General features: G+C 45.4%; 3 protein-coding genes, 1 long non-coding RNA gene and 1 pseudogene across 19 annotated transcripts; 1 reads left to right on the top strand and 4 right to left on the bottom strand.

Annotated features, from left to right (window-relative positions):
• Positions 1 to 24,712: 24,712 nt before the first annotated feature.
• Positions 24,713 to 27,364, top strand: LOC120095116 (uncharacterized). 2 transcript variants are annotated; one of them, XR_005490270.2, is made up of 3 exons: positions 24,713 to 25,146; positions 25,702 to 25,828; positions 26,990 to 27,364. It is a non-coding gene; the product is annotated as an uncharacterized LOC120095116 (long non-coding RNA). The 2 variants fall into 2 exon arrangements; XR_005490271.2 differs by having other exon boundaries at positions 26,313 to 27,364.
• Positions 27,365 to 47,679: 20,315 nt separating this feature from the next.
• Tvp23b (trans-golgi network vesicle protein 23 homolog B) lies at positions 47,680 to 62,001 on the bottom strand. Of its 11 annotated transcripts, none has more exons than XR_010055250.1 (10): positions 61,834 to 61,988; positions 59,605 to 59,687; positions 58,364 to 58,508; positions 56,781 to 56,870; positions 55,622 to 55,753; positions 53,718 to 53,846; positions 51,498 to 51,601; positions 49,987 to 50,131; positions 49,659 to 49,734; positions 47,680 to 48,094 (listed from the first exon to the last, which is right to left on the bottom strand). XR_010055250.1 is itself a non-coding variant. In NM_001107568.3 (7 exons), exons 1-7 carry the CDS (start codon positions 61,843 to 61,845, stop codon positions 51,575 to 51,577), a joined length of 618 nt encoding a protein of 205 aa, NP_001101038.2. In that variant the 5' UTR covers positions 61,846 to 61,881; the 3' UTR covers positions 50,576 to 51,574. The 11 variants fall into 11 exon arrangements, 3 of the variants coding, with proteins under 3 accessions (NP_001101038.2, XP_017453018.1, XP_038942763.1); XR_010055252.1 differs by having other exon boundaries at positions 47,680 to 48,101; positions 50,072 to 50,131; XR_010055251.1 differs by having other exon boundaries at positions 50,072 to 50,131.
• A 1,868-nt stretch (positions 62,002 to 63,869) lies between these two features.
• On the bottom strand, positions 63,870 to 102,451 carry Fbxw10 (F-box and WD repeat domain containing 10). 4 transcript variants are annotated; one of them, NM_001416545.1, is made up of 13 exons: positions 101,735 to 102,429; positions 98,025 to 98,195; positions 96,908 to 97,108; positions 96,679 to 96,806; positions 94,597 to 94,719; positions 90,568 to 90,677; positions 88,485 to 88,685; positions 85,937 to 86,058; positions 81,099 to 81,247; positions 79,658 to 79,800; positions 73,452 to 73,610; positions 71,906 to 72,153; positions 63,870 to 64,703 (listed from the first exon to the last, which is right to left on the bottom strand). In NM_001416545.1, exons 1-13 carry the CDS (start codon positions 102,246 to 102,248, stop codon positions 63,922 to 63,924), a joined length of 3,051 nt encoding a protein of 1,016 aa, NP_001403474.1. In that variant the 5' UTR covers positions 102,249 to 102,429; the 3' UTR covers positions 63,870 to 63,921. The 4 variants fall into 4 exon arrangements, with proteins under 4 accessions (NP_001403474.1, XP_063125086.1, XP_038943208.1 ...); XM_063269016.1 differs by lacking the exon at positions 101,735 to 102,429 and having other exon boundaries at positions 96,908 to 97,106; positions 98,025 to 98,189; XM_039087280.2 differs by lacking the exon at positions 63,870 to 64,703 and having other exon boundaries at positions 72,075 to 72,153; positions 73,489 to 73,610; positions 101,735 to 102,451.
• Positions 82,513 to 82,574, bottom strand: LOC120095495 (U4 spliceosomal RNA; annotated as a pseudogene).
• A 4,312-nt stretch (positions 102,452 to 106,763) lies between the features above and the next one.
• Trim16 (tripartite motif-containing 16) lies at positions 106,764 to 129,771 on the bottom strand. Of its 2 annotated transcripts, none has more exon segments than NM_001135033.3 (6): positions 106,764 to 109,450; positions 112,490 to 112,585; positions 112,966 to 113,131; positions 115,595 to 115,828; positions 120,392 to 120,487; positions 128,921 to 129,456. In NM_001135033.3, coding segments are annotated over 6 exon segments (1,674 nt in total). In that variant the 5' UTR covers positions 129,419 to 129,456; the 3' UTR covers positions 106,764 to 108,866.
• Between the last annotated feature and the right edge of the window lie 12,603 nt (positions 129,772 to 142,374).

Raw genomic sequence — 142,374 nt, 5'->3', positions numbered from 1 at the left:
AATGATAAAGCTGGGAGTCCCAAACCCTCAGATCCCGGCCCGCAGCAGCTCTCTGCTCCCAAACACCGTGGAAGAGAGACCTCACCACCTGGTCAGGTGGGCACTCCTGAGGCTGCAGAGCGGAAGAGACCACCAACACTGCCCACCCCTGCCCACATCCCTGGCCCAAGAGGAAACTGTATACGGCCTCTGGGATCCCGTGGGGGAGGGCCCAGGAGCGGCAGGACCCCTGCGCCTGAGACACCGCCAGAACCTGAAGGGACAGACTGGATAAATAGTTCTCTGCACCCAAATCCTGTGGGAGAGAGACCTAAACCTACAGAGAGGCAGACACGCCTGGGAAACCAGAAGAGACTGCACTCTGCACACATCTCTGACGCCAGAGGAAAACACCAAACGCCATCTGGAACCCTGGTGCAATAAGGCTCCCGGAAACGGCAGCGCAGAGCTTCCTGGTTGCTGCCGCCACAGAGAGCTCGTAGGCAGCACCCCACGAGCAAACTTGAGCCTCGGAACCACAGGTAAGACCAACTTTTCTGCTGCAAGTGACCTGCCTGGTGAACACCAGACACAGGCCCACAGGAACAGCTGAAGGCCTGTAGATAGGAAAAACTACACGCCCGAAAGCAGAACACTCTGTCCCCATAACTGGCTGAAAGAAAACAGGAAAACAGGTCTACAGCACTCCTGACACACAGGCTTATAGGACAGTCTAGCCACTGTCAGAAATAGCAGAACAAAGTAACCCTAGAGATAATCTGATGGCGAGAGGCAAGCGCAGGAACCCAAGCAACAGAAACCAAGACTACATGGCATCATCGGAGCCCAATTCTCCCACCAAAGCAAACACGGAATATCCAAACACACCAGAAAACCAAGATCTAGTTTCAAAATCATATTTGATCATGATGATGGAGGACTTCAAGAAAGACGTGAAGAACTCCCTTAGAGAACAAGTAGAAGCCTACAGAGAGGAAGTGCAAAAATCCCTGAAAGAATTCCAGGAAATCATAAATAAACAAGTAGAAGCCCATAGAGAGGAGTCACAAAAATCCCTGAAAGAATTCCAGGAAAACACAATCAAACAGTTGAAGGAATTAAAAATGGAAATAGAAGCAATCAAGAAAGAACACATGGAAACAACCCTGGACATAGAAAACCAAAAGAAGAGACAAGGAGCTGTAGATACGAGCTTCACCAACAGAATACAAGAGATGAAAGAGAGGATCTCAGGAGCAGAAGATTCCATAGAAATCATTGACTCAACTGTCAAAGATAATGTAAATCGGAAAAAGCTACTGGTCCAAAACATACAGGAAATCCAGGACTCAATGAGAAGATCAAACCTAAGGATAATAGGTATAGAAGAGAGTGAAGACTCCCAGCTCAAAGGACCAGTAAATATCTTCAACAGAATGATAGAAGAAAACTTCCCTAACCTAAAAAAAGAGATACCCATAGGCATACAAGAAGCCTACAGAACTCCAAATAGATTGGACCAGAAGAGAAACACCTCCCGTCACATGATAGTCAAAACACCAAACGCACAAAATAAAGAAAGAATATTAAAAGCAGTAAGGGAAAAAGGTCAAGTAACATATAAAGGCAGACCTATCAGAATTACACCAGACTTTTTGCCAGAAACTATGAAAGCCAGAAGCCTGGACAGATGTCATACGGACCCTAAGAGAACACAAATGCCAGCCCAGGTTACTGTATCCTGCAAAACTCTCAACATAGATGGAGAAACCAAGATATTCCATGACAAAACCAAATTTACACAATATCTTTCTACAAATCCAGCACTACAAAGGATAATAAATGGCAAAGCCCAACATAAAGACGCAAGCTATACCCTAGAAGAAACAAGAACCTAATCGTCTTGGCAACAAAACAAAGAGAAGAAAAGCACACAAACATAACCTCACATCCAAATATGAATATAACAGGAAGCAATAATCACTATTCCTTAATATCTCTCATCATCAATGGCCTCAACTCCCCAATAAAAAGACATAGATTAACAAACTGGATACGCAACAAGGACCATGCATTCTGCTGCCTACAGGAAACACACCTCAGAGACAAAGACAGACACTACCTCAGAGTGAAAGGCTGGAAAACAACTTTCCAAGCAAATGGTCAGAAGAAGCAAGCTGGAGTAGCCATTCTAATATCAAATAAAATCAATTTTCAACTAAAATTCATCAAAAAAGATAAGGAAGGACACTTCATATTCATCAAAGGAAAAATCCACCAAGATGAACTCTCAATCCTAAATATCTATGCCCCAAATACAAGGGCACCTACATACGTAAAAGAAACCTTACTAAAGCTCAAAACACACATTGCACCTCACACAATAATAGGAGGAGACTTCAACACCCCACTCTCATCAATGGACAGATCATGGAAACAGAAATTAAACAAAGACGTAGACAGACTAAGAGAAGTCATGAGCCAAATGGACTTAACAGATATTTATAGAACATTCTATCCTAAAGCAAAAGGATATACCTTCTTCTCAGCTCCTCATGGTACTTTCTCCAAAATTGACCATATAATTGGTCAAAAAACAGGCCTCAACAGGTACAGAAAGATAGAAATAATCCCAGGCGTGCTATCAGACCACCACGGCCTAAAACTGGTCTTCAATAACAATAAGGGAAGAATGCCCACATATACGCGGAAATTGAACAATGCTCTACTCAATGATAACCTGGTCAAGGAAGAATTAAAGAAAGAAATTAAAGACTTTTTAGAATTTAATGAAAATGAAGGTACAACATACCCAAACTTATGGGACACAATGAAAGCTGTGCTAAGAGGAAAACTCATAGCGCTAGTGCCTGCAGAAAGAAACAGGAAAGAGCATATGTCAGCAGCTTGACAGCACACCTAAAAGCTCTAGAACAAAAAGAAGCAAATACACCCAGGAGGAGTAGAAGGCAGGAAATAATCAAACTCAGAGCTGAAATCAACCAAGTCGAAACAGAAGGGACCATAGAAAGAATCAACAGAACCAAAAGTTGGTTCTTTGAGAAAATCAACAAGATAGATAAACCCTTAGCCAGACTAACAAGAGGACATAGAGAGTGTTTCCAAATTAACAAAATCAGAAATGAAAAGGGAGACATAACTACAGATTCAGAGGAAATTCAAAAAATCATCAGATCTTACTATAAAAGCCTATATTCAACAAAACTTGAAAATCTGCAGGAAATGGACAATTTCCTAGACAGATACAAGGTACTGAAGTTAAATCAGGAACAGATAAACCAGTTAAACAACCCCATAACTCCTAAGGAAAGAGAAGCAGTCATTAAAGGTCTCCCAACCAAAAAGAACCCAGGTCCAGACGGGTTTAGTGCAGAATCCTATCAGACCTTCATAGAAGACCTCATACCAATATTATCCAAACTATTCCACAAAATTGAAACAGATGGAGCACTACTGAATTCCTTCTATGAAGCCACAATTACTCTTATACCTAAACCACACAAAGTCCCAACAAAGAAAGAGAACTTCAGACCAATTTCCCTTATGAATATCGACGCAAAAATATTCAATAAAATTCTAGCAAACCGAATCCAAGAGCACATCAAAACAATCATCCACCATGATCAAGTAGGCTTCATCCCAGGCATTCAGGGATGGTTTAATATACGGAAAACCATCAACGTGATCCATTATATAAACAAACTGAAAGAACAAAACCACATGATCATTTCATTAGATGCTGAGAAAGCATTTGACAAAATTCAACACCCCTTCATGATAAAAGTCCTGGAAAGAATAGGAATTCAAGGCCCATACCTAAACATAGTAAAAGCCATATACAGCAACCAGTTGCTAACATTAAACTAAATGGAGAGAAACTTGAAGCAATCCCACTAAAATCAGGGACTAGACAAGGCTGCCCACTCTCTCCCTACTTATTTAATATAGTTCTTGAAGTTCTAGCCAGAGCAATCAGACAACAAAAGGAGGTCAAGGGGATACAGATCGGAAAAGAAGAAGTCAAAATATCACTATTTGCAGATGATATGATAGTATATTTAAGTGATCCCAAAAGTTCCACCAGAGAACTACTAAAGCTGATAAACAACTTCAGCAAAGTGGCTGGGTATAAAATTAACTCAAATAAATCAGTAGCCTTCCTCTACACAAAAGAGAAACAAGCCGAGAAAGAAATTAGGGAAATGACACCCTTCATAATAGACCCAAATAATATAAAGTACCTCGGTGTGACTTTAACCAAGCAAGTAAAAGATTTGTACAATAAGAACTTCAAGACACTGAGGAAAGAAATTGAAGAAGACCTCAGAAGATGGAAAGATCTCCCATGCTCATGGATTGGCAGGATTAATATGGTAAAAATGGCCATTTTACCAAAAGCAATCTACAGATTCAATGCAATCCCCATCAAAATACCAATCCAATTCTTCAAAGAGTTAGACAGAACAATTTGCAAATTCATCTGGAATAACAAAAAACCCAGGATAGCTAAAGCTATCCTCAACAATAAAAGGACTTCAGGGGGAATCACTATCCCTGAACTCAAGCAGTATTACAGAGCAATAGTGATAAAAACTGCATGGTATTGGTACAGAGACAGACAGATAGACCAATGGAACAGAATTGAAGACCCAGAAATGAACCCACACACCTATGGGCACTTGATTTTTGACAAAGGAGCCAAAACCATCAAATGGAAAAAAGATAGCATTTTCAGCAAATGGTGCTGGTTCAACTGGAGGTCAACATGTAGAAGAATGCAGATTGATCCATGCTTATCACCCTGTACAAAGCTTAAGTCCAAGTGGATCAAGGACCTCCACATCAAACCTGATACACTCAAACTAATAGAAGAAAAACTAGGAAAGCATCTGGAACACACGGGCACTGGAAAAAATTTCCTGAACAAAACACCAATGGCTTATGCTCTAAGATCAAGAATCGACAAATGGGATCTCATAAGACTGCAAAGCTTCTGTAAGGCAAAGGACACTGTGGTTAGGACAAAACGGCAACCAACAGATTGGGAAAAGATCTTTACCAATCCTACAACAGATAGAGGCCTTATATCCAAAATATACAAAGAACTCAAGAAGTTAGACCGCAGGGAGACAAATAACCCTATTAAAAAATGGGGTTCAGAGCTAAACAAACAATTCACAGCTGAGGAATGCCGAATGGCTGAGAAACACCTAAAGAAATGTTCAACATCTTTAGTCATAAGGGAAATGCAAATCAAAACAACCCTGAGATTTCACCTTACACCAATGAGAATGGCTAAGATCAAAAACTCAGGTGACAGCAAATGCTGGCGAGGATGCAGAGAAAGAGGAACACTCCTCCATTGTTGGTGGGGTTGCAGACTGGTAAAACCATTCTGGAAATCAGTCTGGAGGTTCCTCAGAAAATTGGACATTGAACTGCCTGAGGATCCAGCTATACCTCTCTTGGGCATATACCCAAAAGATGCCCCAACATATAAAAAAGACACGTGCTCCACTATGTTCATCGCAGCTTTATTTATAATAGCCAGAAGCTGGAAAGAACCCAGATGCCCTTCAACAGAGGAATGGATACAGAAAATGTGGTACATCTACACAATGGAATATTACTCAGCTATCAAAAACAATGACCTTATGAAATTCGTAGGCAAATGGTCGGAACTGGAAAATATCATCCTGAGTGAGGTAACCCAATCACAGAAAAACACACATGGTATGCACTCATTGATAAGTGGCTATTAGCCCAAATGCTTGAATTACCCTAGATGCCTAGAACAAATGAAACTCAAGACGGATGATCAAAATGTGAATGCTTCACTCCTTCTTTAAAAGGGGAACAAGAATACCCTTGGCAGGGAATAGAGAGGCAAAGATTAAAACAGACACAGAAGGAACACCCATTCAGAGCCTGCCCCACATGTGGCCCATACATATACAGCCATCCAATTAGACAAGATGGATGAAGCAAAGAAGTGCAGGCCGACAGGAGCCGGATGTAGATCTCTCCTGAGAGACACAGCCAGAATACAGCAAACACAGAGGCGAATGCCAGCAGCAAACCACTGAATTGAGAATAGGACCCCCGTTGAAGGAATCAGAGAAAGAACTGGAAGAGCTTGAAGGGGCTCGAGACCCCATATGAACAATAATGCCAAGCAACCAGAGTTTCCAGGGACTAAGCCACTACCTAAGACTATACATGGACTGACCCTGGACTCTGACCTCATAGGTAGCAATGAATATCCTAGTAAGAGCACCAGTGGAAGGGGAAGCCCTGGGTCCTGCTAAGACTGAACCCCCAGTGAACTAGATTGTTGGGGGGGAGGATGGGGAGGGGAACACCCATAAAGAAGGGGAGGGGGGAGGGGGATGTTTGCCCGGAAACCGGGAAAGGGAATAACACTCGAAATGTATATAAGAAATACTCAAGTTAATAAAAAAAATACATTTAAAAAATGATAAAGCTGAAAGGCATTGTGTTGAGTAAATCGAGTACAGAATGACATATTCTGTATGATCTCACTTAAAATTAGATTGAAAAATAAATGTCAATTTTATAGGAACAGCAGAAAGGTGATTTAGCAGCGGCTGGGGCGGGGCCAGGGGGAGATCAAAGGGTACAAGATTTCAGTTAGATGGAGAGGCACAAGTTTTACTGACATTACATTGCAAGGTGGTCATCATAATGTATATAGCCATGATCTACCCGACATTTAATCAACAATAGCACACCGGGCATTGGTTCTATAGAATATCACCTAATTACAGCATAACTGGTCTTAGTTTTATTAAATACACTCTGTGATATTCATACAATGTCAAAATCACCTAGTGATTCATTTCTTGAAATATATCCCATAGTCAGGGGCACATGACTAACTGAAACTGCTTGAAAAATAACGTGTATTTTGGGTTGGTTGACTGGTTGGTTGGTTGGTTGGTTGGTTGGTTGGTTGGTTGGTTGGTTGGTTGGTTAGTTGGTTGGTTGGTTCATTGGCTGGCTGGTTTGTCAGTTGACTGATTGGTTGATCTATGAAACCAGACCTTGCTATGCACCCAAGGTTGTCTCCAGTTTACTATGTAGCTAGCCTTGAACTTCCCATCCTCCTGTCTCTGTGCATCAGAGCTATGAAAAGCCTAGATGCTCTTTCTCTTGGGCACTACAGAAGCCTCTACCCATAGCCATACCTTAGACTCAACAGTATTCTGTAACCACTATGAAAGACTCCAGCCTGTCTTCACTCTGTCTTCCAAGTCATTTTGAAGCAGCTCTCCAAGTCTGCACTCCTCTTCCCAGAAAAACCTCACATTCCCTTTGCATCCCTCTGGGCATGGGTGATGCCAGTGGCTGTGACACTGAAACCAAATCCAGGATGACCACAGCATCTGAGCTCTCAGCACTATGGGAGATTCCTCACAGGGCTGCTGGAATGCTTTCAAACCCACAGTTTTGCTCTGGGCCCAGCTTCACCTCATGAAGTTCTTCACCACCTACTCCCTCAAGAAGAGCACCCACGCGTCACCTCAAGGCAGACCCCCATCTCATCAGCTCCGCCTGCTACGCTCAACGCTACCCTCATAGGCTCCACACAACAACCCAGCCACAGGAGTGGTGTTGGATTTTAAAGTGGTAATTAGTTTATTTCCTACATATTCCCACAGGATGCTTTTCATGTAAAGTGGCTCAAAGGAAACCACAAAGAAACCAAATCACTTCCATAGTGTAAAGAGAAATCTGGAAGCAAGTCAACAAAGAACTTTTTTTTTTCTGTCCGCCAAGACTAGGAAGTAGAAAGAGCCCAATAGGATGAGCATAAGCAGAGACAGGAAGTAGGGAGAGAGCTAATTCTCAGAATTGAGAGTCTGGACCCTCCCAAGGCTCTGTGTAGCCTTCTGTGGTGGTCCTCTTCAGGGGCATCTCCCGAACACCCTTTTCTTCTTACCCCATAATCTCGAAGTGGGTCACATGCGTGTGCCAGTGGCTCACTGTCCTCTCAATTACTGCTTTATCTAAGGCTGGCGCTGTGCCTGGCCTCCCTCCTGCTGTGTGCAGGAAGATATCTTTTGATGTCCTGCAGTCCATGTAAAATAATGCCGTAATTTGGCAAAGCATTTTATATATCTTTGTAGGCATTACTTTTCTATCGAGCATCAAGAAAACCACAACAAATGCTGGGGAGAGCTCAGAAGTTAAGAGTTAAATCTCCCATGGGCACCCACGTTTGGTTTCCAGTATCCACATGGGCAGTTCACAACTTATAATCCCATCTCCAGGGGACCCACAATTCTCTTCTGGACTGTACAAGCGTTCACACACACACATGTATTCAACTCATACTTGCACACACACACACACACACACACACACACACACACATGCATACACACATGCACTGGCATACACTGCATACCTGTGCATTTTACACTCACTCGGACACCTACAAATAAAATTTAAAATACCTTTTTAAAAGAACACCACAACGTGTTTAGCATGCCCAAGTTTGTGTTTTCTGTAATTCCAGGAACCTGACGTCACCTGCTATTCTCCTGCCTCTGTGAACGTCAGAGTCCTACACAGAAGATACTTGAGAAGTAACCTCTAGCTCGTTGCATGAGCTCTTCAGGATGGCACATGGCAAAAGCTAGCAGGCTTCCTACAGGAGACAGACTTGGTGTTTTTCTCTGCTGGCTCCCTTGGTATATGAGGTGTCTATTCTTCCCTCATAGATCAAATCTCTTGACTGCTGACCCACCACACGGCAGTGATGTCATCTGGAATATTTCTCCCTGGACCTCCTGGGCACTCTATTCCCTTGTTCTACACACTTAGCAGTAGGCTATAAGGTTCTACTTCTACTCTCAAAACCTCTGTGCCTTTGGAAGAGCTCTCCTCTTGGGGTGTTTGACTTCTTCCTAAAGGGAGCAGTGATAACACCGGAACTATTCTCAAGCAAGGATGCTTCTGAGTCCTGACTGAAAGGATGGTTTGAGGGATGCCTATCAGGCCACACAGACGGACGAGTTCTGCTATTAGCTTCTACCATCTATGTCGAGCCTATCTTGGTGCATGGCTATTTATGCGCCAAAAAAGGGTCAACAGAGAACCAGGCCACTGCTATAGAAAGGAGTTGATGGGGCACAGAGCAATAGGCAAGTTGATTTTATTGTGTGATGGGCTGGGCCTCTGTGACCTTTTTTTTCTAAGTCTTTTCTTTTTATTGTAAATATAACTCATTCTATTTTGCAATTTCTAATTATTAAAATTATTAAATATCATGATTCTGATATGACTCTGTTTGCCCTCTTGGGTCTTAAGCTATTTTATTTCCGGATAAAATTACAATAAAAGCTAACGTTTATTTTAAGATTTGATGTGTGTGCCCTATTCTAAATGCCTTGCGGAGACTATCTTGATAGTTGGTGACTCCATAAGAGGTCTGCAGAACCGAGCTCCAAATCTCCGTCAGTGCTGAAGCCATCCTTCACCTTCCCACAGCCCAGACAGCTCTGCGAGCCCAGGAGCCTCCACTCCCCCCAGGATGACCTCGCTCCACCCTGGGTGGGAAGCAGCTGAAGGCCCTCATCTCTGGGACAGCACCGAGGTCATTTCTATTCTCTTGAAAGTCCAACTCCCTTCTGAGGAATCAGCCTCCACCCAGCCTGACGCCTAAAACACTTTCTAGAAAGCCTCGAAACTTCCCTAGATTAAAGCATGCATTACATTTCTATGTATGTTGTACATTTAATGAGGGAGGCCTGCTGCCCCTGAAGGATTTGGGGCCCTCTTGGTTCATACCAATTCAGGTACTGAAACACTGGAAATAATGGGAACTGTTGGGAGCATGGGGACCATGACAACCAAAGCCAAAAACTGAAACCAACAGTTTCTGGGGTTTGTGGCCTTTTGGAAAATCATCTGTTGAAATGAAATCCAGAGGTCTAGAGCACATGGGAGACAGGGACACCAGAGCAGTTATCGCCCTGCTCACAAGCTCTTGACTCTGACAAAACGCCTGAGAGGAGCTTCTTAGCAGAGGAGAAGGTGACCTTGGCTCACATTTCAGGGGAGTTTCAATCCGTGACGTCAGTAATGGGGCACCTCAGGCCAGGGTGGCAGGAATACTAAGTTGTACCAGCTTTGTTCCCATGGTAACAGACATGAACCCAGAGAAAGAAAACCAGAATGGAGAGCGAGTAAAATCTTCAAAGACCCAAACCATGTGAGCACCTTCCACTGTCCAGACCTCACCTGCTATAGCCTCCCCAACCGTAACTCTATATACAAGGAAGCAGCTATTCAAACCATGAACCCTCAGAGGATGTGGCAGGTTAAAATCATACGCACGACTGCAAATACTCACTCCTGCACACAGGCTCAGATGAAGCCTTAGTGTGGCAACAATGCCACTCATGCCCTCACCAGGTACAGAGTTGAGTCTGGAGTGTGTCTTAATGTGCACAAACTGTAGTTTTCTTGATGGAGAATTTTCTGAGGCCAGGCTGGGAGCCAGGACCTGGAACCTGCAGTTTGTCATTCAAGATGGGAAGACCCACCTTAAATCTGGGCTATACCTTCTGGAGGCAGCCCATGGAAAGGACATGGAAGGGAAAAGTTCTTGCTCTTTGTCTGCTTGCCTTATCTCTCACTGTCCAGTGCATCACTGACCTTAGAGCTTTGAGATTCTGACACGTAGTCAAGACTAGCGGAGACATCTAGCCTCATGGACCAAATGACTACTGGAGTCCTAGGCTTTCCATGGGTGGGCAGTCATTGTAAGAATAGTAGGACCACAGACTGTAAGCCAGTCTAGTAAATCCCATTCATATTAAATATATATGTATCCATTTATATATGAATTATATATATCCATTCTATCAGTTTTGTTTCTCTAGAAAAACAGGAGAATCCAGAGAAACCCTAGTATACATACATATGTAAATGCAGAGAGAGAGAAAATGTTTCCCCTCATAGAGAACCAGGGTTCCATCACCAAGCAGGGGAAAGTGGATGTTGAGTGTTAAGCGGGCAATCAGGGAGATACCCAAGCACACTCACCTAGGGCATCCATGAGGTCACTAAGTTGTTAAATGCAAATCACGGTTCTACATGCATCATCGAGGAAAATGCACAGACTACTGCATCCCTTGGACTTTCACTCTAGAGAAAGGAAAATAAGCCAGGAAGTCACAGTGGCCAGTTCAAGGCCCGCCATCTTTGGTGTGCTGGAGGTTTACGTGATAAATAAATAAACCAAAAAGAAAAGGTGCAGATGGGGGGGTGGATTATAGATCCCCAATACTCCTTGACTGGGACCTCAGTGAACAGGAAGCAGCTGGATTCTGCACCTCAGAAAGTTGACTGGGACTTCTCTCTCAGTGGAGAGCCTGCCACCCTCAAACATGCCATCACTCTTCCTTAACAAACCCATAGGAAACTGACTGTCCAAATGGATGTGTAAAAACCTTATGGCACTTATCCTTCTGTGGAGTTAAAACTGGATGTCTCTTCAATGCTATTTTTCCATTCCCCTAACGAGCTCCTTGCCTGGCTTCCTCAGCGTGATGAGAACTGTGTCCACTCTGAAGAGGAAAAAAAGGAGCATGAAGTCACCCGATTTTGCAATCTGGATTATGCAACAGCCAAATGTGTTCAGGTCCAAAGTGCTCCCTCCCTGGGTGAGATCACAGATGCAGTGAGTGCTTGCAGCTGAGCTGGTAAGCTCTGGAAGGGGGTGGTGTAATTCTGGAACATGAGATCCCTGTGAGGCCCTGAGCCACCAAGAAACAGTCCTATGCCAATGTGGGGCGAGGAACGCTGGCTTTAAGGCACATTCCCACCTTCAGAGTCCTCGGTGTAAATTGCTATCTTCACTACTCCACATATACCTTTTCCTGAGCTATATTTTCTAGCCAAGACCATGAGGCCAGGAGAGTACAGCCTGAACCCTCTGACACCGAACCCTCTGACACCGTGAGCCAAAATAAATATTTCCTAAAGTTGTTTCTGTCGGTATTCGGTCACCACTATGCAAAAGACACTAAACTACCCAGTTACTGTTTCTACAACCTGGAAACTGGCCTCAATCCACCTCCCACAGTTACAGATTTCAAGAAGCTCAAAGGTAGAGACTTGACCCCATTGGGAAAGTCCAAGAAGACTTCTCTGAAGAAATGATCACCCCTTCAGAATTTAAGGGGCTGAGTAGAAGATCAGTTCAAAAGAAAATGAGAGCCTTCCCAGGAGAAGGAATGGAGGGCATGGTGGTCAGTGGTAAAGACAGCAAGACCTCAACAGGCATGAGGCACACAGGATGGTGTGGTGGGAGTGAACCTGGAAAGGGCGGTGAGACAGATCATGAAGGAGAGCCACACAGATGATGCTGCCTTCATTCCAGGAGCAACGGGAAAGGTACTGGAGGTTTTAAGCAATGAGCGATCCACTGGTGTCTGTGTTTTTGGAGCCACAGTGGATAGAGGATGGAGGTTAAGCAAGAGGGGAGGAAGGTTGAAGAGGCCGTTCTAGTGGTCCAGGATGATGGACAACCACCTGGGTGGTGGAGGACATGGAGGTAGGAACAGATTAGTGCTGCTTAAGAGTAAAGCAACAGTTCTCGCAGGTTAATTAGATCCAGAGTTGAGCCTAAGAAGGCAACAAAATGTCTGGATTGCACTCGCAAAACTGGATACTTACTGGAGCCACTGACTGAGGAAGGGCACCCTAGAAGAAGTGCAGAAGTGGGCTGATGTGTTGGAGAAAACGTTCTACAGGAATAGGTTTTATTTTATGCAGTTTTAGTTTTACAGAAAAGTTGAGAGGTACAGAGCTCCTGCATACTCCATCCCCCGCTGGCTCTCAATAACATCTTCCACAAGTGGGATACGGTTGTTACAAATGGCTGATCAGTGTTGATGTATCACCGTCGCCTATGGAGGGTGATTCGCACTGGGGGTTGAGATGGCTAATCTTGGTTGACACCTTAACGGCATCTGGACCCCACTGAAAAGAATGCCGTTGGACACACCTGTGATGGATTTTCTGGATCAGATTGTTTGAAGCAGGAAGTGTTTGACACCTTGTGGCCAGACAAAAGGACTTGGAAGAAGGAAACCGAATTTTTGCCTGCCTTCCCTCACTCTCACTGGCAACTTCATCTGTCCTGTAGCTGCCGCCTTCCTTTGCTGATATTAGAAACGGCTTCCTCGGGATTCCAACGTAAACAGAAGAGCAACAGCTTGCCATGGATCCTCCAAGCAGCCTGTAAGCCACGCTAATAAATTATATATTAATAAATCATGTGTATCCATTCCATCGGTTCTGTCACTTTAGAGAACCTTTAGAGAACTCTAACTGAAATAGAGCACCTTCTGCGAAATCCCTAAGTACAATAAATACATCTTGACAAATCATGATGTCATGCACCTCCCATTACACCACCATACAAAATAATTTTATTACTCTTAAATGTCAGTGCTTTTCATCCATCCATTTCTCCTTTTCTTGCAAACCACTGTTAGTTCTTGAACCTACAGTTTTGTCTTTTCCACGATTGTATGAAAAAGCCTCTTCAAAATAGTGTCTTCTGCTTAACAACTGGATTTTAAGATTTTAGACTTTTTTTAATTGTTCTGCGGGTGACTGGTGTGTTCCTTTTCATCGTTGACTAATATATCATGTGGCTGAACCAATGCTAGCTCACCCTAGCAGCAGAGAAGGGAGCAGGGGGATGAAAATGAGCAAACTTGAAGAGTCAAGGACCCTGTGAGAGGAGGGATGTGCAAGGAAAATGAGCCGAGTCAAAGAGGGTCTGCTGTGGGGCTGTCCGACAAAGCGGCCTCCCTCTAGGAGTCAAGGGTCACGTTCACCTAGAGAGAAGATGCACAGAGGAGAAACGGCATCTCTGAGCCTGCGTCACTTTCTCCCACTTCGTAACAACCGCCACACCCATCCTTTGCCATCCTCTGGTGGCCAGAACTCTACTCCTGCAACCCATAGTACAGAATTCATAATTTTAGAATTTTGTGTATTTGCTTGACTCCCAATGAATTTGTTGCTTGTGAAAACAAAGGCTGACTGAGCTACTGCTGCCTTGAGTTGTATTTCTAAATTCTATAATTTTGAGTCATGCATTTCTGTTATTTGTAAAGCACCCAGTCCAGATTTTCACTCATCACAGACTAAGAAATTATCATGGGCCGCTGTACTGAAATTTTTCCCACTCATGACTTGTCTTGAGTTTCACCCAAAAAAAATCATTAAGTAGATTTTTATTTGGAATTAGGAGAGAATACCCAACAATTTCTGAAATGTCCCTAAACACGATTCTACCATTTTGTGCTATAGACTTACGTGAAGCTGGACTCTCAGCTTTGATAACTTTGAAATTAAAATATGGATAAGCTATGAAGAGTGTTGAAGATACTTTATGTCCTGCAGTATTATTCAGACAAGATCAAATACTCTGTGCAAAAATAAACAACTGTAATTCATGTCTTCAATCCTGGCACTTGGGAGGCAGAGGCAGGTGGATCTCTCGGTTTGAGACCAGCCTAGAGAAGCCCTGTAAAAAGAAAATGAAGCATCCATCTTATTAGTATGGAAATTTCTTTTCATCTTGAATAAACAGTAATATTATATTTATGGCAAACAATTGTATTCCAATAAATTTATTTATGATTTATTTTCAGTAAATGTTTGGCTTATATATCTATACATCCTAGGTAACAAAGTTTTCTCAGGTTGGAAGAGGTCATGAGTGGGAAGGGATTAAGTAGCATGGTTCACAGTGACGTCTTAGTCCAGGATAAAAGAAAAGCCAGACTGGGTGATTTCTAAATAACAGAAATTCAATTCTCAAGATTATAGAATTTGGAAATATGACATCAGGGTGACAGCATGATTCTCATGGAAACCCTCTCCTGGGTGACAAACCACTGGCTTCTCATGTACCTTCAGATGGCAAAACAATGGAGGTCCCTCACTTAATGATGCTAATTCCATTCTTGAAGGTCCACCCTCGAGACCTTTTTACTCCTCAAAAGTCTCATTCTCATCCTGCTGGGCATCAGGATGTCAACACGTGGATTCGGAGACGGCAAAGACAGTTATCCCTATTCAAACAGTATTCATAACAACTGAGGAGAGGGCTGAGGAGAGGGCTGAGGTGATAAAGTACTTGCTGGGCAGCATGAGGACCTGGTTTGTCTTCCCAGGAGCCCAGCAGAAAAGCAGATGAGGTGACACATAACCTACAGTCTTAGAACTGGAGAGGCAGAGACAGGAGGATAGCCAAGTCAGTGAGCTTCCGGTTCAGAGAGAGACCACAGTCTTAACAGAGCGAGTGATCAAATGAGAGAGGAGTCACAGAGGTGGCACAGCAGTTAAGAGCACCATCTGCTCTTCCAAAGGTCCTGGGTTTGATTCCCAGTTTATGAACTTCCTGAACTGCAATTCCTGAAGATTCCTGAAGAAGAGACACTGTAGATACTGCATGCATGTGGTGTTCAGACATATAGCAAACACTCAAACATAAAGTAAAAACAAACAAGTAAAAAGATAGAAGACACCCAACATCAACCTCTAGTCTGTACACACACATGCACCTGTGCATACATAAACACATATACAAGCATACATCTCTCTCTCTCTCTCTCTCTCTCTCTCTCTCTCTCTCTCTCTCTCTCTCACACACACACACACACACACACACACACACACACACACACACACACACCCTAGGAGACTATCATAACCTAAGAAGTAAGTGTAATAGAGGAAAATAACCCCAAGCTGAGCCCTGGGACAATGCCCCTCCTTGTCACTTCCATGTCACTTTGTCTAGCTCCAAGCTCATCACCCCCAACTACATTCCACCACTTCCCAATTGGCCTCTCTGGTTCCACACTTACTCCCCTTCAGTCGTCTCCACGAAGAAGCCACAGAGTTCCTATCAAATTCAGGTCCCATCCCTGCTCAGGGGGGTCCATGGGGGGTGGGGGAAGCCCTAGATATGATACATCAAACAGCGGAATTTTTTGAGCTCTAAAAATAAAGTGTGGATACGTGACAACATGCTTAAAACTTGAGCTTGTCAGCCTGCCATGAGTGAAAACGGTAACAGGAGAACCCCTACGGTATTATACAATGTTCATGTCATTTATGTGAAATGACTAGAACAGGTAAACCTGCAGGGACAGAAAGCAAATTGATGTTTGTCAAGGGCTGGGCAGGGCATAGAGGGAAGGACAATGACTGCTGATGGGGGTCAAGTTTTTCAAGTTACATCCCAGTGGTAATTGCTCAACTCTATGAATACTATACAAACCACTTAATGGTGCAAGGGGTGGCTTATGAACTATATCTCCATTTGGCCATTGATAAATGTCAACACAGCACCCTATTGTATAAACAAAAGCCTACTCCTGCAGGGCCCCATTTTTCTAGCCTTTCATCTCTACTCACCCAATCCTCCTCAGCTCTTCCAGCCACCATCATCTCCTTACTGTGACTCCTATAGGCATCATTCCCTTACTGTGACTCCCATAGGCATTGTCCCCTTACTGTGATTCCTATAGGCATCTCGTCCCCTTACTGTGACTCCTGTAGGCATCATCTCCTTACTGTGACTCCTATAGACACAATCCACATCTCCCCTTTGCTTGCCTCCAGTCTGCACAGTCTACAACTCTCCCTTGCTGTGCCTCTTGTGTGCACAGCCCACACTTGATCCTTTGAATGTGTGATTTCTCTTTTCTCTGTAGATTTCACTATGTTGCCTCCCCCAAGTCTTCATCTTGAATCCATCCAATCCATCCAGTCACCTAGTCCAGTCAGCTATACCTACAGTAAGGCACAGCCCCTCACTACTCTCTCTCTCTCTTTCTCTCTCTCTCTCTCTCTCTCTCTCTCTCTCTCTCTCTCTCTCTTTCTCTCTCTCTCTCTGTGTGTGTGTGTGTGTGTGTGTGTGTGTGACTCTGTGGCAGGCTTTTTCATTTTCCCCATAGTCTGTGCCCACAATTAGATGGTACCTTGAATGAGAGTGAGAGTTGTCTCGAGCAGAAGCAGCCCCCAGAACACATTGGAGATCCACATACACCGTAGTTAAAGAATATCTCTGTGTCCTGCTTTGTAGGGAAGCCCAGATTTCTTTTCTTAGATCCTTTATTTCTCCCTCCTTCATTTACATACTAGAAAACAAATGTTTTCTGAGGCAGAAAGGGCACCCACTACTGCTCCCATCAAGTCCGTGATGAGACTCTCGACTCCTGAGCAGACCTTTTCCAAATCATGCTCCCCTCCCTTCTCTGCACCCTGCCGTATGCTTAAAGGAATCCAACCAAGCTCTGGTTACAGGAGTTGGAAGATCTTTTCTGACAAAGGAAGGAGTACCTCGCTTTAAAATGGCTAAGTGGTTTTGTCTTGCTTCCTTTACTTCCCTACGGGCCTTCAACACTCTTCCACGAATCTCAGAACTCTAAGAGAATCACGAAGGAGGCGAACTCTAAAACAAACTGACCTAATATCCCTTTACAATGGCTCATCTCCAAGGACCAAGAGTTCCATGGAACACGTCGTAAGGACACTGCCCTCATCAAACAGGACTCCTGGCGGTTCAGAACACGCCTTGTGCTCCCTCATTCAAATTCCTAAAATTGTCTCCCTTCCCCTGCCTGCAGAATTGTACTCCCGCTTCAGAACCCAGTAAGTGACTCGGGACCTGTAAGTGAAGTCTCCCATGATCTAAGTCAGTGTCTCAAGTTTCAACAGAACTTCATTTACACCATTAGCATTCCTGTCACAATCTGCACTGCGGCAACCCTTGTTAAGATGCCTGCCTCCAACACCAGACGGTGAGCCCCTTCTCTGTATCAACAGTGTCTTTCTCTGTGTGGCGTTCCACACACTCACATATGCACTCTGATGACCATGCTGTCTCGGGCAAGAACGCCTCACGGTCCCCACCACCATCAAACAGCAAAGGCAGATGTGACTATCTCTTGTGACTTCCCACATGTTCTCATTAGAAACCTGTGTGGTAAGCCTCTGTCTGAGTAAAGTAGAAGCAACGCAGCCCAGGGACAACTTGCTTGTGACTTATACACACTCTACCCTGTCTTCCTGGGGCGGGGGGTGGGGGGGGCAAAGACTATCAATGAAACACATCCATAAAGCCAACCTAAGTAATCTCAAGCTACCGATGACCCCCTAACTAACCAGGAGGGTGCATCTTTATTAAAGCCCTTATACCCCTATGGTGGTTTGAATATGGTTGGCCCATACAGAGTGGCACTATTAGGAGATGTGGCCTTGCTGGAGGAAGTGTGTCACGGTGTGGGTGGGCTTTGAGGTCTCCTAGTTACCCAAGCTCTGCCCAGTGCAGAAGAGAGCCTCCTTCTGGTTGCCTTTGGATCAAGATGTAGAGCTCTCAGCTCCTCCAGCACCATGTCTGCCTAAACGCTGCCATGCTTCCTGCCATTATGATAATGGACTGAACCTTTGAAACTGTGAGCCAACCCCAATTAAATGTTTTCCTTTATAAGAGTGGTCTTGGTCATGTTGTCTGTTCACAGCAATGAAACCCTAAGTAAGATATCCCCCTTTAGCAAAATGTGGTTTGGTCTAGTGATGGCCTCATTCCTCCTGAAGGCAAGAAACTCGTTAATCCCTTCTGGTCTGTTGGCAGCTCCTGAGTATGGGGTTAGGGGGACCAAAAAATCAAAATTAGCAGAAATCTGAGAGACAGTCAACAAGCTCTCCTTCCTTCTTTGTCATTGGGGCTGTTTTTGGGACCAACCCAAGGGAACAATAAAGACTTGCTGATCTGCCTGAGAGGGAGTGGTCCTGCATGGGTGACTTCTTGGTCAAGGGAAGGCACAAATGTCTGTCTGGCAGAGATAACACACTTCTCAGGAAATGTGAGTCACCTTGGTCGATCTCTCAAAGCCTAGAGGCTTCGCAACAGCATAGCCTGTAGGCACAGGCATGCCTTCCTAACCCAGGGAACCTGTGTATTTCCTTTGGTGCCCTTTAACCTGGGTAGCCACCAGTCCTTGGAGAGCTTGCAGCCACCCTCATCCATTCAAGTTCAGTCTGACAGGCATAGCTCTTTGTTTCTTTGTTTGTCTTGCTTTTGCTTCCTCTGGAATGTTCCAGGCCCCTTGTATCACCTTGAGCCAAGAATCCGAGCACACTCAGTGTGAGCCAGCCTCAAGTTATTCCTCCCTGTGTGTGACTTCCAGACAGAAGAGACAAAACCAGAATATTGCTCCAGATTTCCAAAGAACTGACCATCATATTTAACAAGCCTCTCCATGTCTTAATTTCTCCACAAACCTAGCAGAGTGGGGCACTAGGAAAGGGATGACGGGAGCAGCTTTTGTGATTGGAATGATATTTGAACCTTCTTGGCACCCACACATTGCTTGCTCTTACCTGTTAGCTAGTGCTATTCCAGCATCACAGAGAACATGAATGCCATAGGCTGTTATCGTTCACTTTTACTCCAGGAGAATAAAGCATCCAAATAGATTTGTGTTAAATAATGATAAATTATGCAAAGCCACTGGTACCCTAGGAGGGCTGGAGTAAGCCTTAGAGAGGAGTAGGGGAGGGAAGAAACACAGAAGGTTCTACTTCACATATTTTAGGGTATGGCCAAGGGAAAGGACTTTCAGAGATTAGAAGGGAGTATTTATCAGAGCAGAAGTCAAGTCAGTAGAAGTCTATGCATCCTTGACTTTCCTGGGTGGACATGACCCTTAACTCATTAACACTGTTCCAGCAGCTGCAGTAGTGGATTTGTGGCATCTGGATGCCATTGCTCACACCTGGCAAACCTTTTAGGTCCTGTCTCCTCAACTGTCAGGTAGGGATGATAACATGATTGTGGGGGTTGGGGGGAGATGAAGGAAATACATACTATATGCAATAGTAACTGTACAATACATATTATCAGAACAATGTTAACAGTGTCATTGCTAACACTTCTGTCCTGTTACCCAGATCTCTCATCAAGGTCTTCTGTCCCAGGACTACACCAATACTCTATATCCTTCAAAGATATTTTTCAAAAATTGAATTAATATAGGATAATCTCAAGGAAGTCTAACTTCAATTCTTCACATCCACAATTTCCTCCTCCTGTGTGTGGTAAAGATGAAAAGCCACCAGCTCACTCCTGCCTGCAGGAGTCTTAAAGAGGGAGGTCATACAAAGGAACTGCTGTACTTGAAGGCCTCCCAAATGGACATTCCATCTCCAAGAGAAACGGATATGGATATGATTGGAGCCACAGACTGATTAGACAACAGGACAGAGCTGAGAGAAATGAAGAGAGAGAAATAAAGACTCTACATGTCCCTAAAACTTCTCATAGGAAGGAATAGACACAACCTTTCCCCTCTAACCACAGCCAGTCAGTTGGAAGAGAAACAGCTGCTGACTAGGGAGAACAGCCAAGTGTCTTCTGGACAGCAGCAACCCAGCCATGGTATGCAGAGCCAGCCCTCACTCCTGAGCTGTGCCATGCCTGGAGAGCTCTGGCTTTGTCAAGAGGACAGATTTACAGAGCTAAAGACCACAAGGCTCGGCCGTTGTGGACCTGTCTGTCTGCGTTTCAACTCTAGGCCTCACACGTTGGTGAAAGTGATTCTCCAGTTGTAAGGAGACCAGGGCAGAACCCACAGCAACTTCTATGGAAGTGTCTAGTCTGGTGTAGGCCAGAGCCACATGCTGAGGACAGTGGACAGATTCACAGCAACTACAAAAGCCTCTCCTTGTCCTCAAGGGTCGTGTCATCTATTCCTGAAAGGAACTATGCAGAATTTGAAGTACTGTCTTTCTTGAGATCTCTCCTTTTCATTAATAAAAAACAAGCGAAACTTCAAGAACAGTAACAATACCTTTTGGGTGGGCACAGAAAAGCACAAGTAATTCTAATATTCGGAGTGGGGCTTTGTAGGTGATTAAGCCATAAGAGTGAAGTCTTATGAATGGGTTTAGAGGCCAGAGTAAGTGTGCACATGCTTCATTTCTCTCTCTACCTCAGGAGAAAATAACTACCTACAAAGCCAGGAGAGACTGCTCACCAGACTATGCCTTTCTGGTTCACAGTTTCCAGACTGTAAGAAGTAAATGTTGGCTATTTAAGCTGCTTAGTCAGTGTATTCTGTTACACGAGCCCAAACGGATAGAGATGCTAGCCTAAGAATGTCATGGCATTAATTCTTTACTACATTTCCTATATCCTTTTTGTTAAAATTCGGTTTTATTTTATGTGCACAGGTGTTTTGTGTGCATGTATGCCTGTGCACCACAAATGTACCTGCTGCAGAAGGAGGCTATAAGGGGGCATCAGATCTCCTGGATCTGGAGCTGTGAGTCACAACAACATGGGTGAGGGATCAAATCCAGGTTCTCTGGAAAAGCACATAGTGTTCTTAACCACTGAACTCTCCCCAGCCCTCCATTCCACATATTTTAAAATAGAAGTACATTTTTTCTAGGAATTATTAAAACCTAGATTGTTAAACCTAAGTTTTAGGTACTAATGCTACTAATGTTACTAATGCTAACATGCATTGGGTAAAACATAGACTGATCTCAAGAGCCATTCCCTCATTTTCTTGTTACTACTTATACATACTCCTTACATTTTATTTTGCTGACACTTACTGCAGCCCCCATCATAAAAATAGACCAAAGGATCAGATATAATCCAATGTAGAATAAAAATTGTAAATGTAGCTTTTATTTCCCCAAAAACGAGATGAGAGCCATACCCATGCTGTATGAATACATGGCTTAGACTAAGCCCAGTGCATTTCTTTCTCTGTTCTATCTCTAGGGCTAGACCCAAGCTTCTACCCTCTGTACAATCTAATCTTCTGCAAACCTGAATCTTGAACGCCTCAGCTTCTAGCTGTTGTCTACTAACCTATGCCTAGAATTAGCCTCCAAGACTTATTGCTGAATAAGCTCACTGTCTTAGTCAGGGTTTTACTGCTGTGAACAGACACCATAAGGCATTTTATAAGGCAAGTCTTATAAAGGATGTCATTTAATTGGGGCCGGCCTACAGTTTCAGAGGTTCAGTCCATTATCATCAAGGTAGGAACACAGCAGCATCCAGGCAGGCATGGTACAGAAGGAGCTGAGAGTTCTACATCTTCATCTGAAGGCTGCTAGCAGAATATTCACTTCCAGGCAGCTAGGACTAGGGTATTAAAGCCCACACCCACAGTAACACACCTATTCCAATAAGGCTATACTTATTCTGACAGGGCCACACTTTCTAGTAGTGCCACTCCCTGAACCAAGAATATACAAACCATCAAACTCACCCTTTCTAGTTCTCACTGGCTGGTTCAACACAGCTGTTCTGGCTCAAACTCCTCTCCAAGCTGACTGATTCAACCTGGCTTCTCTCTGATTCTTACTGAATTGTTCTGCTTAACATATAACTAACTCTAGCAATCTGTTCTAATCTTCTGGCTTCTCATTCACTGGTTTGTTCTGTCTTCACCTACAACCTGTCTCTGTAAAACTGTCCTGGTAAAACTGCCTCTCTCTCTCTCTCTCTCTCTCTCTCTCTCTCTCTCTCTCTCTCCCCTCCTCCCTTCCCCCCTCCCCCCTCTGTCTCTGTCTCTGTCTCTCTCTCTATCTCCATTCCCACCCCCCCTCTCTGCACTGCTCTCTTAAGCCACCTCTCTTTCCTGTCTTCTTGTGAGAGTTGGGGTATCCTATCTCTGACTCATTCTGTAAAATCTTTCTCTGATTCATCACTATGTCTGCTCCTCAATTAGACATCACTTTCAAACATGGCTGTTTCCTTCTACAAATTAACCTTACCTACACTGCTTGGGATTAAAGATGTGTACTAAGTGTGTCTCTGTATTCCAGCCAAAGGGATTAAAGATATTTACTAAGGGTGTGTATATGTGTTCCAGTCCAAGGGATTAAAGGACTAAGGGTGTGTCTGCATTCCAACCAGATCACATAAGACCTAGAAGATCTTTGGATGTGATTCCTTGCCAGAGCAGCCATGTTAGTGGATTAAAATTCCTCTACAAAAACAGCTATAAAAATGGTGATATCAAATACATCTAGAATAATGTAATAAATGTAACAAAATCTGAAATACATACTAATTGACCCTGTAAGCATGGTCTCAATGAGAATCTATATGTCTGTGACTACCAAGTATGCAAATTACTTTTCTATGCACTGCCAAAAGAAAGAAATGTGTGGTTGGAATTTACAATGTATGCCTTAGAATCTAATTTCTTTAGAATTCTAATCCATGTCAGACTCCAGAGGGTTATAAGGTTTAAAATAAAATGTTAAATCACTTATGGAAATCAGTTAATTTTTTTTATACTTTCCAAAAACACACAAACAAAAACACTCCATCTTTTTCACTAAAGGTAAGGTAGAGACCAAAACATAAAGGCATTAATCTAAGCGATACTTGAATAGCAAAACAGGCCACACACACGGTTTCTTTTGTTTTTAAATTATTCGTATGAATGTTTTGCCTGCGTGTGTGTGTGTACCGTGTGCATGTATGGTGTTGGAGAAGGTCAGAAGAGGGTGTTGGACCCCCCAGAACTGGATTACAGATGGTGGTGAGCTGCCAGGTGGGTGCTGGGAATTGAACCTGAGTCCTCTGGAAGAGCAGCAGTGCTCTGAGCTGCTGAGGCCTCTCCCTAGCCTTCACCGTTTCCACGATGCTCAGGTGGAGGGTAAGCATTAGGCTTAGAATAAAACCTGGCAGTTAGTTTTTACCAGTAATTTCTAATCTTCTCCTATTGTCAGACACCATAAAACACAGCATGTAAAAGCTGTTACTGATGAGACTTTTTTTTTTTTTTTACATTGTAATTTGTCTAAACCACTGTGGTTCTCAGCCGGGGACAGTTCTACCCAACAGGGATGTCTGCCAATGTGTGGCATTGTTTTGGGTTGTTGCTTGGGGGTTGTGGGGTAGGACAGAGCTACTGGTACTGGGGAAGTCAAGGAAGCGGCTGAAATCAAGGACACCCACCCCCACTGTCCGGAGTCAACTGTGCTAGCTTAGAAACGGTGATGTAAACCACTGCTGTGCAAATGAGAATCAGTACAGGAGAGGGCTAAAGGAAGATCAGGGAAGGACAGCCAAGGGGGCAGGAAAGAGGAGGGGGAGGAGGAAGGATAAAGGCCTGAGAGCTTTTTACTGCTGTCTATGCTGTAGATGACACCCTGATGCTGGGTCAGCGATTGTCATCTGACCTACGATGCTGTCGGGCATCTCCATCTGTGGTGAAGATGTGTCCTACACCCCTCCTATTGGTGAAGAACAGGCCAAAGTGCATCCTTGCTAAAGTGAATCAGGAAGACTGAATCCAGTCATCTTACAGCCAATGAAAAGTGGTCCTTCAGCTTCTCTCATAGATAAAAGCTCCAGAGCAAGATTCTCGCAGCCACCCTCAAATCTACTTAAGACAGGGACTTGAAAGGAATGTTAAAGACCACTTCATCTGAATGTATTCTGATCCGTTGATTCATTCTCTTTCCCTCCTCTCCACCGCCTAACCCCTATCCCTGCCAAACAGAATGTCTGCCTCTTTTTAAGTGAGATTTCCACACCCCACAGACAAATGACCAGCAAGACAGTGGAAAGATTCTGGAATGTGGTGTCCAGGTAACTGAGCCTCAAGTGACCTCATGGAGTCCTGCACATCTCCCCGGGGTTGGTGAGCTGCTATGTGCCTATTCTCCAATGATGCATAGAGAGGAGGGAAACAATGGGCAGGCATCGGACATGAGGTCTGACTGCCAGGAAACACAAAGCAGACAGGACAAAAGACACAGCAGTGACAGCACCCACCCACAGCATCCTAAAACTGATGCCTCTTACTCCTGCTCACCCCACCTACTGTGTTTTGAATCCAAAATGTCCCCAAGTCCATGATCTCAATGTTTGACCTCAGTGGGTGACACTATTTTGAACCCTTAGGAAATGAGGCCTAGCTGGCTGAGGTAGAGCAATAGGGTAGGCCTTTGATGGTTCTAGCTCAGCCTCTGAGGCCAGCATTCTCTGCTTCAAACTACTGCCACCACAAATGGAGTCTTGCCACCATGCCTTCACAGGTAAGATAGACCAAACTCTCTGAAATCATGAGCCCAGATGTGATGATTTGTATATGCTTGGACCAAGGAGTGACACTATTAGTAGGAGGTGTGGCCCTGCTGGAGTAGGCATATCACACTGCCTGGAAGTCAGTCTTCCAGTAGCAGCCTTCTGATGAAGATGTAGAACTCTCAGCTCCTTCTGTACCATGCCTGCCTGGATGCTGCCTGGATGTTCCCGCCTTTATGATACTGGATTGAACCTCTGAACCAGTAATCCAGTCCCAATTAAATATCTGCCTTTATAAGAGTTGCCTGGGTCGTGGTGTCTGTTCACAGCAGTAAAACCCTAACTAAGAACCAGATGAATTCCTTTTCCCCCTTAAATTGTCTTTGCTGAGTAATTTGTCACAGTAACATAACTACTCCAACCACTCTTGTCTCAGTGTTTCTGCAAGAGATGGACAGTAGATGTTGAAGGATGCTAGACCTGAATTTAAGGGGAAAAAAGTTAGAAAATGGTTGAAATGACTAAGTGAACTCACTTGGCAAGGTTATATGTTCTATCATCATCAGGTGAGACTGAAACCGGAGTGAACCGGAATTAACTGGAATGAACCAGAATGAACTGGAATGAACCGGAATGAACAGGAACGAAGACGCTAACAGTGACATAATTATGATGAGCACACCTCTTTTTGTGGTAAGCCAAACACAAGCTTTGAAAATGGAACTCCCATCACACACATTGATCTACATAGAACTCTTGAGTTTCGTGGAAAGATGGGCTTTTTATCTGTGGATTGGTCAAAACTCAGAAAAGGAAATGCTCACCCTGGAGGCTCTATCATATTAAAATCCCAGCCCTGAGGACAGCCACTCCTGCTTTGGCTTCGGTCCTAACTAGAGTATGAACACATGTTCCAGGGCTGTGCCAGGAGCACGCTGGCCTCCGAGATCTTTGGAGGCCATTGAGAACAAACATCTGTAATTCAGAACGTTGCCTTGGAACAGACAGCTTGGGCGTTGGGGTCTTTAGAAACACAAGAATTTTCTTCACAGGAAGCAGTGTGGGAGCAGGGGCTGAGAAGGGGAGATAGCTACGAGAAGTTGGAGTTCTGAGGGCCCATGGATTCCTCTCAACAGAAGGAAACAGGCCACCTCAGATCCAGTCTTGAATTTTCCAGGCAGATGCAAGTTCCCAGAGAGCAGCTACGAATGCCTCCAAGAGAGCAGCTACAGCCAGAGGTGGGGCGAACACGGAGTTGACTGTGGATGCTTTAAAGCAATTCTTCAATTTTTAGTCCAGAAGACTACAGAGTCCTTCAAACATTAGAGATAAAAGGCCCTTCTAGAACCATCCAGCAGAGCAACCACATTCTGAAGACAAGGATTTGGACTCCCAGGAAAAAACATCTACTGCCCATAGTTACCAAGTTAGGATTAGAGATGAAACTCCTTGGTGTTCTAATCCCCAGTCTGCTTTCCTCCATCGCTAAGTGTCTTTTTTTTTTTTTTTTTTTGGTTCTTTTTTTCGGAGCTGGGGACCGAACCCAGGGCCTTGCGCTTCCTAGGTAAGCGCTCTACCACTGAGCTAAATCCCCAGCCCCGCTAAGTGTCTTTTATATACTGGTATGTAATGGTTAGTGGGGGCAGTTGGCACAAGTCACCACCCTAAAGAGCTATCATTTCTTTGCATCGGGTACATTAAAAATCCCCTCTATTATTTTGAAATTAACTGCTGTCAACCATGGTTAATCTACTGTTCTATAGAACATTGTAAGTTATTCCTCCCACCCTGTTAAGACCCTTGGCAAAATGTTTTACTTTGCCTTCTTGTTCATTTTCCCTGTGCTTTCTCCAGGTGACATCAGGTCACAAAGAAAAATGAAAAGATGCCAAGGTGTTTGTGGAGGTGAGATGTGGCAAAGGGCCACCAATTGTGTGTGCACCCTCCTGCGTGAGGATTAAAGTCACCCAAATGCCATGGAGAGGAGATCCCAAATATTCATGTGTTATTAAAATGTTGAGCATTAACTTGTAAGTGCGAACTTCTGCATCTTTCTATATATACTAAAACATATACATTTTAAAACATATACATATACATATATGTATACCCTAAGACAGAGAAATTAACAGATAACATCCCAAAGCTAACTTTAGCATGTTGATTTGGTATAAAATGACCCAAAGAGACATTTTATGGGCTTAACAGAATAAAGTTTGTCTTCCTTGGCCTGGAGCTGCTTCTCTCATTCATTCGAAGATAGAGGATCCTTCGGTCTTATCTCTCTCCCAGAACTTTGGGGTCCTCCTCAACCAAATCAAAGGTGGAGCCAGCCTTGAGAACTGGACAGGGGGTGGCACTCTGGTATCCCCGAGGCTCTGATTACATCTCACAGAATGAAGTCCCACAAGAGAGGCTGGGAAATGTAGTTTAGCCTGTGTCCAAGAGGAAATGGTCATGGGGCTTTGGAAATATATGGTTAACCCTGCCTCAGAATATTAAAGTCTCCTGCTCCCTCATATATTCTAAGAGAGTAGTTGTATGTTTCCAACCCTACTTTGCTGTTTGGAAACTATTAGTCTAGAGGACCAGGAGCAGACTAACACAGCCACCCACATTCTCTTTCCCATAAAGGAGAACTCCCTGAAGACAACCAGATTTGAGAGAAGAGAAGCTATTAACAGCAGTGGCCATTAACAAGTGCTTGCCCTGAGTAGGCAACTTAAATGTGTCAACTCAGCCTTCAACCCAATGGCATAGTTGCTAAAGTTATCCCATTTTTCCCTCTGAGGAAACTGAGGCCATGGTAGCTTGTACAACAGGCTCAAATTACCCAGTAGAGGACAAGATCTGACCTCCCACACTGGCTCCAGCCTGTGGTGCCAACCACTACTTTGAGTTGACCCCAGAATGAACATGAAAAGAAGCAAGGCCAGCTCTTTGCCAGCTTCTACAGGGGTAGAGCAGAAGGAGGGGAGAGGTGGGACTGAGGTGGCATGGCCTGAGGGGCTGACAGACCAGGAAGGTAGCTGGCAGGATAGAGCGGCAAGAAAATGGCAGTGGTCTGCAAGGTCAGACTGGGGCCTCAGCTGTGGGGAGGGTTCTAAGGCCCTGCTGGTAGCTGCTGTATGTGAAAGCACCATTCGTGGAGGCCCATGTCCTTGATTAAGATCAGCATAACCATGGATATTAGACAGTCTGACAGGGAAGATGCACTAGTTAACTGTCAGTGGCTGAAACGAAATACCTATGACTGCACACCTTATTAAGGAGAAAGGTTTCTTTAGTTCAAAATTTCACAAGTGCAAGGACAAGACCCCAGCCTCTAGTATAACCTTCCTGGTGGATGCCATTGTACTGGTGGATAACCGTGGTGGCCCTCTCGCTAGGCAGCACCTAAAGTTTCCACATCACCTCCCAATACTGCATACCAAGGATCAGACTCCCAACACCTGCACCTGTGAAGGACAAAGGACGGCCACAGGCAGCCTAGCCTAGCCTGGTAGTTCTGTCTGTGGCTCTGTAGAGCTCTTCAAGTACCTTCACATGGCCTCTCAGTGGACAGACACAAACCAGCCCAGCTCTCTCCCAGCTTAGCCGAATGGGTGTCCTGGTATCAAGAGTAGAAAGAAGAACCGGCCTCCAAATCTGAGATTGGTCCCCACTGACATCCAGCTGCCTCCTTTCCAGAGGACTTCCCTCCGCTGTCTTTTACCTGCCGTTCACACCACACCTGCTAAGCACTAGGTGGCGGCATTGAGCAACCATTAAACACTTTCTATCAAGGCCCAGGAAGAAATGAAATTGAATTGGAAGTTGGAGGAGTGAGGGTTAGTGACAGAGAAGGCCAATCGGTCCCTGGACTTCAACCTGCTCACAACCTCCATAAGCAGGTGTATGACATGACGTAAGCTGATAGGGCTGCGTGCTGAGGAGGTGCCCCCCAATAGCAGATACCTCCATCCCAGCTGAGGAGGAGCGGACCGGAGAACGCTGGGAATCCCTTCCCACCACCCTGTGTTAGAACCGTCTGGTTTTTACTTGCTTCCTTCTCTCAACCAGGTCGCCCTGTTCACCCAGAACAGAAATGTTGGGAGCTGACATGGACACATGAGATGAGGCACACTTCTCCAGGATGACCCATGGGCTCCTCTGCCCTCCGCTGCCATTTTCAACCCTGCTGCCTCTTCCCTCCCCGCTGTTTTCCTCTCTCTTCCTCCCTCCTCCTTCCTCTCTCCCCACCCCGCTCTCTTCGAAGGAGAATTATATTCAGCTCTGTGGGTTGTTTTTAATGCATTCCAGATGCCAGAAGAAATCTTGGCCTGGGCTCAGCGTTCTTCTGACTTCGGGCCTCTCCCCCACCTACCTCCCAGTCTGACTCCCAAGGCCACAAGGAAAAAAAATCAGCCTAGCGCCATCTGCTGGCAGTTTCCAGAAGCTTAACGGGGGGCGGTTGGGGGTGGGGGTGGGGGACAGGAATAGTAAGTAAGGAGGATAACATGCTAACATGCTCCGTTGAAAGAATTCAGGTTATCTGGGAGAAAATGGTGTGCAAATCAGAACGCTTCAACCCTTGGACAGAAAGGGACTGAAGATTCACAGAGCATCTTGGATTCATTAACAACCTCACAGTGGTGGTGGGGGGGGGGGAGGTGATAGTGGTGGTGATCGTGATGGTGCTTCTTCTTCTTCTTCTTCTTCTTCTTCTTCTTCTTCTTCTTCTTCTTCTTCTTCTTCTTCTTCTTCTTCTTCTTCTTCTTCTTCTTCTTCTTCTTCCTCTTCTTCTTCTTCTTCTTCTTCTTCTTCTTCTTCTCCTTTTCTCCTCCTCCTCCTCTTCTCTTCTTTGTCATCTTCCTCTCCTCCTTTCTTCTCTTTCCTCTCTTCATTCTCCTTTTTCTTCTTCTTTGTCCCCCTCCTCCTTTCTTCTCCTTTTCCTTTTTTCTTTTTAATTACAGTCTGGGACCCAGCTGGGTGGTTTTTAACATCACATTCTTTGAAAAGCAAAGATTTTGGCATCTCAGTTTGTGTTTCCTGAAGGAAACTCAGAACCCTGTAAATTAACTTTTAAGTGTCCGGTCTGCTGACACCCAGTCAGTAGAAGAATTTAAATGAAAAACTCAGGAGACGAAAGCACCCACTGTAGTTAGGGAGATGTTATTGGAAGGGCTTTCAGGGTGGTATGGAAGCTGTGAATATAGTAGATTATGCCAGGTCTTAGAAATGGAGTCAAATCTCTTGGCAGTGGGGAAGTAAAAGGGCTGGGGAGGTCATGAGACAGCCAGGAATGAAGTCCCAATGCCAAGGAAGGAGGCCCAACCTGGGGCCGCATGAGTAGCATGAAAACCAGATCTGCCAGCTGTATGCAGCCCAAGCACAGTCCAAGCGCCACCAAGGCAGCCTGGCTGAGCATTCACTCAGCCTGGGCTGAGTATGCCAGTCAGCCCAGGACCAGGGACTGAGGGGCCTTGTGGCATGTGACTCTACCAGCCCACGGATTCTTATACAGGCGGAAAGGAAGGTCTTAACACGTAAAACGCTATGCCCTCTCTTCTGGCTAAAGACATCTTTGTCTTTGTCAGCTCCTGGGGTTTGGTGACACAGACAGAGCAGGCAGGAAGGAATGATTGGAGGCATAAGTAGAGTCCTGTGGCAAAGCCCTGAGACTTTGGTTTCTGAACAGGCTAAGATTCACTTGAGTAAGAAATGGAAAACCAAGGAGACTGTTGAAGGGCACAGGGGGAGCTTTCAGCTGAGATTTATGTTGAAGAGTTGAGGGGGAGAGAGTTAGATAGTTCTGGAAAGCAGTACCAATAACTAGGAGGAGGAAAATGCACTCCTTCTTGACAGGATGGATGCTGGAGATGAAACCCAGGGCCTTGCAATACTGAACAAGAAATCCACCACTAAGAGAGACCCAGTCCCAGAAAGTACACTTCTTTTATTTTTTTAAATATGTGTGTACACTTGTCTGTGCGAGCGCCACATACATGCACTACCCACAGAGACCAGGAGAGGGCGTCAGATCCCCAGAACTGGCATTTTAGTTGGTTGTGAGCTGCCACAGCAGGCACTGGGTACTGAGCCTGGGTCCTCTGCAAGAACAGCAAGTGCTCATAACCACAGAGCCTTCACTCTGACCCCCAGAAAATGTATTTAGTGCATATCAAATCACCTTTAAAATGGAGGGCAGTGATTCATGTCAGTGAGCTACAGTGGTTTGTTGTGCTTTGTAAAGGGTTTTGCTGCTCTCCCTTCACCTTCAGTGGCCTCTAGTAGGACTAAAACTGAGGAATTAATTCAATTGGCCATTTTTGAGGGGAGAAGAAGAGAAGAACTGCTACTCCTTTGAATCAACATCACGCATAGACTAGGCCACTGTTGTTACTTTAACAAAATGACTGAGACTGGGTACTTAAAAGAAAAAGGTTTATTTATCTCAAAGTTTTGGAGACTGGAAATCCAAACAGCATAGCATCTGCTCAGATGAGAGAATCTCTTGACCTCATCACTTCATGGAGACCTACATGCAAAAGGAAGAGAATGGCCACACAGGAAGCCAGAGCAAAGGAGAGGCCAGTTTGAGGACTGCCTAAGTATCACTGTCTAAAAACCCCACCATGTACTCATCACCACACCAAGAACCCAGATTCTAGCACATGGACCTTTGGGCAAGCCACACCCAACACCATACTGACATTCAATGCAAGTTAGTTCTCAGCATGGACTAGGGAATGGTAAGACATACTAGGAGCTGTAGCCTCGCACCTCTTGTTAGAATAAATGTGTCCCATCAAGCAGGAAAAACAGTCCCATGTCAGTTCCTTTATCAGGACACATCTGAGAATACTGGCCTGAGAGGTGTGGCTACTAGTGAGCCTCTGGGTGGAGTGGAAGCTTGGGTGGGGGACCAATTGGGGTAGTGTCTTACTTAGGGTCACTATTGCTGTGATGAAACACTATTACCAAAAGCAAGTTGTGAAAAGTTTATTTGGTTTACACTTCCCTGCCACTGTTCATCACCCCAAGTCAGAACAGGACCTCAAACAGGGCAGGAACGTAGGGGCAGGACCTGATGCAGAAACCATGGAAGAGTGCTGCTTACTGGCTTGCTCCTTATGGCTTGCTCAGCCTGCTTTCTTATAGCACCCGGGACCCATCAGCCTAAGAACAGTATCACCCATAATGGGCCCTTCCCCATCAACTGCTAATTAAGAAAATACCTCACAGGCTTGCCTACAGCCTGATGTCATGGAGGCATTTTCTCAGTTAAGGCTCTCTTCTCCAGTGGCTCTAGCTTATGTCAGGTTGACATAAAACTATATGGCACACTGCCAATCTTGGACAGTGATCCCCAGTGGTTAGATCATTTTGACCTGAGTCCCAGCACTGCTACTCCCACCCCGTGTGCATTTTATCTCTATGAGTGGACTCTATCTGTAGAAGGTCCTGAGACGTCAATCTGTGCTGGTGGAGACCAACCTGGGCTCCGCCAGCTGGTCCTGCTACACTTGGATTCCTTTGTCTGTGTTCCTGGATTAGCTCTGGAGACAGGAAACTAAGAATGTGGACAGCTGTGACTTTTGTCTGACTCCCACAGCCTTAATCAGCTCAGACCTATGTCCCTATCCCAGGTGTCCCAGGCCAAGATTGCAGCATCCTCCTCCAGTCCTGAGACACCCATGCCTTGTTCCAACCTGGTCAGGAGCTGTACCCTTGCCCCTTATGGAGCTAGGGATGCCACCCTGACTGTTCTGTTCCTTGTCTGGCCCCATGCCACTTCCCCAGCACTTCCTGTGGTACCCAAACCACTGCTGTGTCATTTAAACCACTCTATTACATTAAGTAGCATAGCTTTGGGACCAGGAAAATGACCTCAAAATAACCTAAATGAACAGGACAAGGTGTGGTTGCAGTGTTTGAAAATATTTCTGGACCTCTTTCTTAGCCGGGTCTTTGATGGCCATTCTCTCTCTCCCCTGTGTTCCTCTGACTCATTTCTAATGCAAAGCAACTATGCACCTCCATCAGGCTCTACATACATCACACACACACACACACACACACACACACACACACACGTGTACACACACACACACTTGAACAAGAGAACATGTTTCTCCTTCCTTAATGACTCTCAAACTTAGTTTCTATTCAAACACACTCTCAGGCTGAAGGGTTAAGACAGCCTGAACTGATTCGAGATACATACACAGTAAGGTAAAAGTGTCCTCAAGTAACCTTTTAGAAGGAGCCCCCTATTTACCATCTTATGCATATGCATGAGTGGGTGGGTTATGATTAAAATCAGATGCATGTGAGAGGGCCATGCTCAGTGACCAAGGGTTTATGTAATCCGAGTCTGTCAGTCAAACCAGAGAACCACCCTCACTGTACCCCTTAGGAACTAAGCTCTTCCTCTTGAACCCCATAAAAGGAAGACAGCAATGGGGCCCTCAAGTGCTCCATCTTCAGAGGTGCCCCCTCTGGTCTGCACTACTGCTTCACTCTGAGGTCTTGCTACTTTTCCAAAGCGAGGCCCCTGCTGACCAGTATTAGCCCCAGCGTCTGTCCGTACAGTCACACAGTGTCCTAGCAACTGAGGAATGCTTGCCTTTTCCCCTCAGCTCGCTTCCTTGTGGACCAAAGCTGCTCTAACCTAGATTTCCCCTTGTGGAATCTCACTTATTAAATTTCTGTTTGGGCACAGCATGGTAAAACGCTGTTGCCCTCTGTAAATAAACACATAGCTACTGGGGATGTGTAACTGGGGTGAGCAAACATGGAAGGGCACAACTTTAAAAGCTGGTGGCCAGGATTCTGTCTGCCACTCTCTAGACCTGGCTTCAGAGTGGTTTTCATCAGTGGCTCTCCTCCCACTCTTGTGAGAATCACTCGCTAAACTGAGTGGAAAGAGTCTGGCACTAGCAGGTCAGGAGGCCCTGAAGGCTCCGGGTTGAGGCAGCATCAAGGTTTTATTGCTTGATTGTGGGTAGATTTGGGGAAGGGACAGCGAGAAGATGGTGATACACACATGGGAAGGCTTGAGACAGCCACTGCCTGCAGTGACCGATGCTCCTCAATTTAAGATGGGTATGAGATGAAAACATCAGGTCCAAATGGAATTCGATCCACCCAACTGGCCCATCACTGTAGCTTGGAAACACAGGGCGCTTGAGTGTCAGCGCTTCCCCCTCAGGATCGTGGGCTGGGTGGGGGCTTTAGCTAAGCCCCACTGCCCATCATGAGAGGGGCTCTTAACTGAAAGTATGGTTTGTACTGAATGCATATCAGTTCCACACCACGATTCAGACTACGCCCATCTGCAGTGAAGAACTATTTCAGAAAGCTGACAGATTCCAGCCACATTGAGCATCAACTCTGACTGCATCCACAGCCTTTCACTGGTGGTTTCTGTTGGGCCACACCTTTGCGGGTTTCCAGAGGGTGTTCTACCTCCCCACAACCCCCACCCCTGCCTATCAATATACCACTCACCTTTCATGTCTAATTCAGATTATCCAGTCCCCACCAAGAACCCTCTGGTTCTCTGGGGCTGAAGGAAGTACTCATTTCCTCATCCCACCCATCCTTGGTACTCTCCAGTGTCAGGTCATCTTATGTAGCTATGCCAAGGTCCCTGAGAGAACAGCCGAAGGGAAGAAGTATTTAATTTATCTGGGCTCACAGTCTCTAAGGGGAAAGGCCATAGGGCTCAGGTCCACTGATTCTGGTCTGTGGGAAGGCAAAAGGTCGTGGTGTTGGGAGCATAGGACTGAGGCTACTTACACAATGTCAAACAAGAAGCAAAGAGAACCCGGTGGGGATTGGGAAAATATATGACCCCCAGTGACCTTACCCAGTGACCTACTTTTTCCAGCTGGTCCTCTCCTCTCAAAGTCTCCATAACTTCCCTAAACAGCACCACTAGATGGACTGCAACAACAGGTGAGCCTGTTGTTGGACATTTCCTATCCAAACCCAAACCGTAATACTGTCAGCTCTGTGCAGCTCTGTGTAGGCTGGCTCATAGATTCTCTCCAAGCCTCACCATGAAGACTGAGGCTCCCTGGGAGGAAAGAAAGCAGTGTTTCAAACAAACAGCATTGTTGGAGTTAAAAATGTGCCCCCACCCCAGACTCAGGTGTTTAAACACTTGGCCTCCAGTTGGCGGTACAATTTGAAAAAGTCACAGAACCTTCCAGAGGTGCAGCTTTCCTGGAGGGAGTAAACTGCTGGAGGTGGCTTGGAGGGCTCACAGTCCCACTGTACTTCCAGTTCACCTTCTCTGTTCACTGTGCAGATGAGAAGCCAGCTCTTAGGCTCCTGCTCTGGCCACCTGTGTCACGCTCCCCCCACCCCGTCTGTCACCAAAAGCCAAAATAAACTCTTCCATAAGTCACTTTTGATCACGCTGTTTTTCCACAGCGATATAATAACTAGTACACATGTCCATATATAACACAGCACGACATTCCTCAAGTTTGAGACTGTGACGTTATTTTATTACATTATTTTTGTTCTACGTCACTTATTCTGAGACAAGGTCTCACTATGTACCTAGTTCAGTGTCTTTTAAGCTCTTAATCCTACTGTCTCAGCTTCCTGAGAGCTGAGAGTACAGGCATGTGCTACCACAGCCAGCTTAAAAGGGACAAATGCTTGTCAGAACGAGGGACATGGGGCACTCTCAGCATGTATACGTTCTGGGCTTTAGGAAAGTGCCTAGTGTAGCCTCCCAGGGAAGCAGACAGGTAGAAAAAGATTAAGATGAGGGACCAAAGACCAGGGCAGGAGATTAAGATGAGGTCACCTATGCTGCCGTCTACTGGCTTCGGGAAAAGAAGTCTGAAGCTACTCCAGTCTTTGAGTTACCATTCTGACTCCAAATGGTCATGTGCCACCAAAAGCTGAGTCCCTCCCTTGAGTCCCCAGATTAAAAGATGAGATAATGCTTGCTTCCACTCACCAACTTCTAGAAACGTTTGATTTTTTTTTTTTTACAGATATATTTATCTTCCGTAAAAATGAAACTGCAGAATCTCTGGGTGTTTTTTATTTTCAAAAGGTGGAAGAGGCAACACGTGAGACCTTAACTCAGCAGCTTCCTGCAACTTATAACCAAAGAAACGGGGTCACAGACACTAATCAAAGGTTCCTGGTCCACACTGGAGACCTCCTGGCAAAACAGAAGAACAAACGTCCAAGAGCTCAGAAAACCACTGAGGCAGAGAGCTGTGGGCAACAGCAGCACAGACCCGCCAGTGCCTGTTATCCTGTTTCAGGGTGTGGTCTTGGAAGAGCATCCCTGATCTAAAGACAGGAGCTTTGCCCTGCTATTCTAGCTTTTGGAAATGTTGAGAATCTAACTCATTAAGTTTCTAGTTTCCAGGAACCCAAACAAACTCATTTAAGGAGCACATGAATGACGCAAAGTAGCCAGATACGCTCCTGTAGTTCAGCAGTATACGTGCCAGCACGTGAATGAACATGAACCAGATTGTAGAGAGCTTTAAAAACAGTGGTTTGTTTCTCCATCTCTTTGCTATAAACAGAAAGTTGTTTCTATCTTTTTCCAAATCAGAATGGCCTTGTTTATATTAATGCACTCACTCTAATGGCAAATTCACTGTTACACTCTTTACTTCCCCCTTTAAATTGCATATTGAAACTCTCTGGAAAATGCTAGATACTTGAAGGGTCTAATATGGTATTATTAAGTATTAGTATATTAGACTCTTTAGTCTCTCATTTGTAAAAGTTGACCTGATATCTTTAATATGCAATATCAGAATTATAGAAAAGCCAAGAAGATTCACGGTGGTAAATTGTGGCTTAATCTGTGGTTATTTAGACCGGTGGTTCTCCAGAGCTCACCTGGATTTCAAGTTCAAACACAGCCCACTGAGCCTTCTTCCTCCCCAGAGTTGCTGACCTCAGGAGGTGGGTGAGACACTGTCATTGGCCTCTCTAGGAACTTCCCCAGATGGTACTACAACCACTGGTCCTGAGAACCTGCTCTGAGACTCACTCATTAAGATGGCTACTGAAAGAGTCAGTGGGGACAGACCCAGAAGCTTCCTCATCCTTTTTTCTTGAGGCATAGGTTGTTGGCATACTGAAGGGAGGGTGTAGAGGAGACTGTACCTGGGCAATGTGCCATGGAGCATGTTGACTGGGTGCATCTGTAAAGCTTTTCTCAACATCCTTCCTGTAACAGTTACATTATATTGCTGTGATTAAAAGCACCATGGCAGAAGCAGCCATGGGAAGAGTTTATTTTGTCTTATAGCTCCAGAGGGAGAGTCCATAATGCCAAAGAAGGTATAGCATCAGGAATCCAGAGAAGGAGGCTGAGATCACATCTTCAACCATAGCAAAGAGAAGGGGTCAGGGCTATAAACCTTCCCAGCCCATCCCAGTAACTTCCTCTAGCAAGGCTTCACCCCACAACTTCTCCAAATAGCAAAACTAACTGTAAACCACGTGTAAACCTGAGCTTCTGGGGATCACTTCTCAAATCATGGTACATCCTTAACGTCAGGCCTCAGACATATCCTGGCATGCTCTGTTGCTAATCCAGGAGCTATGAGACCTAGGTCCTTTGTTCTCCCTCCATCTGACCCTGGGCTTATATAGGGCCTCCCCTGAGAGAACTCAGTGGGACCAAGGCTACTGAGAGCATACAACAGTACCCATTCCCTCCAAAACCCTGCAATGTTTAGGAGTTCACAGGAAGGATTTTGTTGTCCTGCCAGGCTATCTGTTTCTTAATCCTCAAACTGTGAAGGGTCTTCCTCTCTGCTTGGATAAACTTTGTAGCTAGGTGTCCTCAGTTTGTGTCCTGATAGACCCAAAGTAAGTTTAAAATATCCTAAATCAGAACTGCATTTAATATGCCCAGCCTCCGAAATACTACAGCTGAGCCTTGCCTGCCTTCAACACGCCAGGGTGCTGCTATAGAGTGCCTACAGCTGGGCAAAACCCAGTTATCGTTGAAGTCTCTGAACACAGGCAGCAGGACAGTAATGTGAGTTGGCTTTTGCACCATCACGAAGCAAAGCAATAGAAAATCAAACCATTTGTACTTCTGTGTCTACAGAGTCATGTGCATTCTAAAGTCTGGAGAAGACAAAAGATACATTTTTATTAATGTGGTATATCTCAAACCAGGGGACAGTGACTCATACCTCCTGCTTCTGGCTCCTGAAGCAGCCATTATGCTTCAGGCTTACTGCTTGGGTCCAAATCTAACCAAACCTAACCAAACCATGGAACGATACCCAAGTAGGGGCTGCACCAAACCAAAAGGGAGATGGTCCACACATCCCATGGCACTCTCCCTCCCAGAAGGCTAATGGAGTGCGAGCAGTGGGCTCAGTGGGACCTCATGGAGATGCACTGCTCCCCCTGGGCCTTCGTTTCTTTCTCTCCAAAGCTAGGGTGCTAAATTCCATTAGATGAGAAGCCCCTTCGGCCCTGAGCCAGAAGCACAGTAACTTTCTGTTCTTTCACACGCCACGCCTGGGGCCCCTCTTCTCTGCACTATGCTGGGAACGTGCCCTCTCATCACATTCGGGAAGGAGGGGAGTGTCTAGGGCCCAGAAATGCTGTGAACAGTCTCTAGGCAACCAAGGCGGACTTCAGAATATACAGTCAGTCTCAAATGGCAAGGCGCTTAGACAATGTTGCATTGTGGTGTTTAAAAACATGCATTTTTAAGAGCCCGGGCTTACTGATTCAGCAATCTGGGACATTCTCAAGATGCTAAAAATACCCCCCAAAAGTGAACTGAATTTTAAACTGTGCTTTAAAAATGTTCTTTGTGGAAACAATTGAGTGTTTCTTCTTTGAGAGTTATCTGTTTCCTGCATTTAGATGGTCACTGGAATTGCACAAGCCTCAGACGGGGGTCAGGTGAACATCATGACGGGAAAGGCTTTTTTTTTTCAATCCTTGTTTCCATAGCAGGGGACAGAAACTTTTTAAGTTTAAATCTCTTAAATGATTTGCATTTTCGAGCACTGAAGCACGGTGTTCTTTTCCATCTGAAGGTTCTCTATGGCTGTCAAACAACAAGACAAAGGGCATCCGCGTTGTCAACCAGGAACCAAATTCGTGTCAGCCAAGTACTTAGTTTCTGATATTGCTTGGCTTCCCATAGCAAGACCGGAACTGCGGGCTCATCAACGATCAGAATCACTCCCATCAAAAGGAAAGCTCAGGGTTACCTCTGGGATCTTAACTCTCTGTAACAGTGATGGCTGCTTTCCTTGTTAACACAGTCTAGAATGACTCTGGGAGACAGTCTTGATGAGGGAGGGACGGTCTATGTCAAGGTGACCAGGGGGCATGGCTGGGTGGGGGGTTGACTATCTTAGCTGTCCTGAGAAGATGCCATTGCCTGGGTTTAAGAGTAGAGAGAGCGGGGCTGGGGATTTAGCTCAGTGGTAGAGCGCTTACCTAGGAAGCGCAAGGCCCTGGGTTCGGTCCCCAGCTCCGAAAAAAAGAACCAAAAAAAAAAAAAAAAAAAAAAAAAAGAGTAGAGAGAGAGAGAGTTGAGAGTATGAATGTGTCCATTCCTTCCCCTCTCTGCTCTGACTAAGTGTGTGACTAGCTGTTTCAAAGTCCTGCTGCCTTGATTTCCCCCACAATGATGGGCTATACCCCAGAACTGTGAGCTGAAATTAACCCTTCCTTCTGAGTTGCCTTTCTCAAGTCACTGTGTCACAGCTACTGGAAGAAACCAGAAGGTAACTTCTCCCTAGTCCCCACTAATGTACACTTGCAGATATAAGGAAGGCAAATTTCCACTATAGCAAAGTAAGACTGAGTCGGGTAAGAGAGAAGCTAGATGCACAAAGTTTCTAAGATGGTTTTTTCAATGAGCCCTGAATCCAAGACCCAATAGTAAAGGAGGCAAACAGACCTTGTAGCAACCATGACCAAAACCCTGCATAGTTGGTAGCTTTTATACTGGAAGTGGTGGTTTGGTTTGGCTTAGATTGATTGACATAGAATGTTGATATATAGCCCAGGCTGGCCTCAAATTTGCTATCCTCTTGCCTCAGCCTTCCGAGTATTAGAATTACAGACATGTATCAGTTAACTCTTCTTGTAACCACGACAAAATTCCTGGTACAAACAAGTTAAAGAGAAGAAGGCTTTATTTTGGCTTATGGTTTCTATCCATAGAGCTTATCCCACAGATTCTGGGCCCACGGTGTAACAGAACATCCCAAAGGACACATTTGAAAACATTAAGAAAATGTGGCTATAGTTGGGTGTGGCAGCAGGCACCCATAACACCAGCACTGTGGCACCCAAAGTGGAGGAACCCAAGCCTGAAGCTATTTCAGAAAGGAAAAAGAAAGAAAATAGAAAATAAAAGATACTATTGATCCTAACAACAAAAAAAATAAAAAGCTAGCAATAAGACCTAACAAAGAGATGAAAGGTCTTTGTGGGAAAACTTCCATTATTGATAGAAATCAAGGAACGGAGAGTCACAGTTGTTATGGATCAGAGGGTTCGATACTGCAAACATGGGACCTTCCATCAACTCACGGTTTCAACTGAGTTGTGAGAGAAGCCAACAGGGTTCTTCAGTCTTTAACAAAGTTGATTATAAAATGTATATAGAAGAATGAAAAATGATAATGATTCTAAAGTCTACATTCTAATGCCAGGCTTGAGAGATGTTTCTTACAGAGTATTTTACCCCTCCTCCAGAGGCTGGAGAAATGGCTCAGAGGCTAAGAGCACTGGCTGTTCCTGCAGAGGACCTGGGTTCAGTTCCCAGCAGCCACAGAGCAGCTCACAGTCATCAGTAACTCCAGTTCCAGGGGCTCCAATGTCCCTTTCTGTCCTCCACAGGCACCTGACACACGCACTCTACACATAGATAATTTAAACAATGTACTCATACACATACAATTTTTAAATCTGAAAAAAAATTAATTAAAAGAGATCTCTGTTGATTTAGTCTGCTGTTGGATGTTCAAACAGGGGAACAGAACGAAAACGTGAGCCCAGACACAGACGCTGTTGTGTTTTCCAAGAAGAAAAAGAAGTCAGAAATATGTTTGGTGGAGGTACGGTATGGTGTGGGAAAGGGGGTGCCTCTGCAGGCCATGCTAAGGCATCCCTTCCCCCTGAGGTACCAGGCACATGATGGTATAGTATAGAATAGAGTTTATTCAGGGCATGGGAAGGAGAGTTGAGGGAGAAGAGACAGAGAAAGGCAGAGGAGGTGGGTAGAGGAGTAGAGGAATAGAGGCCAGCCATGAGCACTTAGAGATGGGTGGTGGGGGATTAGGAGAGAAGGGTCAGTGAGGAAAGAGGAGGGTAAGGTAGCAAGAGGAGAAGGAGAGTGAGGAGGGGGCAAGCAGCCCCTTTATAGTGAGTCAGGCAAACCTGGCTGTTGCCGGGTCAGCCTAGACGAAATGCCAACAGACACCCATGCAGCATGTGTATGACAGAGCCAATGTAGGTGATCGATGTGGGAAGAACAGATGCTTCAGCAATGGACTATTCTTATGAAAAATGACAGGAAACTAGACGTTGTGCCAGCCAGCCATGTTACTGCCATGATGCTATGTTACAAATCTTAACAAAGTCAACTGACATATTTCAAGACAGATACAGCCCACACTATATGTCTCTTATATTAATTTATTTGAGATAAAATAGGGTCTCTCTAGGTAGCCCTGACTGTCCTGGAACCCACGCTATAGAACAGGCCAGCCTCAAACTCACAAAGGTTCTTCCTGCTTTGCCCCTGGCGTGTGGGAGATAAAGATGTGCAGCACAGAGCCAACGCCAAGCATCTCTCATATTCTGAGCTAACCTGTACGGAGCACTGGCCGCCTGGGGCGAGCACCTCCATGTCGCAGGTGAAGAACCCAAGAGGATAAACCATACATTCACTGTATGTGTGCCGTACGTTATCCTGCCATCCAAAGCAAGTCAGTTCAGGTAAGTTTGCAGGCCGAAGTTTGAAGCTCTCAGGCATGATGTAGAGAATACAGTCTTAGAGCAAGAGATTCCCAGATATGACAGATAAAAAACAAACCATATGAGACTGATAGCCTCAATGTTCATCAGAGTGTCAAGATACTCTGCAACTGGTATCGACAGCAAAGAATTAATATTTAGAATACATAAAATGTCCCTCTAAATGTATAAGAAAAAATGGCCCTGTGCACACTGGGAATTTACCAGAATGACTCTGGATATTAGCAATATCCACTATTCATTTAAGGTGCTAAGCAAACTGTACCTGGGGAAAGGTAAAATGTAACTCTAGCTTCGTACTGTGTGTAAATACATTCTAGATTATTTTCAAAGCAGAATAAGAAAAGCAACATTTTGTAACTTGGAAGAAAATGTATCATAATCATCTAGGAAAGTGTTTTAAATTAATACTGAAAAATCAAGTGAAAAGGAAAAGTCTACAAACTTGGCTACATTTTAAAAAAATTTACTTAAGACACCCAGTGAATAAAGTTCAAGTCCTGGAGCCCACAGGTGGAAGGAGAGAACTGGACTCCTGGCAACTGTCCTCTGACCTCCACAAGCTAGTTAGTGCGCTCGCGCTCTCTCTCTCTCTCTCTCTCTCTCTCTCTCTCTCTCTCTGTCCCTCTCTGTTTCTCTCTGTCTGTCTCTCTCTGTTTCTCTCTCTGTCTCTCTCTCTGTCTGTCTCTCTCTGTCTCTCTCTGTCTCTCTCTCTGTCTCTCTCTCTGTCTGTCTCTCTCTGTCTCTCACTATCTCTCTCTGTCTCTGTCTCTCTCTCTCTCTCACACACACACACACACACACACACACACAAAAGAGCGCATGCACAGTTAATTAACTAAAATATAATAAAAAAAAATTTTAAGGACACTCTGAACAAAGTTAAAAGTAAATTTACAGACTAGAAAAACGTATTTTTAACTCTTGTGACATGTCCTGTACACACAGGAAAGCACTGTGCCGAGTGAACCTGACACTCTCTGAGAACATGTAGTTGTTTCCTACAGTTGCAGCAGAGAAGAGTGGGGACGTGTACATCTGTGCACACATGAACATGGTCTTGTGAACCCCACACTTTGCAGCTGCAGCTCCTGTGACTTAGTATGTCCTTCTTTACTCCAAGAGTCTGTGAAAAAATGTCCTAAAATTTTGCATTCCCCTCCTTGACACTTCTCTGACTCTTTCTCCCTTTCTTTCTTTCTCCCTTTCTTTCTCTTTTTTTCTTTCTTTCTCTTTCCTTTTGTTTATTTGATTTATTTGCTTGTTTATCTAGGTTTTTGAGATAGGAACTCTCTGTGTAGCCCCTGACTGGCACTCACTCTGTAAACCAGGCTGGCTTTGAGATCTGCCTGTCTTTGCCTCCCAAATTCTGGGGTTAAAGGTGTGTGCCACCTCTGCATGGCTTTCTGATTTGTTTCACACCACCTATTGGACACCAAGGACCCCCAGAAATGCTTTACTCTCAGTCTGAGCTCTCCTTGCTTTTTTAGACAATCTGCAACAGCCACAGGCCAACTCTGTCCTGGGTTTTCCTTCTGGACACGGGTGACTGACTGCCAAACAATCTCACTGCAGTCTCAAGTAACGAGTGAGAAACGTGGGTTCTAGGAGGCTATGGTATGACGCGATCCCAGGGAGATCCCAAGATGTGTTTCCACTCATCTTAACTGCAAAGGGATGTCTTTCTCTTTGATGCAGAGGGACAAGGTATGTAATTAAGTGCTTAAGATGTGTTGGTTTAAACAAGAATGGCTCCCAGAGGCTCTTATGATTGAATGCTTGGTCTCCAGTCGATGGAAGGATTATGAGGTGTGGCCTTGTTGGGGGAGGTGTGTCCACTGGTAATGGGGTTTGAGGTTTCAGAAGCCCACAAGCCCAGCATGTCTCCTCCTCCTCCTCCTCTTTCTCCTCCTCCTCCTTCTCCTCCTCTTCCTCCTCCTCCTCCTCTTCCTCCTCCTCTTCCTCCTCCTCTTCCTCCTCCTCTTCCTCCTCCTCTTCCTCCTCCTCTTCCTCCTCCTCCTCCTCTTCCTCCTCCTCCTCTTCCTCCTCCTCCTCTTCCTTTTCTTCTTCTTCTCCTCCTCTTTCTCCTCCTCCTCCTTCTCCTCCTCTTTCTCCTCCTCCTCCCCCTCCTCCTCCTCTTCTCCCTCCCTCCCTCCATCCCTCCCTCCCTCTCTCTCTCTCTGCCTGTGGATCAGGATATAAAGGTCTCAGCTACTGCTCCTGCAGCATGCCTGTCTGCTTCCTTCAATGATAATCATGAACCCTGTGAAATTGTAAGCAAGCCCCTAATTAAATGCTTTCTAAGAATTGCCTTGGCCATAGTGTCTCTTCATAGCAATAGAACACTGAACACTAATATCCCTCGGTTGTCTGAGGGATATTTCCACCCCAAATGGGTAATGTCCACAACCCCATCTGCTGTCTCAGAAAGGGCAGCCTGACCTCAAAAGAGTTAACACTGTGGCTACAGACACTCTCAGATCCACAATTACACGCTGATCTAGCCTAGGGTTAGTTCTGATGTAGATGACAAGGGAGACCCCTGCTGCCAGTGTCTAGACACCTGTGTCAATGTTGCAATCATTGGCTGTTGGATGGCTAATCAAACAATAGTGGGGTAGATTATGTTAACATCATCAAAGAGATTATATACCCCGGTTGGTATAGTACTTCAAACCTATAATCCTAAAAAACTTGAGTGATAAGGCAGGGTTGCCACAAATTCAAGGCTAGCCTGGACTACAGAATCAAAGTCTGTCTTAAAAGGAAGTTAGCCCAGTTGTACGGGTAGATCTGGCCAGCTGAAGGCTTGAAAAACAAGAGACTCCTTTTCCTGAGGAAGAGTTGTCCCTGAGGCTGTAACAGGCAGTTCCCAAGGCTGGCCTACCACTTGGAATTTGCCAACTTCCATTATCACTAAAGTCAAACCCTTGATCTAAACCTATGTTCGAATATCTCCCTGGGGAACTCTAATGTGAGGAGACAGGCAGTTCCTAGGTGCTATAGGTTAAGGAGACCTTGTATGCAGTGCTTAATGGTATTGACCTAGGGCAGATTGTAAAGATAGGAATCTTAGCTCCATCTAGTCTGGCTGTCCCATGACCTTGGATCAATGCCTCTAAACCTGTGACTCCTCCTGGAGTCACTGTGAGAGGAGTCAGAGAGGTGTTTTGCTCATGAACACACAGCTGGTAGATAGGAAGCCCGCATTTAACCTCAGCTCTGTCTGCTCATGCTCTTGTCCCTTGAGGTCTTTCTCAACACTTGCTACAGACACCGTACGGTGTTACTGCTTGGATAACCGAGACGTCCTGAACTCTGCAGCCTCGGCTCTGTCAGTCCCAAGGTGACATTCTGCTTCGTGGCAACCCACTGGCCTCCATGCCGACTCTTCCTAAACTTCCCATGCTGCTTACCTTCCCTTTCCCTGTGGGAGCCCCAGCTTCACCTGTCTCTACTTACATAACCCTGGAAAAAATGCGGACCCTCCAGCCACAGTCTTCTCACTTTCCAACGGAGACCTTGGCAATATCAGAGAAGAAGCCATACAGCTCCTCGCGCCTCTGTCTGAAGTGCCTCAAGGGACAGGTGCTTTGCTATACGTTCCCAAGTGGGGTACTTTGTCGCTGTGACACTAGTCACTCAGCATCTATCCATCAGTTAACACCGATTTCAACTGACTGAACAACAGGAGGAATGGATTTAGCACTGCATCATTTGAAGGCAAACTAGGAAACTCCACCGTTGCCAGTGTAGACCTAGCAACTGGCTGCTGAAGTAATTAGCAGGTCCATGTACAGCATACGTTGGTATACTGCCATCTAGTGGACCAAATGCGAGTTACACAAAGAGAAACCAGCCTGCCGTGACAGAAATCATCCCAGAGCTGTTTAAAACTGCAAAGATCGGGCACATTCAGGGTGGAATGGCCTTAGACGGAGTGTAAATTAAAAAATATAATAATAATAACAATAATTATTATTATAATTATAAGTATAAGTATAAGTATAATGATAAACTCGAAGACGTTACCAAGTTTCAACTGCTGTCAGAGAACAACTGCTGCCAGAAAGCAGGATATGTTTCCACTATAAAAATAATTAAGAACAAACAGCTATAGTAAACTCCCAGCTCATATCCTAGGATCTCACAAAATCCTTACAGGGACCATTGATTTGGACTGAGCCCTCCTCTACTCACACTCTTAAATGGGAAAAAAAAAAAAAATCAAGTCGGAGTGCCTCCTGCCAGCAATCCGGACCAAGCTATACTTACCTCTGACCCTCTGTGAAATCAGGGAAGTTAGGCGATGCCTCTGGTCACCAGGCATAAGCTTCACAATCAATCTTTCTTCCCGTTTTCTTCAGCATTTTAATTCTACCAAGTGCTTGTGTTAAGAGCAGAGCATGCCAGACCTCTTCTCATCCTGAAGGCTGCCCACCTCATAACTTACATGTGTGTTTTGTGCACTTTTTTTTCTTTTTTCTTTTTTTCAGAGCTGGGGACCGAACCCAGGGACTTGCGCTTGCTAGGCAAGCGCTCTACCACTGAGCTAAATCCCCAACCCCGTTTTGTGCACTTTTTACCATCCCTAACTTGTGTTAAGCAAACTAAGAACTAAGGTCCCCATCCTTTCCCATAACTGACTGTTTTGCTCCACGTGGAGCCTCTGTGCTTTGTCCTGGGTCAGAATTAGAACCCAAGGTGAGCGACTCACCTAGGGGTTGGATTTTCTGAGCTCTGGCACCTAAGGAACAGTTTCCCGTTCTACTTATACGACCAACAGTGACTGATCATTGTGGGCTTGGAATTGCACTGACCGTCTTACAAAGATCCTGTTCAATCCTCAGGAACTATTCCTCTGTAAACACGAAGGACTCAGCCTCCTGCCTCACCGGAAGCACTCTGCTGATTTGCAGAGTCTCAATCAAGTGGAAATGTGGATCCAGTCTTCATGATTACATTTTGCTTAATTCAACACCCTCTGCTCACTAGTGATGCTGAGTGGAGGGAATGATTCGCAGATGTGGGCTGAGGAAAGCACTATGTTAGGCATGGGCCAGGGCACACTCTATCCAGATGTACAGTGATTGCCGCAGCTTAGGACTGTCAGCAGGGACATCCCCCTTTAGTTTCTAACTTTAATTGTAGTCTTCCCTCTTGCCCTTACCAGACTAGCTAAAGGCTAGCAACTCTAGTGATCCATTCAGCTGGGATTGATGGTTTTGACTGTTTCTTCGTCCTTCACTCACCCACATTAGCTATGAATGACTTCCATAAGTCTTGGTGTTCTACGGTGACCATCAGTGATTTCTCTCCCCTTCCAGGAAGCTGCAGAACTGGTGGCGAGGGCTGCTTTCACAGGTGGTGAAAGCCAGCTTTCACAGGAGCTAGTCTGCTCTATCAGTGCTGCCAGGATTTGACACAGGGGGAGTCCCACTAGTCCCACAGGGGTCTGGAGATCATTACACTATCCCAAAGTTAGCTCAGCTGGATATGACCTGCAAGTATATTTAATTTGGCTTCATATGTTTTTCTCCCTTTTAAATTGAATCTATATTTATTTAAAGGTCAGATTTCATATTAATTCTCCATTCCTCTTGAGAACCTGAAAGTCCTAGTGCCGTGGTCCCACAACTGTGACAACAAAAGGCTGGAGGTGCAAAGCTTCTTATCAACCTAGATGGGACTTGGGCTTAGCAGCTCTCCACAATCAAAGTCTTTATGGCCCCACAGTGTGACCTTGCAGGAAGGGACAAGGAATCCAGCTTCTTTCTTTGGAATAGGGCACGGCATCAAACAATGAAAAGTTGCTGAACCGAGACTTTTTAGAAAATGTCTTCTAGGGCCAGTGAGTCAGCTCAGTGGACGAAGGTGCGAAGTCCAGTGGTGTGAGTTCGATCCACGGTACACACGGGATGGAAGGAGTGAACCTTCCAAGTTGTCCTGCGACCTCCACAGGGGCACATGCAAGCACCAAGTAAATACAATAATTAGTATTTTTATTTTATTATTATTTTATTTAGTATTTTTTAGAGTTTTCTGACTATTCTATTGGTTATGCAACTGTGCTGGCCAAGCAGGCTGTTCTGCTATGCAGTGTTTGCCGGGCTACAGTAACCATTAACCAGGAAGCCAACAGGTTCATTCTACACAGGTTTGGGGGTGGGGGGGGTGTTTGTTTGTTTTTCTTGCTAGCACTCTGGCCCCACTGAACCAGGAAGGGGGACTCTGTTGTCCAGTCTCCACAGCTGCCTGAGGCCCCACCACCTTGCTACCATAAGGAACAAAAGACTGGAGAATCAGTGACATAGCCAGCCATTTCACTCCAATCTCATTAGCCACAAAGACACAACCCCAACTAACCAAGGGGCCTGAGAAATGACAAATGGGGTCCCTGGTAAGCAGACTGTCTCTTGGTGATTATTTTGCTTTGCTTAGCCTTGGCTATAAATCTTAACAGGGAGTTACATGGTACACAGCGGTCCTTTCTTTCCTCCCGCTTGAGGTTATAGGGAAATATCACTAAACACTAGGAGGACCCAAGGTTACAATGCAGGCACACACTGTGATGGAGTCTGTGTGCCTTCACTGCTATGCACACCTCTATTCACATGTGAGTCAAGGAGCTGACACCAGGGTCTGAGGACACAGCCATGCTCTCAGTCCTGCGGTGGCGCCCACTCCAGCCATCGCATCCTGGCTGATGGGGACGGTACAAAGAAGCCACCACTTACGGCAACCTCTCTTGGACCCTTTCTCAACTGTGATGCAGTGGCTAAGCACGGCAGCTTGTTTAGCATGCGGTGTAGGGAAGCCAAGAAACCCACCTGTTCACCACACTGAACTCAGGGGGAATCACCCTTTGGTTTGCCACTGGGGCCTTCTAAGGAGTGGGTGGACACCTGCTTCCTTCTCCCCAGGGAAGGAATTCTCAAAACATCAGACAGAAGGATGAACATGAGAAGGGGATGAGGATGTCTTAGCCCTGGTTCCTAGAAGTGTTTCCACTGGCCAGAACCAGGTCACGTGGCCACACCAAGTCTCACTGAGGAAACGTAGGAATCCGTTGCCATGTTCTAGCTGGGAAGGAAAAAACTCAGAGGGGAAAACTAAATAGTGTGTGGGGGTGGGGGGCAGGGTACACCTCTGGTGACTGGGGTGGGGGGTGGGGTGCATCTCTGGTGACTAGCTGGAGGCCTGGGACTGGAGAGGATATGGGCAGTCTGTGGGGTGACTCTAGCTGAGATTCCTACCAGAGGGGGATATGGAGAATAAAAGTGGCCACCTCCTGTGGCCAGGCAGGGAGGGGGTCATCAATCCACCCACAAACCCTTTAACCCGAAGTTTGTCTTGATTACAAGATGTGCAAGGATAAAGATGGGGCAGAGACTGAGGGAAGAGCCATCCAATGACTGCCCCAACGGGAGACCATCCCATGTGAGAGTCACCCAACACTATTAATGATGCTCTGCTAAGCCTGCAGACAGGAGCCTAGCATAACTGTCACCTGAGGGGCTTCATCCGGCAGCAGATGGAGATAGATGCAGAGACCACAGTCAAACATCAGTCAGAGTCCAGGGAGACTTGTGAAAGTGTGGTGCATAGAAGTAAACAAGAAGGAGAGGTCAAGGACACCATAAGAAGACCCACAGAGTCAACTAACCTGGGACCACAGGGGCTCAGAGAGCCCGGGGCACCAACCAGGGAGCATGCAGGAGCTGGACCTAGACCCCTACACATTTGTGGCAAATGTACAACCTTTCTTCATGTGGGTCCCCTAACAAGTTGAGTGGGGACTATCTCGGTTCCTTCCCATTAGATCCCCTTCCCCCTACCTGGACTGCTGGGTTGGGCCTCAGTGGGAGAGGATGTGTCCTGCTGGGACTAGATGTCCCATGGTAGTATCCAAGAGGGGCTCACCTTCTGACAGCGGGAAGAAGGATTTGTAAAGATGGGACTAGAGGATTGGAGAAAGGAGGGCTGTGATAGGGATATAAAGTAAAAAAATAAAAAATAAATAAGCGAGGCAAGTGCTGGATCCTGCATAGTCCAAAAGGTAAATCTACGCCAGTTTAGAATTTCAGACTCAAAAACAATATGGTTACCCCAACAGATGCTAATGAGCTTCCCAATCCTCAAGATTCAGATCTTTCTGATCAAATAAAACCTATCTTTAGTAAGGACAGCTCTCCTCATCAGGTGCAGAGACAGATGAGGTAAGGCTGAGAGCAAGCAACCACTTAGTAAACTCCTCCACAGGAAGAAGAGGTCTTTGGAGTTCGCCTTTCTTCCCTAGCTTCACCCTGCTTTAAGATTCTACAGGTGCTCCTGGGGCTGTGTCCCCTTGAGTAACTCAACTGCCACAGGTCAGTCTCCTCAAAGGTGTCGTCACAGCGCCATGACCAAATGGGACCACACATCTAATGCTTTGTAAATGGCAGTTTTATATAAATATAAAGTTATACACCTGACAAGCTACACTCTAATAAAGACCCTGATTTAATAAAGAAGACATTTAAAATGTGCCAACAATAGACAAATGTATTTACAACATAATCTAAAGATTCCAACAAAATTTTCAGTAGCTACAAAAGAATTCAGCTGCCTATAATAGTTCACATTTGGTTTAGTCTATAGTATACCACTGTCTTAGGAAATAACCTTAATACAAATGTAATTTATAATATCCCCTTTATAACAAGAAAAAAATAAATTCATACAGTATTTTATAGGCATTTATTATGCCAAGTACTTAAGCAATTACTCTCATTATTACATAAGAATAATATTCTTATTAAAAGGTAATCTTTCCAGAGTGATCTATGGCCACAAAAGACACAGCAACAGCGGCCTGTCCATCCACCACAGCTACAAAGATCCATTTATATCAAACAGCTCGAGTGAATGACTTACTACTAAAAAAAAACAAAATTTTAGAAATCAGTTAACACTAGTACCCAAATTTAGCTTTTACTTGCTTATACAAGTCTAAGATAAGGAATTTTACCATAAAGAACACATTGAAATTAATAACTGTTTCTAATTCATACATGAACCAACATGTTGACCCTTATCACCGAATCAAAACTTACCTCGAAAAACAACACACAGGAATACTATGCAAACACAGATATCTGAGACGGACTGAACGCCCTTCCTACGGTCTATGGATCAAATATAATGCTCCATTCATGTGTGCAAAGAGCACACAGATTTGGGACACGTTGCTGTCACAGGACTGTCTATACAGACATACACCAAGCACACTCTGACACTGTTTCCAGCCCCGTGTGGTTTCCTTCTTTTAAATAAGCTTCTAAGTAACAAAATAAACACAACATCCCACCCTGCAACAGACTGAGCTCTAAACACCAAGATCTTCTCCATCGCTCCCAGAGTCCATGGCCCAGTCTTTGTCTTTACTCATGAAGTCTGACCATCTCCAGCGTTCTGCAACAGAGAAGAAACGACTTCTTAACCTCGACATTATTTCACTTCGAGTACCATGGGGCTCACAGCTCCAGACCAAGGGAAACTGCATCATCACTGGGCCAGCTCTTTTATTACATTATTTCAACACCTTATTATTATAATTGTCATGCTTAAGAAGTAGACACAATGTAGAAGAAAACCTGTGGATTCCATCGTCCACTCAGATGTCCAGCTTGTCATATTAAGTAAAGTGTTGCCAGATTTCATGAGATAAAAGATTAGTAATATAGCAGCCCCAAGGTTCAATAGCCAAGTCCCACCCAACTAAAATCCACCACAGCCGTATGTGCTGACACACACCTCTAATCCCAGCACTCGGGAAGCAGAAGCAGGTGGATCTCTGTGAGGTTCAAGGCCAGCCTGGTCTACATAGCAAGGCCTAGACCATCCAAGCATACATAGTGTAACAACGTCTCAAAAAAACAAACAAACAAAAAGAAAATCGCACAATACTAAAGCACACACAACAAATGGACCGTTAGCCAGGTAGAAACCCCACAGTGAAAATCACGCCGTGTCCCTCTAAGATGGCTCAGCATGTAAAGGGGCCTTGTACCACCCCAAACTGGACGATCCAAGCTTGACCTCCATGACCCACATGGGAGAAAGCGAGAACTGAAGTTGTCCTCTGACCTTCACACGCATGCTCTTACACACACATGACCACACACATACCCCCTATATGTGTATATATGTATATGTATAGACACTTATATTTCCATATGTGTGTCTATACATACATACACACATATACATCAATAAACAAGTGTAATTTTAAAAGACTATTTCTTCTCCCTACTTCTTATCATCTATAACAAGAAACTGGGCAGTGAAATGAAGAAAAGAATAACTCAGAGCACAGATGGTCATCAGGCTCTGCACTCCTGAGCAAGGCCCTTCACCTCTCAAGAATTTTGTTACTCAGTGTAATGTTCGGACATCAATTTATTAGAAATGCTAACCATGACACCATGCCCACATCAGCTGAATAAGAAGCCTCAGCGGTGGAATCTGAGATTCACTGTCCTTCCTGACACTACACTACACTAAACCTCACTGAGGGTATTCACATAAAGCCCTAGTAGATTTCCCTAAGACATTTAACCAAACTTGTGACCATAACTACTTCATTATTCTACGGAAAGCCTTAATTTCAACTATCATATAGAAGAAATAAACTTTGTGGGGGCTAGAAAGATGACTTAATGGTTTAAAACACTGGCTGCTCTTACAGAGGACCAGGGTTCAATTCCTAGCACTCACATGGTCGTTCACAACCATCTATAGCTCTAGTCTCAGAGGATTCTTCTGGATGCCCCCACCTAGCTTCTGTGGACACCAGGCATGAATGTAGTATACAGACATGCCAGGTAGAACACTCATACACACCCAAAATAAGAAATAAATAAATAAATAAATAAATAAATAAATAAATAAATAAACAAACAAACAAACCTTGTATTCTGAGTAAGGGGAAAAATTACTTTAAAGCAACACTAATGATAAGGTCTTTTTAATTTATTTGTGCTTATAAACCCTGAAACCATGCAATACACATTCTTCAAGACCTTTCATTTAAAACAACCATCATTAATGAAAAGCAGCTGACCTTGTGATAATCTATGAAAATGATTAATTTCAATGATAGTTTATTTCTCTTGGCTTCAAAATAATTTTAAGAACTAATGATACATTTCTGGACTGTCCTAAAAGCCTCCAAAGAGCAAGCAAAATATCTCTGCCGTTAACTCACGCTGAAACAATTATGAAACTTAAAGAGCTACAAAGCATTTGGTGGCTGGAGGGATAGCTCAGCAGTTAAGAGTACGAGTCACTCTTCTAGAGGACACAGTGTTTGATTCCCAGCTCACAGCTGTCTGCAATGCCAGTCCCGGGGCATCCAATCAGTGCTGTCTTCTAGCGCATGGGTACTGAGCACATGTGGTTTACAGACATACAGGCAAAACACCCATACGTTAAAAATGATTTAAAGCAACCATTTGAGAAAAAGTAAAACTCTACAAGAGTCAGACATTATTCTATCAGTCATAGAGGGCATCTAGAGAACACCTACTTGTCTTAGAAACTGCTTTCCAAGATAGGACGTAGCCATGCTGGTTAAGTTCTTCTTGCTGCCCACTTTACACCGGACATAACCATATAGGTTGGCACCTTGCAGCACCACACCCATGATCACCACAGCCTAGGAGAGGGGAAACAGGCAATGGTTACTAGCCCAAACCGAGTTTTCTCTACACTGTTCAATGAGGCCAGGTGGACTGTGGTGATAAAAGGAAATGCTGCAGGTCAGAGGTTGAACCCATGAGACTCCTCAGCCTGCAGAAGACACCTCACTGATGCTACTCTGTGGAGGCACCAACCCTTCAGCAGGAGTCATCATTCTCACTCATACTTGTAGCTACATTTCTGTTGCTGTGATAAAACACAATAGCCAAGACAACAGACAGAAGCAAGCATTTATTCTGGCTTATGGTTTCAGAGGGTTGGAGCTGGCAATGGCGAGGCGGGAGCTCAGGCAGGCATGGCCACTGTAGCACATGCTGAGGGCTCACATCCCAAAACACAAGCTTAAAGCCTCACCCTACTCCCAGTTTGCTCTCCAAGCCTGTACCCAGTGACACACTTGTTCCAGAAAGGCCACACACAACTCTGAAGCCTTGACAAACAGTGCCACCAACTGGAGACCATGTGTTCTAAATGCCTGAACTATAGGGAACACCTCACTCCTGTGATCCGTGCTTCGAGGCAGAGCCTGGGGCTCACTGGAGAAAGAACAAAGCAGCCATCTGAGGTTGTGCTCTGTCCTCCACAAGGCACATATGCACACACACCTGCGCTCGCTGCCTTCACACAAACATAGGAACACATGCACACCATGAACAGATGAAGATCAGACTCAGAAAGTACTTTAGAGGGTGCCTGTTCTCAGTCATAACAACATAACACAGATGGAAGAAAGACGGGGACAGAGGAGTGAGTCTTCTCATCCACATAGTCTTTAAGTGATCTCAACCTGTGGGTTTCAACCCTTTTATGGGCTGCATATCAGATATTTACTTTATGATTCATAACAGCAGCAAAATTCTGGTTATGAAGTAGCAATGGAAATAATTTTAAAGTTGGCACTGGGGAGGTTGAGAACCACTGCTCTAAGTCAGTAAAAACAACCAAGTTTAGTACTCGGAAGGATAAAGAAAAGTACTATTCCTAACTTAAAACCACTACAACTCACAACCCACAAGTGAGCAACCATTAATGCTGTCTCCACTACACTGCAGAAAATCCACAAACACTGAAGACACGGCCTAACTGTGAAGGATCAGAGGCAAACACATAGAGATGATTACAGCGTAAAAATGAACAAAACCCCCACGGCGTAAGAGGAAAATAGGAATGTACACACACAACACCAAGTTTCCCAGCACAACAGGGACAGGAGATACTAACGCCTGGGGAGCAGGAATCTAGTCAGGGCCACAATGCATGAAACCTGTGCATGTCAAATGCAGCAAACTCAACTATTACAGAGACGAGACTCAGTCTGTCTCAGGTGACAGACTGCGAGGTTCAAACACAGCAGATAGTGTTTCTGTCTCATATGCTCTTCACATCCTCCTACGTCCAGAAGAGAAGAACCCAGTGTCCACTCCCTTGACCACAGTGAGTGGCAGCAACAGTGAACTCAGCCAGTGAGCTGGATACCCCAGGGGTTGCCCTGACCCAATCGCTGTGAGGCCAGCACAGAACTGACAGTTGTTCTAAGCTCCTGAGGTCTGGAGTGATCTAGTAACCAAAATAAGTAAGCAGAAGAGGTTAGCAACCAGCTTCCTTAAAAGACCACAACAACCACTGATACCTGGGAAGCTGGCGTGTGGCTGTGCCCCATACTCAGGGGAAAGCAGGTGAGGCCTGGAATTCAGATAGGAGACACAGCTGTCCAATCAGGCTGATACTCACCAGCCACTTCACTCTGAAGGAAAAGAGGGCACTAAAGGCAAAGATCACCCACAGGACTGGGCAGGCGATGAGTCCTAACCAAAAGATTCTCGACTCGGCCTCGGAAATGGTTTTGCTGTCTTGAGGAGTTGACTAGAAAAGCAAACAATAAGGCATCATTTCAACCACTGATGTCAGATTTATCAGTACAAGTCACTTTAAACAGAAAACACATTGCACTTAAATTCAAAGTTTAATAGAGGTGATCTAAGTCCCAAGTTAGAACTAAATGCACAGATTAGTGGCTCTGCCACCAAACCACCCTAATAAATGAATTATTACACTTTGCTTTGGCTCAATAACTTTGCATGTTTAGGACAGAATAGGAAGCCATGGCCTTTCACAGCATGAACTCAATTCTTCTTGCATTAGTGCTGTTCATTCATGAGAAAGGTCAGAGCTAAGGAAATCCTTTCTAGGTGAGAGTTACGGAAATCAAAGAGTCATCTCGGAGACTCCATGTTCCAGCAAAACCCAGGAATTGATGAGGGAAATGAGTTATTTCCTAGGCAGATTTGATGTCAGGAATATAAGCTCACTGAGTACAACGTTGCTCTCTGAGAAGTATTACTTGGACAGGTTCTTCCAAGCAGAGGGCAAACAATTTAACTGGTAGTATTGCCAAGATTCTTATCCTCTTATCTCCAAAAAAAATATTCCACAAAAAGGGAATGTTCACTATTAGGAAGCAGGGTGATCCAAAGCAAACAGGTTCCCCACAGTTACGAGGGCACCGGCTTACAGAATAGACCAACCACTCTGACCCTGTACCCAGCTGCAATCTTCTCCCTGACAAATAGGAAATGGCCATGGGGACAAAGACAGAAAAAGATGATGGAGGAAGTGTCTGCTGAACACAAAAAGATCCAAGGTGATGCCCAGCAAGACGACAAAGCTGGGGACACCAGGAAGACTCATGTACAGGCCAGCGGGCAGTTTGCCCTGCTCTCAGGAGCCTGGCCTGTGTCTGACTTGTTTCCAGACAGAAGCAGCAAAAGCACTGGGCTTTGGTAGCTCCCTGACTTCGTACTAACAGGGTAAGTGATATGCACAGTGCCTCAGCCTTGACTCCTCCACCCTGCGGTGCCCAGAAGGAACCTGCACACACTTTATTAATTACCTTTCTGGACTCAAACACCCAGTGGCTCTTTCCATCCTCGTCGATATGATTCCACCAACGTAGGCCGACCATTAGTCTACCGGTGACATTCTGGGAAAGATTAATATGAACACACATTTTTTAAATGATTATTTAAAGCAATATAAATCCCATCTTAGTGTACTATTTCACAAAATTCTCCAGTTCTCCCCAGAATAACCAGTTAACCCCTACATTCCAGGCCTGACAAAAGACTAATCAAAAATGGCCATGTCAAGATCAGGGTGCATGCTGCTTCTAGGATAAGCAACGAGCATACCCAGAGCAGCACCCTTTCTTTACCCTAAGAGGAAATGCCTGTCCTTCCTCCACACCCTAATTCCTTCCTAGGTCTTCCCTTCCTTCTTTCTAGTTTTAATTTTAAGATGGATTCTCTCTTAGTTAGGAATCACCATCCTGTGATGAAACACCATGATTTAAGCAGCTTGGAGAAGAAAGGGTTTATTCTGCTTACACTTCCAGGTCATAGTTCATTATCGCAGGTAGTCAGGGCAGGAACTCAGCAGGGCAGGAACCTGGCAGCAGGAACTGATGCAGAGGCCATAAAGGGATGCTATCTACTGCCTTGCTCCTCATGGCTTGTTCAGCCTGCTTTCTTAGAGAGCCCTGAACTATCTGCCCAGGGAAGGCAACATCTATAATGGGTTGGATCCTCACTAATAAATTACTAATTACGAAAATGCCCTACAGGCTTGCCAACAGCCCAACATTTTAGAGGCATGTTCTCAACTGAGGTTCCCTTCCCTCTGATAACTCCAGCTTGTATCACATTGACATAAAATTAGCCAGTACAGGGTCTCATATCATAGCCATAGCTGACCTAGAACTCACTATGTAGACCATGCTAGCCTTGAGTTTGTGGTCCTGCTCCTGCCTCCCAAGTGCTAAGATTACATACAGCACATGCCCATCCTAGGCCCTCACTCTTCTCATCTTAAAGTGCCAAGTTTCTTTAGGTTTGAATTGGTCTGATGTTATCTAATGTCCCTGTTTCAGTTGAATCTTTTCAGTCAGAGTTTGATTTTGACTCAATCTCAGAATTCTTATCTTCAGAATGGGATTTTAACCAATATTTATTTCCTTAAGAGAATAGTTTTTACTACTGAAACAAATGTGGCCTTACTTCCAACCCCATTTGTAAGCATCAAAAATACTTCAGACACTGAAAAATATCCTATGGAGGCAAACTTGACCCTGGCTGTGATGACTGTGCCCAAGTCCCAAGTACCCGAGCTTTTAAAAGACAAAAAAGGACACGTCTTAAACATCTGCAAACTAGACTGGAATTTTACATAGAAGCTATACCCAGAACATTCATAAATAGCATCGGAATAAAATACGTAGATGCTGCAGCTGCTAGTGATGTTCTGAGCACCACGACCCAGCGGTGACCAGGTGATCAGGGGCACCTGGCAGTTTGACACATGTAAGGTCTAAAGTAATAGACGTCTTAACGTCAATTCACAACGCTGTCCTGTTCCTTTCGATTTATTCGTTATTTCAATTTATATTAAATACAATTTTAAAATAAAAACACAACCTACCTTCACTGCCCAAAAGTCACATGACAGCAGCAGGATGATTGTCACCATGCAGGCAATAAAGCTGCTGCTGAGCAGCTCGCAGAGGAGATAGACCACCACCGCGCTGACTCGGAAGAACAGGTGGAAGAAGGACGCCACCGGGTGTCTAAAGGCCAAGGCACAGTAGCGCGGTTACATTTCACTGCAAGGGCTAGCAGGCCCACGACCGTGAGATGAGGGGAGGAGAAAGCAAATAGCTTACCCTCTCCTAAGTCCCCACCACTAATAGGTTCTACTGTCACGAGAAAATACATTACACGAGCTGACTCTGACACCCTGTTGAGTATAAACTATCAAAGCACCTAACCGGACCCTACCAGCTTAGATTATCCAATCACATCACAAGAGCCCCCGAGTGATAACTGCTTCAAGCATTAAGACAAAGTCACCATACAGTTTTTCCTTTTCCTCCTTTGTGACAAATAAAGTCTCCCTAGGTAGCTCAGGCTGCCCCCGTTTTCATACTCTTCCTGTCCCGCACCTCCAGGAGTTCATGCATGCATTTTTTTTTGTAAATTAAATGTATTTAATATATCCATCTGTATGACCATCGGCCACAATCAATTTAACAATATTATATTACTCCTAAAAGCAAATCTATCCCCACTGGCAATCATTCCTCCTTTCTTCCCAACCACCTCAGCCCTAAACAACCAATCATCTTCTGTCTCTACAGATTCATCCATTACGGCCACTCCGTGTAAGTAAAATCATGCAATATTTTGTCTCCTGTGACCACCACCTTCACTTAGCAGTGTTTTCAAGATTCAAGTAGAATGTTTACTTAAGTTAATTTCTTTACAGGAAATACATTTAGATGTACATGTAATCTTGTGCTACTTATACAAGACATAATTCTGAAATTTATAAAAAAAATCAAAATGTATTTACAAAAATTATAGCCTCCTTATTTTTGTGATTTTTGTCTTTTTTTTTTTTAAGCTGAGAATTGAACACAGACCTTGAGATCTACCACTGAGCTAAACCCCATCCCCTGTAGAAATCACATAAAGAAATGGCGCACTCTCAGAAAACAGCAGCCAGCCAGCCTAGCCAAGGCTACATAGTGGGGCTGTGTCAAAACAAAACAAAACAAAACAAAAATAAAAAATACAAAAAAAAAAAAGTCAACACAAATCCCATCTGCAAGCACCAGTATTTGGCAGAATAGACGATAACATAACTCCAACTCAACCTTGTACCTGATTCTGGATTTTCTTGGTCTACTGGTTGTCTCCTCTTCTGCATCAAACAGTGAGACATCTTCAGTGTCGTCATTACTGTCCTGTTTGGAAATTAAATATCTATGATAAAAATGAAATTCGGTGCTTGGATGCCTACTACATACAAGCCTACACGATCCTCAAAATGGAAGGTGAAACCATGAGTTACAAGTACCAGGAATTCACAGCATAAGAAAAAAGGCACCTACAGATCTTCTACCCCAACTCCAGTCATCTGAAGAAAACCCCATGAGAATCTAAAAATCCATTAACCCCAGCCTGAGCCCTGAAAGAACAAAGGGGAGCAAATGGTGCTCCCCAATACCGACGTCTATTGTGGGCTACTCTCTCCCAAGTCAGAGAAAAACTGAAGCTATTGAGGACACACTTAAAGGGCTTTGGGCTCCTTCACAAAACCATGTGACTGCATCCTGTTTCCAAGACTCCTCGAAAGGCTTTCTCTTATCATCTGAGGCTAAATAGCCACCACCATGCCTCTAGGACTTATGCCATCATTTTCTTCCTATTATTTCAAGTAGCTTTCTAATACATAAAACCTCTCACACCAGAGCGATGATCCTGGAAGAGGGATAAAGTGCTCCCAGGAGGATCCCAGCACCTCAAGAATGACTCCTAAAAGACTGCTGGGTAACATCCTTCTGCGAACTCCTAAGAACAGATCGGGAAGTAGAGTGAATAAATAAAGTAGAGGGGGAAAAAACATGAAAGGTACAGAACAGCAGGGAACGGAGAAGAACTTCCAACTAGAACTGAGGAGACAGAATTCCACAAATGCACACGGGTTTCAAGAACAATGAACAGGGTGACACCCGAGATGTCATGTGGGGAGTTCTTATTTTTTTAAGGTAATAGAAAGTACAAGTGTGTGGTCCCTTGTGCCTGTAATCCCAGCACTTGAAAGGCTGAGTCAAAACGGTTATAATCAGTTGGATACAGGCGGGGGTAAAAAAATAGAAGAAATTAAAGCCCGTCTTTGAGCCGAAACCAACAAGCATTTCCAAAGCGGGGAAATGGAAGGCGACCAACAGCACAACTCGCGAACGTTTCCCAGTGAGCAACCGGAAGTGAGGAATGGTAAAACTAAAATCAGCTGCGACCCAACAATGGAACTCCTGGGTGATTAGGAGCCTTAGATGCAGGGAGGGGCTGCTTCTTGGTAATAGGAAAGAAAATTATCAGACCGAAAAAAAAAAAAAAAAGAGGAATAGATGGTTAAGCCAGCACAGAAGTTTTAACCCACAGGTTGCCTGGGGGAAGGAAGGTAAAGACTACAAAAATGTCAAATGCCCAGCAGGTGGAAGGGTTTAACTCATGGTCACAGACTTAAGTGTAGAACAGGTGGCCTCTGGTTGTCTTTCCCCAGCCTCCTTCGATCTAAGTGCACCTTCGGAGAGCTGAGTTGAAACCACCAATGGATTTTCTCCACATTTCCACAAAGTAGACTTTTTTTTAATCACAAATTCTGGTTGGCCCATCCTCAGACACTTGATATATCACCATGTCTTTGTTCTTATGATCTGAAAATATGTTGTTACCCAACTTAACTTCTTTCTCCCCACCAATCCTGCTCTTTGCAGATTCCTTCTCCTCGAACACCCCAACCTAACAATGCAGGACAAGAAACCTGTTCACAGTAAAGTTTTAAAGATAAGAAAATATATTACGTGTACTAATCTCTAGCCGAAAGCCAGTTGGCTACACCGATCCCTACAGATGGAAACGTGATAACCATCGTGATTCTCTGGGTACAGCATGGTAACAGCTACTATTCAGAACCCAAGGCTCTAGCAATCTCTCCCTACAGGACCGCCCTGCCCTTTAATGTCAGGGTCCATTCCCCTCATCAGGGTCCATTCCCCTCATCCGGGTAGGCGTGAGGAGACCGGTTACTCCGACTTCACACCCTGAGATCCCTGCAGTCTGTGTGCTCCACTACCGCTGACGACCCGCCTCCATAGAGCAAAAGTCCCCTGTGCCTCCTGGGTCACCGGTGCACCCTATCCCTCAGAGCCCACAAACCCTCTAGGTACAACTTGCCCGGGCCAGCCCCGTTCTCAGCCATCTGACCTTCTACAGCTCAGTAGTGGGCGGGCACACGGACCCAAAAGCCTCGAGGGGCTGAGCAAGACCCCCGATCCCAACTCAAGCACCAGCACCGGCTCCCGGCGCCCGGACGTCAACCCTCACCTGCGACAACATGACGGACCAGGTGCCAACCCGCCCCCCACTTCCGGGAGCCACGACAGCGCAGCTGCAACGCGTTCCGGTTCTACTATCAACGTCACGAACACACCAGGAAGCCACTTCGTGGGAGGGAGCAACTCCCAGGACCAGCAGGCGATAGGCGGATCTATACCGTGAGGGCGGGGCTCCATAGTAGGCGGGGCAGGAAGAGCGGGTCCACGCGCAATAGGAGGCGGGGTATGTGGGCGGGGCCAAGCCACAGAGTCTCTGAGGCGGAGGTGGGCGGAGCAAGCGTGAGCTAGGGGTAGGGGCTGCACCTCCAGACTGAAGCAAAATGCTTGGGAATGAGTTGTCTAACTTAGTGGTTTCTAAAGGGAAGTTTCTTAGGTTATGAATGGAAAATGGTTTTTGCTACCGGTGAAGTACAAACTGTGAGTCACTGCCACCAGCGGAGATGTCCTGAGAGAGGCGGGGCTTTATTCTGTAATTTAACCTTGTATTGTATTTGAGTATAGTCTTACTTTTGCGATTTAAAATTTAAAGATACTTGAGAAATAAATATGTCCTTGGGAAGGAATTAAAGAAAAACGAGTAAGAAAAAGACAAGAGGACTAGCGTAAGCAGTGGGGTTACTGCTGTAAAGGACATAACCTCAGGTTAAAAACAGAGGCCAGTACTGTGCATCTGCCCTATGTACCAATTATATCGCCTTCCTCAGCTGTAAAGTGGGAAGGACCGCGATGGCTTTATGGAGCATTTAGTAAAGCGGTATGCATTGGTTTTATTACTGTTTTAAGTTACCTGCTGATGGTGTGATCTTGCCTGGACCTAAAATTTGAAGAATTTAAAGCCATCTTTATAACTGTAATGAAAGTAATATTCTGTTTGCCCAACTATGTCAGACCATTGGAAGACACATGTAGTGTCTCTCCCACCTTTTCTTAACTGAAGGGACTCTATTCAAGGAACCCCGGGTTTTATCTGGTTCTTTGCCAGCACTATGTCAAACCCAGTGTCACAATAATGAGGAAATGTCAACCTAATCCCCAAGAAGGAGAAAACTGGCAAGGTAATTGTGCATCTTCATGTGAAGGTGGACAGATGACCTATGTCCTAACCTGCTTGGATGTTTTTGGTGACATGCCCTGTATTGTGGGGTTGTGTGGATTTTTTTTTTTTTTGGTTGTTCTCACTTTTTATCTGAATGCAATTTGAATTCATTGCCATATTTTAGAATTTAGAGCATCTGTCAAGAAAGTAAACTTCCCACTTGTTAGGGGGATTTTTGTCTTCCTTTTTGGAGGGTTGGTGGAGGTGTTTCTTTGCTTGCTTTTGAAATACGGTAGTGCCTCCTAGTACCAACTGACTAGATGCTTAGCCTTCCTGCCTTACCCTCCCAAGGGCTGATGGAAAAGTCTGCCTGGTGTAGCCTCTATGTAGAGACTATACTGTTTGTTCAGGTCCTAAGTCCTTCAGTGACTCATATTCACCAGTGAGCGGGTGAGCTACTCTTTTCAAAGTTACCTACCGTGCCCCTGACACCACCCCCTGAATATTTGAATTGGAGCTTCAATAATTATTAGTGGCCCTTTTTGCAGAAAATGCACCTCGTTTTCTTCTGATGGATGGAGCATGTTCTGACCAATAAAATTGCATACAGTGTTCTAAATACGAGTCTGCCTATTGAACTCCCCACATTCTTTACCAAAGTGAGGGTTTTTTTGGAGGGAGTGGGGAGGGGTCTCTGCACAAATACCTGGACACTTTTATGTATTACCCTGATAGCCACCATTAAAAATTTTCTGGAAGCAACCCTAACCCTAAATTGGTAATGATGAGTGGCATCTAACTGCCAATGGCCACCTCTTCGGGTGTCAGTGACCTCGCCTACACCTCACTAAGTGGAATGCAGGCAGGTGGCACTCTCTCGAGGTCTCCCGCTGTCTTTGTGTAATCCTACCCACTCTTTGATCCATAGAAAGGATCCTATAAATTGCCAATGGAATGTCAGAAAGAAAAGAAAGGTCTAGACACCCACGCTCACTTGGTTTTCTCTTTGTTGTAATGCTGCTGTACATTCCCAAGCCTGGTTTAGATAAACACATTTTGTCCAAGTTCAGGGGCCGCTGTTTTCCCTTCCTTCAGGAAATGATCTATGGGCAGACCTTTGATCTTACGGATCCACGCAGCTTTGCTGGCTTTTCCTGGGTCGACCTCTTTAGTGGATACACTGGCTTCATATTCTTTTATCTTGGCCTCTGCAAATTCTTTCTCCTCCTTCACCGTCAACAGCATGAACCCGGTGTTCATTCTAAGAGGGTTAAGGGTTGTGTAGAAACGAGGCCGTTCTTTCTTGAGAGACAGGGTAGTTGTGCCTCCTCGAGGAGCGAGCATTCGATTTGGTTTAATGACCTGCAAGCTGGTCAGGGGGCCTGCACGGCCATCGATTGAACTGGTCAAGTGCTCATCGCCCCTTAAGCTGTCGGAGACTTTGGGACGGATAAGACTGGGCTGGGGGATACTGGCCTGGACCCTGGGACTGTGCAAGGACTTTTTCAAGTCGGGCTGAAGTTTCCGGATTTCAAGGGGAATGTTGGTTTGTTTCACATCTGTAAGAAGATTGCTGGATCGAAGCTGATCGACTGCATGTTGAACTGATTTTCCTTTGAAAGTTAGGACTTTCCTCTGATAGGGGATTGAAAGTCCCCAGGCATCAATGACTTGAATTCTGGGCCTATGGGGATAGGCAAACTCTTCAGAGTTATGGGCCTGTAAGGCGTTGAGAGTCAGAAGGAATCTGTCAGGTGTTATAGGGACCTTCCCGGACTTTTGCAGTGGATAACTGGCTTCGCTTCCAGGATTTTCCACATCATCTGCTCATTCAAAGACAAAATTCAAAAAGCATGTCAGCATTCTGTGGAGAGGAGGGACCATCTGTACATAAAACCTTAAGCCATTCTAACTGCGAGGCACACTGAGGTCTTGTTGCCCAAAAGGCATGCCGTCAGACATCCTGGCTGAAAGCAGAAAAGGTGACTGCAGAGAGGGCTTGTTCTCAACAACTATACTCGTTGTTGAGAGTGTCATAGTTGAAGGAAGCCTATGTGATTCCAGTGTCCCATGCACGTTCAGATTTCCCTGTGAGGATGACTCTCACGCCTCATTCATAACTTGCATGAAACATGTCTTGCAGATTTATAGCCTACCTAAATTGTCAACATAATCGTACCACGATAGTCAATTCTCATTTGATTAGCCAGCTTTGATTATGTTTCTCAGAACTGGCCTCCGTTCTCAGAATGTCACTCCTGCCTAATGCAAACTATCCAAGCGTGGCTAATACTAGACTCCTAAAGAAGAGTCCCCACAACATTTTAAACAATGGTGATGAACCTGAACTATTCTCCAGAACAACAGCATCCTTTCTACCTACCACTTCAAGTCAGGGTACCTGAGACCATTAACAAAGGCGTCTTCTTGGGTAAACTGATTTCTTACGTCACTCACCTTTTGCCCGGGGGGGGGGGGTGTTTTTTGTTTTTTGTGTTTTTTGTTTTTTGTTTTTTTGTTTTTTTTGTTTTTTGTTTTTTTTGTTTTTTGTGTTTTGTGTTTTGTGTTTTTTGTTTTTGTTTTTTGTTTTGTTTTTGTTTTTCTGCAGTCCCTCCAGTACCTCACAGAAATGCCAAACAAGGCTCTTGTTTTTGAAAAGTAACTCAGTGAAGACAGAGAAACCAGTTGCCTGGTCTGGAACGTAACAACAATGTTAACCCACAGCACAGTTACCCTCGGCCACTGGGTAGTGTCATGAAAGGGACAACATAGGGAGGGATGACGCTCCAAATGTCCTCCGACCTTTACTTTGCTAATTAAACTGTGTTTTAGAAAAACACGTGAAACAGGGGTTCTTAGGTTGTCAGAATCCTCCCCTCCACCCGCGGCTTTCCAAACTCAAAAAAAAAAAAAAAAAACACAACAACAACAACAAAAAACAACAACAAAACAACAACAACAACAACAAAACAACATGGGATTCATTCTTCCTTTACATTGTTCTAGGGATTTTTGTTGTCATTTGGTGTTTCTGGGAGTTTCTGCCTGGGAATCTAGATCTGTAAGTGAATACTCATATGGATCCTCATGGTGCAAATCTTGGTTGTTGTGTAATATCGGTAGTGGTGGGTTGGTTTTAACTGTTTCCCATGGTCCTCTCTGATGGACATTTTACTTGTTAATGATCAACCTGAAGGAAATGCAGACACCGTCTTTATCATCGTGTGAGCAACAGGAGGAACTGGGCCGGCCCCAGGGCTGTTGTGTCTAGCGAGGACACTCATATCACTGGGAGTATAAGGTGAGTCTGTGGTGTTTTTTTAAAGTTCAACCAGGACAATAAACTCTGTAGTTCTTAAATGTACTTTTCCTCTGGCTCGGCAGTTTTATTCCTGGAACCTCACTCTACAGGGACAGCTGTGTGTGCACAAATGTAGGAGGCCCCTGATTGAGGCAGACCACCAACACGTAATTGTTTGACTCATTTAGAAACAAGTCTGTGCAGGGAGTTTGTTTCAAGGGAACATTAATATTAGTCAAAACATATTTTAAAAACATTAGAAATGTTTACCAATAGCTTCCAAAAAAAAAAATCAGAAGGCATCCTAGCTATAGTGTCTTAACAGCATTTCTTAAAATCCCACCCTTGATACTCTTCCCCATCATCTCTTTACCTCACATACACACATGTACCACACACCACACATATAGAACACACACTCACATCACACACACATACACACACACCATACACATACACACACTTTTCTCTCATCCCTTCCAACCAGCCTGACCTCTCCCTCCTTCAGCTGAGCCCATTAATCCGATAGATGCAGAACAAGAGGGAACAAACAGGTTGGGAGCTGAAGACCAGAAATAGGTGAGAGCCTTAGAAAGGCTTTCACTCCATGGCCGTGAGTTAGTAATGAAACTGATTCCTCTAATGACAGGCCAGTGGGAAACAAGTCTCTGAAGAAAGCATAACCTTACCATGCCCAAAGAAGCAGCAGTTTGGGCTGAAAAACAAAACTGAGAAAGACTGGAAGGGAGGTGAGATCGTAGCTCTTGTTCAAAAGTAAAGCATCACCATTGATCTCTTCAGCTTCTAATTTTGCTTCCAGATTTTCTACGCCATCATCTACACTACTAACATCTCTTCCTGCCATCCCTCTGTGGAGCGTTTGCTTTTCCTTCTTCAAATATGTCTATGAAGGTGATTAGACTAAGATTGAAGAAGAGATCACAGTCATTACATAATGTGATTAGACCTGAGTAGTGGGGATACAGCAATGATTCATCTGGTTTTCACTCAGGATACCGCTGTATGATTCTCGCTGCTGACACTAGTAGTAGCTTGGCTCTAAGGTCTGGATACCATCATAGCTCTGCTTCCACAGACCTTTCTCACAGAATATCAAACTTTGATCATTTTCCAAAACTCTCAGTTTCTCCAGAACTAGCTGGTTACTTGCAGTTTAATAAGCTTAAAGGCCACCTGTTTGGTATTCTCTGTAGATCCTGGATCCAACTTTATGCCACAGAGATAGGTAAAAGGAAGGAGTCTGTCAGCCTTCCTTCTAGGCTTCATCCAACAGGTACCTAGCAACAACCAGCTAGGCCTATCTTGCTCTAAAAATGGCTTGTTTGGCCTCTCTTCACTTCACTCTTCACTCTTCACTCTTCACTCTTTGTTCTCTGATCTCTCTCTCTCTCTCTCTCTCTCTCTCTCTCTCTCTCTCTCCTTCCCCTCTCTTTCTCTGTTTCTACTCCCTTCTCAACCCGCCCTTCCTATAGCCCCACATAAACTCTATACTAGACTCGTCTTATGGCTGATACCTCAGTGTGGGGAGGGATGCCTCAGCATGGGCCCACCGAGACACCCCTTCCCACTGCACCATACTGCGCTCTACAAAACCTATCATTGCCTTTCCAAAACATATCACTTGGTGCTGTGACTTGGATGTACAAACTCACAGGTTCACATTTCCCACCACTACATGGACTTGCCAGCCATCAGATCACTAGACCTCTCCATCCAAATGCCCATGAATTGGTAAGCTATCTGACTGGTCAGTGCGAATGGCCACTGGTCCCAAGGAAGGGCTGTTGAGTTGGTAGCCACCCTCTGGCATCCCTGGGGACAGAGGTATCCACAGTCTTCATGACGGGCCCTTCTCACTGACTGTCTTAGGTCCTCTTCCTTGGGTGAGATCTCTCTCCCCTAAAGACAGTTTCTTTCTCTCACAGCTTGAAAATCCTAGGCCTAGGTAAACCATTCTCCCACAGCTCAGCCCCTAGTTTGCGAGTGATGACCTGGTAATCTAGCCTGGCCACTTGCTCACTTGCTCGCCTAGTTATTGTAGTTATGCTCGGACGTTGTAGTAAAATAATAACTTCTACTCTCACTCAATGGGTACGTCTTCGCCACTACTTCCAGACTCCCTACTGAGACACCTCCTGGTCTTAAAGGCTCCCAAAAAACATCACACACTAAATTTGGCCCCAATACCCACCACTTACTTAACGAAGCTTTTGAAAAAAGTTCTTGCCAGCAATCTGGACTATAGAAGGTTTCCTATGCACAGGCTTTTTCCTATCTTTGCTCTAAACCACTTTATTCCTTGATCCAGTTAGCTCCTTTGACTCTGACAGCACTCTCCATATTTTGTTTCAGACCCACCTAACTCACTCTCTCTTTCTCACTCCCTGTCTAGTACCCTACTCTGCCAAACCACAGCTGCCAGTGGGCGGTCTTAAACTTCTATTTCCTGGGAAATTTTTATCTCTGATTTCTTTCCATTCTGGCCCTCGCCAGCTCTCAGCTGTGGCAGGAGAAGGGATCCCACAAGCAGCCAAGCCAAGCACTGCACCAACCTCAGGCCTGCTGCTTGCCGCTCTGACCACGCTGCCTGTACTTTCGCGGCGGCAGAGGTTGCCTATGGTAATGAGGAGAGATCTCCTCACATGCACATAATGTCCTGCTCGCCAGGCAAAACATGTCTGCTTGTCTCTTTGTATGTTCATCTCTCTGATGATATATAGCCATGCTTCTATAGATAAATGCTGTTCCATTCTAAGGTATAACAAACACATGTCTTTACTCCACAGGCGGAACTATAGCTTCAGTGCCATCTTGGATGAAGGCAGTCGCATGACTACCCGCCATCTTTGTTATGGGCAGATTAGGTTTCCTATGGCTTATAATCATTTAGATTAATACTACTTTAAAAATTTACCACAAGGAAAAGGTGAAAAAAACACTGCCTTAAACATATGTTTAGCCTTATTTTTGCTACTGTCATTAAGTTACAAGGTAACTTCTTTGTTTGCTAAATGCAATCTAGAGCAAATAATTAAAAACGGATTGTCTAACTCAGATATGCTTAATAGATACTAGCTCTCAATCTTGTCAGAAATCTGCTAGATATAACATTAAATGTTTAAGCTTACTATAACAGACAGAGACTCCCAAATCCTAATAGTGACACCCCAACCCCCACCCAAGGTCTCCTAGAAGATATGGGCACAGCAACATTGAACTCTTCCTGGTATGATAACCACTGAGAAACACTGCTCCATTGCTATGCCCACTGCCAGGGCATATTGGCTAAGACAAGGTGAGTCATTTCTCCCATATTCCTCTTCCACAGGAGAAAGCCTCTCATCTTCTGGGCCTGACGGCCACGCTGACTCTGCCTGAGATGCGATGGAGACCACAGGGACGTGGGAGAACTATTTAGGTAGTAGATTCTAGACTAACCTCTGTCATTCTAATTAATATATGACATCTAGATCATAATTTATTATTCCAAGATTTCTGGTTACATTGACAGCTAAACTAACTGCAGCTTGACAGCTAGAAAACAGACAACTAGCTTCTTACCCCAAGGTAATCATCCGCCACCACATTAGCTCATTAGCCAATCCGTTAACTAATTAAGACTACCAGATCCCTTACCAGAGACAGGCAGGGTTGCCTTGCTCACAGGCTTCATGATAAACGTACACAAGCTCGATGTAGCCTTTCTCAGATGTGACCTTCTGCTACTTTCTTCTAAACTCAGTTTCCAGTCACTAAATGCTTCATACTTCCTCCCCTTGCTACGCCACTGTTCTCAAGAGTTTAAAACCTTAACATTAACCAATAGAGTTCTTATAAATTAGCCTAATAAAGCATTCCACTATACAATCCAACTTTCGTAATCAGAAGTTCAAATTTTAAGTTTCCTTTGATGGTCTCTAACTATAAGCGTTTCTCGTGCTAAAGCTGCAGCATCAGCTATCATAGTTACAAATGCAAGTTGCCTTGGCTGTTTCTTAGCTATGGACTTAAGGTGTTTCTCATGCTAAATCTGTATGATCAACTATCCCATTCAAAAGGTCGTCAAATTTTCGAGTTTCCTTTGTCTTTTAAATGTAAACTTAAAATGTTTCTCATTGTGCTAAATTAATATACATTCAGTCTTCTATACAGAGGTGGAAAAGCCCCTCTTGCCCCTTCTGCTCCACAAATGGTTTTTGTCTTCCCTAAGCTCAACTCAAAGACCATTCTTGCTGTTAACAAATGTATCGCTTTTGTAAACATATAGGCTCCAGATGGACCAAATAGACTCTATCTAATCTATGTGGCAGCCCATCAATAGCCTAAGCTCCCACCTGTTGCCTATTCCAGAGGGTGGGATTCCTCCCATATTCCCTGGTTTGGGGACTCCCCTAACCCCAACCACCAAGGCCTAAGGCTTTCAAATGTATGACTAAGAAAAAGTTTTTTCCCAAACCTACTTAACTTTATTTTCTGCCTCTATTTTAGTATATGTGCTGCCGAAGCGAGCACTTCTGCCTCTAATATGTATATATCTTGCCAAGTCCAGGCGTTTACTCAAAATCTACATCCAGAACAGCTCCAGAGAAGCAACCCACAGATGCTCCAGTCTACTCTACAGACGCTTCTGTTGGGCCTGCACCTTCTAATTGCAGATGGTCCCACCCTGGGCAGCAAGGAAACAGCCAAACTCTCCTAGGACTGGACCAACATCCCCATTTTCTTAGGTTTCCCAGAGACATATCACCCCAAAGTCAGCAGGAAGTAGCTAAAGAACCTGCTTCTCCACCTCATTTTTCTTTAGTTTCTCGTTTTTTTTTTTTAATTAAACCAAAATGAAGGAATGTTAGCATGTCAGCATTCCTTCTAGGTTTCACCCAGCAGTTACCTAGCAACAACCATCTAGGCCTTGCTTGCTATAAAAAGGAGTTTGGTCTCTCTTCACTCTCTCTGACTCTCTTTGCTCTTTGACCTCTCTCTCTCTCTCTCTCTCTCTCTCTCTCTCTCTCTCTCTCTCTCTCTCTCTCTCTCCTTTCTCTCTTTCCCTTCCCCCCCCGCCCCCATTTTCACATGTTTCCTGCTGGCCTCTTCTCTCTGTGTCTCTCTCTGTCTCTCTCTCCCCTTTTCCCTTCTTTCTCTGCCTCTACTCCCTTCTCAACACCCCCTTCCTATGCCCCCAAAATAAACTCTGTTCTTACTAGACCCATCTTATGGCTGTACCCTCAGGGGAGGGAGGGATATCTCAACATGGACCTGCTGAGGCAGCCCCTCCCACGGCACCATACCTACTGCACTCTACAACACATATCATTGGCTTTACAAAACATCATAACCCACATGATTTGCTCTTTAGATGTCATAAATAGCATAAACAGTATATGTACCCCCACCTACATAGCTACATACACATGTTATAACTATTATTTTCAGGTACACATCTTCTCTCTCAGAAGTGTAAGGACAACACATTCTGTGTATATATTTTTTCTGTGTATAGTAACTTTGGGTTTGTCTCTTGGATATATAATAAATAATAACTTAATTAAATGTCCATAATAATCCTTCCCATCTCTCCCCTTCAACATAACACAACACACACACACACACACACACACACACACGTGTGTGCACACACATGTGCATGCATGCACCCTGTCCATCCCCCTGGGGATCCCCAAAATCAGACTGATTTAGCTGCTTTACCTGACGATAGGTTCCTGGTTTGCTTCAGGAGAACCCGGGACTTTGAGAACTCTTGTTTAATAGACCCAGAGTCTCTCAGGCTGTGCACCTGAAGGCTAGACTTGGAATGCGTGTCCCCAAGGCTGGTCTCTTCCCTTTCCTCCTCTTTGTCCTTATTCTTCTTTGTCTTGTTTTTGTCTGAGCTGTACTGCCACTTCACATTTTCAAACTGGAACACGAGAATACTGCTGTCCGTGTGGACCACCATCCTGGAAACAAAATGAGAGAGTGCCCACAGAAGGAGCATGGAGGCCACCAGAGCATACATGGCCGTTGGGTCTTATCTGATTCCTAGGCTGAGGGAGCTGTGGCCAGGCAGTGACCACAGGAATGGGCTGGTTCAAGGTGTTGCCAGGAGAAAGTGGAGCATCAAGCAGGGGTGGGTAGTTTTGTAACTGTTTTCTTTATGAATTAATCATGAAAGGGACATGTGTGTTCTGATTGCTCCACTGCTCAGATTGGAATACCTCTTCGGTGGATTTCCAGTTCTGGAGTACCTAATCCAAGTACCTAGGATGCCCAAGACAAGTGCTTAGGCACTCTACACACAGATGTCAGGAAATTCACTCTTTTCTGCTTTGGGGCCTCAGTACCTAGACTCAATGTTTCTATTTTTATCCTTGAAATAAAAAGAAAAACTCTCAATGGGGAAGACTCCTCTCCTCTGCTGAGCTTCCACACAAAGCTCTCCACAACTTCCCAGCATCCTCCAGGGTCTCTGAATGTAGTGGAGACCGTTTATAAAGCGTGGTGTGACTTCTACAGCTCTAAGTCTTTGCTCTCATATCACGGGTTTGGAACTCAGGTTCCCACCCCCAGGGCGCCTTCCTTCCCCCACTCATTTCTTTCAATCGGATTTTTTTTTTTTTTTTGGTTCTTTTTTTCGGAGCTGGGGATCGAACCCAGGGCCTTGCGCTTCCTAGGCAAGCGCTCTACCACTGAGCTAAATCCCCAACCCCTGATTTTTTTTTCATTTGTACAAAACTGCTTTCCTCTCTGTCTAGATTCCTAGAACTATAAGAAACTGAAATTCTCTCTCTCTCTCTCTCTCTCTCTCTCTCTCTCTCTCTCTTTGTGTGTGTGTGTGTGTGTGTGTGTGTGTGTGTTTCCTTCTTAAATGCTGTAATTTTAAGACTTTAACTTATAATGTAAACTCTGGAAAAGTGACTTGTTTGGGCTGGAAATGCTGAAATGGAGTTTGAGGGATCAGGTACCATTAAAGTATAGTCTCTGTCAGGTTTCTTTTCACTCATACTTAAAGGAAATCATTCAAGCTGGGCATTGTGACACACTTAAGAGGAGGGAACACAGCTCTGACTGGGCCCTGATCACTAAGTCTGGGGCAAAGGTCAGTTAGTCCCACAGGAGACTACTTCCCTCTGCCAGGCTGGAAGGAAGCACAGCCTGCTGTGCTCACTGCCAGTAAATCAGAGTCCCCAGAGGAGAAAGGAAAAGGATCACATAGAATTACTCATGCCTCTGCCCTCCACACCTACCTACCACCCACCTGTTGCCCTGATAAAAGAAGGATAGCACAGGGTCACCTCTGGCATCAACTTTTATCACCTTCAGACAGTTCCCATTGAGGAAATTGTAAATTCGGATCTTGCCGTCACCGCAGGCACTGATGACCCGGAGGTAGAGGAGAGACACCTGCAGCACCTCCCTGGAAGGGAAGAGAACAGCAAACAACACCTGCCCTGTGGAAACAGGTTGGGGCACTCGGGTGGTGGGCTTGGGAGGTAGGAGCCAAACCTGACCTTGAGGTAGCGTTTCCCCGTTTTAGAATTCTAGATTTAAATCATGTACCATCAGATGCAATCCCCATTCACGGTTTAATCACAGGTCATTAAGGACTTTGGTTTTTAAGGGGCAGTTGAGGAGAGATGCCTAATACCTCAGATGGCCATTTATTTATTTGTGCAATTTGATTCTTAGCTACTTATTTATTCTGAGAATTAGTTGTTTTTTTTTTTAATTCCTTTTAGAACCATTTCTTGTATAACCGTCTTATTACGGAAGAAAGACCAGTGTAAGGCTAAGGATGACCATCAGCAGTAGGAGAAGCAGCAGCAGCAACAGCGTTGTTTTGGTTTTTCAAGACAGGGTTTCTCTGTGTAGTACGGCTGTCCTGGAACTCGCTCTGTAGACCAGGCTGGCCTCAAACTCACAAAGATCTACCTGCCTTCTGCCTCCTGAGCGCTGGGATTAAAGGCATAGCACCTCCACTGCCTGGCTCAAGGATTACTTTTATATGAACAGACATCTTAAATGTATATATTCTCTCTTTGTTCTTTAATGAATGACTTTCTGTAGGTTGATGTCATTATGCAGGTGAAGGCAGGTACAGGATAGAACGAGGTCTGTCATTGGACAAGGAGGAAGGATGGGCGGGAGAAAAGGTTTTAGAGAGGGAAGAGACCGGAGTGAGAGGAGAGGGGAGCAGCCAAAAGAACATGGAGGCAGATGTTAAGATTTCTCTCTGCACATTTACAGGTTGTTATAAATATTCTTAAGGGATGGATGTGTACAGGACTTTGTGGGTCTAGATGAGCAAACTATATCTTATCTAGGTGGGTAATTATGTCTTATCAATTGGATCAGAGATTATTGTGTTGTGTGTTCTTTCATGTGGCGATTTAATTGAGTTCAAGAGAGTGTGTGGTGGGGGACACAATGGGCTGCCACAGAATTGGGATGTGTATGTCTGGCATGGTGGCAGTCTGCCTTGGGAGCTAGATAGGTAGAGAGATTGTTGCTGGGCCCAGAGAGTAGCCATCAGCAGTGTGATATTGGATGGAGCTTAGCAGGCGAGACACTTTGTTGACTGAGAGGAAAATATCCCATAGATGCCATGTGGCCCTACAGTGCCAGCACTAGTGTGGGATAAGAGAAACTGGCTTTTTTTTTAAATATACAGCAACAACTTTCATTCCTTCTGACAGTGAACATCCTTAAAGAAAAGTATACCTTAACATGAGACTTGTGTCTTTTTGTGATGGCCAGTAGGGAAAGGAGGAAGCCAGGGAAAACCTCAGACAGATGCCTCCAAAGCAGTCCTTCTCAAATTACAGGGTTTATTCAGTTCTGATCACTACAATGCCTTTTTAATTGATGGCCTTGAAAAGTCGGATTTAATCCCATCAATTTGTTAAATGGCACATGAGAAACAAGCTACCTAGATCTACTCACCTAGATCTGCTATGGTTTGTATATGGGTTGAGTGTGTCCCCAGATGGTTCACATGCTAGAATCTTGGTCTCCAGGGTACCAATGTTGAGAGAAACTTTAAAGAGATGGGGCCTACTAGAAGCTGACTAGAGCATTGGAGGCCCCAGCCCTCACACACGTCTCTGGTTAGTAGTTGAGGAAGACATTGTAAGAAAGCAAGGCCACTTTGTACAATCAGTCCTTTCTGGGTCTCCACTATGTTGAGATGCTACCAGTGGTGCTCTCACCATAGGTGGGACAGACCTCGTCTTCAGCATCCAAAATTGTTAGCTAAAAAAGACTCTTTTCTTTACAACTCACCCAGTTTTGGGTAACTCATTAAAGTAACCAAAAATCACCACATTGTCCAACAAGAAGGAGGAGGAGGAGGAGGAGGAGGAGGAGGAGGAAGAGGAGGAAGAAGAGGAGGAGGAGGAAGAAGAGGAAGAGGAGGAGGAGGAGGAGGAGGAGGAGGAGGAGGAGGAGGAGGAGAAAATAAAACAGATTTCTCTCCATTTCCTCCCCACTACATGCACATACAAACTTCACCTACACAGTCAGATCCTCTTGGGATCAGCTCATGCTCCACTGAATGTTCAACACATAGCATGGTTCCCTAGCCTGAAGCAGGTCTTAAACTTATTCATTTAAAGATGTTTTCAGAGTATGGCCATTGCTGCAGAAATGTTAAAAGAATGACGTCTACCCTATTTGGCCTTTGGTTGGTCTCAGGCCAGATGAAGACTGTTCAATGCCCTAACATCTATCAAAAAAGAAACACAAAGACCACAGAGAGCAGGTGCAGGCTCAGCATATCTGAAAGGAGCGGAGCCAGTGTGCCTTGGATCCCTCCTTACATGGTAGGGGAAGATATCGAGCTGAGCTTTTATTCAAATGTTTAAACATTCAACCAAGTTTTAGCATTTTGATACCTTAAGCAACCTTAGTCTGCCCGTGCAGTAATCCAACACTGAGAAAATAGAAATTCCCTGTGCAGAAGGGTCTCCCTTACTGTGTCTTTCTTGACTTTGCCTACACTTCCCCCAGGTTCTTGTGACATTTTGGTAATTCAAGCCATACCAGTGTAGCCTATAGTTAGTTACAATATAGGCTTCAGAGTCAGAAACCTATGATACCTGACAGCACCACAAACTTGCTCCATCCACCACTGAGGAAGCACGTTAACCTCCCAGTCTTTCCTCAGGTCCCCCCCATACACACCCCACAAAAAGAAGTATTAATTTCCATCTCATGTAATATCTGTTACAATTAAGTTAACAGATTTTTTTTAATTTTTCCAGTTCCTGACAAGTGGTGGTCGTAAACTATCTCAGACCCCTTTGGGGCTTTATCTGGCCTGTAGATGTCTCCTGCTTTGCTCTTGCTTTCTGAAATTTACTTGGAGAAATTACATCAATGGCGATGATGGAGACAGGAGCTACAGAATTCCAACCTTCTGTAACAGCAACAAAACTGTCAGAACCTTTTTTTTAAGTTATTTTCAGAATCCTGAGAAACTACAGAAGGCTTATGGTATCCCAAGAAGCATTTAGACAGGAAAAAAGTAGCCTTAGAGTCGATAAGAGTGCCATGTTTTGTGCAGTGTTAACTGACCCTATACTACAGAGGTAGCCATGAGAAGAGTAGCCTCAGTCTTGGTGTGAGAAGGAACTAAACAGGCTGTGACCATGATGAGTTAAGTGTGCTGTCTAGTGGCTTCTTGGAAGACTGTCTTAAAGGCTTATCTTTGTTACCTGAGAACTCTTTCAATGCGGGATCTGCTACCCGAGGGGGCGTTTGCTGGAAATGCTCACAGGTAGATAATTGGGGTCTTGCTACCTGAGGTCCTAGAAATGCACTCAGGCAAACGATATACTAACTAAAAAGCCAGGAAAATGCTGGGGAGTGAGAGGTCCAGGACCAAAATCCCAGAAATCTGGTATCCAAACGTGTCCAGAGCTCAAGCTTAGGAAAGGTCTGAGATAAAAATGAAAATACATCACTCAGAAGGGTGAGGCAGGAGACCACCCGTTATAACAAGACCCTACCATAAACACAAACCAGCTAAAGCGATGCTCAGGGGGAACGTGATAGCACTGATGCGCACATTTCTCTGATCGGTAACCAACCGTTTTTAACTTACAACCAAGAAGAAGGAAAACAAAAGAACAAAATCGAGCAGAAGGAGAGAAATAATAAAAACTATAGCATAAATTAACTGTGTTGTGAATTAAAAAAAAAATCCAGCAAATCAATGGAACAAAAAGTTGATCCTTTGAAAAGATCAAGAAAGCTTGATAGACACTCAACAAATCTTTACTGAAACTGGCCAAGAAAATACACGAGGAATTGCTCTGGGCATAGCTCGGGCTGTTTGCCTAGGCTGGGAGGCCCTGGGTTCAGTTCTGAGCACTGCAAAAAGAAGTAGAACAAGAGAGAAGGTCCAAGGAAGAAGGAAGGAACTAGGGACCATTTCTGCTGATGGATAGAAGGTTCTATAGGTAGGTAATGTATAACACTGTGAATATACTACAAACTGCTACAGACTAATGGAGTGAACTTTGTGTCATGGAAGCTATGTCCCAATTATAAAAAAGTTAATTATGCTGTGCATTGTGGAAAAGACGTTGAAGTTTTGTTTTTTAAATCCAGAGTATAAGATCGCCATCTGTCAAACCAACTTTTCATGCTCAGATTTCTTCTCTCATAACTTTCTTCCTCACTATAATCAAAAATCACAATTTTAGTTGAAAACATTGAATTAAAGGAGGTGCCTTTCTCTGGTTCCTCTTCCAGATGCCAACTGTCTACCATATTCAACCCAATCACTAGAATCCGTCAAAAGCAATCTATAAAGCAATGCTTGCTGCCAATCAAAAATTTTAAGCAACTTTTTGAGCAGCTTATGTCTAGCTAACACCATTACAGAAGGGTGAAGAGGCCTGCAAACAAGGCCTTAGCCACACCCTCCAGGGAGTTATGGTCTTTCTGTGTCCTTGCTAGGTATCAAGAACCAATGAGGCTGGAGAGATGGTTCCATGATTAAGAGCGTGCATTGCTCCTTCAGAGGACTAGGCCTGGTTCCCAGCACAGACATCATGGTTTGCAAACACCTGTAACTCCAGTTCCAGGAGATCCGACACCCTCTTCTGACCCCCACAAGAACCAAGCAGTCACATGATGCACATGTTTATTACGCAGGCAAAACACTCACACATAAAATAAAGCGAGTGAATCTAATTTAAAGTTTGTAAATTAACAAATATGAATCATATGTCGGTGGTGACATCCATGGAGGGTGGTAGTATCTGAAGTTGTCTGCTAGCAGACAGAAGGCCCATGGATTAATGAGTCGACAAACTGTGAGACTGGCTGAAAACATGACTCCGGTAGCTAAGTCTTACTGGGTGCTATTTAGAAGGTTTTAAAAACATATAGTTAATACTTTCCAGGGGACAGCATAGAGTTGACTCCCTTGTTGAGGTCATAGCTTGACTGTCCAGGTGGTGCCCTGAAAGGTTTCCCCACAGTTCCCTGAGGGTTAGGTAAATCCACCGAGCACAGGCTTTTCCTAGTACCCACTTGGTAACAATGTCGTTATCATGTACCACAAAGAGCATAGAGATGTGCACACACATACCACATGCCCCTCACAAGGCTGGTGTATACAGAGTGTAGAGAAATCTAGAGCTTGACGTATTAAATGACTATCCTCAGATTCCCCTAGGGAATCCACTGACTCTTTTAATCAAGTAATATAGCATTTTGTTTCTTGGCACTCTAATGCACTGAGGGTAAGAAGCATTATCCGTGTAGTCTAAAACACCACAGGCATAGCAAAATCATTAGTTGGCCACCGTAGCCCTTCCAGCTGAGCCCAGCTATGACCTCAGAATACTTTTTAATAGGCACCAAACAGCCATCAGCACTAAATCTGAACTGGAATTGGAAAATGGAGCCCGTTGCAGGCCTGGAACAGAACCTAGTCGGTAAACTTTGAAGTATAAACTTTTTAAGTATCTTTTGTTATTTTTAAGCCTTGGCGCGTGGGTCTCTTTAAGGTTTGGCGAGCACATTTCCTGGCATAGAGGCCAAGGTTAAGAGTACTAAGTTTAGAGATGGCATTATTTGGGACAGTCTGCCGGTGCACCAAATAGCTAACAGATGTGAGTTTACGGTGTGTCACGTGTTTTCTTTAATCTTAGCACTCAGTAGGCTGAAGCAACGTCACAAGTTCCGAGCCAGACTGGGCTACACAGAGAGACCTGCTCTCACTCCGCCCCACTTCTCCCAACAACTTCTCAAATTTTGTATCTAATGTTGTTATTTCTCAAGAGAAGCAAGTGGGGGGCAGGGAGGGGGGTAGGAAAGAATGTCCAGGTGGGAGGATGGTCGTAGAGATGAGAAGAAAGCAAAAAAGGGCAGGGCCGGAAGAGCAGCAGCGCACAGAGGGACCGATCCACCGAAGACTGCACGTTTACCGCCCCACTCCCCAGCACCTACTTAGGATGCTTGAAGGCCATCAGGCACCGTTCGTACTTTCCCACCATGCTCCAGGCCATGACCAGCCCATCCGCACCTCCAGAGACGAGATGCCATTGGTTAAAGAACAGGCATTTCACGGCTCCCTCGTGCCCAGTGAGAGTCTGCAAGAAAAGAAGCCAGTACCTCAGACCCTCTCGAGTTAGAGCGTGACTCCTCCACTGGTCAGAGTTGGAGGCTTCTTTAGCGGAACCCCAAAGCTGTAGCCCACTTCTCCCGTGACAGCCCCTCAGGTAGCACGTCCCTCAGCTGAGTTCTCGTCTAAGAAGGCCGGAGAAGCCCGTGCCTCCCTCTTGGCAGATGGCTCTTCCGCACTTAGGAGGAATGTGACTTGTTCTGGTGGGTCAGTGGCTGGGGCCGCCCCATCTCCCTGGAGTACAGAGAGGCCTAAAGTCCCTCTTGTTAACTGTCACCCTCAGCTCTTTGCCACGACTCAGAGAGTACATATGGGGCATTCTAATGCTTGCAGCTGAGGCTCAATCACAAACAAGACCCACCGTGGTCATGTGCCCTACCTCAAGCAAGATTTTACTGGTACCTACTAAAGCCAAGAGTCCAAGTCCAGCCAGAACATGTTTGTGGACACATGCCGTGGTTTGGATGCACCACACAGAATCCATGTGTTGGATATTGAATCCTCAAACCCTCAAACGAGTGATTGCTCAAACTTCATAAGCCTCTGAGAGCTGACAGCACTGTGATGCTGTGCTCTCAGTAATGTACTGATCTGGCCAAGGGCTTGCGTCTTGTCCTGGGAGAGACTTTGTTATAAGAGCACTGGTCTCTGGTGTGCTTTCTCTGTCTGGTCATCTGATGCTCTCCACCGTGGCCCATCCCAAAGGCCTTTACAGATGCCAGCGCTGTGCTCTCGGAGTATGTGCCAAGGAAATTTCCATTCTTCATGAACTGTAGTCTTGGGCATTTTGTTAAAAACAACAAAATACTGAATAGACTAAGACAATTTCTAATGCCTTTCCAGCACTTTTTGTTCTTTTGCTTTACTAAAATAATGGGGGGGGGGAGGCTTCCTTAGAAAAAGAACAAATAATTTATTGAAAATAATGTGTTATTTTCCAGACCAGCAGGCAGGCTATGCAGGATACTCTAGGAGAGTACTCTGCCAGTACTAGGAGGATACTCTACCTCTGCCTGTCTTAGAAGGCTCACATGCTGTGACCGTGCAGTCAGAATGCAGCCTTTATCCACCCACTGTTTCATCGTGTGAGCATGATGGGGGCGGGGGATCCTATGACCCTGACTGACACGACTGTCTTTGGAGACTCTTCCTTGGGTGATTCTGGGTTTCCCTGGTGGCTGGCTATGTAACTCAACTGAGGATGGTCTAGGGAGCTACAGGAGGGACAGACCTTCATGCCCCGGCACCAGCTCTCCGACTACTCACCTTTTGCAGCTGAGCTGTGACCACATGCCACACCTTGACTATGCCTCGCTCACAGCTGCTCACAATGTAGGTCTCACTGATCCTGGCAGCCAAGATGGGATCTTTGTGTTTAAAGGTCTTCAGGCACTTCCCTGTCTCTATGTCCCATTCTGACAAGGAGAGGTGACAGGAGAGACAGAGGGGGAGGGGAGAAGGTTACAGTGAAGTTCTGCTTCTTGTCATAAAACAGCGCTTACTGACTCTTCCCCAGAAACCTTCGCCTGGCTGGTACCCCTCCAGGCTCCCCAGCAGTGGCCCAGAGCCCCCTGACAGCTGACCCTTGAGAAAACCAGCACTGCAGAGGACCTTTGCTCTGACCCTGGAACTCTGACCTTGGAATCGCAGGGCTAGGCAGCACGTGTTCAGTAAGCCTGGATCGTCTTTGCCGTTGAGCAGACTTCATGAGACTCAAAGCAAAGCTAGTGTCATGAGCTTTCCCTCGTGCCCTCTTCCTGACCCACACCTCTGATCCACAAGCGGCGAGCTGTCATCCTTTCCAGGCATTTCTGATTCTGACAGACATTGGGATTTCGTGGCATTGTTTTCACAGACAAGGGTGGGATTGATGCCGCCCCTCTGCAGACTGGTTTAGAGCAACTGAACTGCATTTCACCAGGGCTAGGTGGGCATGGAAGGCGATGGATATGTGAGCAAATAGAGCTACAAGCTGCTTCAAGCGGGGGCCACAAGTTCCAGGGATGGATGGCAAAAGTCCTCCTTCAGCAGCCCCTAAAAGTACCTTTGTCCTGAGGTGACAGAACAAGTAACCAGTAACCTAAGAGAAAAATGTCCAGAGCTGAGGCTTGCAAAGCAATAACGCTGAGCAAGGAACTATGGTGTCTGCCACAGGCTGCTCTCATCGTCTCGGGGCAAGCACTGTTTCTGCTCTCCTCTGCACAGATGAGGAAACTGAGGCCTGGAATTCAGAAACTTCCTCAAGTCAGGAAAGGATTGAGCAGGAGAGCTGGGAACCGAAACCAAGGTGTCTGGGGCCTCTGATCCATTGGGATTTGTGTGAGCTGAGCTCTTACTCTTTCCTTCCTATTTTTTCCTACATGTACATCTTATCCCATTTATAGCCTCATCACCAGGGATAAAAAAAAATGAAAAGTTAGCCAAGCAGTGGTGGTTCATGCCTTTAACCCCAGCACCCAGGAGACAGAGGAGGCAAGCAGATCACTGTGAGTTCGAGGCCAGTCTGGTCTACAGAGTAATTTCTCTAGGACAACCAGGGCTACAGAGAGAAACCCTGTCTCAGAGAGAGGGAGGGAGGAGAGAAAGGGGAAAGAGAGAGAGGGAGAGGGAGGAGGAGAGGGAGAGAAGTAGATGGAGAGAGGTTAAAGATTTGTTGGTAAAGTGCTTTGCTTCAAAGATCTTTAGCAATAATCGCGCCTCGGATAAACCTCATTGGCTACGATACTGCCACTGCGCAAAGCTCAAAGATCTTTAAAACCACGAAATTACTTTACTTTTTGTTACTTCTTCAAAGGTGTCCTAGTCCGTTCTATTTTGGTACCCAGGTAGGTGGCAGAGCTCTTGAAAGACCAGGCAGGCTAGGGGCCACAGCACAGAGTGATGGAAATGGTATTTTGCTAATTGTGGATTTAGAGCCTTAGTTTGGCCTTTTAAAATGCTGGGCTCAAATGTGTATCTTGATCACTCAGTTACTTTGGTGCCATTCAAATTTTATATGTGAGATAAGGTCTAAGTCCCAACCCAACTGTGAGGTTCTGAGGAAGCACGCAGCCTTCCTTGCCGGCCCCATGATACCATAGGTCATAGTGTGTCACTTGAGCTCCTACCCTGTACTTAGTCAGAATCCTCCAACTGGGAACCTTGGAGACCAAGACTCTCGATGGCTTCCAGGCTGTGGCTGCTCTCTTGTCTCAAACCCTCATCTAGACAGTTTTCCTCGTGACTTTTGCAAAAACCAATGGCTGCAAAGATGTTCCTTTGGATGGCTAAGGATATATGTGGAGGTTAGGAGCGTGACTCCTTCCTTCCCTGAGTCTGAGCACCTCTGTGTCCCTTTCCTATGTTCTTTCTCTCTGCCTCTTCCTGACAGGCAGTGACTCCCTAAACCTCTGCTTTCTCTTCTCCTTCTCCTGCTTTCCTGAAGAAATTTCATCCACACTTTGGTCTAGCATCATTCGTTATGAGTTCACCCCACCATATTCATACATTCCACATCCTCGGGTTTAACCAACCACAGATCAAAATATTTGGTGACCAAAATGGCATCTGTACTAGAGACTATATACATGAATAGACTTTTTGTCACTGGTACTAAACGGTGTTGAACCACAACTATTTACATGACATTTGCATTGGACTATGCAATATATATCAACAGAGGTGGTTTAAAGCACACAGGGGGATGTATAGACTTTCAGTACAAGTACTGTGCTACTTCACATAAGAGTGTGTGCATCCTCAGATGTGGTTGGCATCCACAGGAGGAGCTCCTGGCATCAGTCTCCTGTGGACACAGGGGAAGAACTGAAATTGGTAACTATCTAATCTACCTATCTAGAGCCCTCAGCCAGGGCATCCATTTCTAGGAAATTCTCACTTGAAAGTCCTCAGAATTCTTTCCTTCATTGTATTTGCTCTCAAAGGCTGTTAGAGTATATTGCCACAAAATCTCCAGCTGAAATACAAATGCATTGCCCTTTATAAATGTGAGATATGATACCATGTGGCTGAGGTCAAGGCGTCAGCATAAATATGCTCTCCTACAGGGGGAAATCCATTTCTTTGTCCTTCCCTATGGCCTTCTGAAGCCACCCTGTCCCTTGGTTCATGAACTGTTCTTCCACCTTCCACGTCAGCAACATTCCACCTCTCCAACCCTCTTCAACAGTCATCTCCATTGGATTACAGCCAAGAACGCTTCTCTGTTTTTTTCTGCAGCCACAGGAATACATTGGCCCGCCATCAATAATCCAGAATAATCTCCACATTCTAAGGTCATTAACTTAATCATATCTGAAAACAATCTTCTTTTGCTTCCCAAGATGTCCATATGCCGTTGCTTTAACAAAACACCTACTGTGTCTATATTGCCACTGCTTCAACAAAGCACCTATCATGTGTATTTATGATGAGATTTTATTCAGCTCAAAGGCTTGAGGGTCCCAGCACATGGTGTTAGCATCAGTTCTCGCTTGTTGAGGGCCTGCATAGCTATATCACCTCACAGTGGAAACGTGTGTGTGTGTGTGTGTGTGTGTGTGTGTGTGTGTGTATGCGTGTGTGTATGCGTGTGTGTATGTGTGTGTATGTGTGTGTGTGTGTGCGTACACGCATGCTTGAGACATGTGCATTTGCCAAATTGAATGCTAGGAGTCCCACAATCCTTTCTGTGGACAGTGCCCCTGGTTGGCCCAAAGACTTCCCAACCAGGCCCCATGTCACTTCCATTGGACACAGTGGTGACAAGGCTTCTAACACATGAATCTTTAGGGGAACACGTCCAAGCACAAGATAATAAGATATCTGGTCACCAGTTCCAAGAATTAGGGTGTAAACACTTTCACTTGATCTTTGCTCTGCCTGCCACACTCAGCATGTCTAAAACTGAACCTACAATCTCCCCTCCAGTTTTTCCCTACTTTGTTCTCTCTTTATAGTCTTTATTGTTCCCCTTAAATTGTGTTTTTATATGGCTGGAAGCTTGGGGTTTTTTAAATGGCATTACTAGTTGCTTTTATAGCCTTCTTTTTATATCCAGTAGGTGAGGAAGTCCTAGCAATTCCCCTCTGGAACTCTCTCTTTGGCCTGGGACGTTGAATATGAAGCCACATCTGTCTGAGTTTCCTCATGCTTCTTATTCTCAAGAATTCTGAAGATAATGCAGCAGTTTTCTAGAGTGCAAGGTGTCCTTATTTTTCCTCTATCTTCCCGTAGTCATCTCTTCCATGTTTCTCCAAACTCTCACCTGACTTACTGTCTCAAGTACACATTAGACCATGTCAGGTCCAAACTGACAATGCACCTATGACTCTAAGATTCAGTGTTGCGTCATGATGCAGGAAGTGCCCTAGAACCAGTGCCCAAAACAAGCTTAGAAGACCGACATTCAACACCACACACAGCAGTCCAGTCATACCAAATAACTGGAAGTACTCAGTACAGTCTTTCCCATCCTCCTGTCCGTCCATGTGCAACTGTCTAACCTTGTTCATCCTGCTTGGAATATCTTCTGCTACCTGCTTTAAGATCACACTCAAGTGGTGTCCTGCTGATGGAGCTTTTCCTCATTTACTCTTATTTCTATGTTCCCTTTGAGTGCTGTCTGTGGTTTGGAGTACATGACTGAGAGCCCTGCAGTCCAGTTCAAATCCTGCTTCTTCTCTTTGTGGCTACTTTTCTGTCCCAGTGATTGTGATGGTAGTGCTAATTATTAACTTGACAGAATCAAGAATCACCTGGGTGATGAGCCTCAGAACATGTCTGCTTGGAATTATCCTAATTCCATCAGTTAAGGTGGAATGGCCCACTGTGGGTGGTAGCATTCCCTAGGCAAGTGACTCTCGGGTGTTGTTGAATGGACAGATTGACAGGTACATGAATAGATGCATACATAACAGAATAATGACTAGTCATAGAAATGAGTGAGTGAGGTGGAATGAGCTTGAAATTCCAGAACCCAGGAGGCCGAGACAGGAGGGTCATGAGTTCAAACCGGCCCAGGCTAGATCAAGAAACCCGGCCTAAGGTGGAGGAGGAGGAAGGAAGGGGGAGAGAAGGAGAGGAAGAGGGAAGGAAGGGAAAGGAAGGGAAGGCAAATTTCTCACCTTTCACCTGTCCATCTTTTGCTCCAGATACAAGTCTGTTCTTATATAGATCCAGGCAAGTGATTGTCCCCTGGTGGCCGTAAAAGATTCGTATGCAAGCCCCAGTTTTTATATCCCAGTATCTGCAGAAATGAAGGAAGGCATGTTTTAAGGATTTTTCTGAAGGTCCAGAGGACCCTACTGTATAGGGTTCCTTTAGATAGCTAGGCAATTAAATGGGCAACAGAGTCCTGTCACTGTTGGCATTGGTAAGGTCATCTTCATAGGAAAAGTGAATCAGCACTGTGTGTACTCTAGAACTAGTAACAGGCAAGCAAGTCTGTTGGCCATATATCAACCTACAAAACTCAAAACAGTTCCCCTATCTACAACCAACTGGAACGCATATGGATATGATGCTGTTCTGAATGGAATAGAGTTGTGAGGTTTAATAAGAGTGCACTAGACTGTTATAACCAGAGTTTTAAACAGGAAAAAAAAAAAAAAAGAAGGGAGCTTGGGAGATAACTGAGTAAGGAAGAAAGATGAAGGCCTGAGTCTGACCCCTAGAACCTGTATAATAAAGAGCTGGCATGGAGACCTGTGCTTATAGTGTGAGTAGTGGGTGGGTGGCAGACCCATGGGGTTTACTAACCAATCAGCCTAGCCTGCTAGGTGAATTCTAGGCAGCAACACTCCATCTCAAAAAAGAAAAGGTGGAATACACATTGAGAAGGATTAGGTTGGGGCTGTAGCCAGAGCTCAGTACCTTGCGTTTGTGAAGTCCCAGGTTCGATGCCCCGCACTGGGGCAGAGGTTAGGTAGTACTCCGAGGAGTGGGAGGGAAGGCAGAGAGTAAGCTGATGGATGAATAAACAGATAGGAAGCCTCATGCAGGCTGATAATAATGGTGTGGTGTGAACTGTCCTGTACAGGCAGCTCAGTTCCCTTTCCCTAGTGTTTGAAACCGAAAATAAGCCAAAACAAACAAAAGTCAGGGAATAGCCACAGACGAATGAGATAAAGGGCCATCCTACCACATATGCAGATTTAAAAACCAAAGTAATTGAAACACTGTTGAGCAAGGGCAGCCGCACAGAAAAGTGAAACACAGCAGAGAGCCTAGGAAAGGTGCGAGTCCTAGGGCATAGCTAGCCCTGCAGACCAGCAGGAGACTTTATTTTCATGAGTCGTGCTGGGACTGTTGGGGACACAAATGAAGAGCCTCTTAAAACAAGAGGCTGTTGTAACAAAAATGAATTGTCTGTAGACTGAATACCTGAACGTGAAAGGCGGAAATAAAATAAAACGGGGCTCTTACAAAGACACTGCAAAGCCAGACATCATGCTGCACGCCTATACTCCCAGCATTCGGGGGCTACAGCAGGAAGGTTGCTGTGAGCCTGGGCTACATAGCTAGACAGTTACAACCACAACCCAAAGCTCGTGCACTCGGGCTCCGGGTGACGTAGCCCAGGCCGTCTGTGGCAGCACTCCAGACCTGAACGCTAGAGATTACACACATTCATCTTCACAAATATCCACCCAGTAAGAGCCTGTGGCTCCGCCCAGCTCCATGACTGCTGACACACCCCATGGTGAGTCTTAAACCAAGTCCAGGTCGAGACCAAGCGCTTTCAAAGCACAGCTCCATCTATTTGGACTCGAAGCAGAGGTTTAAACAGACAGTTGATATTTTCGAAAATATATAAGCAAGAGGCAAAAATCTATAAAGAAACTCAAGATGGTGATCGGTATGAAGCTTTGGGCAATATTACCTGTCTGAAACAAAGAAACAAGGAGGAGATCACTCAGAGGCCAGGGAAGGCTCTTTCCCAGTCTGAGCAATGGGCACAGGAATGTTTATTACTTTCTTTAATATAAGGAATGGCTCAGCCATTAACGCAAGTTTGGTTCCCTGCACCCATACCAGACATCTCACAGTGGTCTAACTCCAGGATATCCAACACCCTCTGCTATCCCCCAAGGGTAACTGCACTCAGCCATATACCCAGTCACAGGCGTGTACACATACACATATTCTTTTAATTTTTAAATAAATCTCTAAAACTAAAATATATGAATATACCCAGTTTAAACATGGTTTTGTTGGGGTTGGGGGTTTAGCTCAGTGGTAGAGCACTTGCCTAGCAAGCACAAGGCCCTGGGTTCAGTCCCCAGCTCCGAAAAAAAGAAAAAAAAAGAAAAAAGAAAAAAAACATGGTTTTGTTTCCATATTATATTTCCCACCCCATAAAAAATTAATTTCTCTTGAGATAATTTATTTAAATATATATATATTATGTTTATCTAAGAATATTTTTTAGAAACAGAAAAAAATCTGATTTTCAACGCCAACATCTGATAACTTACCGATCTATTTTAAACAGTAAATAAAATCCTGGCTTGTATCTTGCAAAAAGAACCCTGCTTTTACAGACAGTCTAGAAGTAATATAATTCAGGATAACCTATAAATAAATATAAAACGGACAAAGCATCCCATGCTTGCTTCTCCCAAAAGCTACCTAGTTTTGGCTGGACAAGGACCATGATCTTATACCTCTCACCTGATGCTCAGATCGTAACTCCCACTCAGAAGAATGTTGTCCTCCTCCGACAGGAAGAGAGCCCTGATACTGCCAGCGTGGCCTCGGAACTCGATGGGCAGCTCCCTGACCTGCATGATGTCCAGGAGGTGGATCTTCCGATTGGAGGACACAGCCATTAGATCGCCCCCGCTATAGTGGATGATTCTGTTTTGGTCAAACCTGGGTTTCAGGAGGTGGTGGGGATGGATTACAGGAGAGAGTTAGTGTCCTCCCTGGGCCCATACAGCACCTGACTTTTGCCTACAGCGGTGGAGTCATAAGGAATCCAGAGCCTTTCAGAAGGCAAGGCTGAGTGAAAATAGGACCTGATGATCCCTACCTCACTCTACAGAAGTCTGTGTCAAGGAGGATTAAACCCTGACCACATTCGTAAATTTATATTTTAAAAACATTGCTCATGTATGCTAAATCCCTCAATGTCAGATTAGTCTGAGTGAAAGTTCCCAAACTCAATTGACTGTGGAAGTCTGTTTCCCATAGAAAACTTCAGAGGAATATGATTGGGAAGTCCGTGTGTGCCACATTTTTCTCTTCCTGTGTTTACCCCTTAGCCAACATCCAAGGAGCAGTTCTTAGGTCTGGGGTTCTGTGCTAATAAGTACCCCTGGCAATAAAGAAGACTGAATCACCCTTTGTTCATAACAAGCTTTATAGTCAATCCACCACTGCCCAGGGAAAACTACTATAGAACTGGGTATGATATGAACAGGCTGACCAAATAATTTGTCTGAAAAGAGCCATCTTTAATTGTGAAAGAGAACACTGTCATTGCTGACACCACAGCCGCAGAGTAAGGAGGCCATGTTCCAGCAAACAGTGAAGGCAAAATCACTTTGAACAGGAGGAAATCTTGGTGTTTACCTCCTGATCCCTTGTGTCACATCTAAAGTGTGACATCTAAAGTGTGACACCCCCCTGCACACATGTAAGGAGCAGCTGTCCCCACACAACTTGTCAAGCTATCCCCATGCTGACCAGAAATAAGATACAGCCAAGTCAATGAAACGTTGTGAATAAAGAGAAAGGAACTAGGCCAAAAAATATGGGGGAGGAGGGAACTATTAAAATACTTTCTTAAGGCTGGGGTTACAACTCGGTGGCAGGTACATACAGACTTAGCAGGTGTGAGGCCCCGTGTTCTATCGAAGCCTTAAATACGTACATACATACATACATACATACATACATACATACATACATATATACATACACAAAAAATAAATAAAGCCTTTTATGGCATATCTTGATGATGTCATGTGGTTCGATTATTATAAACACATTTTTATATTTAAAATAGTTACCGAGTATTTTACTGTATTGTGTTACAGAAATGTATTATATATTCCCATGTCCTTCAAGTATGTAGGGCATTTTCTTAATTAGCGATTGATATGAAAAGGCCCAGTCCATTGTGGGTGGGGATACCTCTGGGCTGGTGGTCCTAACAGAACAGAACAGTAACAGAACAGGCTGAGGAAGCCATGAGGAGCAAACCAGGAAGAAGAATTCCTCCATGGCCTCTGCATCAGTTCCTGCCTCCAGGTTCCTGCCCAGTTTGAGTCCCTGCTTTGGCTTCCCTCAATGGATGCTCATTCTACATATGTAGGCTAAATAAACCTTTTCCTTCCCTTTTTGTCGTGGTGTTTCGTCACAGCAATAGTAACGCTAACTAAGGCAAATATTGGTGGTGGTCTCCCAGTGACACATCACAGGAGACTTGTATTTCTCTGTACGCTGGCTGGGATTATGGGACTTTCCTCCCAACCAGCACAGATTAGTTCTCAAGTTGGAACCAGACGATAATAAAATTGTAAAGAACCAAAGATTTCATGTGTGTAACCTGTCAAACGTTTGTTGATCAGAACATCCAAAACTAAGGGCGTCGTGACTTGCCACAGAGAGTGGTGCAGATTAAACATTTGTGGTTCAAACAGGTTCTTATGCCAGTTCAGACCTGGAGCCTAGCAGGAGGAGCTCTGCCTCTCAAGCCTAAGAGGCCTTCGAAGGTCCCCAGAGAGCTAACTTCTCACACCATACTTACGTGTCAGAGAGAATGCGGATGTTGTAGGTGCCACAGAAAACATTCCTTTCCTCCATCTGGATCAGCTGAGTTTCCTGGTTCTGGTAAGCAGTCCACAAGTTGTAATCATTCTGATGAAGAGAAAGTGGAGTCAGCATCGCCATGGACTTTACCCGGAGTCTAGATGCACCGCCCCCATTCCCGATCTCTTCCGTTCAAGGATGTAGCTGCTGTTTGGGGTTGCTGGGGAGAGGCCCATAAGCAGACCCTTAGGGTACCTGTGCACTGGAAAACACTAAGATGAAGGTACTAACTCAGGTTTGAACTCAGAATTTCCACAGTTTGGTTCTACCCACTTCCACAGCTGAATTCCAAGTGCTGCTTAGAGCACAACTTTCTTGAAAAGGAGTTCACACGGGCAAGCTCACAAGGGCATGCTCACACAGGCAAGCTCACAAGGGCATGTTCACACAGGCAAGCTCACATGAACATGCTCACACAAGCAAACTCTCATGGACATGCTCACACGGGCAAACTCACAAGGGCATGTTCACACAGGCAAGCTCACAAGGGCATGTTCACACAAGCAAACTCACAAGGGCATGTTCACACAGGCAAACTCACAAGGGCATGCTCACACAGGCAAACTCACATGGCATGTTCACACAAGCAAACTCACATGGACATGCTCACACAGGCAAACTCACATGGGCATGTTCACACAGGCAAGCTCACAAGGGCATGCTCACACAAGCAAACTCACAAGGGCATGCTCACACAAGCAAACTCACAAGGGCATGTTCACACAAGCAAACTCACAAGGGCATGTTCACACAAGCAAACTCACAAGGGCATGTTCACACAGGCAAGCTCACAAGGGCATGTTCACACAGGCAAGCTCACATGAACATGCTCACACAAGCAAACTCTCATGGACATGCTCACACGGGCAAACTCACAAGGGCATGTTCACACAGGCAAGCTCACAAGGGCATGTTCACACAGGCAAGCTCACAAGGGCATGTTCACACAAGCAAACTCACAAGGGCATGTTCACACAGGCAAACTCACAAGGGCATGCTCACACAGGCAAACTCACATGGCATGTTCACACAAGCAAACTCACATGGACATGCTCACACAGGCAAACTCACATGGGCATGTTCACACAGGCAAGCTCACAAGGGCATGTTCACATGGGCAAACTCACATGGACATGCTCACACAGGCAAGCTCACAAGGGCATGTTCACACAAGCAAACTCACATGAACATGCTCACACGGGCAAACTCACAAGGGCATGTTCACATGGGCAAACTCACATGGACATGCTCACACAGGCAAGCTCACAAGGGCATGTTCACACAAGCAAACTCACATGAACATGCTCACACAGGCAAACTCACAAGGGCATGTTCACACAGGCAAACTCACAAGGGCATGTTCACACAGGCAAACTCACAAGGGCATGTTCACACAGGCAAACTCGCATGGACATGCTCACACAGGCAAACTCACATGGGCATGTTCACACAGGTAAGCTCACAAGGGCATGTTCACACAAGCAAACTTACATGGGCAAGCTCACATAGGCATGTTCACACAGGCAAGCTCACATGAACATGTAATCATGGATAAGCACACACAGACAAGCTCACACAGACATGTTCACACGGACATGCGCACATGGGCAAGCTCACATGAGCATGCTGTCATGGACAAGTTCACACAGGCAAGCTCACAGGCAAGCTCACATGGACATGCTCACTCAGACAAGCTCACACAGGCAAGCTCACATGGGCATCCTCTCATGGACATGTTCCCATAGACAAACTCACATGGGCAAGCTCACATGGGCATGGTAATACACCAAATCAAAGCTACCTTCGACCAAGCATCACACAAAACCAGGATTTGTAATTTACAGTCCAGGTACCCGATAGCACAGAACACACTGGGCTGTACTCAGCGCCTTTGAGTGGCGTGGTCAGATACGCTTGACCTTCATTGTCCTTGCAGCTGACTTACAAAGTAGACCACGTGCCCACACAGAGCTCTCATCACCTTACAGGTGACCTATCTGAGACAACTCAAGGAGGGGACATCAGTTTTATCAAATCTCAACGGGGGGAGGGGGGAATTCTCTTTGTTTCTTATCTTCCCTTCTTTCCCCTTTCCTCCTTCCTTCCCTGCAGCCATTCACCACACAATTTCTGAAAGGCTCCAGCCTGTCAGACATGAAAATTTCTGGTATAGATGACTGACCCAAACACTTCCTTTCCCCAGGAAGGAAGGCTGGAAAGACTCACACTAGACTGGTAGAAAGGAAAGAGGCTGCTACAAGAGCAGCCTACAACATGGTGTCTGCATCAGACATCCCTAGATCATCCCTCGTTGAAGCCTCTTTGAACCCTAACCTTCTCCTCCATGTCCGGGACTCTTCCTCAGATGCCTCTGTTCACCCTTCTTAATCTTTACTCACACAGAGATGCTCTGCAAACCTGCCTTACTTCCAGTGCCTATGTGCCTTGTCACTCATGGAAGAGAAACATACTTAGAAAAGTAGTGTGTGTGTGTGTGTGTGTGTGTGTGTGTGTGTGTGTGTGTGTGTGTGCACATATGCACGTGAGTGTGCTTGTGCTTAAAATGTGCCTCTGTCACTAAACTGCATGGAAGCCCTTGAGCTTTCTGAGCCTCGGTTTCTTTACTGACAAAATGGGTAGATGAACAGAGATGAAACTCAGAGATGAAAGCTTGCAGGAAAATAAGATTGACAAATGTCTTAATTTACACTGTTTGTAGGGAAAAAACAAAAACCCTCTTAACTGATTGCTATGAAATTTTTTTAAAGCAAGAAGTTCTTTTTGTTTTTGTTTGTGTCTGAGTCAGTTCAAGCTGGCCTTGAACTCACTATGTAGCCTAGGCAATCCCCCTGCCTCCGCTCAGATTTCAGGTGTGTGCTACTACACTTGGCTAACATGTGATTTTGCCTAACACAGACTTTTTACCTTCTCCTGAAAATTCAAATCGTCTGGGAGGTCGGATTCCATAGTTCTCGGTAGTATGATTAACTGGAGCTGCAAAGCTACTGGGCCTTTGGGAGGGCAGCAGGCTCTCAGTTAACCCTTGTCTCACCATCCTCCACAGGCTATGCTACCACCCCCTCCTCTGGGTTCTCAGATGGGAAAAACACACACACACACACACACACACACACACACACACACACACACATGTACGTCATCTCTAAATTATACTCCGAAGGTTCCCTATGGGAACCCAAGTCCAATCACCCCTCATTGAGTATCTTTTTGGTGCCAACTGAATAGACTTTAGAATAAATGAAACGTCAACGGAGAGGAAGGAGCAGACATGGGATGGTCTTACAGGTAACTACAATGCCTATGTGGTAAATACTCAATGCTCCAAATTTCTTCCCTTTGTTCTTTTATATTATTGCTTAAGTACTGTCAAGGGGAGGGGATGACTGGTTCTCCCCTCCATTAAGCAGCAGAATGAAGTCAGTAGTATGGTGAGAAATCTGGCATTCTAAACAAGCCTTAGCCCTCGTTCCACGCCCTTCCCATTCCAAAGCAGCAGACTCAGGGGCCTTGAGATGGGTAGACTCCTAGGACTCAGGGGAATTGGAGGCATGGCTAGCACTGCTCCTAGCCCCTGAAATCTCTACCAGATGACTTAGTGCCATTGACACAGACCACTGAGAGGACATCCTAGTGAACCTCACTCATCCAGCAGATGACGGCATCAGGGTTTATGTAGAAGGAGTGGCTTATATGTGGGTAGCAACACAGATGAACTTTGGCCTTCTCAGGAAGTGGTACCCCCCCCCCACTAAACTAAAGCTTTCATCTCTGAGTTTGTTCATCTACCCATTTTGTCAGTAAAGAAACCGAGGCTCAGAAAGCTCAAGGGCTTCCATGCAGTTTAGTGACAGAGGCACATTTTAGTTGGAAGTTGGCCTCCAACCTGCAGTGGCCAACGGGAACATGACGCCTTCAGCTACTTACCTCAGATCACACCGAAACCCACCTTTGTTCTCAGTTTCCACTTCTGATTCTTTGACCGTGAACGCTTCCCGTCATCTACTATTTTGGGAACCGGGATGGAGACTTTGTTGGCGTAATTAGGATCTATCCCCCTCGTGTAGGACCCCTGTGTGGTTAAGAGAGAAAGAACGAGCTCACTTGGACATCTGTGCTCCTTTGTGTGTTATCGCACTATCCCCAATAGCTAAAGCTAAGTAAGTATCCATTAATGATGTACACACACACACACACACACACACACACACACATGTGCACACACGCGTGCGCAATGAAATATACCAAACAATTAAAATGAAAGAAATACCATTATTTGCAACAGGGTGGGTGGAAGCAGAGGACATTATGTTAATTAAAATAAGTCAGGCACATAGAGACAAATACATAATCTCACTTGTATGGAATCTAACAAGGTTGATGTCCTAAAAAGCAGAAGGGAATAGTAGCTACCAGAATAGGGTCTAAGGTGGTTCCTGAGGAGCAAGGGGCAGAGGTTATGGTCGAAGGACACACAGGGTTAGACAGGAGGAGGTTCGAGCGATCTACTGCATGGTAAGTTCACAATAACTAATGATAAGAGATTATATTTTTAAATGTAAAGCTAAGTGCTCTCACTGTGGTGTGAGGTGATATATCCGTTAGTGGCATTTAACCATTCTATAATATATATATTTATATACTTCAAACCATTGAATTCTGCATGATAATACATAACAATGATATCTGTCATCTCAAAAAAAAATTTGTGGTGCGGGGGCTGAACCCAACACGACTCTACTGAGATAAATCCCCAGCCTTAAATATATATTTAAAACAAACGCACACTGGGAGACACACATGCACAGACAGACACGCACACAAAAGAAATGGCTCCTCTTCGTTTCTACTCTCCCAGAGAAAAGGGGGGAAAGTAGTTGTTGATGAAATCTGGAGATGGCCAAGCCCTGAAGCCCACGCCTGCTCAGTTACATCAAGACGGTGTGTGAACAAATCAAGGAGGCCGATGAAGGCCAAGTGCTTGGAAGGGAAGGGAGCAGCTCCTGCCGGTGGCCCGCCCTACTGTGCCTGCTTCTCCTCCTTTGTCACCACTTGGCTGACATGGTTCAGAGTTAGGTCCCAGGTAAGAAACAAAGGTAGAAACACCAGACATGCCTCATGCTGGAGTAAACTTCCTGATAACTTAAACCCAACCCAGTTAGGCCTCGTAAACAATGTGAGTAGCTCGAAGTGGATTTGGAAGTTCACCCATGGCTTTGTGATTGCGGCAGCCCACAATCTTCACCAAGAAGGAGAGTTTTCTGCCTCTCTACCTTTGAGTTGGCTTGGGATCTTGCAGTTCAAGAGATGGCCATTCGAGAGAGCTATTTCATGGTTAGTTCCCGATAGACAAGGACAATAAGTTGTAGCCTTTAAAATGCAAAGTAATGCGCCCTCTCTACTGAGTGAGGTGATGCGTTCATTAGTTAATGGCAGTTGGCCATTTCCGAACCTAAACTTCCTAGAGCCTTGCACAGGCTAGACCAATGCTGTACCAGTGAGCTGGAGGCCCAGTCCCCTGAGGGTTAGGAAACCCTGTGTTCCTGAGAGATTTCTGTTTAAAAAGAATGTGTTGTAATTTGCTCTTCTGTTTGTTTGCTTGTGTGTGTGTATGTGTGTGTTTGTGTGTGTGTGTGTGTGTGTGTGTGTGTGTGTGTGTGTGTGTGTGTGTGTGTGTTGGGAGGAGACACTTGTGCCACAGCATGTGTGTGGTCAGAGGACAGCCTGCAGAAATTTGTGCTTTCATCCTACGGGATCAGGAGATTGAACTCAGGTCATCAGGCATTGTAGCAGGCACCAACACCCCCAGAACCATCCCACTGGGCTACCCAGAAGGTTTCTATATTTGTCCCTGAAGGGTACAATGACAGTAGAAGGACAGATAAGGACCCATGGGGAGGCCAGAACACACAGCAGTAGCTGCAAATATGGATAGGAAGCCATTTTTGGAGTCCACCCGGGAGACCCAAAGGTTCAACAGTAGTTTGAAAATCAAGCTGGTCCCAAGCACAACCCTTTCAGACCCAAGTACCTGCAGGAGAGTGATCTGGTTCTGAATGAAGGAGTGCATGGACTGGTCCACCTTGACCTGCTGGACCAGGGTGGCCCAGTGCTGGCTGACAAAGACACACTTGTTCAGGCTGTTCTTATCCAGCATCCCTGGGGGGAAAAGAAGAAAGATGAACCCAGAAACATCCCCTCCTCCCGAGCTAGGCTCAGATGGGAAGTCTCTGAGAAACCCCCTTATCTACCCAGCATACTTAGAATGTACTTGGAGAGGTGGAGAGGCAGGTCACGTATAAAGTCCCGGTATTTGCTGAACCCAGAAGACAGGAGTTGGACATGATCCAGGCTCAGCAGCAGGTTGCACGGCTCATCTCCCAGCCTGGACGTGCCCCCTCTTCCAAAAATCTCCTTATTTATCTCGGAGATAACGTGGAGCGAGCTCTTCGCTTTTGCCTCTAGAGCAAAGCCAGAGAAAGGTAGATGGTTGAGTCTGTAGTAACTCTAGTCCCCGAACAAATCCACCGCAGCAAAGCTTCCCCCAAAATAAATCTCCACATCTACCCCTAGGCCACTGAATATTCTATCTCTCTCCCACAGGAAGAAGAACCTCCTGTTTCAAACGTACAGGAGCTCTGATCCAGTGATTCAAAAACAATAACTGGGTCGAACTCTAGAGGGCCACCATGTACCAAGTCAGAGCTCAGGAGACAGAGGACACACTGGCCCAGGACAGAGGGAGAAAAAAAAATCAAGGAAGCTCTAGAAAGTTCCTTTCTGATCTCTATTTCTAGGAATATCTCAGAGACACCATGGAGGTGAAGGCAAGAACATTAATGGTAATACTGACAAGTTTTTATCCTTCTTCTCTTACCAGGTGTAAGGATTAAATGAGGGGAAAAAAATCCCAAGAGCCCAACGCCTACTGTTAAATGAAGGTTAGTTTCTAACATTTGATGTCCCTGGCTTCTCTGGCCTTGCCAGTGCCTCCAACTCCATTGAGAGTTTCCAAGTTCATCTAGAGAAGCTCTTTGACTTCATACGAGGTCAGGTCCTGAAAAGGTCATCAAAAGTAAAAATAATGACACAGTAACTCATGCCTGTGATTGTGATAGGAGGGCAAATCTAGGAGCACCTGAGTTCAAGGCCAGCTGGGATACATACTAAGACTGACCCAAAAAAGCAACAACAAAATGTTTTTACTACCCCATAACCATACAAAAAAATTTTTAAAAAAAACCTTAAGTCAAACTATTGGTGTAGGATGTCATCAAGTCACAAAAGACCCAACAATAGTCTTTCTTTTTTTAAAACTGTAGGGTAAGCCAAATTCCCACAATGGTGTGTCAGATGTCTTCACACAGCCTGACTTACCAGTTGTTCCTTTGTCCACATTTTCAGTCCCAAGTTTATTACCTAAATGTCTGGACATTGGGAATGACACGGGTTTGGGTCTAGCTGACCAAGAGATATACGAGATGTCATGTGTAGCGTTGTAGGTTTTCTCGGGGAAGAATATCACATTGGAGGCGTCTTCACGGAGGCCTGAAGGACAGAGTAGGCAAGATTGCTTTTGAAGTAAGTGTGTGGAGGGAAACGAGGTAGAGAGAAAAGGTCTTATCTTCCCTCATTCTGTTTAAATACAGCCAGTTTCCTGAATATCTGTGATTCATCAACCACAAACTGATATAAAAATAAAAAAGCCCACATCTACAGCAGACATGTGGGGAGTTTTTGTCACTAGTCCCTGAGCTGTACAGCACAGAAGCTGCCGTAACACTGGGTCTGTCATTGGTCTATAAATGAACCAGAGGCACTTTAACACCCCTGGAAGGGTTACACAGGTTCTATACAAATATAAGACCATTTTCTATTAAGAACACGAGCATCTGTGGATACTGACGGCCTGGAAGCAACACCCCCTCCCAACACATATACAGAGACAGTTATAGAGACAAGCATGCATGCAGAAGGAAGCAGAGGCTTGCTGTTTTGATTCAAGGCCTCCGAGTTTCCAAGTAAAAATCTCAGAGAGCCTCTACAGCAAATCTATGCTGCGGATTTCGCTAGCACTCTAAGCATAAGGATGCAAAGTGGTGTGGTTCACAGAAGGACCTGCAGGAAGGGCCACTTTCTTCTGACGCTCTGGCTGATTTCCTTCAACATATGACTGTCCTTGATTCAGAATAGAAATCACGACTAATTAAAAATACCTCTTTTTATTATTTTTAATGTATCTCAGTGTGGAGATGTGCACGCTTGAATGCAGATGCCCACGGAGTGCAGAAGAGAACATCTGCAAAGCACAGCCTTCCCTTAACCACTGAACCATCTCTCTAGCCCCAGAACTTCTAACATTTTAAGAGAGATGCTCTCCTAGGAAGAAACTTGCCACAATCTGTAACTAGGCTTATACAACCCCAAGGTGAACAGCGGATTCCTACAGCATGGGATGGAGCCATCACAAGAGGGGTGTGGACATGATGCGCACATTGCACAGTGGAACACACTGCAGTGGAAGGTGCTGGGGGCAGGTGCAGGCTTTCTGCTGCCATGCTGGGTAACCAAGCCCCCAGGTTCATATTCCCCGGACTTAGGGAGCCTCACGTTACTCTAACTTAGTTTTAATGCACTTGGATTCTCTCGCTTTCCCACAAGTGTCTCATTCTGTACGTCCTTGATATCAAAGATACAAAGAGAAGGACCAGGCAGATGGCTCAGCTGCTAACAGCATTAGTTGCTCTTGCAGGGGACTGTGCTTTGGTTCCTCACACTCACGGGGCAGCTCAGCACAGTTTGTAACTCTCGTTCCAGGGGTTCTGGCACCCTCATTTGGTCTCCACGGGCATTAGACATTCACTGGGTGCTCATACGTACCCATAGGCAAAGCCATCACTAATCTCTTTCTTGTGTAAGGATCTAATTGCATCCTAGGTCATCCAGCTTTGGCATTCTGTTAAAGGTGGTGTGTGGTGCTGCATGCCTGTAATCCCAGGGCTTAGAAGACTGGGAGAGAAAAGTCTTAAGTTTCCAGGCCAGCCAAGAAAAGCAGACCTATCTGTAAAGCAGGGAGGGACCCATCAGACCGTGACCACAACTCAAATATCCATCGGGACCGAGAATCACCCACCTTCAAGATCTCAAACTTGAAAATTCCCCTAAAGACCACATCTCCCACTCTTCACTCACCACTGGCTAAACTTCTCTGATCCCTGACCTTTCCTAATCTCAGGTCTCTGGCCTCTCTTCTGCTTTCTTTTACTGTCCAGAACCAGCCAGTCAAATACTTTCAAGACTTTCCTGTCAATACCCAGGGCCAAGAAGGTTCCCGGCTGGGTCCAGCAATGTCTGTATAGTCAGAAACAGCTTGACATGGCCTCAGACCAACTGCTGGGCCAGGCTTTGGCAGAGGACCACAGTCTGATTTTTTATCAAATCCTATTGGAAACTCAGGTGCAAATTATTGCTTATACACTAGTACCCTGGGCAATTTTGGACTTTAAGTCATGTTTGGCCTCTAAAGCATCTTACTAAGATTTGGTTTCATGCTTACACAAGCAGCACAGTAAGAAGAAACTTCTTAAAGCTAAGTTTTGTTGTTTGGCTTGGTTTCTGCCCATGGCAGTTGAGAAACAAAACACAGCTTCCTCAGCACACCCCTCCTACACCAAGTCAAACCCTAGTGCAAGAAAGAAATGACACCAGTTTGCAGTGGTCTGAGCCCAAGGCAGGCATGAATCTGTATCCAGTGCCCCAGGGCGAAAGTTCTGTCCTTCCTTCTGCTTTTCTCAGTGGAGTTTTTCAGAATGAAGCCCCACTCATCACTCCTCCTTTGGTAAATGATAGGATGTCAGGATAAGGTTCATAGTCCCATACCAGCACTCTGGGCAGCCTCTGCCCTCCCAAGCCTGTCTGCACCTGTGCCCCTTCCAAGCCTGTCTGCACCTGTGCCCCTTCCAAGCCTGTCTGCACCTGTGCCCCTTCCAAGCCTGTCTGCACCTGTGCCCCTTCCAAGCCTGTCTGCACCTGTGCCCCTTCCAAGCCTGTCTGCACCTGTGCCCCTTCCAAGCCTGTCTGCACCTGTGCCCCTTCCAAGCCTGTCTGCACCTGTGCCCCTTCCAAGCCTGTCTGCACCTGTGCCCCTTCTTCCAAGCCTGTCTGCACCTGTGCCCCTTCTTCCAAGCCTGTCTGCACCTGTGCCCCTTCCAAACCTGTCTGCACCTGTGCCCCTTCCAAACCTGTCTGCACCTGTGCCCCTTCTTCCAAGCCTGTCTGCACCTGTGCCCCTTCTTCCAAGCCTGTCTGCACCTGTGCCCCTTCTTCCAAGCCTGTCTGCACCTGTGCCCCTTCCAAACCTGTCTGCACCTGTGCCCCTTCCAAACCTGTCTGCACCTGTGCCCCTTCCAAACCTGTCTGCACCTGTGCCCCTTCCAAACCTGTCTGCACCTGTGCCCCTTCTTCCAAGCCTGTCTGCACCTGTGCCCCTTCCAAGCCTGTCTGCACCTGTGCCCCTTCCAAGCCTGTCTGCACCTGTGCCCCTTCCAAGCCTGTCTGCACCTGTGCCCCTTCCAAGCCTGTCTGCACCTGTGCCCCTTCCAAGCCTGTCTGCACCTGTGCCCCTTCCAAGCCTGTCTGCACCTGTGCCCCTTCCAAGCCTGTCTGCACCTGTGCCCCTTCTTCCAAGCCTGTCTGCACCTGTGCCCCTTCTTCCAAGCCTGTCTGCACCTGTGCCCCTTCCAAACCTGTCTGCACCTGTGCCCCTTCCAAACCTGTCTGCACCTGTGCCCCTTCCAAACCTGTCTGCACCTGTGCCCCTTCTTCCAAGCCTGTCTGCACCTGTGCCCCTTCTTCCAAGCCTGTCTGCACCTGTGCCCCTTCTTCCAAGCCTGTCTGCACCTGTGCCCCTTCCAAACCTGTCTGCACCTGTGCCCCTTCCAAACCTGTCTGCACCTGTGCCCCTTCCAAACCTGTCTGCACCTGTGCCCCTTCTTCCAAGCCTGTCTGCACCTGTGCCCCTTCCAAGCCTGTCTGCACCTGTGCCCCTCCCAAGCCTGTGTCTGGTCTCTGGGGCTTTCTGCGCTCACCTGAGATATTGTTCCACTCTTTCATGAACAGGACTCTGATCACATTGGCAGCAGTGAGCAGTAAATTTGAGTCGCACATCTGCAGCAGCAAGAGAGTATAATTTGCCTTAGTCCGGTGGGTGCTGTTGCCAAACCAGCAGAGGATCTCCTTCATCTTCGACTCCACCGTTTTATCCAACATCTGGTTCAAGGAGGACTTTACAACCTCCTCCTCCTTTCCCCCCTTCCTATTGAGTTTGATCCGAGACCTGTTGTAGATGAAGTCCTTCCCCTGGGTAGTCTCTAGGATATTCTGGAAATACTGTAACAAATACAGACTATTTAACTGCACCAAGATGCTGACTAGAAATCTCCTCTGGGATGTGTCGTTGACCCTCCGGAACCACTCTTTGGTGGCAAAGATCTTCCACGCTAAGACACAGGCTTCACACTTATGGCACACGGGGACCCAGTTGGATCCCTTTTCACAACAAAAATAGGGGCTCTGCCTGAGTTTTTGTTCCGTGTTTTCCATGACTCTGAGATGACCAGCTCATTTAAACCTTGCCCGTTAGCAACACCACCAAACACCAGAGGGACAGGGTAGCAGAGAAATAGCGTTTTTGGAGCCTCTTCGGGATGAACATCTGGAGAAAACATAAGCCACTGCGATGGATGGTAAACTGATGTGACCCAGAAACTGCCTGTAGAAGTCTGGCTTTTTGTACTGACTTCCTTGGAAACATAGCTTTACCGTAAATCTCCTAGCCCTGGCACCACAAAAGCAGAGACAGTTACTGTATATTCTAGAAGAGCTGGTCATCTCATTTCTATAGCAGCTATGCTCTTAACCAAATGTAGACTATAACACGGCCCTTAAAACAAAAACAAAAACAAAAAAGAGTGAGCGTCTTTCAGTTGCTGTTCTTGAGGACTTTTAAATATTCATAAAGACAAACAGGTGTAGCCCTCTTACATCTGTGGCTGTTAAAGTCTGTTCCAGTGCCCTACATGTCATATTCAGTCTCTAGGCACTGCCACGATAAAAGCACACGTGTTAACGATAATGTAAGTTATTTAATTACTCAGCGCTACCCATAAGCCTGCAGGGAACAACTCTCTGGTGCAGAATTTTCAGTTGAAGATATGTTGGGAGTTGACTTCTAGGCTCAGTCAGCTGCACACCCATGTCTCATCATAGCTTTGTGGTAAAGACTATGAAGTCTGGGGCATGGCTTCTGATCTGGGCCCCAGCCCAGTTGCTCCTTGCTCCATGAATACCAGCAGGTTATTTAATCTTCTTCAGTTTCCTCTTCTGAAAGTGGAGATGGGGAGTGTTTCTGCTTCACAAGCGATAAAGGGGGATCCTGGGCACACAGCACTTAGGACGTGTGAGAAGTAAGACTGTGCACACAACACTTCCGCTGCCTTCACCACACTGTCTCTCTGTTGTCACTGTCATCATTACAAGAGTCTCCATTTATTCGTGGAGGATGTGTTCTGAGACCCCAGAAGATCGCAAAAGCCACAAGGCAATATCAACCCCTAAATAATGTGTTTTCCTACACACGCTGATAAATAAGGCTGAGTAAGAAACGTTCAGCAATAACTATCTTAGTTCCAGTTTCTAGTGTTGTGCTAAGACGCCACGACCGAAAGCAATTGGGGAGGAAAGTGTTTATGATGCTTCCACTTCCACAACACAGTTTAGCATTAAGGGAAGCTGGGGCAGGAACTTGGAGGCAGGAACTGACACAGAAGTCACAGAGGAACCCTGCTTACTGGCTTGCCATTGTGGGTTGCCCTGGTACTGTTTATATTTTGATGTTAATTCTGCTTCCTCGAGAAGCACTGTCCCCAACAAGGAGTAGATTACTCAGGGCTCTCACTGAACCTTCTCCCAGTTCTAACTGGTCAAATAAAGATTGGAGCCTATGATTGGTCAGTGGGAGGGAAAGGTGGGCCCAGAGGTCTCAGAGGAAGAAGAGAGGACAGAGGAAGAAGGAGGACAAAGGAAGAGGAGGCGAAAGTCAATATGGAGCAGAACCATGTGGCCTGGAGAAACTGCAAGCAAGGGCCCTTGAAGCTGGGGAAAAAAATTAGTGCAGCGATAGATCTACCCAATCTAGGCTACAGCTTATAAATATAACAACTGGGCTGTGTGATTCTTTATACAGACTTATTGGGGTAAGAAATTACTGTAACAGTTTGCTCCTTGTGACTTGCTTAGCCTGCTTTCTTTCTTTCATTTTTTTAATCTTTTTTCTTTTTGTTTTGTTTTGTTCTGTTTTTTGAGACAGGGTTTCTCTGTAGCGCTGAGTGAATTCTCTCTGTAAACCAGGCTGGCCTCCAACTCAGAGATCCACCTGCCTCTGCCTCCCAAGTGCTATGCACCACCACTGCCTGGCTCATCTGCTTTCTTATAGAACCCAGGACCACCTGCCCAAGGGAGGTACCACCCACAGAGGGCTAGGCCCTCCCACATCGACCATCAATCAAGAAACCCCCCCCCCAGTCCAGGCCAATCTATTGGGAGTCTTTTCTGAGTTGAAGCTCCCTTTTCCCATATGACGCTAGCTTGTTTCAAGTTGACATAAAAACTAGCCAGCACAAGAACCAAGCATAAAATAGAGCAATGCACCATAATGTGTGATAGAGTATGTGAATTGTGCCTCTCCTCAAAATATTACTTTATAAGACTGTACTTTCTTCCTTTTTTAAAAAAAATTACTATTTTGAAGACAGGGTCTGACTGTGTAAGCCAAACTAGCCTCAAACACGTGTTCCTTCTGCCTCTGACTCCCAGCTGCTGAGATCACCAGCTCGCCTTTCTAGTGATGCTATTAATAATGGCCCAGACTGTGTTGATGGGCAAGCAAAACCTTGAAGCAAAACTTCCCAGGATCAGGAACTGCTGTATTTGTTACTGGGATTAGGTGGATCTCTGTAAGTTCAAAGCCAGTCTGATCTACATAGCAAGTAGACCACCCAGAGCTACATAATGAGACCCCTCCCAAAAACATCTTTTCCCACTAAGACTTTCAGCAAATGGTCATGGCTAAACTTTAACCCTTTATAGACCTTAGTGGCCATTCGCAACAGGATCTCAGTTTAGTCTTTTCAAATAGGACGATGTTCTCAAGACGTTTACATAACTTCTTGATGTCTCATCATCCATTGTGAATCCTGGGAGGTTTAGACAGATTCCTAGAAAATCGCACCAAGTGGATTTTGATCTCAAAAGGCTAAGATAAGGCTAAATTATGGCTGGCAGTGCCCGGTGAGTTAAAGCATTTGCTGACAAGCCCAAAGCTCGGAGTTCTACTCCTAGAGGCAACCAGGCAGAAGGGGAGGAGCAGCCCATGCAAGGTGTCCTCCTACTTCTATTTGTATTCAACGTGCCTTATCTCTCTCTCTCTCTCTCTCTCTCTCTCTCACACACACACACACACACACACACACACACACATTTAAATAAATAAAAATAAAACAAAGGTGTGTTTTAAAAATCAGGCAGTGGCTAAAATCACATCTAACTGCACCAGAGTGAGTTCCCATTAAGGTCTGGTCAGCTCTTTGCTTTATGTTGAGGTAACTGCACACAACGGGGAAACCTCGAATGGTGGAATACACGCAGTTGGCATATACTCCCCACAAGGTTAGTGAAAATCCACAGCTTGCTATAAAAATAGTCTTTGCTAACTCTCTTTTTCCCCCTTCCCTTCATTTGTATTTGTTTCAGCCAACTTCGCTTACAGAGAAAATGAAAAGTGCTACACCATCACCTGAGGCACCAACGGAAAGCGAGCAGAAGGTGAGACTCTGGAATTTGCTTTCATCTATCTAGCTAAAGGGATCTTGAACTTGGAAACTGATGGGCAAATGCTGTAAGAAAAATAAAAGTTCAAACCAGGGGAAGAGACAGCTAACTGGCTCTTTCTACATAGCTTGGATATTTTGGCCTAATCAAATTACACTTCAGGACACTGAACCTTTGAGAAACTGGAGACAACGGTAGAGAGGAGGAAAGCTTTGATTTTTTTTTTCTTAAGAACAATCAAGTTTGGTGGGACACAGTTTAATACCTAGCTTTGAGGTAAGACTGAGGTGAGGTCATAAATTCAAGTCAGCGACGCTAAGAACAAAACCCTGTCTCAAAAATAAGAAAGAAAGAAAGAAAGAAAGAAAGAAAGAAAGAAAGAAAGAAAGAAAGAAAGAAAGAAAGGAGGGAGGGAGGGAGGGAGGGAGGGAGGGAGGGAGGGAGGGAAGGGCAAGCTCACATGTTGTCCTCTGACCTCCCTGTGTATGCCGTGTTTCATTCTCTCTCTCTCTCTCTCTCTCTCTCTCTCTCTCTCTCTCTCTCCACACACACACACACACACACACACACACACACACACACACACACACACACACCAAATCAATCAAATGTAATTTTTAAATAAAGAAGGGCTGGGATGCTTTGTAGAGCAGTTTGCATGGAATGCAGGAAACCCCAGGTTCAATCCCAACACCAAACAAACAGAGCAGGTCACACACACCTGTGATCTCAGCAGACAGGGCACACACACACACCTGTGATCTCAGCAGACAGGGCACACACACCTGTGACATCAACAAACAGGGTGGCACAACTATGATCTCAGCAGACAGGGCACACACACACACCTGTGATCTCAGCAGACAGGGCACACACACACCTGTGATCTCAGCAGACAGGGCACACACACACACCTGTGATCTTAGCAGACAGGGCACACACACACACACCTGTGATCTCAGCAGACAGGGCACACACACACCTGTGATCTCAGCAGACAGGGCACACACACACCTGTGATCTCAGCAGACAGGGCACACACACACCTGTGATCTCAACAGACAGGGCACACACACCTGTGATCTCAGCATTTATGAGTTCCCTGTCTCAAACAAACAAACAAACTTCTGAAAGTAACAGATTCACAAATGTGCCAGTAATCTAAAGCAGAATTCTAAAGTAGTTTCTCAAATAGTCTGTGGTAATGCAAGTGGCAAATACTAGCAACAATTTTTTTAAAAAAAGTTTATTTCAAAACAATTGGAAGACAAGAATTGAAGTGGTCTCACAACAAATAAATATTTTTTGGTATAGGAATAAGTATATGCTCTTACTTGGTTATTACTGCATACATGCATTGAAAAGCCACACTGAATTCCACAAGTATACACAGTGACTGTGTGTCAATTAAAAATAAAATTCAACATAAAAAAATGTTTTAAAATAGAAAAAGAAAAAAAAAGGAGACAGGGCAGGCCAAGAAGAAATTATTTTGTCTTTTGAAGAGTATTCTTTAATTGCTAGATCCAAGAAATTCAGACATTGATTTCTGTCACTGAAAAGGGCCCTTGCTGAGCCAAGCATCGCACTGGTAACTCATGCTTATAACCCGAGCATTTGGAAGCTAAGAAGAGACAACTGAGTCTGAGAATATATAGTGTATCCCAGACCAGCTTAGGCTACGAGGTGAGGCCCTATCCCAAGTAAAAAGAAAAGAGAAAAAAAGGTAAGAAAAGCTCTTTGATGATATTCAGTGAGAAAGACGCAGTGAGCCTTGTCACTGCACTTCTCCTGAGAGGCTAGAGTGTGCCAAACCTTTGGCCCTCTCATAACCTGAATAACCCAATGAAGTCTGAACCTTGATGGTTCAGACATGACAGAAGGCCGTTGACTCTGCAGGGAATCTATTTCTGCTGGAAAGAGAGTTAATGCACTAGATCATGAAAACATCTCAGTGCACAGCAGGGGCAGGAGGAAGTTAGTGAAAAGTATTTACGTCCTTAGAGACAAAGGCACAGAGTCTCAGACTCAAGTCAGAGAAGTGTAAAGAAACCTAGGATCACAAGACTGGTTGAACAGGAAGATTTGCCCTGACATGGAGCATGGGAAAGGACACGGAAGTAATATTGCTGGTAAAGCCCACTAGGGACTTCAAGTTAGGGCAACGGAAACCTATTTTAAGATGGTGTGCATAAAGGCTTGATGGATGTCCATCACCTGTCTAAGGGAGAATGACATCATCAACAGGGTGTCGGGGGAAGTAGGATCAGGGTAGGAAGTATCAACATAGCACAAATACATGAGTACAGCTCCTGGGAGAGGAGAATACTGTCTCTAAATGCCTGGGGAACTATCCATTTGCACAAGAAAATAGACAAGTCCACGAAGACTGGATAGCCTTAGAACAGAGGATGACTATGCCTCTCAAAAGACCTTGCTAAAAACATCTATTCTAAATCTCACTGTTCAAAACCATTCAGTGCCGCTGACTCTGATGATGTGTGAGGGGTGAGGCCTTGCTCAGATGGGGCAAGGCTGGATGACCAAGTTGAGCCTGGCACCTGCAGAAAAACACAAACTCTTAAGAGGGATGCTGAAAACACTGTTGGCTATGTGGTTTAGCATGTGGTTTACCCCTTACGCACAGCATTCATGATCTAATGAGGTAAGCATAACGTCATCACAAGTTCAATATAAACATTTATCTCAGGAAGATGATCTGAACTAACACGGAGGAAGGTTTCAGAACGCTGGCCAGCACATAAGAAACGTGCAGCGACGTCTTTGTGATTTACTATGATCCCTCACAGTCTGGTTATGGTTTGAAGATCCCTAGTCTGGAGGAAGGGTGACAATTGCCTGAGCAGACAGGAGACCATCACTAGATTTGGGGAGAGGCTTTTGGTGCCTTAGAGTTTCTGCAAGTGGGAAAGTTCATTCAGGATCTACACAACTTCTTTTTTTTTTTTTTTTTTTTTTTTTTTGATTTTGATAGTTTTTATTTACACCCGGCCTTGAGCAGACACTGCTGCCTACTGGACAAAGCTGGACGCCCTAGAGGCAAGCACAAGGCAGACTGACATAACCACAGCTCTACAGGGAGCCTCACTGTCTGATCTATCCATGGCCTTTCCCAGGATCGCGGTCGGTGTCCGCGGCTCCCAGCTCTCCGATGCTGCTCCTAGCCGGCCGCCGGACAAAAGGAAAGAACCAGCCACCCACTGGACCCCTACACAACTTCTAAAGCCAACTACCATCAGCAGATATCTCTGTCCACTTTAAAATACCAGCTGCTGCCCAGTTGTCACAGTTAGCAGTCTGGGATCCTAGAATCTAGGGAGCAGCCTCCACTGAGGGTACAGCTGGCTTCTCAGGCTCCTCTCCCAGATCCACAATCCGGATGGTGTTTTCTTTCTTAGACAGCCAGAAAGCAGCATAGAGTGGCTCTGAGAACTTGCAGTCAAACTTCTGAATCAGAGTCATGGCATCATATTCTACACCATAGAAGGAAAGGGTTCCTCCTGGGAAATTTACATAGATGCCAAGCCTCCTGAAGGGGCTGGCCTTGAGCGGAGTCTCTGTGTCACTGTGCCAGGCCGTGAACTCCTTCCCACTCCAGTGAATGCTCCAGGAGAAGCTGTTTCCAGAAATGCAGCTGTTTCGTTCTTCCCCCTTACGGTCGATGCCTTTGCAGGTCAGGCCAACATAGATGCCTCCTCCAGAGATCTCCACCTCAAAATAATACCTGTGCAGGTACAGACTCTGCTGGGACAGCACCTGCCGCCAGTGCAGAAACCTACTGGGGAGGTCTGGGTAAGGGTGTTCCCAGGGTGTGGTGTTGGTGACCTTGCGGTTATCCTCCTGCAGGCGAAGGTACCTGTGTGCTGTGTCTGGGTCAAATGTGATGTCACAGGCATCTAAGGAAACACAGAAAACAGCTTTAAGCCCAAGTGACCCCCACAAGGCATATATGAGAAAACGCCCATCTTTTGGTTTTATTTACCCATCCAATGTTCCCCTAGGACAAGAGGTGGGTGAAAATCAGTGGAGCTTTCTGAAGCTCAAGTTGGTTGTCACCTGCTGTACCATCTGAGCTGAATAAAGAAATGAACTCATTCATTCATTCATTCATAGACTGTGCGCAGGAAGTCCGGCACTATTCCATGGATCTGGGGTGAGCTCAAAGATTCAGGTCCTTTATTGGACCCGCTCATTCAGTAGTTAAGCATTTGACCAGCATTTAACATGGTAAAGTCTTAGCTATGCTGTCAAACGCAATCTGAAAGACTAATTAGAGCACCTCCATGCACAAACCACTTCAATCACACACAAAATCATTTCTCATATTTCTTTTGCCCTCATGCCTCCTGCAATACAGACAGCAGAGGGTCCCCCGTAGACTCCAGCCACTCCTTCCAAGACCCCTGAATCACCTGCATCTAAGCCAGGGCAAATCTCAGCTGGAATAGTATCTGTCGTAAGAGTGTCCACAATAAGAATAATATTTCAAGGGCTGGAGAGATGGCTCAGCGGTTAAGAGCACTGACTGCTCTTCCAGAGGTCATGAGTTCAATTCCCAGCAACCACATGGTGGCTCACAACCATCTGTAATGAGATCTGGTGCCCTCTTCTGGCCTGCAGTCACGTATGCAGGCAGAATTCTGTACATAAAAATAAATGAATAAATCTTTTTTTAAAAAAAAAAAGAATAATATTTCAAAAGATATGTTGTATCACTACCTAAAGTAATGTTCAAGATGTTGAATGCATGTAAAAACACTTATAAAGAAAGACAAATTACACGGAGATAAACTTAACTTTTCATTTTAAAACCAAGTGGCATTTGGTATTTGGTACTAATTATGTTTCTCTCTAAATTATACATGTACTTCTGAAAGAGAATGGGTGGGAATAGAGTGTGTGGAGACCAAGACTTTCCGAGCAAGACAGCACTGCAACAGGAATGAGCTAGTTCTGGGCTGCTGAGGCCCATGTAGTAGGCAGAGAAAAAGGTGGGCCAGCGGTTGCTCCCCAGAACCGAGCAGAAGCAGGCCTCACTGGTGTATTCCAGAAGGACTGCACCAAGATGAGCACTGGCTACAGAGAAGTGCCTTCAGCTGGGAGGGGAAACCTCATGAGCTTATGGACTATCCTGAAGGACCCTTCTCACTTGAAGTTCTGACTTGACATGAAAGAGGTGCTTGTATTTATTACACAACATGGTATTTTATAAAATGTATACACCACAGAATGGCTAATGCAGACTGGTTAAATGTATAACCTCACATACATCGTACACGTTGCTGTTGTACATGGGTGGTGGATACTTCCTTTTTCCAAGTCTCCAGTATGTGTTGTATAAAGTTCTCTTAAACGTATTCTACCACAAAGCACCACTTGGGAATGCCGTGCTTTTATTTGTTGTGTAAAAATGTCTGCCTATATGCATGTTTGTGCACCACATGCCTACCTGATGCCCTCAGAGGCCAGGAGAGGTGTTGGATCCCCTATAACTGGACAGACTGTTGTGGGCTCCCCTGGTGATGCTAGAAATACAGTGCTTTTGGAAAGGGTAAGAGTTGGGCGTGGGCTTGCATCTCTAATTAAAGCTTTTGAGAGGCAGAGGCAAGAGGAGCAGGGAAGCCAGCCTGGGCTATGTACATACTGAGACCCTGTGTCAGAAAACAAAATGCTTCCAGAATACATTCATGCAGTACCAATAAGGTCTTATAAGGACGGACTTCAAAATGAACCACATGGCAAATGGTCAGGACTCTTCAAAATGCCCAAATCTTGAAATGTAATGGAAGCCTGAGGGATTGGCACAGATTAGTGAGTATTCAGGAAACAAGAGTCCCAGTTAGCTTTCACTGTAAATTTGTCATAGCCTGGAGTCACCTAAGAGGGACACCTCAATAGAATCACCTCGATCCCACTGGTCTGTTGGCAAGTGGGAGGAGGGGAGCTTATTAACAGTCACTGACACAGGAAGGCCCAGCACTCTGTGGGAGGTACCATGTCTAGGAATGCTACCTCAGCACAAGGCTGTGATTGAGCAAGCCAGCAGGTATTATTCCCTCATGGTTCCTGCCTTGAATCCCTGCCCCGACTTTCCTCAATGACGGACTGTGACCCAGAACAGAGGATGAAATAAATCCACTCCTCCCCTATATTACTATTGTTCAGAGTGGTTTCTCACAGTGACAGAAAGGAAACTAGAACACAAGGAAACATCTGTGTTCCTGGGTTCAACTTTGGGCCCATGTGGTGGTTTGAATGAGAATGGCCCCCAAAGACTCATGTATTTGAATACGTGGTCCCCAGTCAGTGGATCTGTTTGGGAAGGATTAGGAGGTGTGAGCTTGTTGGAGGAGGTGTGTCACTGAGGATGAACTTTGGGGTTTCAAACACGTATGTTACTCCCCCTTCCCCTCTGCCTTGAGGGTGTCTCAATATGTAAAGTCTCAGTGCTTCACCATGCTGGCTTGCACCATGCTCCCTGCCGTGATGATCATGGACTTGCCCCCTCTGAAAGTGTAAGCTCCCAATAAACAGTTCTTTTATATTTTATAAGTTATACATTGCCTTGGCTACCATGTTTTATCACAGCAATACAAAAGTAGCAAAGGCAGCCAGAAAAAAAAAGTCTGCAACATTGTTAATAATATTGCAGCAACGCTAATTTCCTGCATGATGTATCATAGTTATGTATGATGCCAGCATTTGGAGAAATGGGGTCACAGGGGAGTATGTAGGAATTTTTAATCTGACTTTTGCATCGTTTACATTTATTTCAAAAAAGAAAACTTTCAATTAAAAGCTTAAAGGTGTATCATGTAGAAATAGATGAAAAGTTACAAGAATGCAAATCCACTATAAGATGTGGTGGTTCTTGCCTTGGCAAAGCATTTCACTGCCCTCGGCATGTCTGAATGGGGCAGCCTTTCACAACTTACATTGAAGAAACTCATCCCGGGTTCTGGGCTCGGGTTTCGAGGTCCTGTACTTGCGCTGGACAATGGCAGACACTTGAGTTCTGATGTCATATTCTTCTAAAAAAAAATCAGAGAGTTGCAAATGAGTACCTGTCCAGGTGGCTTAGAGAACCCAGGAAACTGGGCTGCTCTTCCCCGGACTTCTCTGGGTCTGGTGCCTGAGAACCTGGGCACAGTCAATATACCAGACAACCCCTGCTAGGAAGACTCCAGGATGACACAGAATTCACATCACCACCAGCATCGATATCAGCAGCCTGAGACGCTAGTCACAGAAATGCCAATGTAAATGGCCAACTTACCTCCTTCAGGTTGCAATTATAAAGTCGAGGTAAGAATCACTAGTGGCCTAGCTGAAGAATGGCTTTGAAGTGGGTTGTTTTCCCTCCCTTCCCAGGTTCCCCCTTTCCTCATCACCATTCCAGAAAGCACCTCACCTTCCCTGGAAAATTCCTGAAGCTTTTCCTTATAGCTTTCTAGCAACTGGATCAAGTTCAGAGTTGACTCTGTGATGACCTTGCGGATGCCTGAGAGTTTATCCTTCAGCCCGATGTAAACGCTGGGGAAGGCAGTGTCCTCTGTCTTCTTAAGCTTGCAGTACTCCTGCAAAGGGAGAAGCAGAATCAGGCAACTTGTCTTGGTATGTGTCTTTCTGCGTTTGGCAAATGGGCTGGTGACAGTGCACGCTTCACAGGGACGGTACACATAAAGTGGTCTCTATGCTTCTAGACAAATGTTTCTCAACCTGTGCGTCATGACCCCTCAAAGGACCATCAGAAAACAGATGTTTATCTTACAATTCATAACAGTAATAAAATTACAGTTATGAGTAACACTGAAAATAATTTTATTGTGGTGGGGGAGTCACCACAATATCAGGGAGTATATTAAAGGGTCACAGTGTTAGGAAGGTTGAGAACCACTGTGACCCTACACAGGAAGTAGGACTTCTCAAAATCAAGTGGGAAAGAGGGTCTCTTGAAGTCAAAAGATCTATGACCACAGACAACTTTAACACAAATTTCAGACGGGGCACAGAGTAAGAACGATCTTGCCTGGGTCATTCCTTAAATCCTTTCTCTTTCTATAGCTTCAGTGCAATGGGAAACCTGGCTATTCTGTTGCATTCTAAAGGTTCCTGAACCAACCTGCAGTCCTCGCACTTTGCTTTAGAATTTGGAAGTTATTTGCACATCAGTAAGTAACATTAAGGCTATTTAAGTTTCAAAACCAATGTAGAACCAGGGAAGATTGTTTCCATGTGTAACACATTATTACTATTCAGGTGCACATGAAACTTTAAATAACAGACTGGATAGAGTGGGAATGAAATCCCTCTCACCAAGCCAGACCTACAGAAGGGAAGGCCACCCACAGCTCTGTAAAGAAGCACTTTCATATTGTATACCGATTTGATGTCATGCTTCAAATGAGTGAAGCAAAATACCGGTACTGCCAGTGTAAATTACAGTTCATGCCAGTAATCTCAGTGTTCAGTAGGCTGTGGCATAAGGAGCCCAAGTTTAAGACCAGCTTGGGATACATAGGAGGGAGGCCCTGTCTAAATAAATAAAGAAATTTTGTCACTTTAACCGAATTATTATTTGTAGAAAAAAAATTACCTTTCACTATATTTTAAAACTAAGTTACACATTTTGCTAAAATAAAATACATTTCATGCATATTAAAATTTTTATTTTAAAAATAGTGTTACAGGGCCTAGAAATATAATTCAATTGATAAGAATTCACTTAACATGCTTGAGGTCCTGAGTTTGACCCCACACCGTGGTATATATAAATCAGGTGTGGTGGCTGCTACCTATAATTTCAGCATTTGGGAGGTAGAAGTAGGAGGGTCAGAAGCTCAAGGTCATCCTCAGACACTTGGTGAGTTAGAGGCCAGCCTGGGACACATGAAATCTTGATAAGAAGAAAATGAAGAGGAGGAGGAGGGGGAAGAAGAGAAGAAAGGAGGAGGAGGGAGAGGAAGAGGAGGAAAGGGAAGGGGAAGGAGGAGGAAGAGGAGAAAAACAAGAGTTACAAGAGGAAAAGAAAGGGAATTTACTCTTATACTTTTTAGAAGAGATCCTGGTAGAATCCCGTAGACTGGGGAGTCAAATCTTCACATTTTCTTTGTGTTTTGAAATTGCAAAGTGAGCCAATGGAAAGAGCAAGAAATCTTGTTCATATTTTTGTCTCACATTTTAGGCACATTTCTCTCATTCAGTGAAAGATTAACTACGGCTGCCTTTGGGTACTAAGATCACAAACAGTTTGTCTGCTTGTCACTGTAAGTATTTAGTTTTCTGTAAACAGAAGGGGATTGTTTCAAAAGTAAAAGCAAGACATTGTACTTGAAATAGTAAAACCTGAAAGAAAAGTTGCAGGTCATTTACTCTGTCCCAACGTTGTTGCTCAGTGAGGAATTTGATACCCCTGAGAGCTTGGTGACTGTCTTTTTTAAAAGCTACACAGTGGTATCTAAAGTCAGATCTAGGACCATGTGGAGTGTTATTCTATAAGTCAGCAGGTTCTTTAGACCTAGTGCTAACTGGTCTATGCCTCTTACATACAGTGGATACCTTGTGAGACGGAAAGTTCCGTTCCGTTCCCTTTCCTAAGCCTTCCTCAGTTTCAGCCCTGACTGAAAACCAACAGTCTCTCTAGTCTCACACCGTCATGCAAACCTCCACATCTCTGCGCTCTTCGCTTCCCCTCCCTAACTCCCTCACAGTCGTCTACCTGTCTGGCCCTGCCATCATCTTCCTTCACTACAGACCCCACACCCATTCCTTGTCAAAGCACCGTGGCTCCTTAAACCAGCCCTGATTTCTCACGATGCTGTCTTTCACGGGTTTCTCTATCTGGCGCATACAGCACCTAGAACTTGACCCACCTTCCAGGCTCTCCCCCACTTGGAGCCGTCCTCTCTATCCCTCCTGGATGGCTGTTTTCTGACAAAGCAAGACCTGACTCCCCCTGCTTTCCAGTTCTCTGTGTTCCCATTTACAGGTGTGTTACAGGCCAGACACCTCGAGGGTCCCCTACTTCCCCAGCCTCTTACCTCCAGGAAGAGCACAGTGTTGCTGATGGAGGCCAACTTCTCCAGCTCCTGCTTGTTTTTCTCCATCTCGATGCTCCTGTGCTCCAGGTGGGTCTTGATGCCGTTGACCTGATTCAGTGCAGCCTGTTCTTTCTCCTCTAAGAAGAGCATCACATCAGTCTGGGCCTTCCTCACGGCTGCGAGGAGTTCCCCAAACTTCTCTTCAGCCACCACCTTCACCTCTGACACGGACACCTGATGGGGATGGAGTGGGAACACAGTATTGCTAATTGCTATATACCCGTTCAGTGGTTCTCAACCTCCCTGATGCTGGGACCCTTCAACACTGTTCATCACATTGCAAGATTATCATCGTTGCTACTTCATAACTATTTTTGCTACTGTTATGAATCATAATGTAAATATTTGAGTTTTCTGCTGGTCTTAGGAGATCCCTGCAAAAGAGTACTGATTGTCATAAGGGCAGTATTCAGTATATTTGATGAATACACTTCAAGAGACAGAGAAACGATTGGGCTGTTTTTTGTAAACATTCTCAGCACTTCGTTATGCCTTGTTTAATAGACCATTGGCTATAGGCATAAGGCACCAGGCCTCCAAGGAAAGCAAAAGCAGTTGATCTCCTCCGTGAGGCACACAGCACCCCTCTCTCTAAGAAGGCAGCCATTCAAAATTGGTAACCCAGTAAAGAAAGGGCTGTCCCAGTGTCTGTGGGAGCCAACACCTTCGGAGAGATAAGGCAAGAAGGAATGATGGCAGCAGACAGGAGAACCATTGCCTGGTTCAGGCTACACCTTCGAATGTAACCTAGAACACATGGTCTCCAATCTGCCCTTGATCTATGGCCAATGGCACAAAACAGAAAACAAGAAAATGGTGTGCGCGCACACACACATACACACATGCACATATATACACAGAAATACACACACATTGATGTGTTTATAAAAAGATAAAGAGAGAAGGGAATATGTTTTATGGAGGTATGGTGAGGTATGGGGGAAGGGAGTGCCTCAGTAGGCCCATGCTAAGGGATCAGCCCCATGACAGTGTGGTATAGTATAGAATAGAGTTTATTCAGGGCATGGAGAAGGGAATCAAGAGGGTAGTAGAGGCAGAGAAAGAGAGAGAGTAAAGAAGTAGAGAAGTAGAGTAGAGGAGTAGATGTGGGCCACGAGCATGTGGAGAGAGAGGAGGAAAGGGATGAGAGGACAGAGCAGGGGCAAGAAGGGGAGAGCAAGAGAGGAGGGCGCAAGCAGCCCCTTTATAGTGAGTCAGGCATACCTGGCTGTTGCCAGATAACTGTGGGGTGCAGCTTAAACAAAATGCTAACACATATACACACACATACACACATACATGCAAACAAACATACACACATACATACAAACATACATACACACAGAGAGATACACGCACATATACACACACATACAAACACACATATACATACACACATATAAATACACATATACACATATAAACACACATGGGCTTGCACACATAGAAACACAAACACACACACACACACACACACACACACACACACACACACCAGAAAGGGTCCTGGAGAGTGCATGGGATGTCCACATGCTCCCTGCATGTCAGTTTTTCCGTTATCTGTTGGTTTCCTTATGTTGAAGCAGCCGGACAGAGCTAGAAGCAAACACACTGAGGTACCATTAAGAAAGAGGGCAGAGGGCAGATTTTCTCCAAATTCCTCCAGCCCAGACGGAGAAAAGCCCTGGGCTGGGAACTCATTCCAGGGCTCTGGCTCACTCACCATTCCTACCCTCAAGCAGTAATAGGTCATTGGTCACAGAAGCAAGTAGGGACTCCATGCTTTGCCTACTCCCTATCCAGACAGCCTTTAAACTCTCAGCAATCCTCCTGTCTCAGTCTCCCGAGTATGTGTGGTGCTAACACACCATAACAAGCTTGTGTTTGCTTTCTGAAACCAGGGTGTGTTTACATGATGCAGGGTGTGTGGAGATTTTTAACTCAGAGCTCTGGGAATTGTACATGCCCTGGACTGCTTCTATCCTGCATCAGAGAGTGGTCTATGAACAGATCACCAATCTCATGTTTGGGAGGCAAAAAAAAAAAAAAAGAGTGGAGAATTGCTAGATTAGTGAGTGGTGTTTGATAAGACACATGCAGTGCCACCCTGCTTGGCTTTGGCCTCTCGGCTTCAGGGTCACTCTTTAAAAAGATTCTAAAATCCAAGATTGGAAAAAGACAGGGCAATTAATCAACATGAAGGTGCCATAAGTTCTTCATAAAAAGAACAATTGTGTAGGGCTAAATGCACTACTCTGAAGAAAAAATTCAAGAGCACAGCCATCAGAGATCATCCTGAGGAAGGCTAGCAGAAGGGAGGCACCCATGGTGAATGTGACTCCTGCTGTGGCCTCTCCTTCCTAAACCTTCCCACTGAGAAATTTATTTGTGAATGAAATGTGTGACCGATGCTAATTACCTCCCAAACTATGACAGGAGCCATATCAAAGTGGCAGCTCACGAATGTTAGTAACTCCGCTCCAGGGGATCTAATGACCTCTTCTAACTCCAGCTCCAAGGGATCTAATGACCTCTTCTAACTCCAGCTCCAGGGGATCTAATGACCTCTTCTAACTCCAGCTCCAGGGGATCTAATGACCTCTTCTGGCTTCCAGCAGCGAAGTAGCTAAGGGTTTAAAACCTTGAGGGAGGAGCGCATGTCCAGCAGTTCCTGAGTCGTTCTCAGACCAAGGAAACCAGCATGGCAGAGTCTCCCATCCAGTCAATAGGAAGAGTCCAAGGCAGGTCCTAACATCTCTCTGTGAGTCTCCACAATTATCTCTCTGGCCACCATGTCATTATATGAACTAATTAGGGATCAAATTAAAGAGCCAGACAAGGGAATGTCCTGTGTGATCCTCTAAATCATCCAGGACTTTACAATCAGGTCTCTGGGTCTTTATAGGAATTTTTTCTTTCTTTCTCTCTCTCTCTTCATTTCTTTCTCTCTCTCTCTCTCTCTCTCTCTCTCTCTCTCTCTCTCTTTCTTTCTTTCTTTCTTTCTTTCTTTTTCTTTCCTAAGACGTTACAGCTATAAGAAAGAAAACGAGATCTGTATAGAGGAAGCTGACCTCTCACATGAGAGACTACTTAGCTTTATTCACACAGGGAGCTTTGTGACCACAGGCAGCCATGAGAAGAGAGAGACAGGAGACTGTAGACAGTTCAGTTCCCTCCTTCAGTTCCCTCCTAGAACATAGGGAACTCCTCCATCTACGGGTTTGCATGGGGGTCTGAGGTAGGTGCCAAACTGTGACCTAGTCTGATTTAGCCTCCATGCTAAGGGGCATGAAGGGAAGCACATAGTAGGGACATAAACGTATCTGAAGCTGTAAGGGAGAGACTGCCTTAAGAAGCAGAGACTGCAGGGATGTGTCTGGTTTCTTGGAGACGTAGAAAGCACCGTAGTTAGAAGGCCTGTGACCTAACAACCGTAGGTAAGGAAGGTTTTATCCTCCAGCAGCTAGTTGGTTATAAGTACTCAGGAGACAGAAATTAAGTTGGGTAGTAGATTAGAATAAATGTATAAGTGAGAGGGTGGGTGGGTGGGTGGGTGGATGGATGGATGGATGAATGGATGGACAGACGGATGGGCATGTAAATAAATAGATGATAGGTGAATATATAGGTGAGTCGTGGGATAAAGGTTGGATGAATGGTGGACAGACAGACAGACATGCATAGAATCATTTGTTTTCAGCATGCAAGATGATACTGCCAACTCATGACCATAGGGAAGGGGCCCTGTGTTCTCTTCTGAGTGGTAGCTCTTGACTTGTCATCAGTGAGGGGTACTTAGGGAACTTACCTTGGGAAGATGAACACAAACCAGAAGGGACTAAAACTAAGTATCCTGTCACAGCATTGGCCTTACCAAATGCCACTTACAAATCTAGGAGTTCCTGACTCTTTTTTCCAGCTCCTGGCAGACCACCCTCCTGAGAAAGAAGAAGCCAGGGGACAGATAGTCTCTGGAATTTAGGCTTTAACACCTCCAATCACAAGCACACACACACATGCACAAGCACACACACATACACACTCACATGTACACGTTCCTCCTAGTTAAGAAAGCATATATAATCTTGATGTGGCAGTTTGTGTCCAGCAGCACTTGGGAGGCTACCACAAGAGGATTGCTATGAGTTTGGTGTTAACTGCTCTCTACATGGTGAGTTCTAGGCTAGTGCGAGCTACAAAGTGAAACTCTGTCAAAAGCAAAAATTAGAGGGAAAGAGGGAAATAATATGCACATATAAAATTAGGAAAGGTACTAGTCCAAGACAATTCCGGGTCTACTTCATGTTATTGAAAGGTAAACCATTTACCAGTTAAAAATCTTAAGTCAATTTTTAAAATATTTTTGTTACTATTTTATGTGCATAGCTCTTTGCCTGCATTTATGTCTATGTTTCACATGCCCAGTGCTCACAGAAGCCAGAAGAGGTCATTAGATCCCTGGGAGCTGGAGTCACAGACATTGTGAGCTGCCATGTAGATGCTGGGAATTGAACTTGGGTCCTCTGAAAGAGCAGCTGGCACTCAGAACCAGTGAGCCATCTCTTCGATCTGCTTCAGCCAGGTTTATAGATATCCTGACAAGGTGAGGGAACCTCATAATGTGGCCGATTGTGCCTGCGACCTTCACTTGCAGGACCTCAGTCCACATCTTACAACCCCAATGGCAGTGACAGCCAACCACACAACAGCCAGATAGGTGACCTGAACCAATCTTACCAAAACAGACTTGTGGTTGGCTTGGAGCCGGGCAATGGCATTTTCGTTCAACTTGAGCTTCTGCTCCAGGTCCAGCTGCATGCACCGAAGGTCAGCCTAAGGGAGAAGGAAAGGATTACGGAGGGGAGAGAACAGGGTAGACAAATAGTCCCCAGGGGCAGTGGCATTTTCTGTCCTTCATGTCCCTGCCTTTCTCCTCTGAAAGGAGAGCATGACCTTTAAGCTGATCTCAGAAGCTGGCCAAGAGGCACAAAGGGGGAACAGGTGCTAGTGGTCTCCCGGAACTGAACTCAGCAGGAGCCAACTGCCAAGGCCCTCGATGAATGCTGTGCTGGGTGTAAGGTCATTTATGTCCACAGTAGCTACATTCTGCCTGTGCCCTGAGAAGTTAATTCAGGGTGAGTCAGTTACTGCTCACTGCAGTAACTCACCCAGGTCTCCAGTGATATATATAGATATAGATAGAGATAGAGATAGAGAGAGAGATAGATAAAGAGAGAGACACAGAGACAGAGACAGAGACAGAGAGACAGAGAGCAAGAGCAAAAGAGCAACACGTGAGTCCGGAAAATGGGCAATTTATCAAGGAAAACAACAAAAATGAAAGATAAAGGGATTAGCCCTATTAGAGAGGAGTCTCGTGCTCTGAGTGGGACACAGAGACTATGCCTTGAGAGCAAGACCTCCCATTCAAAGGTCCATTTTTGAAGATGTGAATATATTTGAAACAAGAGAGACTAAACTGGGATTGTCACAGAAGGGGTTCTCTGCTCAAAAGCAACCCCCTGGTGAACTGTTTTAGAAGACTCAGCCAGCAAGACATAGGGAGAGGCTACTACAGTTGTCATCAAGGGGGCCGAGCTCCTTCTAGACCTGGCAGGAGAACCTAGTAGAACCAGCCATGTGGTCCTGGTTTTACAAGCATGGCAGATGCAGCAGGACACCAGAAAGCCAGTGTGGCCAGGCAATGTGTGGCAGCATGATTTTCTACAAGGAGGCCCTGAGAGGATGCTGTGTGAAGGTAAGATCAAATCTGATGAAAGCCAGAACCATAGGGAATCTTCTAAGGAAAGCTGCAGGCCTGGAATAGGAGTGTCACTTGGAACCCAGATTTCATCCCAAACCTGGGCATGAAGTTATAAAACGTGTGTGTGTGTGTGTGTGTGTGTGTGTGTGTGTGTGTGTGTGTGTGTGTGAAAGATGACAAATACATATTATATAAATCATATATTATTTTAATACCATATGTAGAGAATATATATCACATATATAAATTATTAAATATCTTCTCTCTCTGTGACTCAGCCTGAAATGTTAGTCAGTCTTGAGATTTCTTCTGCCAAACAAATTAGTCTACTATTTTTGAATTCACCCCGAATCAGGGCACAGGCAGAATGTAGCTACAGTGGACATAAATGACCTTACACCCAGCACAGCATTCACTGTGGGCCATGGCAGTTGGCTTCTGCTGAATTCAGTGCCAGGAGGCCACTAATACCTTTTCACCCTTTGTGTGTGTGTGTGTGTGTGTGTGAGAGAGAGAGAGAGAGAGAGAGAGAGAGAGAGAGAGAGTGAATATATATAATGTTATATATTATAATATGTGATATAAATTATCTATCTTGCTTTGGTTTAATTTTTCCTTCTTCTGCCCCACCCCTCCCTTTTGGAGTGAGAATGTTTACTCTGTGCTTTGTAGATCAGAACTGTGTCAGCTGAGTGTTGACCTTACAGAGGCTCATAGTTAAGACATTGCCTTTAGTCTCAGAAGAGACTTTGGACTTTTGAACAGAACTGGGACTGTTAGAAACTACAGGATTTTTGAAGTTAGAGGGGCTGTATTTTTTCATTGTGATACAGCCTTGTGCCTATGGGGGTCAAGGATGGGTAAGACGTTCTGGTTTGGGTGTGAGATGACTCCCAGAGTCTCATGTGTTTGAATACTTGGTGTGGGTGCTGGGAATCAAGCCTGGGTCCTCTGGAAGAGCAGCAAATGCTCTGAACTACTGAGTCATCTCCCTGGCATTTGCTCTCTGCTTCTTGACTGCAGACTCAACATGACCAGCTGCCCCAAGCCCCACCCATTGTCCTGCCTTCCCGTTCCTCTTTCTCAGGAATCTGGCCAGAAAACAAAGAAAAGCAATCAACAGCCATGTATTTCTCATTGTTTTACAACATAATGCCTCTAAATATCCATTTCTTTTCCTGGGCGGGAGGGGGAGACCTTAGGTTAAAACACCTACTTCCTCACGGTGTGGAGTTAGCGACCTAAAGGAAATTAGGTAATGAGAACTCTACAGAGCTGGTACACCGTAAATGGGTAGTGTTAATAATGTCATCTTCATACTCATCAATAACCATCTTGCTTGCTGCCTTAGCTGCTTTCTAGCCATACCCCATGGAGACAGGTTCTGCCCTCCACACACCCCTGCCCAAGCCAGAGCACACGCCTCCCTGGGAATCTTGGGTTTGCCCGCCTTGACCTTTCACTCTTGTCCCTTGGGCTCAGAGAACACCTTGGTCTGCCAAGAAAAACCAATTTGTCAACATAGAGAACCTAAGCCTTTGCAAACTTCAAAGTCACTGCCACTTTCCTGTGTCTACAAGGCCATGAGATTTAAGCTTCTGACTGTGTTTAAAACTAATAGACCTCAGAAGTCATAAATTAAGTCATTTAAGTCTCTGGCTGTTTCCCCATAAAGCCTCAGGGAGTTTCTCACCTCCCTCCAACACCCCCAACTCCTCCCTCTATACTCCACTAAACACACACACACACACACACACACACAGAGGCAGAGTACTGAGGCATTGTGGAGAGTAGGCAAGCAACATTTGCTGAAGCTCTTGGTCACTGCAGTGGAGCTGAGGGCACCTTAGGGTCCCTCACACACCCTTGATACTTGAGACCTGGTGCCTGGCAGCGGGGGGAAAAGGAGAGGAGAGGTGCCTGACAGGTTTGAGGGTGAGCTTGGAATCTTATGCAGTGACCCATTCTGGACAAGGAGGGAAACGTGAGCTGCTGGCTTGAAGGAACTGGCAGGCACACAGATCGCGCCTAGCAACCTGGCTCTTTAGAGCAGCAGTGCCCCAAAGCCTTTTATTTAAAGATCCCACCAAGCCTTACAGGGAGACCCTGGGGTGTCCAACAAGGGGCTTCTCCCCTGTGTCCTCAGAGGCCCATAAAAGGAGAAAGGATGCCAGTGAACCAAACGAGTCACCACCAAGGAAACACTCCCGATTACCACACGAGGTGGGGCTGCTTTGGAACCCTGTCTCTCCAGTTACTCCTGTTCCTCGTAAACGATGGGCTGACCTCGGGGTTCCCTAAGAGAGCAGCAGCCACACACTCATGCCCGGCCCTGGCACACCCTGCCTGAGAGCCGCACCCTGGTGCCTGGGAGCATAGACGGCACAGGGTTGAAAGGGCGTTGAGAACGGATGGTACTTGGGGTGTGAAGACCCTGTTCCTGCCTGTAGGACTTTGCCAAGCCATTTACTGTCTACTCTGCTGCAAAGTAGACTTCACTTTTAGTGTCTTCAGAGTTAGACCTGGACTCTTGACTCCATTCCTCAGTGACTGAATCAGGACCTGCCGCATGCCAGTGAGATCAACCAAGTCACCCATACTCCTGGCTCTAGGAAAACACAGTGTGGGGATAGTCTGGTGCTTGTGAGCAAACAACTTATGTAATGCTGACCCAGAGGTACTCATTGGGTTTCTGTGAGAAAGTATTCTCCTGAGTGGCCCCATAACACATACTGGCTTCCTGCAAACTGGGTGATGCTGGTTGATAGCTCTCCAGACAAACTGAAAACCTTCCAGTTTTCACATGGTTTGATAACCTTCTCTTCACGGAGACTGTGCAGCCAGGGTGACCATCTGCAATCAATGTTAAGTTTGAAGCTAGTCCGGCACTCGTTGCCTTCAAAGGCCTTAGGCAAGACTTAGCTCAGCCTTCCCTCCTCCAGGATCACTGTCCTGATGTCACTTCCAGGCCTGCTCCCTCCTTCAAACACAGCAGTTGTACTGCAGCAGTCCTTTGGCAGGCCATGAAATAGTATGTCTTCCCTTCCTGAGCCCAAATTCTCTGCGGGTGCACAGTACAGCCAGCATCCCACTTACCTCATCAGGTGTACTCTGAGGAGCAGGCGGGAAACACACACACTTTGTGGGACAGAGAAAATAAAAGTGGTCCCAGGAACCCAAATTTCACAGAGAGAGGGTGGGGGGCAGGAGAGATGGACATCTCATTTCCATGGTGTCAGGTGAGATTTTTGACAAGATAGAAAAGGAGGCTCAGGAAGCTGAGGCGAAGCTAAAAGGAGCACTGAGCTCCTGTAGGAAGCTGTCACTCGGACAAGTGATCAGTGCATCCAACTCTTTTTTTTTTTCCTTTTCTTTTTTTTTTTTTCTTTTGTTTTTTTCGGAGCTGGGGACCGAACTCAGGGCCTTGTGCTTGCTAGGCAAGCGCTCTACCACTGAGCTAAATGCCCAACCCCGGTGCATCCAACTCTTAAACCCCCACCTCCCCCAGTGTTCGTCCATCAGTCTAACTGGTAGTAACCGTGGGTACTTCAGAAAGGGCTCACGTGGCTGACAGAAAAGTCGCTCTGCGCCCTCCCAGTTGACCATGCTCTGCCATTTCCTGTGTGCGACAAGGCTTCATGAGTTTATTAGCCCTTACTGGCTCCAAAGTGACCTTCAGAAAGCATGTAAGTGCAGGAGGTGTGGACTGGCTGAGAGGAACGCTTGGCTTCTGGAACCTTACATGTACTAATGTGACTTCCAAAACAATCCTAATGGTGCTCGTCTCTTCAAGATGCTGTCTTCTGAGCTGGCCTCTTGGGCTCCTTGCAAGAAATCTTTCGACTCCTAAGACTTGGTGGAGCCACCCAGAGTGTGGTTGTTCTTACTGTGTAAGCTTGCCTCCTGCCTGAAATAAGGACATAGGACGCAAAGGACACAACTCTCTAAAGCAAACCAAAAAGCAGAAGGGTCCATGACAGACAGGTCCATGACCTCCCAAACCTCGGCAGCCAGCATGCCTCATTCTTTGTTGTACAGCTCTCTCCTACGATGTTTAATCTGGAGCTCAGTACTGCTCCACACTGCACTGCCCTCCACATCTGGGGCTCTGCATGTGCTCCACACTGCACTGTCCTCCACATCTGGGGCTCTGCATGTGCTCCACACTGCACTGTCCTCCACATCTGGGGCTCTGCATGTGCTCCACACTGCACTGTCCTCCACATCTGGGGCTCTGCATGTGCTCCACACTGCCCTCCACATCTGGGGCTCTGCATGTGCTCCACACTGCACTGCCCTCCACATCTGGGGCTCTGCATGTGCTCCACACTGCCCCTCCTACCCAAAGTGCTATCACCCAAGTCTCCATGGTACACTAGGCGGCCTATACTTCAGTTTATATCGCATCTGTGTTGGCACAGAGCATTTCTGAAGGAACCAAACAGATGTTCTGATCAGAGAAGGAGGATGTGGGGTCTAGAATCAGGGTGGAGAACTTCTTCTTTCTCTCTCTCTCTCTTTGGTAGATTTTTTTTTAACATTCTCATGCATAGGCTTTGCAATTTAAAATATTAAAATTCAGAAACTATGTCCAAAAAGAATAGTAACATACTAGGCCCAAGTGTTTCTAATGTATATATACCAGACTGCGTGTGTGTGTGTGTGTGTGTGTGTGTGTGTGTGTGTGTGTGTGTGTGTGTGATGGTTTTGTTGTTGTTTAGGACTGGGGAGATAGCTCAGTCATTAAAGTGCTTTCTGCGCAATACTCAATACTCAGAACTCACATCTTAAAAAACTGGGGGGGGGGGGTGCTGAAGGGATGTCTCGGCCATTAAGAGTTCTGGCTACACTCCAACCTCATAGGTAGCCATGAATAGCCTAGTAAGAGCACCAGTGGAAGGGGAAGCCCTTGGTCCTGCCAAGACTGAACCCCAGTGAACGTGATTGTTGGGGGAAGGGCGGTAATGGGGGGAGGATGGGGAGGGGAACACCCATAGAGAAGGGGAGGCAGAGGGGTTACAGGGATATTGGCCCGGAAACCGGAAACCGGGAAAGGGAATAACAATCGAAATGTAAATAAGAAATACCCAAGTTAATAAAGATGAAGGAAAAAAAAGAAAAAAGAGTTCTGGCTACTATCCAGAGGACCTAGGTTCAATTCCCAGCACCCACAGGGTGGCTCACAATGGTCTGTACTTCTGATACCTGGCTTGCAAGTGGTGCACAAACATACACGCAGACAAAACATCCATATGCATAAAATAAAAATAATGTTTTAAGCTGAGGGCTGGAGATGGTCAGCCACTAAGAACGCCTGCTGCTCTTGCAGAGGACCTGGTTTGGTTCTTAGCATCCACATGGGAGCTCACACCAGTCCATAATTCCAATTTCAGGGGAAACTGACACCCCCCTCTGACTTCCACAGGTACCAGGCATACAGGTGGTGCCCATACATATATGTAAGCAAAATATACACATAAAATAAATCCAAAAGATTTTCAGGTTATAAAACGTTTAGGCATAGTATTATGTGCTCATCGCCCAGTGCTGGGGAGGCAGGGACAGGTGGATACCTGGCTCCTGCTGGCCAGTCAGCCTGGCCTGTTTGGTAAACTTCAGTCCAAATGAGAAAGCTCGTCCCATCTCAAACAAAACAAGGAACTATTGGCAACTGATACTTGATGAGGGAGAGGGAATCACCCCTTTTCGAGGATATGGTCTGGCAGGGTTCCTGTGCCCCACATACATGCCCAAATAGGCAGCATTAACTAGACATATCAGGCTATTTTTTTTTTTTAAAGAAGACACTGAGTTGAGAGGGGACATGCTGGATGGATATGGAAGAACTGAAGGAGGGGCTGGGGATTTAGCTCAGTGGTAGAGCGCTTACCTAGGAAGCACAAGGCCCTGGGTTCGGTCCCCAGCTCCGGAAAAAAAAAAAAAAAAAAAAAGAACCAAAAAAAAAAAAAAAGAAGAAGAACTGAAGGGGGAAATGTGATTATACGGGAGACCATGTAGTCATATTTCATTGTACACCCATAGGATATTCTTGAGTACAGCAAGCTTTTGTTTTTAATTTGAGAACTCCTGAAGAGAATCCCTGAGGTTAATCTCTGCCTCAACACACACGTTCACACACACGCATCCACATCTACACACACCCACGTATGAAACAAATGAATAAGTATTAAAACCACACAGTGCTGCGATCTGAGGGCCTTCCCTCATCTCTCTCCAGTAAGACGGCATTCCAGAAACTTCCACACCTCGCTCATCAACTGTGTGAACTTGAACAAGTACAACGAAGACCTTCCGGAGCCCTCACCTAGTAATTACTGAAATATCGGATGGGAAAACCCACCAAAAGTTGGGTGGGGCCCTTTGATGTATTTGTTGATTTCCATGCTTCCTTTACGGGACATCCCTGGATACTAGAAACACGGGGCAAAGTTGACAAGTGGTTTCCCAGGCCGGAAATGGTGACTCATTAGCATCTGGAGTACAGAACTCTGCAGAACTACACCCATCAGGACTAGAAAGTGTCTACCTCTCGTGTAGACAAAGGAAATAGCCTGGTTAGGGAAGTTCCTTACCCAGACACCGTTTTCCTTTACTGCCCAGGAACACATGCCCCAAAAAGACCTGGGTGTGCCAACCATGGGCAGTACAAAGAGGGAACTGCCTGGAGCGGTACCCAGGAACTGTGGGTCAAGTCAGCCTCGCCTACCACTGGGGAAACTCAAAATGGGAGAACCCCCAAAGTCTCATCTGGGCTCTTGGTTTTAGGACAAAGGTAAGCAGTGTTCCAGAAACAGTTTCTTTATCTGATGGAAGTCTAAGTTCAGACTTTAAGCATGGTGTTTCTCGGGCCCTTCCGATAGCCTATCTGGTAAGGAACCTTTCTTCTCCAGTAAGTTAAGTCGTCCTTGACATTAACTTCAGTGTGCATTTCATATTCTGTTTTCTTGGTGTTTTTGTTTTGTTTTGTTTTTAACTCTAATGCAACATTTTGTGTTAGCTTCTTTTGTGGTTTTGCGGGTAAAAAAAGAAAAGGAGAAATGAAGTCTGAGGTTTCTTTTCCCTTGGCCTTCTGCCAAGGTTTGTATTTCACGGGTTGAGAGCGAATATGCCTCACAGATCTTGCCAGAGGGAAATACCACCCTCCCCAGGCTAACCTTCTACAGCCCACGTCCAAACACACATTGCCAAACACTAACTAGAAACAGCAGGAAATTCCCACCTAAGGGCAGAGACAATAGAGACTGCACAGCAACGGGGACACCGGGTTGGGGACAGTGACCCACTTTTGTTTCCAAAGCCAGCGGCTAAAGATACTCACTTACACCGGACCAACACCCAGGCACTGCAGCTAAAGTTCTCGTCTGCGGACTCAGAACACAAACTGGCATCAACAGAGCCACAGATGGCAGCATGTGTGACCTCTCCCTGGGGACACCACCTCCCACTGGCCCCTTCCCAGGTGGACAGACCCCACCACTCACCTCTTTGCTCCTGCGGGCTGCATCCAGGGAGACAGTGCTGTCGCCTCTGTGTTCACCCGTGCCGCATTCCTGGCAGATACACTGCTGGTGCGTGTGGCAGAAGGAAACCAAAGGGCTGTGGTGGGCAGGGCAGGTGCGCAGATCCTGGTCTTTTGTGGGCTCGGTTAGCTGGTGGCTGTGCAGTTTGCTGTTCTCCTGGTGTGGCCGCAGGTGCTCCTCACAGTAATTCACCATGCAGGTCAAACAGGACTTTACAGCCCTTACTCTGCTGGCCCCAAGACAGAAGTCACACAGGATCTGTCCCTCCTCTTCATCACCAGGAGCCCCGAGCTTTGCGAGGTCACCCTGCCCCTGGGTTTCCTCGCCTGGCTTGCTGAGAAGGTCCACATCTTCTTTTCCTATTGGAATAGCTGACCCAGGGTCTGGGCCGAGAGGAGCCAAAGGGTGAACAGTGACCCCGGTCAGAGGCCCTGGGGCAATTAGATCCAATTCAGCCATCTGGAAGCTTTGCGGACTCAGGCGTCCTTCCTCGGTCCCCTGGCTCAGGATCTGTGTAGCCCAACTCAAACCCGAGAGCCACGCCTAGCTGATTGCGGCTGCCCTGAGACATTAACTGTTTCCTCCCTCCCGAGGAAGCTCAGTTACTCAGACAGGACGAGGCTCCTCCGGATTGGCCAGTAGCCAGCCGTGGTGACAAGGCGACTACCCAGGCTCAGAACTGCCTTGCCACTTGGCTCCTATGTCTGTTCCCTGGCTCAGGCTTCTCATTCTCATTCCTAGTCCAGCCCAGAAACTTCTATTCTTACTGGACTCATTCACCTCCCATAGGCTCTTCGGGAGACCACGTGTGCCGGTGGGTCTGGAAAAAGGGCAAGATTCCTATGTTCTATTGTAAGCCTCTGCGGCTTTGAGCGGCCCCACAAGCCAGATTTTGCTCTGGCGCGCGCTCTCTCTATCCCTTTCTCTCTCCCCTCCCCTCCCCAACAGCTTCTCCTCCCCTTTTCCCCTCCCCCTTTCCCTCCAGCTCTGTGTCTCTCTGCCTTTCTCTCTCTCAAAAAATTATTTTTGTTTAATGGCCCCAAAATGTAAGGACTTTGATAATAGGGCAGCCACTTATCCTCAATGAGCCATCAACTTGGTCCCACCGCCACCACAAAAACAGACAGACAGACAGACAGACAGACAGACAGACAGACAGACATCTTGCTTTATTTGCTTTTAATAACTTGCTTTTATCAAACTATTATTTTATTTCAAATGTGTGGGCGTGTGTGTGTGTGTGTGTGTGTGTGTGTGTGTGCGCGCGCGCGCGCACACACACACACGCACGCTTCCTCAGTTGTGCTCTGCCTCATTTTCTGAGAGAGGATCTCACAATGAACCTGGAACTTGCTAGGTCACCTAGCACAGCACAGAGGACCAGTAAGTCAGAGGGATGTTCTTTTCTTTTGTCCCCCCACCCCCGTGTTAAAGTTTTTTTTTTTTAATTTAAGGGTTTTATATATATTTAAGGGTTCTATAAAGTTATTTATTGTATTAAGTCAATAAATTTTTATTTAAGGAATTTGTTTCCGGATGTTCTTGTCTCTTGCCCCAGTGCCGGAGATACAGATAAGCACCGTCACACAGCTGCTGGTGACCATGCATACCTAGCAAGCACTTTACCCACTGGACCGTCTTCCTAGGCCCACTTCTGAAAAAGGTAACTTTTAAAAATCACTCATTGGAGAGGCCACACAATTGGACAGGTTCTTGGTCTTCCACTCTCTGCCATCAACACCTCTAACATGTGGGCTTTGAGGATAATGGTTGCCTGGGTCACTTCTCTGAAACTTGATACCCTTTTGTCGAAATTGACTCATCTGGACCTGAGCAGGTAGGTGATCTTTTGGCATCAGAGGACCAAAACTTCTGCCCTCAGAACATTCTAACCCTGACCTGTCCTGAACATGCATCCCATGAAGAGCTATGAAGACCGTTTACAGTCCTGTGCAGCAGCCTGGCTCTGTAACCACACGAATTGATGTATGTTTATAACCCTGACTAGTGTCAGCTTCTAGTGCATTCCAGGAGCTGACTGGGAATGGGCACGGGAAGAGGGGATTGAACAGAAAAGGAAGACACTGTCTCCTTCCATGTACAGCTCCATCCAGCCTTTCTAGGGCACGTATCTTCCTTACTCTGAGATTTCCATGAAGGGACAATGGCCAAACTAGCCCCAGCATCCAGCTAATAAAAATGTTCCTGGATGAGGGATCCTCATTTTCTCAGGCTGTCATAACAAAGTGCCACAGGCTGATTGACTTTGATGACAGAAGTTAATTTCCCGGGCGGCTCTACAAGTGTGAGCCCCATGCATGGAGATGCCGCAGCCTCCTTCTGAGACTGCCCTCCCTGGCTTGCCCTCCCCTGTTCTTCACACTGTCTTCCCTATTCCTGTCTGTGTCCTGATTGCTTCTTTTAGAGAGACATCAGTGAGGCTGAATTAGGGGACCATCCTACCTCACTTTTCCAGTTCAAAGGCCTACCTCCAAAAGCAGTCTTGCTCTGAGGTAATGAGGGTTATGACTTTAGTGTATGAACTTGGAGGGTGAGGAGGGGGACGAAGCTCATGGCTCAAGGATGGGAGGAGAAGCAAGTGGTTCCTGGAAGGGAAAGAGCTCTTCCAGACAAGGCATGCATGCCCACAACACATTGTTTAACTGATCATTCTAGAGCACCTACATCCCAACTTCAGTGTCCCAGAGAAGTTCTAAGTCCCCCACCCCACCCCACGCCCAGCACACAATTTGTTCAGCTCCCTAGATGGACTTGGGTCTGGAAAACTTTGGAATAGAGAGAGACAAGGTGGGAAGGGGAGCTCTGGCCCAGTGAGCTCTGAACTTTACAACTGAGATTGATCTAATAGGACATCACCATGCAGCCATGCTTCCTTGGGGTAAACTAGACAGACACAGAGATATTTCTCGGCAGAACTTGTCAAAAACCCAAGAAACCCACGGGCCTCTCAGAGTCGGAGTACACAAAAGGCTGCAAACTCATTCCGGATGCAGCCTGGCACTCACTATTTAAAGACACCATAGAACACCCATGCCATGGTTTACTACAGTCTACCTTTTCAGCCAAGTTCCCCAAGTGTCCTTGTCCCCAAGTGGCCCACCCTCTGAAGCTTTCCAAAAGACAATTCCCAGAACCTTATTTATCTCATGGGTTTTATATCTCCAGACAGGAGAACAAAGAACTTGCCCAACCAGCACAGTTCATTCTTAGACACTTCTTCGATACTAACAGACATTTCCAGAATGACCAAGACCTTACCAGAAGCCAAACTGCTTTTCACACACGCCTCTCGGTCTCTGATCTCTCTTAGAATGAGGAAGGGAAGTGGTTGCCCTGCCTGTCCCATTCTACAGCCTCAGAGGGTGAAGAGAGAGAAGGGAATCTGATGTCTCCATCTGGTTCCCAGTCATCTCTCATTCTTTCTCGCACTGTCTCATTCCTACCCTTTCACCTCTCATTAAGGAATTATCTCTTGTCCCCCACACCTCTTCTATGACTAGCACTTTAACACAGTGAATGGGCAGTGCTTGTCCCTCTAGCAATGCCCAGAGTTAGCAGACACCGCCCAGTCGTGACAATGTGGGAAACCTGACTCTGGGTCCCAGCTTCACCTGGCATATCATCTGTTTTCTCTGAACTTTATAACTGAGAGACCGACCTAAGCCAGGACTAGCAAACAGAGTTCTGATTTGGTTCCTAGAGAACTATGTCAGGGAAGGCCTAAGACTGTGCCTGAGCCCCCTGGGTGAGAACAATGCTTTGCACTATCGGATATGGACGTAGAGTGGAAGACAGTGGTCTCTCTAGAGGCCTGTCACAGGAGCCATCAAGATGTCTGAATTCCTTTTATCATTAAGTAGGGTCTTCAGGAAGTCTCTGCTAGGCCCAAGCTCTGACCCTACTACCAGGGACTTGAATACAACTGTGCAAGCTTTAGATGCCCTTCAACACCTCAAACCAGAAGATTGAAGGTATAAAGTCATGGATTCTCTTATACCCTAATTTCTAATTTTCAATGTTCTGAGATGACCGCTTCTTTTCCATGAAGACACAGGACATCCTGACAATTTCAGTCAGTCCATTAGTTTCTTTCCCCTCCTTACACAGTAACTAGACCTTGAATGCCCCCTAATGGCTTTGTCTCCCTCCCCACTTCTCAGTCGACCCTATTCCCTTGTGAATCTAATTATCAAATCATAGGTAAGACAGGAGTCCTCTTTCCCCCACAGCAACACCCTGATGCCATTGCCCTGCCTTCTTGCAAACATTGCTTATATTAGTCTATTTTTGTTGCCATAAAATAAAACACCGAAGGCCGGACACTTTATAAAGAAAAGGCCATTGTTTAACTCCCACTTCGGAGGTTGAAAGCCAAAGATCAAGTAATCTCATCTGATTGGCTTCTGGCCAAAGTCTTTTTAACTGTATTACCGCATAACAAAATTATATACAGGGGGCTGGGGATTTAGCTCAGTGGTAGAGCGCTTACCTAGGAAGCGCAAGGCCCTGGGTTCGGTCCCCAGCTCCGAAAAAAAAAAAAAGAACCAAAAAAAAAAAAAATTATATACAGAAAAGGCCAAGCATGATACAGTCGTGCTATATAACAATCCATTAGTCCGTTTTGGCATGAACTGATCAGGATCCCAAGAGAACTAACTACATCAATCCTGAGGCAGCACCTTCTAAAACCAAACTACATTCCAGCGAGCTCCACCTCTCAGAGTCAACTTTCTCCCAGTAGCACACATAGAAGGTGAAATGTTGTTGGCACACAAATCTTTGGGGGATACACTCACATAGACCATAGCCCTGCCCCCAGGGCCACCTTCTCCCCCTCCTCCTGCCTATCTTCTGCCAGATTTCCAGTCACTTCCCAAAGAGAAGGAAGATTCAAGCACCCCTTTCCACCCCAACACTCTCTCTGTTCTCAGAATTTCTCACTGAGTGCTTCTCACCAACTTTGGTACACCTAGGTTTCTTTTCATTTTACATTGTACAAATAATACAAGACGCGAACAATAAAACTGTGTGCATCCCCACCATTTTCAGTGCATGTTCTGATAGGATTGGGCATACTGTGCATCATCTATCCCCGGAGCATTTGAGTTTGCACAACTCACTCATGCACTCAATAACCAGTAATTTGCTGCTGCCTCTCCCTCCAGGCCTGAAACTGCCATTCTACTTTCTATTCCTGTACACTCAACTATTCTAGGAGTAAGTACAGGTGTTCATCTTTTGTGATTAACTAGCTCCACTTGGTGTAATGTTGTCAGAGTTCAACCATGTCGAAGCATGTACCTGGATTTCCTTTCCCACACCTGACTTCCCATTCACTATGGATATTTCCCTCAAGACTTATGAGCTGATAATTCTACTCTCTGACCACATCGACAGCTCACCTTGCCTCACAGGGGAAGGTCTTCTTGGCTTCATCCAAACTCCAAGCTCTCTGCCTTTTGTAAAATGAAATGTCTCTCATCTAATCAAATACACTATACTTTTACCTAATTCCTAAGAAAAACCTGTCACCAGAAGGTTAGAACCAGGTATGGTTTACCATCTTTCCCAGGATTGAAAGCGGTTTCCTATCCCAGAACTGTCACGACTCACACAACACACACAGCCAATAGCTGGTAGGTAACTGATCTGCAAGGGGTGTTTTACTCAGAAATTTAAAAAAAAAAAAGAGCCCATGCAAAGTGGCAAAGTGTCGAGGAAATTTATTCAAAAGCAAGGAAATAGTGCACATTGGTAAGGAACAGTGTACATGGTAAGTACTACTGTACATGGTAAGGAACAGTTACATGGTAAGGAACAGTGTACATGGTAAGTACTACTGTACATGGTAAGGAACAGTTACAGGATAAGGAACAGTGTACATGGTAAGTACTAGTGTACATGGTAAGGAACAGTGTACATGGTAAGGAACAGTGTACATGGTAAGGAACAGTGTACATGGTAAGGAACAGTGTACATGGTAAGGAACAGTTACATGGTAAGGAACAGTTACATGGTAAGGAACAGTTACATGGTAAGGAACAGTTACAAGATAAGGAACAGTATACATGGTAAGGAACAGTGTACATGGTAAGGAACAGTGTACATGGTAAGGACTAGATTGTCAGGACTGACAGCTGGGGCTGTTGGAAGAATTACATCCAAGTCACTGCTCTAAACTTAACTTACAGTTTTTCTAGCAACCCCCTCCCCAAACCTCAGAACTCTTGGACTTGAAATTGTGTCGCCCTCCTATAAAACAGCCATGTGTTGGGGCTGGGGATTTAGCTCAGTGGTAGAGCGCTTACCTAGGAAGCGCAAGGCCCTGGGTTCGGTCCCCAGCTCCGAAAAAAAGAACCAAAAAAAAAAAAAAAAAAACAAAAACAAAAACAAAAAAACAGCCATGTGTTTTCTGGGTCTCCAGGGAATGAGAAAGGGGGTCCTTGCCCCTGGCCCAAGGCCTGTAGCCCAGCTTTTTCCTATATCAAGAAGGTCTTTGGTCTGCTTTGGTTTCTATTGCTAGAAAAGTTAGGGAACAAAATGAAGAAAAGAACAGGATGTGGAAGGCTTAAGGGATCATTGCTCTCACGTCCAAACATAGACCTTGGAATCACCCCATCACCAAGCCTCCAGCATCCCTCTCAGGGACAGTGATGAACGGTCCCGAGAGAGAGGGAGGACCTCAGGGAGGTACATGCTTTCCCTCCAAACACAGGAGAACACTCACGGAATGCAGAGGACACACTGCCATCAGCACAGGAAGAAAGATACGCCCTGCCTGTCTCACTTAGCAAAGAGAGCAGAGCCTGGAGATCGCTGGCTCTGAGTGAGAAAACTGGCTGATGTCAGCTCTGACTGCTCTTTCAGCTACAGGTGCCCACCAGTCTTGGGAACCATTTCCTCCCTGAGCAGTCAGGGATGCTCTCAGCTTCCACAGTATTCCCCAGGCTCGAAGGGCCAAGGTTAGCAGAAGCCTCATTCTGGATCCTCCTGGCAGAGACTGCAACGCCCTTAGAATGAAGAGTGAGAACTTTGACCCCACCCCTTATACATTCCAGACTCAAGAACGTGGCATTTAGGTGGTACCCTCTTTAGAATATTTGAACCGTGATTTGCTGACTCCCTGTATCACCTTCCACAACAGTGCTAAGAATCGTGGTATAAGTCTCAAGGTAACAGCCCAAACAAACTCTTATCTTCATGAGTACTGACTAAAACAGCAGAACGATCTACACATAGAGAACAAGCCAAACCTTTAAAATATGTGACAAATGTTCTCTCCTACATGGGACATGGCGTAGTTTTTAGAGGTGTCACAGACAGAGGTCCCCAGTCCCTGTTGTTCAGACTGCCAGTCTTTGGAACTTGGGCAGCACCCAGCTCCCAGTCACAGTGCTCTCCTCTAATGCTACTGCTTGCTGGGGTGCTCTGCATTCCAGAAAGCTGCACTCACCTTCGTAAAGGGGAAAATTACCTCAGACCAGCCAGGGCGTGGCCAACCCTCACCAGCCTAGGCAGCCTACGGCCAGGGCAGGTCAGTCTTGCTGGTGAAGGGCCTACAAGCAGCCCTGGGAACAAGTTACAGGTTTTGTTTTTATTAGTGAGGCCTAGCCCTTCGGAGTCAGATGACCTAAGAGAATGGCCGCCATGCTACTCTTTTTCAACAACTGTAACGAGAAAAACTGGGAGTTCCGTCTGTAACACTAAGTAGGGGCTACAGGCTCAGGACCCCGAACAAAGAAAGGAAAACAAAAAAAAACACACACAAACACCTCTTTTCATCCTAGGTCCAAAAACTTAGCCTGTGACCAGGATCAGAAAACAATACATGGTTTTCAAGTTAAACAACATTATTCTCTGCCCTGCCTGAGTGCAAGGGTTTTGGCACTAGATATACGCAAGGGGTGGAGGTGCTCACGTGAGTCAAGAGCAGAGAGAGAAAGAAGTAGACTGAACGTGGCCAGCAGACTGGACAAGGCGAGAGCTACCTGTGAGAGAGGGAAGAATAGCAGAGGAGAGAGAACATAGAGACAATGGCAAGGTTAGAAGGATGGGGAGCTGGGGGAGGGATGCGCATGAGCTGGAGGAAGTTTAGAGCGGAGGAGGAGGGAAGAAGGATGCTAGCATGGACTCTGGAATGTGTAACAGGTAATAGGGACCGAGGGAGCCTGGGGCCAGCAGGGACCTAGATATGCTGACAGCCAGCACAGGTATGTATTTACTGAAGAGTCATATGTCCCTTTTGCCAGAGGTAAGGGGAATGATTCCTTTGTTAAAGGGGAATTGGCTTCACAAGTCCCTGAGGAATGCTGGCTTTATCTAACTGGCAGAAATTCTTCTATAGTCTGGGTAGAGCTCATTTATAAATATTTAGACTACCTTTTGGAGTTTAGGTTTTTGGAGTTTCCTTTGGATGTGACACTATCAAAGTCCCCAAAAGGATGGCTTATGGCTCAGGAACCTCAGAAGCTTCCTGCTTACTTCCACGTCCCCTGGGACACGCATTCACTCAAACGGTTTCCAGTCTTGCCTCTTTGTTAAAAGCCAGGTGAGGTGGTCAGAAGCGTTTCTGTATTTCTATTCCCCTAGTTGTGTAAACTCATGGGCATCCTAGGGTACAGAACAGCATAACAAATCCACTTAAGGAATACACACTGAGGGGTTGGGGATTTAGCTCAGTGGTAGAGCGCTTGCCTAGGAAGCGCAAGGCCCTGGGTTCGGTCCCCAGCTCCGAAAAAAAGAACCAAAAAAAAAAAAAAAAAAAAAAAAAGGAATACACACTGAACCACCATACTCAAAAGGAACAGTGGGAATCCAACTTGATAAGACTCCAGCCATCCTTTTTGTAAGACTATTTGGCCCACCCAGGTGCCCTGATATATACCCCAGCCCTACAAGCCTATCAAAATCATTAAGATGCTTACTCAGCCCTTTGTGTGGAGCAGCCCACTGATAGATGGCATCTTAACCACAATAGGATATAGTGCCTGTAGCTTACATTTGTCTGTTTAACACTGAACCCCTTCTTCCTTCCTACTGGACCTACTGCTACCTAAGGCTTTTTTGCCTGGAGGTGCAGTACTCTGTGCAGCTCAGATCAGTCCACTGTGTTACGGGGAGCTCACCAGTGATGACCACTCAAACACAGTATAGCAACTGAAAGTCTTCATCCCAGTCAGCTGTGACCACACTCAAGTGTTGGGGGCCGGGGGTCCAGAACACGGGATTTCTAAGAGCAGAAAGCACATCCTTGCATCTCGCTCTGGAGCTGCAGGTGGACACAGAGTGAGGGTCCTTCACGTAAGTAAGCAGTCTGAAGCAAGCAGTTTTAACAGAAGCTAAGATAAGCAGTTAGCTGAAGCCGGTCAACATAAGCAAGCAGTTTAAACAAAGGCTCAGATAAGTTAGCTACAATTGTTGTTAAGCTTGTGATTTGCCAGAAAAAAAACAACTCCACCATTTGGGGGCTAAATTTAAAGGAAGCATTGATTAAATATTAAATACTGGCCAAGAGATGGACTTTAGTCAGGATCATACCCCTGAAATTCCAGCTCCAAAGCACACATTGCAGGATCTTAAAAGGACAAACCTATAGGCCACTGTACTTTCCCATGAGCTTTGTTATTTCCCAAGAACTACAGGTCCCAGCATCCCAGGACATTCCCTGGTTCCTGAGCAGGTGGACTTACTGGTTAATTTTGGGCATTACAAGTTATCCTGACTTCTGGTCCTAGGCTATCGCTGGGTAGTTTTCCATAGGATTCTCTTTCAAGGATATCCAATTCTAGCTAAACCTGGAAATGGCGTTAGCAAGAATACAAGACGGAGGAGCCTCTGCATTGTCTTGCCCCATCGGTTCTTTCCTCTGTCTCTCAGCTGCTTCTGCCTTTGTTGGGCAGTTCTCAAACACCAGCACTGGGCTTTTACTGAACAACAGGCACAGGGGCTGTCACTTGAATGAGAGTAAATAGCTTCTGTCTCACAGAGAACATTTTAGTAAGTAGACAGGCTATTACTTTTTTGGTTTTTTACAGTCCAGTCATTACCCCCATCCCGGTCTGCCCTCCCACAGTTCTTCATCCCATTCCTCCTTCCCCCTGTCTCCAAGAGGATGTCCCCCCTCCATCCCCATGTGATGGGGAAATTTAACCATGTGTTATGCACACATTACAGAAACAGTGGGTAGAAAATCTAGAGTTAGCAGTGTGAAGTGACCAGAGTCCCTATCCCAGTAACGCTAGCTGTGTGACCTTGCCGTGTTCATCCTAGTTGTGTGTGCACCCATACATCATTTTGTTCATCTGCCAAATGGGAATACAGTTTTCACTGTAACCTCCTTACACTGGGGTTTGTGAGAAAACGACAATGAAGACATTAAAATGCTGAATGAATTCATAGGCTCATAACATTATGGTCATAATCCCAGCAGAACTTGAAGAGCTGAAGCCTTCTTCAAGTGAGAAGCAGATCAAAGATTGGTCACTTGCCTCTCACATTTACTGAAACTCTAATTCTCCAGGTCACAGAAACCTGTGAAAATAATCAAGATCGCATGTACCATAAATACTCATGCTTCATGGCTTCTCTCCCCACATACTAAGGCAACCAACCAAGAATGAGGTAGGGTAGAACTGTTACATGAATTATTAGGGTTAAAATCTTGGCCCTGACAGCCCTAACAAACTAGTTAAGGCACTTAGACAAGGTTTCCTCCTGGTTAACTTTCTCCTCCTGTCAAAATTAGAGCCAGCCCGCCTGTCTGAGACAAATTCTGCCTAAGAAACTTAGGTTCCAAGAGTGAGCTTTGTGTGTTTTCTTATGCGCAGGTTTTTGTAACAATGTTTATCTTTAACATCCTGTAGACTGCAACAATTCACACAAGATGCTCTCAGAACAGCTTCCTTAAGCAATGGCACCACTGCCAACAAGCTATGAGGAGTCAGCCTTCTTATCTACAAGGCCAAGGACCTGTGTATCTAAGCAATATACGAGCTGCCCCCCCCTTTTATCCATAAAACTTCCTTTCACCTGGACTTCGTTGAATGTGCCCACAGATTACTATGGTATAAGCGTTGTCCTCAAAGTGTTATTTGTGAGACCAGAAAATAAGAAAAATATTCCTTGAAGGTTAGGGGTTCTGCTTGCAGTTGAGATTGCTAAGAATAGCTTCCTATTTGACCTCGGTTGGTTCTTGCGAGTTTTCTATGTGTAAGTAAAAAGTTCCTATTTGTCCTATGCAGGCTATGGTTCCTGTTTGGAACTAAAGAATAAATCTCCTGTTTGCCCTGTGGTAAGGCCTTGCAAATTAAGGTTTCTGTTTGTAATGAAAAATAAGTTTCTGTTTCTCAGATCTGGTATAAACTGCTTGGGATCCCATTCACATGATGCAATCCTCGCTTACCTTTGTTCTTTCTTCTCCTTTGTATCTTTTTAACAATACATAATGGCCAACTGCTTCATCCCTGTCAACATCTTATCACTCATATAAATGGGACCTCAAGAAGCCATCAGGGGCGCTGCTCTCTCAAATCCTGACTTAGGATAAGGCAGCTGAATCACCAGCCCCAGTTGCACCCCAAAATGCAGCTTGCTTTAATTGGACAAATGTGGGGGGGGGTTCTCTTCAAATTCTCAGGTTTAACATATTCCCAGATAAATACCATTCATTATCTTGGATAATTCCTTTGACTGGTATTTAAGTTGATCTTTTTATTTCTTCAGCCTTTGCATTTGAATCACAGATAGCCCAAAACATCCTAATAAGGAATAACTGTGCAAAGCCCACATTCTGAGAGTAACCAAGTTCTTTTGCCATAAAATCTTTACCTGAAGCTTCACCCCTGTAGTGTCATTTGTCTTATTCAGGAGGAAGTGGCATATGCCAGGAAGCCCAGGTCATAAAGCTTGTACAAACACGCCTGCATTTCCACCCAGTGGCTCCTCAGCACATGGCCCTCTCCACTTAGACACAGTTTCTGCTGGTCCCATTCGATGATCCTTCGTACCCAGCCCCACCTCTCCTTCATGCCTGGCTTTCAAAGTTTTCTGCCTCCCTCGCTGGACTAAATCCTTCTTATTCACTTTGGAAAAAATGATTCAGGCTTCCTGTCCTCTGGTGTGACATTCTGAACAGGTTCCAGCACTGGAAATATAACCCGCTCTGTTCTGTGTCCCTGTAACCTCTCAGGGAATGGTAATTGACCTTACTATGGCTACGTTGGTTGTAACTGCCATCTTGTCCACTAGGCGACCCTGGCAGGCTGTCTAAAGCCTTTAAGATAAATGGAGCTATTGTTAGCTGAGCTTTTCCTGCTGGCTACTGTACCTACTTTCTTAACTGATAGTTGATGTGTTAGCAGTTTTTCAAAGAAAGCCACGGTACACTTCAGTTGCCCATAGGCCCCTTTTGTCTTCATATGCCATTTACTTGCCTCGGGTGTGGAGATCTCTTGTATTTCTAAGATATACTTTGGACCACAGATCTTATAAACTGTATTTCATGCAGTGCTGGGCTTGGTTCTTCTTGAGGCAGCAGAGGGGGAAGACCGTCAGCAGAGGGTAAGACTTTGTCTTACGAGATACTTAGGGTTGCTGTTTAGTAAGTTTACTTATCTAAGTCTAAGTTACTATGTTACTGTAGCTGATGTACTTATCTATGTCTAAGTCACTGTGCTCTGCTACTGTAACTAACCCGCCTTCTGTGTTCCTCTGAGGCCAGAAACTGCAGCCTTTGGCACTTAGCACTTCATTCTAAAACAGCAGGAGATAAAGTAGAGGATTAATTGCTGGAACCTTTTCCCTTTTGTCCCTATGCCTCTTGTTTGTCAGGCTAGGGGGAAGTTTGGAGCAATAAACTTCTATTGAACCAAGAGAAGTGAATAGTGCTTGCAGAAGGAAAGTTTTACATAGGCAAATATGCATAAACTTATATACGTTCATATATGGATTTGTGGATGCATATTTATCATTTCTACTCAATCAATTGGGTCCAGCTTACATTCATGCTCACAATTACATTCTTACACATACACATGCATATATTCTCACAATTACACACTTACACACACATCCATACTTACACATGCATATGGAGCAAAGGACCGGTACAGAAAGAACTCACTCATTCTGGATGAAAAATGAGCTCCAATCTTCATTGCATAGTGAAAGAAAAAGCTTCTACCCTTTTAACGCTAAATGAATTAAACCCAAGTTTATAAGAAACAAGACATGTTCCTTTTAATAAGACTAAGCCTGCCTTGCTATTAAGAAATGACCTGTTCTGTCCCATGATAAGGAAAAGCCTGCCTGCTCCTTCTGCTTTCTTCAGCTTCTTCTTTTTTCCTCTTTCCTTCTGCATTCTGCACATTGCTCTCTTATGTTACCTATAATCTCTA

This window comes from Rattus norvegicus, chromosome 10 (genome assembly GCF_036323735.1).
Source record: "Rattus norvegicus strain BN/NHsdMcwi chromosome 10, GRCr8, whole genome shotgun sequence".
NCBI lineage: Eukaryota > Metazoa > Chordata > Mammalia > Rodentia > Muridae > Rattus > Rattus norvegicus.
The sequence above is the reverse complement of the archived record's forward strand: the minus strand, read 5'-3'. Positions and strand labels throughout refer to the sequence as shown.

Excerpts from the sequence above, each read along its gene's own strand:
- Tvp23b (NM_001107568.3), bottom strand. Across the intron at positions 53,847-55,621 it reads CCTTCAGAGTGAAGTGGCTG|GCTGTGGTGATCATGGGTGT; the intron begins GTGAGTATCAGC and ends CCCCTCTCCTAG. Across the intron at positions 51,602-53,717 it reads GAAAGCAGTTTCTAAGACAA|AACGCTGGAGATGGTCAGAC; the intron begins GTAGGTGTTCTC and ends TCTCTGTTGCAG.
- Trim16 (XM_063269015.1), bottom strand. The coding sequence starts at position 129,418 with ATGGCTGAATTGGATCTAATTGCCCCAGGGCCTCTGACCGGGGTCACT. Across the intron at positions 113,132-115,594 it reads ACACTGTGCTCTTCCTGGAG|GAGTACTGCAAGCTTAAGAA; the intron begins GTAAGAGGCTGG and ends CTCCCTTTGCAG. Across the intron at positions 112,583-112,965 it reads TCAGGAATTTTCCAGGGAAG|AATATGACATCAGAACTCAA; the intron begins GTGAGGTGCTTT and ends TTTTTTTAGAAG.
- Fbxw10 (NM_001416545.1), bottom strand. The coding sequence starts at position 102,248 with ATGGAAAACACGGAACAAAAACTCAGGCAGAGCCCCTATTTTTGTTGT. Across the intron at positions 98,196-101,734 it reads AGAGTGGAACAATATCTCAG|GCCTCCGTGAAGACGCCTCC; the intron begins GTGAGCGCAGAA and ends TCTGTCCTTCAG. Across the intron at positions 88,686-90,567 it reads ATCCGCATTCTCTCTGACAC|GTTTGACCAAAACAGAATCA; the intron begins GTAAGTATGGTG and ends CCTGAAACCCAG.